The sequence below is a fragment of the Botryllus schlosseri genome, chromosome 11 (genome assembly GCF_051294905.1).
Source record: "Botryllus schlosseri isolate E-star chromosome 11, Bs_hap1, whole genome shotgun sequence".
NCBI classification, from domain to species: Eukaryota; Metazoa; Chordata; class Ascidiacea; order Stolidobranchia; family Styelidae; genus Botryllus; species Botryllus schlosseri.
Window position 1 is genome coordinate 8,216,303 of NC_137246.1, and position 144,179 is coordinate 8,360,481.

Genomic DNA, 144,179 nt, shown 5'->3' on the forward strand with positions numbered 1-144,179 from the left:
GAAGAATGACTACCGGGAGAGCCTGACCGATTTCTCGCTCGAAGGCTGCCTTCATGCAAAACAGTTTCAAGAGCTGCAGAAACTTGTGTGATTTTTGGTTGGATCAATAAACTTAAAACATCAGCAGGTGGAGTAATGCAAAACACGAGCTTGTTTTCACATAAAAGTCTTAGTATGGTACCCTCCTACGCCAGGAAGGCCATTTTTCATAAAAGTATAATTTAGTATAATTTAAAATTTTTGTTGAGTATAAAATAAGCTATTTTTGCTAAATTGTACTTCAGTACCATTTAAAGACCCCTGGATATTAGGGTTGGGGGAGGTGGGATATTAGGGTTGCCGGAGGTGGGATATTAGGGTTGGTTGAGGTGGGATATTAGGGTTGCCGGAGGTGGGATATTAGGGTTACCAGAGGTGGGATATTAGGGTTGCCGGAGGTGGGATATTAGGGTTACCGGAGGTGGGATATTGATATGTGAGCGTCGCGTTATCTCCCCCGCTTACTCAATCCGTGAATAAAAAATTTCCCGAGGGCCGGGTTCACCGAGGGCCGGGTTCACTGGGCCGGGTTCACCGCGGGCCGGGTTCACTGGTAATCCCTCAGTCAGACGACTTCATACATTACTGGTATAATTAGCTCTGTTGGTACCGAACCGGGAAATGTTTCGACGCGACGCTTTTCTTTATCATTACGAGGGTCAGTCCAGAATGATTGAAGTTCTCATTTCTCTTACTGATTGAAATCTTCTGCAGACAACTATCCATCCAGCTGGCAGCTGCTCTCTGTCTTTGGTGATCGATCACTGCAGGGGGATTCCCACGAAGTCAGTTGGGCATAACGGTGGTTAGTTATCTATAATATTCAGATAGACACGCCTACTGCCCTGTATGCAGTATGCACTATATGCAGCTTGGCCATTTATTTTTATAATTGACCGTCCTCACGTCTTTCACCGACTTCTCTTGACTTCCTGCCACCACGTTGTGACGTCACGAAAATGCCGATATTTTTTACCTTCAATGGCCGATACCGATATTTCTCTACAAGCGTGATATCGACTCGATATTATCGGCGAGTCGATAATCGGTCGGGCTCTAATCACAACGAACATAAATTGAAACCATTAATGGCATCCTGCTTCCTGTCAGACTTTGTGCATAGATATTCGATTTGATTGACTGTACGATCGCATGCTATTTGGAAAGGCGAAATAAGTCACAGACGATTGGAATAGGACTCAAACATCACATATTCATCGAATCACTTATTTTAATAGTACTTTCAGAGCTCCGAATCCATGGATTCAGAAACATAATTCACGGTGGTAACGATTGTACGGTGACACGCAATGAATTTTGTGTCAACAAACCATAAAATAAGTAGAGGTGCCTGCCTATCGACCTAAGCTTGTTTTCAGTTCATAGTAACAAGCACAATGGGTTTATTCTTATGACGTTCGGTTAAGCCGAACATAACGGATAGTGGCAGTTCATCAAAACTTGAGTTACTCAAATCTTCCAGCTAATTTTGCTCTTTCTCGTAGGAATGATGTTACGCAAACGTGGAAGTATCAAGTTGCGGTTGTGTTCGCGACAATAAAGTTTATTCAACCGTGTTCTGCATATCATAACGGAGCGGGACATATCATTTCGTATACAATCGCTTACCTATTCAACTTTCTGCAGCTGTGATCTCGCTTCTGTCAACACAGTGATTTGATTTTCCGTCGAGTGACAGTAGCCGAGGACACAGTCACGGCGTATGTAGTAGTCAGCATAATCGAAAGGAATGCGCTGTGAAAATCAGAATGCAACGCATGATAATTATTTATGTGGTTGCATTAGCTTGGAAGTGTCATAATGGGATTCTTAGACGCAGTTATGAGGCGAATTTCCGGTATAAACCATGTATGATTGTATGCTTGGGTACTGGCACTGGGTATGTATGTATGTATGTATGTATGTATGTATGTATGTATGTATGTATGTATGTATGTATGTATGTATGTATGTATGTATGTATGTATGTATGTATGTATGTATGTATGTATGTATGTATGTATGTATGTATGTATGTATGTATGTATGTATGTATGTATGTATGTATGTATGTATGTATGTATGTATGTATGTATGTATGTATGTATGTATGTATGTATGTATGTATGTATGTATGTATGTATGTATGTATGTATGTATGTATGTATGTATGTATGTATGTATGTATGTATGTATGTATGTATGTATGTATGTATGTATGTATGTATATATGTATGTATGTACGTACGTATGTATGTATGAAAACGAGTGTGCACGACGAAACAGTTATCTAGAAAGAAAAGTAACAAGTACAGATTACTCATTTAAAATTTTTCTTGATATTTGCCATAGTGGTGACAAAGTATGCTTGATTTCATTTGATCCAGGAAAGGATTATATATGCATTACTTTAGTTTTAATGTCTGCCTACGTGCTCATTGCTCACAGTATTCGAAGTGATGTCGAAATATCAACGAATCAGCAATGCTTTCCGCGATTTGAGATCTTGCGATGATGTTTGCGACAAACTTCTGACTAATGGCGTGCGCGTTTTACGTACAGATGGGGAGTGGGCAATGTTCAAGGACCTGGGCGTCTCTGAAGATCTAATAAATGTATTGAAAACTTCGGATGTGTCTCAAAATTTTAAATACGTTACATCTCCCGAAAGGGAAGAGCGCCAGACATTTAATCGTGATGGCTTACGCTCGGTCACCGAAATCGGCACTTGGCTCGAGGAAAACAATTCAATATGTAAAGAAATCCGTGAATGTTGCGATGTCTACGGAAGAGAAACTTATCGCCACCTTAGTCGAACGGCGGAATGTATGTTGAAACTGGGGGTTATATACATGAGAGTTGCCACGTCTGATGAAACCAGTAGTATGGATCGCAAGTTAAATTTCATACGATCTGCGGTTCTTATGAATGCAGGGATATGTCGATTCCAAATATCGGGGGAACCAGAAAAATACGATGCCGCAGTCAGTAAGCTGGAAGAGCTCCACAAAACTATGCTTCAGTCAAGCTTGTCTGTGATAAAGGGCGCGTGTTTCGCAAAATTCTCGCAATCTATAAAACAACAATTTGACGTTTTGAGGGCAACTGAACATCAAGAACTACTTGCTATCCGTAAAATTAGAGAATCCAACGCCGACAGCCTTGAATTGACAAGAACAGAGATCGTTAGTCGAATAAAAGAATCAAGTTCTAAAAATTCCGTTCAGTATTGCGATCTGATGGTTCAAGTTATTGAACGAACTCTTGAAGTAATGGGTGACGCACCGTGTGATTTCGTTATCGCCGGTCTTGGCTCGCTAGCAAGAGAGGAAATTACTCTTTCATCAGATTTTGAACACGTCATCATCTCGACGACGACACGGCTGACACTGAAAACATTCGCGAATATTTTCGATGGCTCACTGTGATATTCCACGTAATTATCATCGGTCTCGGGGAAACGATAATTCCAAGCGTTGATATCAAGGGTCTCTGCGATCATTATTCGTCTGACGAAAAGGACAAATGGTTTCAAGATTGCTACACGCCGTGTGGGCTGTCGTTTGATGGAATGATGCCGCACGCATGCAAGTGCCCTCTTGGGAGGCAAAAACCCACCAGGAAATATAATCATGTCGTGGAGTTGATACAAAGGGCATCGGTGATGGCAAGCTATCTCACAAAAGAGGAACATATAAAGAACGGTTATATGCTAAATGATGTTCTCACTACCACATGCTTTGTATACGGTAGTAGGAAAGTTTACGGCGATTTTCTTGCGAAATGTCGCTCTATCAAAGACTCCTTCACGGAAGAAGATGTGTTTCAGCAATATCAACATATATTGGGGAAAGCTTCGATTGCAGTGTCGCTAGTTGGCGTATCGTTAGAGCAACAGTATCTGAACGTGAAAAAAATGATATACAGGCCGATTACTGTACTATTTCACTATTTGTCGCGCCATTTTGGTTTAAGCAGTAACAGCAGTTTGGGGATTCTAACTGATTTACGAGATAAGCATGCAATCACTGACGAATCATGTAACATCCTGTCGCACGCTGTCGCTGTTGCTCTGGAAATACGAATGCGATGCTATCAAAATAAGGACCGGCAACGCTATATCATAATAGATACGGATCTGGTAGATATGGTTGGGAAAAACTGCGTGATTGAATATTGTTAATTTAATCGCTAAAAGCTTTTCGACTAACTCTCATCAGTAGCGAACGTTAGTGATGGGGTGAATCAAATTCGAAATGTAAGAACTATTTTGTCTGTATGACGTAATAATAACAAAAACAAACTACTAGTAGTCGGGCTAGATACGGTAGTAACGGTACAAAACAAACCTCTACACTCTTGGAATATTTCATTAATGTTATGTGTTGTGTTTTCGGTTATTTATAACCGAATATGTACTCGTTAACGTTTGTTTTGTACCGTTACTACCGTATCTAGCCCGCCTACTAGTAGTTTGTTTTTGTTATTATTACGTCATACAGACAAAATAGTTCTTACATTTCGAATTTGATTCACCCCATCACTAACGTTCGCTACTGATGAGAGTTAGTCGAAAAGCTTTTAGCGAATAAATTAACAATATGAAGTTATTGTTTCGCGTTATTCTGAAGTTCTGTACCACAAATCACTTGTTGATTGAATATTGGACAGCATTGCGTTGGTTTATGTCTTCTGCTCAAGATTTAACGTACCGGCGTTTTTTTCTGAAACAAGATCATCAGGTATTGGCTATTCCTTCCGTTAACAGCGATCTGTGGCTCCATCACGCATCAACAGTGTCCGTGCGTTTCTGTAGAGACAGATTTGTTTTCATAGAAAGCACTCTAGCCTCAATTCAACGCATACTTTTGCAGTACGGAAACAACGAAATTCCGTTGTCTCGAGCATTTTTCCAACTGCGCACCCGGGTCGCAACGCTATACACTTGTTTTTGTCAAATAGTTTTGTCAGGTCAACAAGTGGAAGACATCCTTTTAGAAATCATTCTATGGTCAGGACAGACGTTCATGAAATTGGGAGCCAGTACGACCGAGAAAGTCGACATATATATGTGGCAGATCAGCATTTTATTCGATGCAAAATTGTACCCCCAGGTGGAGATAATTCTTGACTGTTGCGTTCATATCTGTAGTAAAACAGCCACGATTCCACGCTCTTCGAGACTTCGATTGGCTTGGTTGGAGCTTGCGGTTAAAAGCGCGAATCGAGAACCTAACGCTTCGATTGCATATTTTACCTTTGCACTCACGAAAGTGCAGCACGACCAAGTCGGAAAGTACATATACATGATCGGAATAGGGCATGCTTTAATGAGAATGGCAAATCCGTCTGTGGGAGAGAGTTATCTGCATGATCTCGCGAATGAGGTCCAGCTGAACGCAAAAGTCTTGCGACCAAGCGATTACAGAAAACTCCTGGCTGAAATTGGTTACCGCTTCAGTGCTCCAAACAAATTGTGAGACTACGTATCGATTATGCAACCGACAATTGAAATCGAAGATGTCAGGCATTCTATGGACGTTCACCACGCTAGGAATCCAGTCTCCAAGGTAAACTTATTGAGACATCCTAAATACGACTTCGGTATGTTTCCTAACGTGGGGAAGCATGCAAACTTTACCTTCCGAATTCAACAATACGAGCAACCACTGTCTCTTAACATGCAAAGCATTTGCATATGCCATGCGAAGATGATATTCTCACTCCAAACCTATGCAGATATGGTTGCCGTTTGTGAATACGTTCTGAAGGATACATTAGGTGGGCTACTACAATCGCCTGACCAACTGAACGCCCCAGTGATATCCAAAGTAACCGCCCTGATGACTTTATGTGAAAATGTAAAGCCCCGCGACTTTGGCATGTTTATGAACTTGCTGGATTTGACACCGGATGTAGTACGAAAAGTCAAGATTCTACAACCGTTTCTATATGCCTGTTGGAAAGACTGCATTCCCCATGTGACTCCCGAGTGCAAGACTATTGCTATTCAAAACACTCTATTTAGAAATATATTCAATATCCAGTCGGACGACCCGGCTCTGGTAGCTTCTGTGTCAGACTTTACGAAATGTAATTTCGTGAACAGCACGCAAGCAGCGTGGTCATTGCTTGCTACGGCGGGTGCTCGAGATTCATCCGGATTGATAGAATATTTTCTGATCAACTTAATGACGGTCATGATATCCCGAAAACGGGCGCGCCCATTTCCGCACTTGATGAAATGCCGTGAAATATCGCTGAAACAATCCTTGCTGTACTTCACTTGCCAGACCATGGAAAGTCATGTTCTCGACCTCACCGTCATTTATTTCCCACAATCCAAAATGTACTGCCTGCGAGACAATCGTCTCGCGCAATGCTACAATCTGGCGGTCGATTCCCTGATATTTGACCCGCGCTCTTGCGCTGTGTTGATTTGGAAGTTGATTCACTCGGGAAGCTCGAATTATGGGTTACTGTCGCGTTCGGTGTCTTTGCTTGCTACCGCTTTGTCTGGAGTGGGGGAGGGCGTTGCCGCGTATGCCCCAACCTTTAAGAAAGGTTAAATTAGGTGATTAACGTCGCTTATGATTTACTTGTGTGATTTCCAAATTAAGGCGAATGCAAGTCATTTATCTTTCTCGTCCGAAGACATGTTTACGATTTTGTGTTGCTCTTTCTAGAAACAACTACATAGTTATTTTAATCGATTTAAAATTTCACTTTCATTACAATTATTATGCACCGTGTGTTATTCCGTATGCGTGTTTGATGTCGAACCTGGGTTCGCCCAGATAGTTGAAACAGATATCAATACGTTGATGGCAGTGGTGGATTAAAAAGGGTCGCTTAAATCAGGGACGTACATTAGATTTGTTCAAAAATAACTGTGTACTTCACATATTACTGCAACATAACTCCCGAATTTATCATACATATTAAGAGCTTAATAACGTATGATAAGAAAAGAGGAAAAAACACTAAAATTACTAAAATATTAATGTGCTGATTACACACTTTGAATAGTTACTACAAAAGTTGTGAATTTAACGCTTCCGCATTTGACCTTGGAATACTAATCTGTTACTTGTATAGCCTAATTTGAATTTTACTGATAAGTAGGGCATGTTTTTGCATCTTTTTTACAACTTTCGGCAGATTCCTTAATACTCGGAAGTTATGTAGAATGCTGTTTCAAGTTGTTTGGAAGAATCTTATAGCGCAGTGCTTTTCAACCTTTTTGAGCTACATTCGCACTTTTTTTGTAAAATGAATTTCATTCGCACAAACTAACCGAAAGTTTTTACACAAAAAGAAAATAAACATACTTAACAGCATTTTGTTCATATGTGCAACGAATTGGCTACTATGTAGCTGGTTTGTCAAGTATCTCATTACAGGGCAACTTTTTCCGCTAGTTTTGATTTCAACTATTTCACTAAAACCCTTTTCGGCCCAAAAAGTTTTTGGGTTTTTTACAAGAACGTCTACTAGTGCTTGGATAGCCAGGTTTTAGAATCTGTTCTGCACTACTATCCAGGTACAGCGTATTTCTCGCGAGTGAGAATGCTAGCTGGCAGAAATCGTTTTTGAGAGCTGACACAAAGGTCCCGGGGGCTCCAGGTTGTCGAACGGGTGAACACCAAAGTTCCACATATTTGTGTTGAGGCTTGGCTTATGTCTTGGAAAACAAGGTCCAAAATGATCAAGGAGAGTAGGCACATTAGAGCTCGCTACCTCATGATACGCTGCTCCAACTTGTGTTCTGTTTTTTTTTCTTTTCCTTCGATTTCCCATTTTCTGTCTCGCGAGTTTATGAGAAGAGCAAATGAACTCACGATACTGTGTGTTTTTCTTTTTTAGCTCACTCTAACTTGAGAATTCATAGCAGTTTAATAACATTAAAGCAGCTTTTTTGACTACCACCAAATTCTGAGTTCGGTGACATTTCGCGACCCGAGCCTCACCCATGAAAAGGAATTCATTTGTAAGATTATAGCAGTATGCTTCGATTTTACGGACATCATGTATGACATACAGAACGCGCACACTACAAGTCTAACTAACACAGCTCCACTAAACATGTCTGACGCACGCGATTTCAAATTAGAGTGAATTAAATTCCTCTGCGTGTTGCAGTTGTACTACTGTCTACTCTGATTACAAGAACGGGACTATATTCCGTGCCGACAACGGAACATATTCATATCGAAATGTTTGGCCATACAGCATCGCTGATTTTTTGGTTTTGTCTCCGCTTATGTTTTTGGCACCGCATTTTATCAGCGGTTTGTTGGCCAAAACTTTACGTCTTCATCTGCCCCGACGCAGAAGGGGTTGGCCTCGAAATGAATACAGGCAAGAACTCGCTCGTTGCACACCCCTGCACTAGTTCATCCCAACGGCCTTTGACCATGTTTTCCAGAAAACACAGTCGGACAAATGACATCATGAATTCTCATGATAAAGCCATATCCTCTGCGTTTCTCGCTTATTGGCTATTCAGTACCCAACAAAGTGACCTGGATATGTAAAAACTATCGCAGGATTTTTTGCATTAAATTCAACAAATATTACATACATATTACTAGATATATCTATAGCTATATATCTATTGCTCTAGCACCGTGTCGACCCAAAATTATACCCCTTGTGGTCCATACTTTAATAACCCTTGAAGGGGTAAAAATTTACGTTGCAGTAACTTGCAAATGTGAGTCTGTAATGATGGTATTTACTACTATCCTCGTGCCTCGCGCTTATCGAACAGTTACTACGGATATTTGATGATAGTTTTTAGCGAAAGAGAGCAGAAAGTCAATTTGATGTCATTTTTTCAGACTGTCGCAGGCTCAGACCGGCTGATACACTGTATGTCTGCCACTAAACCAGCTTCAAAAATCAGGCTGTTGGCTACGTAATAATTATAGTGCGAAAATATTAATTCACTACGGCTTGTGAGAGCTGAGATCAGTGGTGCGTCGCAGGTTACACAAGCTTTTACAATTGAGTCGCAACTGCAAAAGTTACACTGCCCGTGAATTTCGTATTAGGTTTATTTGAATTATTCCACTTCAGAAAAATTAACAATTATTCACAATCTTCATTCGCGCTAATCTTGATTTTTCATTCGCACCATTCGCGCCACCTTCGTCATTCGCACTGCATTTTTTTTCATTTGCACGAGTGCGAACCGTCACACAGGTTGAAAAGCACTGTTATAGCGCAGCCTTTAGCAACTTTTCTCCATTTTTGTCATGAAACTTTTTGCAAATTCTTTCGATTTTTCATGAAAATTTTTGCACGTTTTTTTGCTTTTTCATGCAACCAACTTTGTGCTGAAAATATTTGGCACTAAATGTAAATAGATCACTTGATGATGTCACTGTCGTTTAAATGTGACGTCATTTCTGATTTGACGTACATTCAGGATAGACCGACGGAAATTATATTTTCACTGGACCATTTGTTCCAGGCAACTGATTGTGTTGAAATCGCTACCACTGAGTTTTGCTACAGTGCCTTGGATACGGATCGATTCGAGCATCTCATAACCTGATAAATTCAGGGAAATTGTCCATGAATGCAAATTTTTAGTGCAACTTTTGTGAAAAACAAATGCAACTATTCACGGATTTGACTGCAAGAAAAACTTGCCCTAGGGATAAGTCTCGTCGTCAGCATCTCTTGATAAGATTACTTGTGATGTAATAATGTGCTGTGCTGTGCAGTATGCAGTGCTGTTCACAAATTCGAAGTTCCTCTTTATAGGACTATGTGCTCAGTTTAAGCTCAAAGAGCTTGATAAAACTAATTTGTATGATTATATTATTTATGCAAAATAATAGATTACTATTGCAAGTAACTCGTAAACGCTTTAATCGTTGCAATTGATTACGATTATAATCACGATTACCGCGTATCTAATGTCAACTGAAAAACGTAAATGTTTTGCATTGTAAACGGTGATCATGTTCATATCCAAGTTACATTGGCAAAAAAAGATGACGGAACGAAATGATGCTAATTGTACGGGACGGTTGTTTGGCGGTGTCTAGTTTGCGTATGTCTCAATTAATTCAGGGGTACCAACCTCTTGTTGTTGTTGTTTATTAAACAAAAAGATTGGCGCTTATTGCCTGACGGCCTTTTGCGCCACGGTCAATAACATTATACACGACCAACCTCTTTCACATCATGCCCCGTTGGAAAATGTTGAACATTCAATGCTTAACTTATGGTTTATCTTATTCCTGCTCTAACAATGTCTTGATCGCTGCCAGCCCCATGTCTATACTGCTCTGCAGAAGTAACATTGTTAAAAACCCACATCAATCAATTTTCGAAGGTGACTTGAGTCAAGTCAAGTCACGAGTCAAGTCGATATTCAAGTCAAATTGAATTTTCGAAATATGAGTGATGATTCAAAGTCAGCATATTTTGCTTGCTGCATGAAAGACAGATTAGCTGGCCATTTATCTTGAATCAAATAACGAATTTAAAGTGAAATACACGCAAAAAGGCGCTGTATCACTTACGCACACGTAGAACTGCTGATTTATTTATTTATTTATTAGCGGGTACAACACAGTGGAGCTTATCGCCGTTTAGGCCTTGTGCTCCACGACACGAATTTCATAATGTTCAGAGGTCTTTGCCTTTAGTATTCTTGGGAACGTCTTTCAATGTCTCTCGCAGTCATTCTTCATTCTCTCTCGCTCCCAAGCGTTCCCATCGAGGTCGTTGCTGCCGACTTGTAGCACGGCTCACTTTCAGTCTGGGCTTTTCAATGCACTGCAGTTGCAGTGAGGTCGGCGATGAGGAGCCCAGAGAAACCTCCGACACGTAGAAGTGGGTCAGAACCGTGATTCGAACCCACGTCCATTGGTGTCGTGACTGCAGTGTTTAACCAACTGCGCCACTCGCTTCCCCAGAACTGCTGATAAAATTCGTGAGTAACTGTACAGCTACAACTGAAAATCGAATGCGAAGCCTTGAGAAGTTGAAACAAATTGATGTGGTACAATACACTAACCACCTATCTAGACATACGTTGAGAATATAAACGAATTGACTTATTCGTTCGATTTAAATCATACAAGAGGGTTGGTGAAGCTGAGCGCTGCGCAATGTAAGCACTGAGCCGTTCAAGTAGGCTACAGAGATACGTCGCTATTAGATTAATCTACTACGACAGGGGCGGGCAACTTCTCCAGTCGTCGGGCCGGATATAGAAAAATTAGGAACTTGGCGGGCCGGATTGCTGAATCGATACATTATTCGTCCATTTATCCACAAATACAAGGAATAACTCGTATTTAATGAATGTATTTTAACGACAGCAATGTAACTTCAAAGCCATTTCTCGCCAATGATGACGAAGACAATGTGGATTTGAGAACAACATTGTCATACAGGCACGGTTCAATCCTTAATTAAGATTTCAAGGCGTTCGATAAGCCAAGATATCAATGCATTAGGGTTTAGTAGGTGACGAGATAGCGTGGTCGTTCAATTATGTGGCCTATTTTATTTCGATATTGAATTCATGCCGCCCGCAGCCTCTACGAAATTTTAAAGTGGCCCCCGACCCTTTTTGCGTTGACAACCACTGGCATAAGCGGTGTCTTACAGAAGCCTAGAAGTGTGCCGTGCTGCAAATCGACGGTTACGGAATAAAAAATAAGAAATATCAGCCTGGTGTAAATGACCATTGTTGTCGACAAACACCATGATCACTACAAATGACATTAGGGTTGAGTACATCGTAAATGCCGTTAATGCAATATGTCTTCTCGCTCCGACGAACTTACGCGTAAGCTCCACCCTCGCTCATCGCTGCGCATGCATGTGTATAATGACATACAGTCACAACATTTGATGTAAGTAAGCAAGTAGTTGGGAATCTCGGAAGACTGGGGCCGCGGGCCACATTATCATGTAAGACGGAAAATTGTCCGCGGGCCGGACAAAATCCCTTCGCGGGCCGTATGTTGCCCGCCCCTGTACTACGACAACGTACGCTGTGATCATTGCATTTGTGGTCAATTTATTTGTGATCTAACAATGGAGGATCAGTGAAATGTACAATCAGCGAATGACTGGTTGCTCTCACAAATGACACCAGCGTGTCGCAAACAATCCGAACATAACAAGAAATAGTGATTTAAACGACACCGTTTTCTGGAAGACTTGGAATTTAGTCGTGGATTTTGCTCCGGGTCATGAGTCAATCCACATTCCTGAAGCGCCGATTCAAGTCAAGTCAAGTCATTGTTGCAAACGGATTCGAGTCAAGTCAAGTCATACGAGAAGGTTGAATCGAGTCATCCCAACACTGATTGTTGCACCTTATTCCTGCAGGTCTAGGCAAATCAATAACGGAGTAAACGCATTTCCAAATCCCGCCGCATATCCATCCACGAAAATACCCTCATTGCTTTATGTGGATTATTGTTGATTCATGCCGCGCTCCAGGAATCATTAGTGATCCTTACCACGAGAACAGTACATTGCGAGCTGAAAGAGTGCGTATCCACATCCTAAATGTGGTACACAAAAACATAACCTAACTCTGAATTATATCGCGGTGCGTACGTGCCTTCGTGAAAACCTTCTCACGTCCCTTTGTACAAGTATCCCTTAGAATAAAATGCTGTGTTTAATTAATACCTTGGAGTAAGTTGGAGGTAACTTCTCGTTTCGTGCGCCACTCCGGCATATCATGGGTTTTACGCGGGTGTCCAGTCAGTTCATATGCATTTTCGAACCGACATCTTGTATGTCGACGTGTATACCCCGGACGTCGGCCGGATTTAGGGCGGCGTTGACATCTTGCAGATATGCGATATTGCGTCGATATTATTTGTCCGAACGGTATATCCTGTATGAAATCATATGACATGGAAAATGATTCGAATCAGTGATTCGTATTTAGGCTTACCATATTTTGGAAATCTAAAAAGAGGACACTTTTTCAGAAATTTGAGACTCGCAAAACCGGAGAAGAATTCTCAAAAACCGGTGAATTTTTCCCACTTTGTGATCGGTTGACTAAAAAAAGGTCATCTTTCCGCTCAGAGCTCAAAATACCGTTTTTCCCTCCACATTGCTAGGTGGATGACTAGAAAAAAGGTCATCTTTTCGCTCAGAGCTAAAATCACCGTTTTTCACTACGAAATACCCACCGGAGCTTCATTTCTGTGCTAATTTACGGCATATCACTCGCAATTTGCTCTAAATCTGACCTAAATTTCCAAAAAGAGGACAAAATCTCAAAAAAGAGGACAAAAGGGCGTCCTCCGAGGACACTTTCAAAAAAGTCTAAAAAGAGGACATGTCCTCTTAAAAGAGGACATATGGTAACCCTATTCGTATTGCCTAATAACCCAGACCTAAACAACAAGAGCAAAATGCCGTCGATATAGTTTCTAAGTTTTTGCATACAAACCTAATTTCGAAAAGCTGACAATTGTCTAGTTACCTTACTCTGCCGTAACATTGCTACTATTGCATTCGTAATTATCACATAATAATCATTCCGGTGTAGTTACGTATCGCCGAACTACGTCAGTATCGTTGGATGCTCACAGCGAGTACGCGCCACCATATTTTTACTTTCCTTTGAAATGAGTGAGGTTGCGGCGTTGGGCGCTGAAGGCAGTGGTACCGCTTTCAGGGCTGAGAATGCGGCGTCCGGTTCGAGGCCGCGCAATAACTACAGTTCAACACCGTGCCAAGCCATAGGCGATTTTGACTTGGCCAGTCATTCGCTACATCCCGTGAGATACGCGACGTCTGGCCATCGCCTATTCTCCGCAGGCGGAATCTCGCATATCACGCCTGGAAATGCAAATCTTCGGCCACCATCAAAGGCGATATGCTCAGGATCTGTAGCGACGTGAGTAAACGGTTGATTAGATATCCTGGTGTTTCGGCTAGATTGGGCCGCTATTCCTGATTATGACTCCACATCTACATCTACCCGACAAGAAGGAGCCTAGATAAACCGTTGCATTTACCTAGGAATTCTAATTTAATGCTGCGATTCGCTGGCAGCTCATTGATTTCACCGTTTTATGTGCTGAAAAATCCCTGCTTTAGTATTGCGTCATTGACTTCAACGGGACTGCTTATCATTGCTGCCCAGCATCGGTCTTCATTGGACGTACCGAGAATGCCGTATATAGTACTGCAAGCTTGATTGGTGGGGCGGCGGCCTTATATCAATAGAGAGATATCTCTATTGACTGTCATAAATATTGAAAGTGTCGGTTTAATCCAGTGGTTCCCAACCTTTTTCGACCCATCGCCCCCTTTTCAAGGTCAACACCGATCATCGCCCCCCAAATTTTGTGTACCGAAAATTAGGCAGCATACAAACTGTAATCACCGGCGGGTTGACTAAAAAAAAAAGATCAAATTTTCGGCTCGATGTCTAATTTGACACACTTTTGTAACTAAATTTCCGTGGGTTGACTAAAAAAAAAAAATATGTCAGCCGTTTTTACGCGTCATCGCCCCCTATCGCCCCCTTCGTCATTTTCGCCCCCCTGGACCGCCAAATAGCCCCTGGGGGGCGATATCGACCACGTTGGGAACCACTGGTTTAATCGGTGTAGTGATGCATCATTATGACAGAAGTATATATTAAGGATGTGGATGTTTTAATCGATTGAGTGACAGAAATAATGGTGTTTTGAACGACTGAATCTATTCGAACCGCTAGTTTGAACATCTAACCGTAAACTAAACTGGATTGCTTGGTATTCAAAACATCATCGTCGGCATTGTCAATGAATGACCACGATTGGCATTTTCACTCGGACGAACCGTCACTCAAACGAAATCAAACTACCTAAACTTGTTTCTCATTTGTCACGCAAATGAACAGTCACTCAAGGAGTTTGTCGCTAAATTCAGTGTTTAACCGTTAAGGAATACATGCGAGTAGGCCTACAGCGCATGTTTGCTAGTGTACGAATTAGTTTTTGAAGTGGACGCTGTACACTTCCATAGCAAAAACAAATAAGTTTTGCATGGATTTCCCTGTAGATCAGGGTTTCCCGAACTTTTTTATGGCCGCGACCCCAAATTTAGATTGGAAAATGTTCCACGACCCCTCCTTCCAATTTAGCGTGCTGATTACTAAATAATGGTCAAAACCTTTTCCCAAACCTGCCCACGGCATATGTGGAAAGGCTGGCGACTATGTGCGCAGTAACGAACTCGTCCACCTCCGTCCTTAGATTACCAAACTCGACCAAGACTATTGCAACGTATTTAGGTCTTTTAAAATGATTTCTATCTCTATCCAATCAAAGTATAGTCTAGTGTTGCTATGTGAAATTCTGTGTCACGCGATAACGATCAGTAACTTATTCGACCACGCCGTGAGCGTGTGTCCTGTGATGTTTCATACTGGTAAGTATACAGGGCTGTGAAGTCAAGTATTCAAGGACTAGGACTTGCAGTCTTTCTTAATAATTTCTTCGACCCAAGCAGCTAAGCTACACTAATAATATTTTTAATCTTGTCAAGTGGGAAGGAGCGGTTGGTAATATTTACAACCAGACGATATATTTATCATGGTATAATTCTCAAAATTGTCTTAATTTGTGACTGCATCGCGAAGATGCATATTGCTTCTTTCCTTGTCTATGCAGCTGAATTGTAATTTGCAAATAATGACGAAATGTATCTATACCACGGGTGCGTCCAACCTTTTCGACCAAAGGGCCACACGAGATTTACGAACCATTACGCGGGCAACTTGAATGTTGATATCCGTCACGTTGTTTACTATGCTCTCGACGCTTTAAAAATGATGCTACGCTGATCTGATAACTTGTTTGGCGGGCTCGTAGTCCTTAGAGGTCGTTTTTTCTTCTAATTGGAAAAATGACCTAAAACAGTCAGAATGTAGTCACCGATAACATCAGCCTAATTGACCAGTCTTTTAATAATCACATCCAGCCGCTAATATTAAATTATCACGGGACTGTGAGACTGATTTTTAATTTTGTCTCCGCGACCTCGGCAAATAGGCAAACGACCCAACTGGGGTCGCGACCACTGGTTTGGGAACCCCTACTATAGTCAATATGAAGTTATGTTTTTCCAGGGACTATTTTACGTTTTCTTGATTCGAGCCTTCGTGAAGCTGTATTCGTGGTGTCGCGTTATTGCTGTTACTATAAGGATAATAATATTTCTACGCCAGACTTCCCGTGATGATATCAACGCTTTTACAGGGCACTTCAAGGCAGCCCAGCGTTGAGCGGCCTCACAGGGGCAAAGAACTTCACCACAAATTTCATAAGTACCGTGGTTCCGGTCTCGGCAGGTCTTACGTTGACATGCCAAAACGTCAATATGTGGAAATCTTCTAACAAGAAGATTCCGAACCTGTCCCAATTCAGTCGCAGACAGCAAAAAACTGCCGCTGTTCTCACAGATATCAGGTTAGTATGTCGTTATCCAAAGAGGGGTTTTCAAATTTGATTAGAATTCAAATTGGATTAGAAATAAAATTGCTAACTCGTAAAATCATCCAAATTGAATTGAATTCCGATTAAAAAAGTAAAACAATAAAATCAGGTTCAGTTCAGTTCCATAAGCTTTAGCAGGTGTTATGCGCAGAGCAAGGTTCCTTTGGCAATAAACAGTTCTCCTGTAGCTCCTGTTGTTCAGCGAAACCAAAACTCGATAGGAATAAAAATTAGATCCCCGAAACATCTCCCAAATTATTAAAACAGAATTATTATTTCCGACATTCCGATCAAATCCGTTTAATTTGACAACTATAATATCTATGGTAGTTATTCAAGGCTGTTAAGGGAATAGGACTCGATGGTACCGAGCATTTCGGCTCCAGAACATTATCCACATCGAAGGTCACAACCAATACTGCACATGAGGTAGTCGTTTTGTACCAACATTATTTAGACTGCCGTTTCAAGCCGTAGTAGTTTCCCATGTTGATAAGGACTTCATATGTGTTTGTATGTTCTGCTGCCGGGAAATTAATTCAGCTAACATTTCAAAGCAATCAGGACTTTGTAGTAGGCTATAGTTATGTGTAGATGCCTTTTGTAAATGAGAATGTACAGCTGACAATCGGTATATTTTTTTCAGCGCCAATTTCCCACCCGGGCTTAACGCAATAATGGGACCATCTGGATGCGGAAAAACGTCGTTAGTATGAATCTGTGTTTCTTATCGAGTTCGCCAGCACATGTAAATATATAGAACGCATATCAAATAGCAAAACGCTGTAATCTAAATATAGGTGAAAGATCTCTCTACTCTCGATCCCTTGCATATTTTAGGGCACGGGTGCGCCGATTATTTGTATATCTATTTCTGTCTAAACGTGTATTCGAAGGGAAATGAGTTTAATTGAAACAAGGATGTGAATCTATAATATAGCTGTCAGCAACAGTTTCCCAACATGACCAGCCGTGCCAATGTCAAACGATAGTTTAACACGAACATGCTAGCACTTTACCATGTGACTTGACCATGTGACTTTATAACCCCAAAAACCCACCCCAATTCCAAACCTGGCCTCAAAACTCTTACGCTAATGTCAATTCTAACCTTAACGTAACCATAAAATCTAATCCTAACTGATCCTAACTTGAACCCACTTGCTCGTTCGTCGCACTAAAAAGTACCGCATTCTGAATAAGTATATCATGATGTTGTGTCACATGTTTGTAATCCCACAGACCCGCAGAAACACAGCAAAAAATGGGCCTCGAACTTGATTTGGTCTTCCATCGATATTAAAGCTTCAGCAAATTTCCTTGAAATAGTGCCCATACAATTATGCACATGTATAATATGCATGAAAGTTTATTATAAGTCCTTGAAATAAGGTAGTTTTTCAGACTTCTTTCTGTCTTGTCCTGTCGTAAGACCGCCTGCTCCGGCACCATAAGAATCAACGGGAAAAGCGCGACTCAAGACCTGCGTCGGTTCTGCGGCTACACAACCCAAGTAGGAATGATGCTTTCGATTTCCGAACTGCGTGATAAATATGATCATTTCACTGCACAGGAGGACGTGTTGAATCCGGGGCTAACAGTGCGTGAGCATTTATGGTATTCCTTGTGTTTGCGTCGTAGTGGACATATTTCTTGCGATGAGAAGACGGCGGTCGTAAATGGCATTCTGACATCACTGCGACTTCGCGGATGCAGCGATCGAAAGGTATAGGATTTCGCGAACCTTGTAAATTTGAGTATCAATTTTAGAGGGTGTCTTGCCTAAATGAAATTATTCCAGAATTTCTTGGTAACGAAATGTTTTCACTTGTTCGGAATGCTCTAGTAGGGTTTTCATATTTTTAGGCTACCGCACTTAAGCATGCTTGAGTGAATACGGTGTAAGACTATACTTCCACGTCTACTTATGGCAAAACTACTTACTTTTGCATGCTATTGATGATATGAAGTAGAAAATGGGTTTTGCACAAGCTTGCATCACATTCACGAGTGAAATTGCCATAGCGCGTAAACGGCATAGCTCCAACATCATGTGATGAATATTGCGAAAGCCAGCACGTATTCGCATTGCCATTAGTCGTATTCTGTAAGTGGAGTATGCCACGCCTGGATCATATGCACTTTTGAAACGACTTTAGTACTTTTTCGGACACTACGTATCTATTTATAGTTGAACCAGTTGAGCTATGTTGTAGATATCTCTACTTCCTATAGTTCCTACTTTGACCAACTCTGGTTGATTTATGAATTTCTGATACTTCGTACAGGTGGGATTCCCAGAAAAAACTCTCATCAGCGGAGGAGAAAGAAAACGAACCGCGATAGCCATGGAGCTGGTTGCTGGTCCTAAAATCTTATTCCTCGACGAGCCGACCAGCAGTTTGGACTCCACCACCTCCAAATACGTAATGAAGATTCTACGAGAGTACGACACCCGAACATGCCTCATCTTCCGGCAGAATTGTCATGCTATGAGAGTGCCGCTTCACGATTTTCAGATTAGCAGACAGGGGCAGAACAATAATTCTGACCATTCACCAGCCTTCCAGCGCGTTGTTCAAGATGTGCGATAATCTCACGCTGCTAGCCAAATCACGACTCGTTTATCATGGAGAAGCAACGCGGGCTTTAGGATATTTTACGTCGTTGGGTAGGTTTTCAGTATTAAATGGTATTTTTTTTGTATTAAGCAGATGTTATCGGTAACGGATTACTAATTTAGACTACCCTAACTTCCACTTAACAGTTACACAAAATCACTGCCCTAACTAAAAGGTAGTTAGGCATGTGATTTCCATCAAGTTTATGAATGAAATTGTAATGACGACTCGGTGAAATACCCCCTGTGAAAGTATGTATTGTCGAAATTTGGGACAATTTGCAGTTTTATTAGTCATTTTGGGTTAGTCGTGAAGATGCACCTTGTAATTTCCAAAGCAGTTAACTTCGAATGACTACTATGCGAGCGCTCAACCAAATCTACACATTTGGAATCTACTCAAGTATATTTGAGATATTCATTTTCGACTTCCTCTTGCAGTAGCTCAGACTTATCTCGGAACTAGTACATCTACTTGTAATGAGTATGAGTATACATCTTCAATTACTTTCAAGAACATTCCAAGTTGTTTATTCCGATACGCAATAATAGTCGTCTATGGGTCTCAGGATTTCCGCACGAACCACACTATAGCGCACCTGACTTCCTTCTGGACATACTCTTTGGACAAATCATATTCAATCAATGTCGCACATCTGCAAGGCATCGACGCCGCCCTCATTCCGGCAGATGTCCGGGATTCACGCCGACTTACTGGACGACTGTGGGTTTCGAAGATGCAGATGAACCCACCCAAATTAGATCTCGCATGGCCGCAAATACTGCTGTTCCCGCGATAAGGATCACTCGCGATTCTGTTAGCGCGGCGTCAATCAACAACAACCCGGGATCGGCAATCAATCAGGAAGAGAGTATTTTCTTGGACGGCTATACGTGCGGTGAGATTTGACAAGATGATTTACTCGCTGATTCATTTGCCTAGATATGTAGGAATTAGTTACAAGTAAACATCCATTAAAATGAAAATATTTGAACCGGGTTGCCCTTGGCAGACCCTAGGACAGTGGTTCCCAACCTTTTTCGACTCATCGCCCCCTTTTCAAGCTTAACGCCGATCATCGCCCCCCAGATATTGTGAACCGAAAAATCGGTATACAATCTGTAATCATCGGCGGGTTGACTAAAAAAAAGTCAACTTTTCGGCTCGCTGTCGAATTTTACACTTATGCAACTAAATTTCCGGGGTTGACTAAAAAAAGAAAAAAACAAAAAAGTTATTTCTCCGACTTGACTCCAATATAGCCGTTTTAACGCATCACCGCCCCCCTATCGCCCCTTCGCCATTTTCGCCCCCTGTCGCCCGCTTTGTCCATTTTCGCCCCCCTATCGTCATTTTCGCCCCCCTAGGCCGCCAAATCGCCCTTTGGGGGGCGATATCGCCCACGTTGGGAACCACTCCCCTAGGATGTACTATGAAGAGACGCGAACTACGAATTTTGATCACTTTTGTGATTGAAATGATCATAACAAGCGAAACTGCCAATGTAGGCCTATCGTGATATGGTAATATAATATAGTTTTTGAAAATTTCTTCATTCTGTAGCGTCATCAGTCATTATGTGTTGTGGAGGAGATGCATCTTGAAATTTTGAAACTAATCACCCTCTGATTTACTATCATAAGTATTCGATTTCAAAGTTACTTGAGTACATTTCGGAACTTACAATTTATGCTTCTATGTTCGAAGTAGTGTTGGCATGCATTGGAATAGATACTTCTATTTGTAATTGAGTAGACATGTACGACATAACTTAAACCGACTGTGAGTGCCATATAGCTAGGATATCGTTATGTTATGGGTTTAAGTTCAAAACACTGCAGTTGCCGTATAGCATGATCCAGTAGTGCAGAATCTGTTGAACATAATTAAACGAGGTGGATAAAATAGGACGAAGTCTCTTGGATTGCCTCTATTTTTCAAACTATATCGACCGAATTAAAATGAAATATCGCTCCTATAAAATTCTTGCATAGTATATACCGAGTGATTTATATGAGATTCGAGTCTTCTATATGCATATGGATTCGCACGTGATTTCAGTCAAGTTGATTACCACGAATTTTATATCAGTGCAGATAATGTGTTACATCTACATTGAAGGGTATACGACTGTACTAGACGGAACAACCAGGGAAGGAGTTGAGCATCATTCTGACATCGCACGGTGGCTGGCGGAGGAGTATAAAGTATCGTCACTGGGGCGCGAAACGCGGGACGGACTCAGGGCACTGGAAAACAAGGCAGGAAATTCTGGTAACGGAAAACAAGGCAGGAAATTCTGGTATGAGCAGATGTGGTTGAAGAAGTAACCGTTGCTGCTCGGACCTTTATTTTCATCAATTCAAACCCGCACAAGAGTGCGATATAATAAGAGGATAAGAGGGTGCAGAGTCTTCTTCGACAAGTCTTTGTATTTAGACGCCCACATCAACCTGCCAAGAGCATGCAAGATAGGTAGGCTATCGTGCTACTATATTCTTAATCGAGTATTAATTGTAATGATTAGAATTGATTAGCGAAAGATGATTTTACGAGTATCGAGTCTAGGCTATACGCCCCTTTCCACAAGGAGTATATTATAAACCAGAAATGTAGTACGATTATAGTTTCGATTTCCCTTTAATCCTTGAAACCTCGATGATTGTAACAGTATCGAAAACATGGAATACAAAGCAGACGGTATCTTCTCAGTGGTCGCATATAAGGTTGAGTAATCCACATCATCCATGCTCGTGTGACGTCGTGAAAGATACTCAAATACTAGACTCGACTTGAAGCCAAATATTATAGTCCGAAACTAATCACTCATGTACTTAATTTTGCGCAGCCCTAAAATAGGAAACATGGGGGAGATGTGGTACCGATGGATCAAAAATTGCAAAATGATCTCTGGCCCTCAAATCTTCAGCCGAGAATAGCGGATCTTTTGCTGTCTCAACACTTTGATACAAGCTCTAACTATCGCGGACATTTACATGAATATCCGCCTTTTCAAAATATATTTATGAACGTTTAAAATTTGTTGCTTGAACGTGTCATCGGTCCCCACCCGGTAGGTCCAAAGCCACACGACCATGGGACCTATGAGAAATACACTAAAAAACTCAAATTTGTTAACTTGTTTTGTTGTGCACTATAAGCTAAGCTACAGCAAGCCAATGAAGAATGTTTCGTCGCGACCTTCAAGAATAAAATAGATTATATCAACCCAAATGTTGGCATAAACTCATGTTTTGATTTACGCCTAAACTTTCAAAATGAATGCCACATACATATTACCCGCAAATCGACATTTTGACTTTCAAATACCTCGTAACATCGATAAAACACCACATGTAACTATGATTTACAGCCTATATATATGCAGGCGAGTTTCTGTTGTCAAGTGATTAGTTGGCCCATCTATTTTGCTTGATTTGGCTATGGTACCATAGGTTCCCCACCCCATAAATATTGTAATTGACTTGAAAATAGTCCACTCGGGAAATAGTCCACTCGGGGATGGTATTGATTTAAAACATATGTGGCATTATATACCCTGATACAAGCCCTATACTTCACATCAAAACTTATGGCGGGTTTGTTAGTCTGAAAGGTGATATAGAAAAATGCAAATGTCGATCCAAATTTACTTTACACCCCCTAAAACGTAAATCATTCGTCACGGACCCATAACTCACGCAGGTCGATTTTTTTTGCATGTGAGGAAAGATTCTGTCAGCATGTAATTGCAGACGAATTCACGGAGTGCAATCATGGAATTATCATGGAAAATTTTTCAAGTATTTTCGGTCCCAGTGATCCATCGGTACCACATCTCCCCTACATACTAAATGAAAACAAATAAAAGATGACAGAAGGACGAGCTATGAAATGAATGTGGCAAGTATCAGAAGGCGAAGCCAGTATGCCAGATCGTGGTGCAGTAATATCTGATATGATAGCATTCGTTTAATTAATTTCAAGTAGAAGTAGCAATTTTCATGACATGTCAAAACTACTGCATGTAAAAGTGGAAATGAAAGGAGTGAAAAGTAACCTACTCGGGGTTTTCAAAAAGTATAGGTTCGGTCGAAGGGTCGCGAACGTTTATCAGTTAATCGAAGAGGACTATACTTTCAAAATTGCAGGACATACCTTCGCGACTATTGGAAAATTTCTAATAACACTGTAAACGGGTAGAATCGTCGATGTATTCAGGCACCCTGATACGGGACAATTTCACGCGGTTCTTACCACAATTACACTCATAAAAGTGACGCAAACTTGTCATAAGACTGCGTTCTACATTTCAAAATCAACACTGTAAAAAGTAGGTCATTTACCCTGAAAACTATTTGCGTAGAAATAGAAACAGCGTAAACAATTATCCACTTCAGTAAGTAGTGCAAGTAGGCCACACCTATACAGAAATACTCCGAACAGTAGCGAATTGAACTAACTTAGTACATTTTTCTAAAATCTGTTCCCAGTATAGAGGCGGATGTATTCTAAACACATACCCACGTAAAAGCAGTACAGAGTATAGAGGCAATGCACTTGAGCACTCCGACAAAGAAGTACTTCGTTACGAACCACCTTGGCATAAATGTAATTTTGTTAGATGGCGAATATCAAATCTTGCGGTTTCGATAGATTCATGCAGCCCCGACCGTTTCTGAACGCGAATGTCACGGTTCAGATTTCTGCTTGTCTACCGTCGCCGAGATGCGCTCGACATCGCTGATTGAAGAATGCTATCTTTTATACAGAAGAACATTGAGTGCGTCTGCGCGGCTTTGTGCGGTTCTGGAAAGTTAACGATATTGTTACCCGATGTGTCGTGACTTTACAATCGCCCCATTTCGTTTCAGGCCTTCATGAATGTCGTGATAGGACTTCTTTTTGGTATTCTTTACTATCATCCGTACGGACAGCCTCATCCTCTGGTGCAAAACAGGTGATTTTCACGTTTACCGATTTTACCTATAAGTGTACTTTCCTATATTTCCTGTTGAAGGTCCATGATAACGTTACGTCACAACACAACAAAGAGTCCCTGAACAAAATGGCGTTTCATGTACGAAGTCCTATTGCGTATTTTACCCGTCTGACTGCACCGGTGCAAATAATTGAGGAAATTTGGCAGTGTCCAATATATACATACTGACTGGATTCTCAGTTGTTAATTCAAGTAACGCATTTATGTTGTCATATACAAGAAAATGCATCGTCACTCCAAATGTGTTTTTACTTGACTGCACAAAAGATCATGACAAAATCTATTATTAAAATAAATCTCGGATTGCGACTTCCGGAATTACTATCAAGTCATAGTGCGTATCAGTCGATAACGCAGACATGTTTAATCGCAACTAAACACTATGGTGTCGGGGATGGCGACTCTATCGCCTTGTTCCATTTTTTTTTTGTATTATCTGCAATGAACGCAATACTCCGTCTGCAAATAGAATGAACGTAATGATGCGTTATGCATTCGGAAGGCGTGTGATTTTGGTGTTCGATTAAATTACCGATCACTATTCTTGACTGGACTCGTAACCATATCAATACTCGACTAAGATTGTAGCACAAGAATCCTGGTGGTCAACCCTCAAAATAAATGGATGACGTATGCAGATATTCATGGCGTGGCGTGGGTGCAACCGTGATTTACTCTCCCCACAATCGGTTCACATCGCCCAAATTTCCTTGGGCTGTTACCCGTTACATAATTCGCGTTCAAGTGGATAAGTTCAAAATATTGACATCGGTTTGTTTGTTAAATAAACAGATGGCTATACCGATAGGCACCCGGCTGACCGGCTACAGCGACTGTGATGGGTAAATCAGATATGAGGTTATATACGGTGTCGCATCGTCTGATTAGGGCCGCAGATTCCATGCGGACTATTTAATACCAATACTCGTACTTCGTCATTCTCTTGGACAGGGCCGGCCAACCCGTGGCCCGCGAGAAGGTTTTAAGTGGCCCGCGAGGTAATTTCCGACATTTCTAATATCATCAAAAATGGATTGCACAGATTGTGAACTTGCAAGGCCAACCAAAAATTTGATTAGTCTGGCCGCAACACTTGAGATGTGATGACTAAAATATCAGTTTCGACTCATTGACAGATCCATCAACCATTCATATATTGGTATATCTTCGTACACTACAATAAAGCAGAATAATTTGCGATAGATTTATCAAAGGTAAAAATTTTCTGCAAGCTTAGCGCAATATGTTGTCACTCGATTTCTTGTTCTTAATATTGTTGCCCTTTTGTGAAAATTGAAGAACACCCACTGTATCAGATTGAGTCTAACTATATTAGCGATTACGAGACAAAGTGTCGTTCAACATATGCGACCTTGCGTTTGCACTGGCAGTAGGACCGTCGACTATGAAACCTAGGCACGAAATGATTGCCGCATGTTGGTCGCAGCTTTCGATATCGATATGTCCATGCGCCGAACAGCCCAGTCCTCGCAAATTTATCCCAGCGATATACAGCAGGACCGCAATATAATCAAGTGACAATATTATTGACCTATGAACTTCAAACTTTTTTCGCGCTTCGCGCGGACAGTGGCCCGCGCAAAAGTTCGTCAATCGAATGTGGCCCTTTGGCTGAAAAGGTTGGCCGGCCCTGCTCTTGGAGGTGCAGAACTTCAATATGAAATGAACGAGAATGATTAATCGAATAGTATACTCCTATTGAAACGTAGCCGAATATTTCGGCTGACGCTGGCCAGGGGTAATCGTTAGCAACAATAGAAGAGAATTGAAAATAACATTTGTTGATACGCATTATTCTTTCCAATTCGCTACTACGCAGTTGCGGACGATTACACCTGACGAGTGTCAGCCTAAAATATTCCGGTAAATTTCAATATATGAATGTAGTATTCAATTCGTCATTCTCCTTACATGTGTAGTGTTTTCCACAAAGAATCAGTTAATTCGCATTCGGATCAAGTTTTGTACGCGGGTTATACCCGTCCGACCGCAATCCTACCCATTTCCTCGGACTATAGTCAATATCAAAGCTCTGGTCTTGCATGAGCATGATATATCACTTTTGGAATATTATATTTTATCTAACGAGATTGTGGGCAGATCTGACCAATAACGACTGCTACTTTATTACTCTTATCTGGTTTTGCCTACATAAACTACTGGTTGTACCGTACTTCCACTTCTACGTAACAAATATTTAGGTAAGCCCCTCACTTTTTACAGTTGCAAAGGGTATATGGGATATAGACTTGCAGTACTTTAATTAGTGATATTGTCAAAACAGTTAAGCGAAACAGCCCCGCTATCAGGATGCCTGGATCTATTATATATAGTGGCGTCTATTTGTTGGGTCCTCAGCCCGTTTGCGGTTGCCGCGAAGATGTGACGCGCTTCTTGCAAATGGCTGTATAGATTTTAAATTAGTAGAAATTAATATACGACTCTATTCCTACACTTCTATTTTAACTTATCTCTAATTATAATAGTTAATTGCGAGGTCTCGTTTCGAATGCACTTGATAGGTCGTGATATGGAATCATTTCTCATGCCCGCTAGTACAGCTGCGAGCAAGCGCACAAAACGTGTGCCGAACGCTAAAGTGATTCTCCGAAATGAGTCGCGTTTTCTCTTCATTGATCGTCTATCTGTGAGCGTAGGCCTATAGGCGGTTACCGTAGCGTGAACGGAGGGCAATAACTGTAAACACGATTATAAGCAGATATTTACCGTAATTTTCGTATTTATATTCCGATATCGGACATTCTTCTGATTAAAGCGCGTACTTAACGTAGTTTTCACAGAATTTGGCGGTGTTTTTCCGGCGAATAGCGTGCGCAGGAAACTTACCGACGATATTAAACTATTACTTGATACGCACGCTTTCTTCAAACAGATTGGGACTCTTCTTCTACCTCTCAGTTCACGGAATCATAGTACCCGCCATGATTACGGCCAAAAATTTCGTCACCCACGAAAAATTACTGTTCGAGTATGAATTTCAATTCTTGCGCATCGTATTCCAATTGATCCGCGAGATGACGCTGTTCTAGACACGAAAGACGTGCTGGATTTTACGGCGTCGCTTCGTACTGCATCAGCCGTTACCTGATAGCATTGATGACGCGAATATTTTCAGCTCCTTCATTGTCTATAATTGTGTATTGGTTGACAGGTACTATCCGCATGACACTCGACACTCTTACCCTGTGATCACGTGAGTTTATTTTGACAGGGTTGAATCCCAATGTTGAGGCCTTCCTCGTATTTACGCTGACTGCATTCACGGCAGGCTTGGCGAGCGACTCGCTTTGTCTGCTGTGCGCATTGGGATGCCAATCATTTGCGGTTGGGAAGTCGATTGTTATGCTGTATATGGCTTTGACATCGGTAAGCTCTGTATTAACACTTGCGTATTTATCTGGATAAGTAGATCGGGGCAACGATCTGTATTTGTTAGTAGGTATTCGCTGGCTTCTTACTGAATTTGGACTCCACGTTTCCGTGGCTGGCGTGGGTGAAATACGTTAGCATCAGCAGATATTGCTACGTGGGGTGGGTCGTGGGAGAGTTTACGTCCACTTGCCATGAAAATACCGAAGCTGTCGACCAATTCGTGTGGTAAGAATTGTCCATGAACTACAATCTACAATCAGCATCATACCATATAGACACATTTTCCGATTGACGAACGTGTCATTGTCTCTTCATATTTGAGATTCGGGACTAAATCGAAATCCCGAATTACTTTCAAATTCAATTTCAATTCATGCAATCATTTGACATTCATTCAATACTCTGATAAAAATAGGAAATAAATGGAAATTTGATGTCCCAAATCGAAATAAGGATCGATGCCCATTCTAACGCGAATCAATGAAATATTATACATAAGAAAAAGCGCGATAGCTCTTGAACTATTAGCTAGAGAAGATCGTTGTAGCTGTTGTGTGTTGGGGCGAGATATTTGAATATAGGGATAGGCAGGCGTAAACTGAGAACTCTGTCGATCCTGAGCCTACCAACACACCAATGAGACCTTGTCCTCATTTTAAAGCGATGGAGTCGAAGAGGGCGTGCTAACGGAGATAGTCGGAAGTGATCGGTTCCTGTTGAAACATCCATGGACCGGACAGGTTATACTGTTCTGCGTTTCCGTGGTCTTTACAATCTGTTGCTACGCGAGGATACGTCTGTGCAAAACATGAAATAACCGCGATATTTTGTGATGGGGCAAATTCATGGTACCAATTATCTTTATGCGCTGTCGCGGGAACGGTTCGAATCTAATATGCATCTGTTGTTGTAACTACATCAATTTTCAACTGTTTAGAGGCATTGGCTCATCCGCTGCTTCCGTTTGGTGATTGCTTGTTTACTCGAATTTTGTAGCAAATTAAATTGATCTTGCCATTTTGCGATTGTCGGTGAGCGCATACTTGGAAAGAAATCGCGAGGTCAGATATTCTGTGGAAAAGCATTCGGCAAGTAGATATATGCACATTGCACAAATTTGGGGCCGAGTTGGTGAAATCTATATGGAGGATGTCGATAGGCCAGTGTTCCTAAACATTTTGGACATGGACAGGACACGCTACAAAGTTAACGTATATCAATCGAATACACTATGAAATATGCCAACGTTTTCGTTGGTTGACGATTCGATGGCATCACTGATATTTAAAATTCATATCTTCTTCCGAAACCTTTTTTCAAGTATGTTCAAAAAGTTCTCTAAGCTACGTAGACGTCGACACGATGCGTTAACCACTGCGGAATGGCCAGTTGTTAGCGGGGGTCGACGTGCCACAATATCAGCATAAATTCCTTCTGCGATGAAACGACAATATCGAAGAGCCTACACGGCGCAGATCCTTTCTGAAGTATGAGTTTAGCAACTCAACCCATTTCGATGAACGACATATAGGCTAGTAGGGGGATATCATCAAAGTCATAATATCACATCAAAGTCAAGTTTTGGAAATTCCTAATCGCTTGGGCACGCCTTGCAAAATTCCTCAGCGTATGTATCGCGAACACGCGTCTTTGCACCTGACAAGGTATAAGGTCAGCGATCGAGTCGCAGTGGAAAGGTCACCATCAGTGGATTGCTTCTGAACGGCATTCAAAATAAGCCGTCGGGACGACTAGAAAATTATGGTTGTCTAATTAGCCTTAATTGAAGCGAAATGCCGCTGATATAATTTGTAAAATGATTCTTTGCTCTAATTATAATTGTAGTGTAATTCGTGAAATTCGTCTATCCTCCAAATTGAATTTTAATCTGATTTCTGCTTTTCCTGAAAGGGCTACAGGCGAGCTGTATTGTCCAAAACGAGCCAAGCTTGCTGTAAAGACATTTACCATTCTTATGCTTACGATAGGGAACTCTGATTTGATATGAACTGCGCTTGATTCGATCTCCGCGAATTTAGTAATTCGAATTCTAATCCAGTATTCAACAAGCCATTGTGGGTACAGAACTTCAGATTAACGCGAAACAATGACCTAATATTGTTAATTTATAGGGTAAAAGCTTTTCGACTGACTCTCATCAGTAACGAACGTCAACCAATCAAATTCGAAATGTAGGAACTGTTTTGTGTCTATGACGTAATAATAGCAAAACAAACAACTAGCAGACAGGCAAGATACTGACGTTCGCTACTGATGATCGAGTCAATCGAAAAGCTTTTAGCGAATAAATTAACAATATGAAGTTATTGTTTCGCGGTAATCTAACAAATTCGAAAGAACTGTGTAGTTATAACTTCGGTTATATTATAATTTGAAAAATATGATCATTTTCTAGTTGGCTGGCTCTGCAATTGGCGAAATTGCTGCAGGCGCCACCCTATGAAAATTTGCAAATCATTTCTGTAAGTTCAGTGAAGAAGTATCGGGGTCAACATTTATCCCTGGTCGCAATTAGCGTGCCTTCATCGACACCAAAATTGTATATGATTTTGGATAGCGATTGGGCTAGATAGGGCCGCATACGTAGACTATATTAGCTACGAATCTAGCACACGCGATCTGATGTGCGCGATGAGACATTAAATTCATATATGGTGTTTTGGGAAGACAACATCCTTTGTAGCAGTTTCGTGACGATAGTCATTTCGTATAATAAAGTAACGGGTATTCTGTTTTTATGAATCTGCCGTTTGTTAATTTCAATAAGGCTTTCTCCCCAGGAAATCAAGTCCTTGCCGGGTGATTCTGTCCTCAAAAGGTAAATCTCGCACAAGGATATCAAGTCGTCGACTTGAGCACTGAACATTTGCGACACTCCAGTGGCGTTGTTGCCATAGCCTGCTCTTCAAGTGTGGTGAAAACGATTGTAGTCATAGCGCTTTCAAGAGTTTAGCTACTCAGTTCGTATAATCGTGCTTTTGACGAGTTATACCCATTGTTCAAGATTACCATTCCCATTCATCAGAGCGAAGCTATTGTATTCAATGGAGGGGTAAATCATTACTTTCGAGCGGGCGATAGATCGAAACATATATTATTTGGAATATAGTCTCATCTTTCTATTGTCAAGTCAGCGAGGTCGAATTATATACGAGAAGATGATGCTGCCTGTGTACAGAAATGTTTCCGATTTAGCGCTGTTAAAACCGCAGTGAAAATATTCTTAACCCTAAATAAGCTATTCACAGTAAACGAGATGCATCGGGACTGATCTATCTATGCTAATGAATTTCAAGAAGACAGAATACCCGACGAATGACATTCATCGATCCGGTGAAGGCCAGTTGCACGCATACGTGAACGGATTGCGGTAAATTATGAGGTACAGTCGGAATCAGTAGAGGCAGTATACCGCATAAAAAAACAATTGAGACTTTGGTGAATATAAAGGCGGCCGTTCTTAAGCTTGAAGATAATGCAGAACGTCGCTGTATTATGTCTATAGCTATAAGAGACCGTCACAAAGTTGTTTCCTTGCATAATTCATGATCGAAATTGCATTAACTCAAGCATAGGGCAACGAGATCAGCTAGCTTAAAGTTATGGAGATTATAATATAGATGAATATAGGATAGATCGTATATGCTTAACATTCACCTGTCATAATAGCATTAGAGAGAGTTTGGATATCGGATTCGTCCGCCAATGTCGATATTTGATTTATCCGGGCAAAATCCCGTATGTTTGCCAATAGAGATATAGTATTTGTTTTGCATCTGAGAGTCATCAGGAGCGGTTTGTTGGTCACGAAAACAAGTGCGAAATCAAATGGTGATCTACACTCTCCAATTTCTGAAGTGGAAGCCACCGTCAACACTCGAATTTATTCGAACAAGCGGCGATAGTATTCAGATTGTGGAAATATCAATGTTAGGATTAGCTATCAAACGAACCGTTCGCTGTATCTGAATATCGGGTGTACCAAGCCAGGCAGGTTTAGATACTATATGCTAAATATAGAATTCGACTGGAATGAGGCGTACGATTCATATGGCATATGCTATATGAATGCCGTTACAAATACCAGTGTGTATTATCGATGAAGTAGTCATAGATATATTAGTCTTAGCGTTCGTGATATTTGTATGCTGGTTACATTGGCTGATCTACGTCATCTCCCGATGCACTGATGGAACTACACCCCGCAAATGGTCGACAACAGTTTGCTGCCAGGACACTCGGATATCTTTACCAATGTCTCAACTGGGAGTAGAATCAAAATATTCAAGCAAAAAGAAAAACCTGCCAATGGGATCTTTGTACAAAGAATTATTGACTTACGGAAAAGGGCTTGCCTCTCACCGCCAAAATCCGGGCGCCGGATACGACTTCGTGTTCGCCAACACGTTGAGGTCTCACGGTAAGGATTTCTGATGATTGTAACTTTCGATCCTCGTATTCGTAGGCCTACTAAACCGTATGCGCCTTCTCATAGAAAAATAATGAGCGTCTGCGTGCCAGATCACTAACAGTCATATGATTATTAGCTGTGACGTATAGCGTATTGTTCTACATGTAATATTTATAGACACGCTGCCGAATACCAATTTCATGGCAAGGAAGCAAATTCCTTATTGCCAAAGGCCCTTCCTTGTTCGACAATGCATATGTCTTCTAAAAGTACTGGGCGTCTATCAGTAGATTCCTCCTGTCGGGTTACCGGTCATTCATATAGCATTACCGTATATTATGTGAATTTATTCGATCTGCTGTGTCAAATTTTTATAAGCTCCTGCCCGCACGTCCCTACGGACCTTCATACAAACATGGTCAGTAGCAAAGTACTGAAATACTTGTACTTGTACTTGTACTGGTCGTCCACATAATTTCCTTCTTTAGTTGCAGTACTCTCGCAAGCAGTTTACTTGCATTTTCGCAAGCAAATCTAGTTACTTCTTTACTGTAACCAGTGATTAGATTTTTCATTGATAGATCTGTATCATTTCCATGAAATATATCGCCTTAGTCACAGTGGAACATGTAGCAATATAGCATATGTATTTACTATAACGGCATCTTGTTTCGAAATGGCCTTTTTGTAGAGCCGTTAGCCATTCTGCTTTACTCATGAAGATCAATCTAAATATGTACAACTGATTTAGAATATGTTCGGATCGATTTACGAGCAAAATTCCGGAACGCATGGTCCAAAACTGCATGTATTTTCAGTCCATTTTTACTGCACCAGTTTGCTACTATTGCAAAAAGCATTGCGAATCCCTTATTTTAATTCTCTTGTCCCACATATAATTTTACTACGTTGTTGACTACGTTGTTGTGCCGATAGCAGACGGTATATATAAACGTTATAAAAGTTATAATCATACAAGTGGACGTTAAACAGGGTGTGGAAGCTATCAAGGTCTTACGTTTATATAATTTTACGTAATTCCTTGTACTTCTACTCGAGTGACATTTGACACTAAGTGTAGGCCTACTACTTTCACTCCCTTTATATATATTATGTAGCTGATGGAACACGTGTCAGGTTTATTACTGATAGCCTCGAATAAAATTGTGTCCTACTAATGTCCTACTAAAACTGTGTGCGTCTGCCTAATGAAAAGCTTTCAGTCACTTATTAGAAAGGTTATTTATAATAGCCCACCCTACACACCGCGTAGGCTACTTCCGAGGAAAGCAGCATGAGTGCACCAATTTAAATTAATTGCAACGTTTTCTAATCGGGTGCTAGGAAATATATTGCCCTGTGTATGGATTTTTATACCAAATAATAATTAGCACTTTTCTGATAATATCAGTCTAGACCAGTGATTCCCAAACTTTTTCGGTGTGAGGGCCAAATTTAGAATTTCAGAGTACGGTCGGGGCCGCACGAATACTACGGCTATGAAACGGACCCAAACAGTCATCGTGGCTATTTCTCGGAGTAGTTTTATTGCCCTGACAAGATTTCGAAACTGTACACTGTTTACCGCTACTTATCTGCTGAATTGGGTGTCCGTTGAGTGAATCAGCTTTCCTGGCCTAAACGCGCGAAGCGCGAGAAATTTCTTTAGATTCATGACTGAATCGGTCAATATGATCGGGAATTGCATGTTTTGCTATCAATTTTCATCCTGTCTCTGTTCACGTAAACTGATTTACCGGTAGAGCTGAGTGAGGTGTGTTTTAAAAGGTATAGGCCCCCTCAATAGTAATTAAACATCTCTGGGGGTATACCCGTTGGCGGGATTGTAACAGCACTTCGTCAGGACCCCAGACTCCCATAGGGTGATAAACTGACCCCGCATCACGCTGTTCGCTTTTGTAACGAAATTAAAGTTGTACTGTTTAGTGAGACAGCGCGACGCGCAAATATTTCGATAATTCATGTAAAATCGGTGGATAAGATCGGGAATGGCATGGTTGTCCTCTTTGCCCACGTAATTAGATTAACCGGTAGAACTGAGTGAGAAGTGTTTTTGAAACTGCAGATCACGTAAAATTAAACATCTTCGGGCGGGCGGACCCCTAGGTATGACTTCTTTACATGAAGTTATTTGGTGACCTCCTGTCTGCTTTATAAAAAATGTAGAATTGCCCAAACCTACTAAACTGAAAGATCACACGATTTCAGATTGGTATTTCTTCATTGGCATATAACTTTCTTTCCTGCGGGATAGTATTTGTCTTGTGAGGTTCAGATTGCCAAGACAAGAACATTCGGCGCCAGTCATTTAGGCGCCTATGTGGACAATTAAACCTATATGCAGTTTGTACATACAACGAATTTTCTGGTATTTCGAAGTTTTTGGTCAGCTGCCGATCGTTCTGACACACTTCATGGAGTCACATGTTACATGGCCTAAAACTTTATATGTCTTGGTGCGTTGTGGTGCTGTAATGGCCAACGGTGATATGCCCATTTCTATAAATCTTGCGTATTTTTTCTTGTGGAAGAGTGCCCAATAATCAAGATATGCGGCGAATTGAAATCGCGCATGGCGCGAAAATTATTTAAAAAAGTTCCATAAATTTAAAAAAAATACTCCATAATTTATGGTAACTCACGAAATAATTCTGTGCCCCTTCGAGCTCGGCCCCCCTCAATTGGGGGGTTTGGGGTGCAACAGCTACGGCCCTGACTATAGGACTACTAGTTATGCTGCTTTTAGCCGACGAAGCAGTGTGCATCTCGGCGTTTTCAACCGCGAGTCACGTGTTGCACATCTAGTTATCATAGGGTTACCATACGTCCTCTTTTAAGATGATATGTCTTCTTTTTTGAGATTTTGTCTTCTTTTTTGAGGATTTTGGTTACATATAGGGGCAAATTCGACTGATATACATTACGTCAGCACTGTGGGAACGCTACGGCGACTATTTCGGGAGCTGGACCGGAAAGTGGACCCTTTTTTCAATCAACCACCTGTTAATGTGAGAGAAAAACTGCATTTTCCGGGAGTTGAGCTTCTTTTTCTTTCTTAGTCAAGCGACCACGAAGTTGAAAAAATTTACATTTTTTCAGGATTTTCCTCCGGTTTTGAAAGTTATCATTACCTATTTATATCTATAGCTACTGCCCGTTCAACTGGAAAGTTAGGGCACAATGCATTGAAACAGCAGTGACGTAACGTTAGCAGTCTATACTCACAACTTTCCTGCAATTCTATGATTAAAAACTATAGAGGCCAAGCCAAGCAAGAGTATTTTATAAATATACATATTTTTTGTCATAAATCGATTTCCTAATATATTTTGGGGGACGCAAGAAGGCCATCAGGGGGCCGCATGCGGCCCTCGGGGCCACACTTGGGAATCACTGGTCTAGACTATTATCAGGAGCATGACGAAAATATGAAAGTATGCATTTTTATACGAGCTATGAATGAAACAAAATATGGCGAATTCGAAACATTGGTCCAAGGATTTGACGAGTGTGCAAGCTTTTCACATGCATCCCCAAAAATAAAATATATAAAACCGGCCGTAGGAAATTAGGCTATTAATTTTTTCCGACATCGCTTAATATAATAATAAATCGAATTTTTGAAGCGTTGTTTGAAATTCTGTTCACCCGGATAGCCGTGAATTTCGAGCAAATGAATTGGATTCTTGACGCGAGTCTCGACTTGTAAGACGCTTTTGTACTCCATCAATGCAGCTGACTGGATGATCCGCAGGAGTCCCTAAGGATCGTATCGCTGCATCCTGTATTTTATTTTTTGAATGCAATTCTACACTGAATAAAGCTGTTTCTCTCTCATACTAAAAATTCATTTCCCTTTACCTATAGCCGGCTGTGTTAGGTCATTCTAACCCGAGACTGATATATTTGCATGGCATATATTCACTTTGATATGGTACCATTCGAATTTTGATCCAGCGGTAAGTTTGGACTCTCCTAAAATTACTTTCTGAATAACGTAATGTTTTAACCACCACGTCTTTGGTTGTCATCAAAATGTAATTCGTCGACGGCATGTTCGCTGAAATATATATCCGAAAATTTTTCTACAAAATAACTCTGGTAGATGTGTCAGCGTCAGCGGCTCCTTTGATGCAAATAGCCTAGTTTACGCCAATGTATAAAGACGAATGCAAATCGTTTACTTGACAGATAATCCGCACAATATTTTTCACTAAATGTACGAAAATGTTACATATCTAGATGACATGCTTGTCTGTGTATTGCATGGGTGCTTCATTTTTCAACAGTTACGTATCTAGTTTGGAATCTCGGACGTTGCCCCAAACCAAAACCGTTATTGTCTTTGCCCAATAATAACCAATAATCGTCAGATTATAATTTCATCTGCCGAAGACATACACACATTACACACACAATGTACAATGCGATATACAAGTCACAATGCGATGTAATGAACAGATAGTGGGATGCCGAATGACCAACCAGTAGGGGTCTTTTAAACTGGCATCCAACTCGACCTATTGCCCGACGTCACCGTCTTCTTCGATGTTATTCTTTCTTCGTCGGTCCTTTTTTTAGAAGCTACTTCTTACTCTTTTTTCTTTCTTTATCGGGTCTATTTTTTGGGATTTTTGTGACGCCGTAAGACCAGTGACACTGGTATACGAGGAACCCAGAATAACCTTCGACGACGGAAATGGAAATGCCCAGCGCTGAAATCCCTGTTCATGTCATAGTCGCGTTCCCACAGGCTGCAGAGTGCACGCTCCTATACTAAAGCATCCAAACGGTTTTTATGCGATATTAGGTTGCCGTTCTTTCATAGTGAACTCTGCCCCAAAAGACTCTCTTATAAGTTGATTTACGAAATAATTTTGGGTCACCTACGAGCTTTGTACATTTTACAAACTTCTGTTTCACTTTTTGGTAAAACATTGTTATAATATGTCGTGTGCGTCAAATCATTTGGCGTGCCATGAAAAATCATCTCGCATGCCACAAATGGAACGCGTGCCGGGCGTTGCAGACTCCGCCATACAATATGTCAGCCTATGCCAGGGGCGGGCAACATACGGCCCGCGACGGGATTTTGTCCGGCCCGCGGACAGTTTCCCATCTTACATGATAATGTGGCCCGCGGCCGCAGACTGCCGAGATTCCCCACTGCTTGCTCACTACGTCAACTGTTAGTGACTGTATGTTATTATATACGTATGTGCGCAGCGTGCGAGAGTGGGGCTTACGCACTGGTGGCTTTTGGGGTGGGCGCGGTGGGCGGTCGCCCGGAGCCTCCTCGTCGACGGACCCCTATTTGGTCTAAGCGCCCTTTTTCAATGATTATAGGGAAAGACGTGTAAATCCGTATGCTAATCAAGAAGATCCGTACAGATGGGTCAATCATCATCAAATCTCGGTATTTGTTAGAAAAAGTGCCATATATCCCGATACGCATCACGTCTCTGCAGGCGGTAGAGTTATACTTGGATTTGATGTAGTTTATCCTTGCACAATGCACAGTGCAATAATAGATATGGCCTAATCTAGCGCCTGGCTCAAGCCTTGACGAGACTTATTACTAATGTCAGCCGATAGCTCCAAATTACTGTGGCCTGCAGCAGTTCTATCGCTATTCTATTATTTCACGCTACTTGTCATCTTCAACATGAGGACATGAGCTATAGTTAACCGAGTCACTTCTTTTATAATAATTTGACAATGTATGATCAAAGAATAAGCTGGCTAAGGAGCTATTCCACATTTAAGCGTACCTCAAAGCCGAAAGGGGGCTCTGGGGGCTCAATTACATACTCATAGAAGACCGCGGGAAGTCTCGCCCAGCCCCCCCCCCCCCCACCACTGGGCTTACGCGTAAACTTCGTCGAAGCGTGAAGACTTGCATTATCGGCATTTACGATGTATTCAACCCTAATGAATTAATATCTTGTACATTTGGGTTGGCAGGCCTATCGAACGTCTTCAAATCTTAATTAAGGATTTTACCGCATGGTAATAGATCAGAGAGAAGCGTACATGGCGGTGCCTGTATGACAATGTTGTTCTCAAATCCACATAGTCTTCGTTATTATCGGCGAGAAATGGCTTTGAAGTGACATTGCTGTCGTTAAAATACATTCATTACATACGATTTATTCCTTGTATATGTGAATAAATGTGCGAATAATGTATCGATTCAGCAATACGGATCGCCAAGTACTTAATTTTCCGATATCCGACCCGCAGACTGGAGAAGTTACCTGCCCCTGGCCGAGGCCTATTATATGTTATGAAAATACATTGGCGGACCCCTGTATCACAGAGATTTATAATAATCGTGGTTTTGTGTGCTAAATCTGAACGCACAATGTTCTTATAGCAGTGAATAATTTTGAATGTGATGTTGCATGCTGGTAACGGAAAATATCATATTTCAAGCTCATTCCCGCTCTGGGTGAACACCTCAAAACCTTTTTGGTTTTATTGACGCCAGCATGGTTAGGCCTTTTCTAGTTTTATTGGCGTCTTACGTATTTGGTAACCGTGCGTCGTCTTGCACTTAAATTCAGTAGATAGTGAGAGTTACTAGTCTATATACTCACTGTGGGAAGTGAGCATGCTCTTACAACGATCAATGGAACGATATGATATGTTTTGAATTCGACCCACGTCCGGAATAGCCGTTATAATGCATTACCGCCGCAAGGTGTCACTGGTGCAGATTTTCTATCATCCATGGAAACTGATGCTGCGCGGGGAATTTATGACTTTGTGGCTGGGTTTCGATTAACAAAACAGATGTACAGTTCTAATCATTGCTCGAATGCTGTTCCAAAGCTGGTTATTGCTTTGGAAGTGGTCGTTCTAACCGTGTTACAGCAAGGTATTACCGTAGTGCCGATTCGATTGTGATTTTGGTCAATGCGAGGCCAAACTGGAAAATGGCTGTTTTCGGCAATAAGTTGCGCTTGTCAGAACTCAGAAGGGTTTCTTGCGTTAAATAATTAGGTAATTAAACGGAAAGTTGCGCGTGACGTTGCCACCAATTCCGTTCTGGATGAGAGGTAGTGTACAATTCAGTGTAACTATCAGTAGGTGTAATATGTATATCGCCAGTATCGGCTTCGCGAAAATTCTTGATAACCTAATGGGAGTTTACTTTTTCAACTGTAGGCAATTTCATTACATTTATTAAGGAATCGGGAAGACGATATTGTTAATAAACTTGTCATAATCAAAATATTACCAATCAGCATGAATTGAACGCCTACCTGTTGGCTACCTTACTGAAATCATTATAACCACAAGCTGCAATGCACAGTAAGTCTCTAGTATAGGAATGGCGTGTGTTGTGCAGTGGTGATTCAAAAGTTCTAGACCTTCTGACTTGGTAATTTCTCGTGTGGTGTGGCACGGTAATTATCTCTAGTCTACAGATTGCCGATTTAATATGACTATAGCTTGTGAGTGAATTTCATCTTTGTAAACTTCATGTTAAGTTACCTGACTAGGCCTACTTCAAATTATCACATCAAACTGGTACTGCAAAAGTTCCGTTGCTACTATAAATTAATTCAGGTAGTAAAAAAGAGAAAATCTGTGTGAAGCAGTATAGGCTAGTTTAGTACGGTAGGCTATTTGTCATGCCATATTCGAATAAACGACTTTAGTCTTTAGGTATCCCTTTATGTTATAGGCTCATTAGACTCAGTTTGAGCTTCGTAGGATTGTGATTTTTTAGACTACCAGAGGTCTTTTTGACACCTCCCTATCTTTTATTCCATCACAACAAACAAACGAATGAACTGTTTTTTGTGCAAACACGATTTCAAATTTTACTATACGAAGCTTGCGTCGATATCAGAATGTTGATTGGGTGTAGTTTTGGCCTATAAATTAGACAATGACATTAGCCTATTCAGCTCTTGTTGATGACACTTCACTTCAAAGTTTGATTAAGTAGCCTGCTGTTTATGCGATGGAATTCTAGATAGTCATACTTTATGGTACTTGATCTACCATAGATGCATGTGTAGTTGCATGGTGTGCTAACGAATCAGAATATAGGTCTTAAACCATTTATAGCCTATTCAATAATTCAACCCATTGGCAGTGGACAATTGTCGATGAATTCGTGAATCGTTTTCATAATCCCTTTATCTTGGATTATTCCTTGAAAATATTGCCGGCCGTTCTGCCATATAGCCTACTGGCACCGTATGATGCCCACTTTTACAATGCCCGTTGAACAATGGAACCGAATCACTCATAAAAAGAAAAAATAATGCCAGCAATTAGCTATCTTGAATGTACCCAAATGTTAGATAGAACTTAATTTACCAGTGTAGGCCTACATTGTACATGGCCTCTGGAATTAACCAGCGGTGAACTTTCTTGGGCGTCAGAGGCCACAGTCAAAAATTAATTTCATTTCGTTGTATAACGATATCCATTACCCTATAGACTGCTGGGTATATAGTAAAATTCTTTTGTAGATTAAGAATCCTAATTTGCTCGGGTTTACTATAAAATTATTGACTTTCGCAGGTCTTGACCATATTTCACTCGTATCGGCATTGTAGACTACCTATTATTGGAATGTATGGTGCGCCCTGTGTCATAATTGAAATCAAAGTAAAATAATGTTCATACCAGTAAGGACTGATTTTGAAAATATTGACAAAGGTTAGTGGATCGATGTAGTTATCGTGGAAGTTACTTTACGTATTTTTTCATTAGTTATTTTCGTTCATATTGGGTTTATTCGTTTGTTGCATGCATTTTATTTGACATGGCAGAAGTGCTGTCATATATAGAGCTGCATGATTTAAATTTCTGATTTGTCACTATTAACCTTAATTTCCTGGGTTGTTTATATTGCATGAAAAACATACGATATGGCAAATTACAGTTACCCTCTTATATGCATTAAATTTTTGTCTGCAGTTGAGGATGACCATTCCTTTTATCTTGACGGTTTTCCTTACTTTTCAGAGCTATGTAAACTGTTTGGATTAATTTCATGTGTTCGTTAAAATTTATGTCACTTTCAGTTGAATTATTCTTCAAATTTTAGTCGAGATAAAAACATTTTACTCAACCCCGTAAATATTCCTGTCGATTCTGTTTAGAATATCGAATCTTGGGAAAAAAAGGAGAAGGGACATTCTCAGAGGTGCTGAAATGCCAGCACATAAAAGATGGCACGTACTACGCATGCAAGAAAATGAAGCAGCATTATAATGGGTAATGGCACCTGGAAATTCTTTTTATTTACAACGTATTATCGTCCTGACTAGAGTTTGAATGATTTCATGATTTTGAGCCAGTATCAAGTCACAAGTGATAGTATCTATAATAAATCCCATATAAACATCATATATTTACAATACAGACATAGCCGAGTAAGAAACTACTTATGCTCTAACAGCTGTATAAGCTAAATATAGATGCGAACACAACTTTTAAACATTTTCACCGAGAAGTGAACTCCTATGCTGCATATTAATCAATTCAACAGTACTCAAGTCAACACCCTCTCACTTCATACAGTTTTTCGATTGATCACATTATTGGTCAATCTGATGAATATCAACCGGATTTGGCCAATATAATTCAACTTCTATTTCATTATGACATTTCTTCTTCCAGGGTGGAAGAGGTCAACAACTTGCGAGAGATCCAGGCCATGAGACGACTGAACCCGCACGCCAACGTCATCGAGCTTCATGAAATAATCTTGTATGTTCACTGCAGTTTGTCGATTTTCTATGCGCTCTTGGGATCAGTGTTTTGTCAATGGATAAGAGGAGTTAGATTATTGTTGTTTCCCATTCATTTGAAACAGAGTGGTGTGATAATCTGACCTAGAAAAATAAGTTGTTCCTAGCAAAACGATATTGTTCAAACTTGGTTTTTCTTGTACACATGTATTTAATTCTACTTTATTGTCATTCGGCTTATTTGTCTGTGTTGACTGAAAACTACCAATCCATACATTTTCATTACTTCCAAATTAAAAGTTCCCAGTTATGGTTAACTGTACTTTATTGGTGACAAATATTGTTTGGTATTCAGTAACATCATACTTTTATCGTCCCATTATATTTCGGACTTACGTTAATCAATGTAAATGATAATAACTTTGTCACATCACTGTTGCACGTCATATTTCACCATATCGCTTTTATCTGAATTCTGCTATCATTCCCTTATTGCACTCTCCAATGTTCATAAATGATCAGCAATCTTATAAATTTTCAAATAGTTTTGAAGACGGTTTTCATGTAGGCCTACTGTACCACTGATCTACTAGGCCTACACATGTTGTTGTTCCAAATTTACCACTAATTTCATCTGTTTTGGCTGTCCTGTTATTTGATGTATTTAAGTATTTTTATTTTTTATTTTTTTTATTATTTCCATCATTTTTTCAGCGATAAAAAGACAGGAACGGTGGCGTTGATATGTGAGCTGATGGATATGAACATCTATGAATTGATAAGAGGTGAGATGGGAAAAATGTTGTTTTGTATAATAAACAACATATCCGGAAATAAATCACATTCGAATGATGTTTAGATATTTTGGCGGCCTTTTGAACATCCTGCCCCGTAATAGCAAAATAAGCTAAAATCATTTACGAGGAAATGTACAAGCTGACCTCTGTTCTTTTCTATCACTGTGACTTGTCGAGGCGGTTGCTTTATTGTGGAACAATGGGAATTAGACACCGTTTGAGAATTATGATATCATCTGCTCCAAGCATGGATTGGATATCAATTGGATTCAATACTCGCTAGTATTCCTACGGCGTGGTGAGAGACGCCCGTGACACTTTCTTGGCGTTTGTCCGTTAATTAGATGCCGACATTATCGAGATGGTCTGCCTTTGTGTTTATGAATCGGTGGAGTAATATGAAATTGTTTTAATAACATTCCACTGGTCAGGTAAAGGTTTTGACTGAAACTGCTACTCCTTGTTCGGATTTGATCGTGATCATTTTAGATACGGTACCTGATTTCAGATTTTCTATTGCACCTGGTCTGTCTGTGACTTGGCGTGTCACAGATGCAGACATTCCCGCGTTGTTTATGTGAAAACTCTTCAAGACAGAAACACATTAATATAAACAAAGACTGGGACGTCTCTACATTCGTTTTATTTGTTCTTTGACTCGAGTAAACCTGTACGGTACAGTAATCTGATGATCCGTGTTTCTGAATTTGGGCTTTCACTATGATGTAACAATCGGAAAAGAGCGTAATCGAAATGTTGGCCAGCTAGTCGTAACGGAACACTGCCAACTTTGTTGATAACACTCACGAAAAATCATCAGGCTGCTTGGCCTTATGATAATATAATTTATAAATCCAAGGGTGAGTTGGCTTTCGTGTGCAAATAACTAGATTAGATAGACTAGATTTCAAGTTAATTATTCCTGTGGTAAATAATCTTTCACTGTTACCTTATGTAGGCTACAAATGATCTCATAGGCCAGGGTCGTGCATCCCTATGCAACCAATTTGATTTGCAAACTAGCTTTATGATTAACATCGTAAATCCAGGGGTTGCATATTAGCTTTTTGGTTGTAGCAAGCATCGCCGTTTCATTACGAATAAATTGGAGTGATTACGAGACTTGACAATAAAATTTGGCACCGGATTAGTTATAACAAATGAACATAATAACTGAATGTAAATTTCACTAAGGTAAAACGAATTTCGTGTTTTCTAATATATTTTGTCAGCGTATTCATGCGCAATATAAGCAGATTTGCATATTTTAGTATTATTCTGGACCTTCTCTTAGCTCACTTGGGCTTAGTTCAAACATGACGGACTAAGCTTTAATTCGAAAGCGTTTCGTTGTCCGCATGCTGTTCAAAATTGACACTTCTTTCAGTTCTAAGTGAGTTTCAGGTTGCGCACCCCCGGCCTACGCTATATGCGGTTTGGGCGTCCTGGAACTGTGAACAGCTAACCGTAACCTCAAGATTTTCAAAGTAGCTCAATGAATATTAGTTTTGTTTGATGAGATCTGACTCATTGTAATTTTATTGAGGCAAGCTATCAAGTGAACTAGTTGCATTTTTTGCCAATTCTCTGGTTTGCACCTGCCCATTTTACTCTGATATCAATAGGATTAATCTGAATCTGATATCATTTTAATCCTCACAGATTTGCCCCATAATAATATAGCTTGGTTGTTAATAATTCCTTCAGGTAATTAACTCGCAATCGTTTCATGGGGTCGTTTTTATTGTCAACTTGCATCCGATCAAATCAAATAATTTGATGTCATGATACAGCGATGTATCACTGTCTCATTGCGAAGTAGTGATGGTTTATTAGGGTTACCATAATTTGAAAATCTGAAAAGAGGACACTTTTCAGACGCACAATACCGGAGAAAAATTCTGAAAAAATGGTAAAATTTTTGTACTTCGTGGCCGGTTGACTAAAAAAAAGGTCAACTTTCTCGCTCAGCGCCGAAAATACAGTTTTCCTTTTACATTGTTAGTTGGTTGACTAAAAAAAGGGTCAACTGTCGGGCTCACCTCCCAAAATAGCCGCCGGAGCGTTACTTCATTGCTGATTTACTGTATCTCAGTCGAATTTTGCACTATTTTTAACCATAATTCTCAAAAAAGAGGACATTTGGGCGTCCTCTGAGGACACTTTCAAAAAAGTCAAAAAAGAGGACAAATCCTTTAAAAAGAGGATGTATGGTAACCCTATGGTTGATTATTGGTATCACCATATTCTATATTTATGTTATTTAATTAACTGTTCGTGTAGAGATGGGCTTGGAACGCTAAATGATCAAGAGATTGCTTATGTTAACCATTTCTGACTACAAAACTGACAGATGTAATCCCAGGGTGAGGCATCAGTGGTGATGGCTGTATTTATTAAGCCATCACAAATCTTATCCTCACGACTTCCATTGTTCCTACAATGGAAGCTCTATCTAGGATGCCTAGACCAGCCATCTACTCTCTTCCATACCTTCAAGCTATATTGCGATTATAACTATCACAACTTTCTTTGTTAGCCAGTTTGCGTTATCATACTATTGCTGTGAGTGTGACTGTATGCTTTTTGATTTCATCAATTGTCAGTTTAAATACAATAGAATAGCCCAGTACAGATTTCTCTCTGAATAAGATTGATTCCATTTACTCATTAGCATTTCTGGCTGCAGGTGCAGCATTAGCTACTCAAACATTATTCTCATTGTTTTGGTCTGTACTAGATTTATGATGTTGATATATGGCAGTGAGAATACTTTTTTTCTGATTTTGGCGTGTTCACCATAAATATTTGATTTGAAACTTGATGTGACAATTAACAGGGGTCTCATACACAACTCCTTTCCACTTTTCATTTTATATGCTGTAGCGTGCAACAGAAAAAATTTTACTCTCAAATACTTTTGTACAAATATGCATGCATTTCAAATGTACCATGATGCTTTCTAGATCCCAAAAGCAAAATCAAGCTGGTCTTCGATTTTAACTGGGTTGAAACGTTGATTAAAAATTTATTTTGTCGCAAATTTGGTACCTAAGTACATCTGGTTTAAAACTGGGGTTCATGATAAACAATTTTGTGCCGTATCTGAACCTGACGATATTAAGACCCTTTGTTGCCTATGTGTTCACTAATTTACTTTTCACTTGTCTTATGTGTGCATTGCGTTATAAATTATATACATAGCCCACATTCTATATTTATAGAACCTACTGCCCTGACCTATGAACATATATTGCATTACCTATTACGTTTCTTAAGGCTCTGCGGTTTCGACCAACAAACAGTCATAAATGTAGCTGTGAATGATCAGCCTTTGCCAAATTATGGATTGTAGAAAGGTCTGTAGGCGTGATAAATCACTGCCCGGCTCTCCAAATATTGAACAATCCTGGAAGTGTCAACGAGTGACTTGAGGTCAAAGTTTTCATTCTTGTGCTTGGAAGTGGGGGCACTCGGCTGTGCCAGTACCTTTATAAAGATACTGTGTTGTCATTGATTGTATGGCTGTATTTGCTATTGTAGATATAACTTTTCACTTCGTCCTAAAGCAAAGGCTTGGTAGCCTGGTATCTGGTATCTACTGGTATCTATCACATTCAATGTTATCCTTGAATTCAATTTTAATGCACATTTTGCTGGTAACCCCTGTATAAGTAAGAGAAGATTTAAGTCGGGCCAGACTCTAAACTTATATGTCATAGTTCATAGATAATGACTTTTTACTCGTCCATATTTTGCGTGTAACCTAAAAAACATGAGCCATGTTGACAATGTAGCGGTGTATTGTTATTCTTGAAATAGCAGTGTATCGCCAACTGAAGTGAACTGATGCATTGGATGAAAATTTTTAATTACTGATGAGGGATTACAAGCATGATATTACTGCATGCGTTTGCTACTGTATTTTCATCCGATTTGTAAATTACCTTATGGTAACTGCCAACTGATAACTGCAACTGTGATAACTGTGATCACTGTCACAACATTATTCAATGCAGTAGTGATTATGATATGCTGTGAGAAACCTAAATTGCAATAGTATTCCTCAATCTCATCCTAAAGCATAAACGAATTTCTTTGCCAGGGCGACGTCACTATCTTCAAGAGTCCAAGGTGAAGAATTACATGTACCAACTGCTGAAATCTCTCGACCACATGCACAGGTTTGTGGTTTACCTTTTCTGCTCATTGAGTGCTTCTTCAATGGTAGGCCAAGAGTCACTGTTGGCAGTGTGAAGCATTCAATTTCATACGGATTCAACCATCTACAAAAGTCATGTTAATATATTTCTCATGTAACTGCGCTGTCCTACGCATGAATGTAGGGCAAATAATATAACAGCTGGTCAGAAGCTTCCACACACTTTAGCCTGTAAGCATTATAACCAGTATGATGTCCTGGACAATCCTTGCAAGTGGTTTCTGCAGCAGATTGTCTCAATGTTAATGACCATAAATCATCATTCATTCCGTGACTATAATTTTCATGTAAAAAAGAATGGTTGACTCCTAAGCCTGATTATGAAAGGAAATAACTCTCATGACAGACATACCCATCTCATATGTGTAGCCATGGTGTTGTTCAAGTATCGTTGGCTTACATCAATGACACCATTACATTGATAAGGCCTGTATCCAGTAGTTTTATTTTTATGATTTGTGGTTTATAAGCATGAATGACAATAATAATAAATACCTTGAATAAGATTATTAGATGGCCTAAATCAGAGTCCATGGATTGCTCCATTAAAAAAATATAGTACCAAATTCCACTTCATAAATAATATAGTTGTGAGATATTTTATTGTATACCACCCTTTATTGATGTGACCAAATGTAGGTGGATCTCAAATTTTGTAGATCGCAAATCACAATGCAGTACCACACAGTCAATATGTAGGCTATCGTTGTTTTGCCCAGCGGAATATCCAAGAGTTTGAATTAGGCTTGTGCTTCTATCCAAATTATCAAAACTTGTCCATTAGTCTATTCAAAGTAATTCCTTTTCAAAATAGAAAGATTTCATTAACATCTGGCGTCACTTGCAATATCAATGATGTTTACAGATAAATAAACTGCTACATTGAGCTTTGGGCTAATGCCTGCTTTTTGTGATCTCAAACCTTCACTTGTATATCAGCCCATTACAACTTGATTCTTGGAAACATTGGAAAGTCATTAGTTTTCATGCCTTACTACCTCCCATTTTCTCACAACTGCCATGCAAATTTTTTATGCTTTTTGACAACTCATACTGGGATTCGCGCTTTTTATATTGCCACGTGATAGTTGTGATATGCATGATAACAGACCGCATTACTCATTGTTGTTTGTAGCATGCAATAGCTTCGACTTGTCAAGAATATGTTTATATGATTATTCGTTGTATAGGTCCATTCAATTTAATTTATATCTGAAGTCCTCAAATCTTTTTCAGGTGTGGAATATTTCATCGCGACGTAAAGCCAGAAAATATATTAATCCGGGTGTGTTTTGAATTTTATTCTTTCTTCATAACTCATTGGCCTATCTATTTCACCAACTCATGAGATACCGGTATATAGAATTTCAAAGTAAACAAGTATGATGTGAAAATTTACAAATTACCATCTTTATCCATTCCTTACAGACACTATCTTATGTATCATTAGCTACCGAGTGATTTATAAAATACATATCTTTATCTTTTCAAAACGCTTCGATATCGTGTGGCATATGGATAGCTATAGAAAACCGTGTGGCATGCATGCTGAATGGCAAATACAGACAAAGTGTTAATTGTAATCGACTGTCATTGTGGAAAATTTGCTCAAGCTGTTTTGCTTTGAGGCTATGTCCATGTCACCTGTCTCAGCCAAAGTGGTTTACCAATAGATGAATATAGCCTCATTAAGCCTACTCTACAAATAGTCATTTTTGTTCCTTAATCTAGGACCACATGCGTTTTTTCAAGCCATTGCACGGGTCACTCGAGTATTGATTAGTCTTAGTTCGCAGCTAGATTGGGAAAGCTGAACGTAAGACTATCTTACTATGCACACCAAAATCGCCGACATTTAGTTACCGGTAATGAAAAATCAGTGTACACACACGTCCGAAATTATTTTGGTTGCTGAATGAATTCGATCAATAATATCGGTACTTGCATATATTTCGGGTCACATTTGTACTGCGGGCTCCGATTGCAATCCCCTGGTGTACAGCGCCTGGACAGGTTTGGACCAAAACGCATCGATAATTTTGGTCCGTAATCTCATCGCTGACGATCCTTCTGGGAGCTTGCTGGTGGAGTCGAATGTTTGCCAACATTTTGTATTTTTTGATGTGTCCTGGCCCGGAGATGGCTGACGCTGAAATGACGGTCCCGTGGGCTGCACGCCACTAGACTGGAGGATCCGAACGGCCGTATGTGATATGCGACCGGGACTATCCCGCATCCTCACAATTTCGAATATAGTTGGACTCAATTTTGTATATTAGGCTGGAGGCTTAACTAAAAGCAATAAAGGGCATAATTATAATCGTGCAAGCGCAAAAAAACATCAAAGTCATTCAATCTGCCGCGAAAACAAAAATTGACGAAAATGTGAAGGGCTTGGTCCCTTTTGCCACTCCTGGCTATGCTAATGCGTCGGAAATATTGGTTTTTTAGTCGTCAACGTCATGAATTTCGCGTTCGGGCTAATCAAAGTTTTAGTTGACCTTGCAAGTTCAAAATACATTGCCTCGGCAATTCCTTTTTTTGATGATATAACTAGTTTCTCAAATTACCATGTGGGTCACTGGATGGCCACCCCTGTCTCAAATCTACGTCAGTTACATCAATCTCTACTTCGACCTGGTGATTCGAAGATGGTGGCACTTGGTTGTTGTTTGGGAATTTCGAAGTTATTTTGTAAAGGCCTTTGTACTATATGTACCATTTCAATCACATCAGATTTGTGTCTTCCATGTTTCATAACTTGTAATTTATTTTATAGGATGATTTACTCAAGTTGGCCGATTTTGGTTCCTGCCGCAGTGTTTATAGTAAGCAACCATACACAGAGTACATCAGCACGCGGTGGTACAGGGCTCCAGAATGCCTTCTGACAGACGGCTATTACACCTACAGGATGGATCTCTGGAGTGTGGGATGCGTGTTTTTTGAAGTTATGAGGTAAGGAGAAAGACGGGGGGGTGGTTTTGTTCGTCCTGACAGCAGTGTGCTCCACTTTTCACTGCAGTGACATCGTAGACTTGTCATCCAGTCCATAAATTTAGATCGCGCAACCTAATAGGTAATGGTAGCCTAGTATTTTAAACTAGTCACAAGTCAATCTCACTTTTACAGTTTTGACTCTAGTCAAGTCGAGTTATTTTCAATTCACCATCGAGTCAAGTTCAAGACATAGTATTATGACTCGAGTCTGAGTCAAAGTCATTATGTTCACCGCTCAGTTTTGATTTCAATCCGGTTCAACGCACTTTTTCAACTCTGCTCGACTGATATAGAATGGCTCGCATTCATAATATTGTAATTTTCCTCAGACCTAACATTTTCTGGCCCCATGTTTTCCAAGTATCAGAACTGATAGACGAAATACCAATAATGTGGTGACTCTACTATTGGAAATTACAATGAACTGTCTGTCTTGGCCATCCTTGTCTCGAGTCATATGACTGGGTTAAAGTCATGCACATTGCACAATGACTCGAATACAAGTCGGGTGAATACACTAATTGACTCGAGTGAAGTCGAGTCATTTTGAGCATTCGAAAAAATAACTCGACTCAGGAATTCGTGACTCGAGTCATTACAACCCTGCTGATCAACATAAAGCCTTAGTCAAGTATGGTCAAAGAGGTTTATCCATACTTTAGACATAAATCAATTCTGTTTTCAATTTACTTTGAAAATGAATATGTTTAATTGTTTATGTCTAGTCAACTATTGATTTCCACTACGGTACATACATAAAGACATGAGATCCAACTAAAAACAAAATACCATTTTCCTAATAGTGATAGAAACAACCAAATATGGACCTAAGGACCTATAACAATTGGGCAGTCCAGTGACGATGTAATGAAATCATGGGCCAAATAGGATTGGTAAAATAAGTGTGTTAGTTTGGATTTGTGGCCCATATGTGGACATATACCTACTTAGAGGGTGATTTTAATGCTTACGATTTCCAAATTCTGGAAAGATATTTCTCAAGTCACCGTGTCAGAGTTCTGTTGCAATTATGGTGGTGCGGGTCCTTCTTATCACCGTCAACCTAGCAAATCGGTTTTGTGAGCGAAAATGAACAGCCTTCTTCCTACTTGTGTTGTAGCTGGACCAGTCCACCCAATCGAAAATCACCAACTCTTATAAATGCCAAAATTTACCTATTGTGAAATCATGCAAGAATGTTTTCCTTCACTTGGCAATACTATATCAGCTATTGAGCTATGGACTTCATTAAATTGATATTTAAGTGCAATAATTGGCAAATGGCAATTGATAGACTGTGTCTCATTTCAACATCCGAATATTAGTTGACTGCTGGATGTTATACAGTCAATGGCTTGTCGTTTACTATCTAGTGAAGAACCAGCACAAAAATTAGATTTTCGTCAGTCATTGAGCCATACAGGATGGTGGGTATCTGTATTCCACTTTATGATCTCTTGAAACGGATTGTGGTCGCAACTCAGTAATAATATTTGTAAGCGGCCTCAGATTGTTATTATTAAATGTCCTTCACCATGTGACTAAATCAACATTCTCCTGATCCGAGTACCATAGAAATAAAGACATGTATGAGGTATCTGTTGAATTTGGCTTCATCTGATCATTAACATTTTCCAGAGTAGGCCTATATACCAACCTATGCCTGCTCATCTGCTGTGCTTAGTGACTTAATTTAATATACAGTATTACCAAGTTGATATGTGTTGGTCTTAACTGGGTGAAAAGAATTGCCGTTACACTTACTTTCCATGATTCTTTCATTCATTGGTGAATTTTAGTGCAGTTGGGTCATTGACTGCAATTTTCTAGTGTACCGTAATTATTGTAGGCCTACACCCGATTTTTGAAGTACAATAAATGTTTTCTGTACACATTTCCACAGAATTCCAACCTCGATCGTAATAGCGAAATATTCTTTCAGACATTGGTTAATGGCTGCTGTTGCGCCCTGGTCTAATTCCGAATGTGAACTTGGCCCTCGCTTCAGAATTGAAATTTTGCTGCATCAGAAAACTAATAGGCAATTCCAATGAACATGATTTCGCATAACTATTCAAGCAAATCATTTTATAGTTACCAATCCTTTGCAAATCTGTGAGGAGGGTTGGATCCCAGCCAGTAGCCACTGCAATGCAATGCTCGTCAGCTAAAGACCTGAAACTATAGCACTTATTCTACCTTTGCCCTTTTGTTCCATTCTCGCGAATATCGTAATAGCATGTCATGGAAATAGCACCGCTGTTTTCTTTTATTAAATATGGTACCATTGGTACCGTACCGAAACAGGAACGTGTCTTGCACACAACTCTGCTTAACAGTATGCCAGTATTTATGTGCAGTTTATGTGTTGTGCTATGTGTAGGAAGTTTCAATAGGCAAATCCCTTACTAGTGATAGTTATTGATTCAACTCTTGTGTCCCATATCTGTGTCCACTGCCCATTATGAAAAATGTGATCAATCAATTGATAAAAGTTATATTTGTTATTAAGTACCGTAATCAAATATTTGAAATATGTGCACCTTTGTTCAGTTTACATCCACTGTTCCCGGGAGCCAACGAAGTAGACCAAATCGCCAAGATCCACGACGTTCTGGGTACGCCGGACTCTTCCATACTAAACAAAATGAAGCAGTGAGTGCTAAAAAAGGCTCATCGTCTGCAGAATAAGACTAAGGCTCCTGTTTTCAGTCGAAATCGTGGCATCAATTTCGATTTCCCACCCAAGAAAGGCACCGGTGTCGAAAAGCTCCTGCCGCACGCGTCTCAGCAATGCATTGAACTCATTTACAAGATGTGCACTTATGACCCGGACGAAAGGATAACAGCGAAACAAGCGTTACGGCATTCCTACTTCCGTGACTTAAGGTAAACCAAGACCTATGTTTTAGCATGTCAAATATTGTATTATTATCACGTCACTACAATATCACTTGGTATCAATTAATGTAGCAGGTAGAAACTATTGGGAAAACTAGTGGTGGATAATTTCAAGTCTATAGTCAGATTTCACCTCGTGTAATTGAACTTCCAAAATAAGCTAGCACTCAAAATCCAGATTTTGATACCACTCTTTGCCGCCTCCAAGTGAGGTAACAAATTCAATTTTAGCCTGTGATTGGTGGCGCCATATTATTAATAAAACTGGCAACCCAAGACAAGGCTACCTGATGGATTATTATAGAATGTCCGATCAGATTTTATCAGCAATAACAAGTCAACTTCTTAATTTAGATACGGTAACTAGTTGCCAGGCAAAAAAGCTACGTTCCCACGATTAATTCGTTTCCCTATGGTTAAAAGTTGAAATTTACCTATACTGTGCTACTGATGCGTGATGCCCATTCAACTCTCGCATGATCTGCGGTTGACAAATTGAACAGTATTAACACCTCAACGTTGTGTCATGTAAATTGTCATTATCGGGTCTGAATTCTCTCCGAATTCCAAGCAAGAGATTGATATTAGATTCTTTGATTAATGGCTGACTAGAGTTGACAATCGGTAAATAGCAGTTGAAAGCTCGGCAATTTCCTTGACTTTGAAATATATTGTTTGCTCAAATTTACTTGGCTTTTGCTGAATTTGAGTCATCATTTTCAAACAAACCATGAAAGTTAAAAAGTTCCACTATAGACCAACTCACGAATTGGTGTATTTTAGTGTTCGGAAATCCACTTTTCATTAATTTATTTTCAAAGGGTTTATTGCGATTGGCATATGGACAATACTGTCTTTGTGGCTTATTATTAAGCTGATATTATGATTATTCCACAATAATTGGAATCAATTCCCTGTAACCATGAAGTTTTATCCATAAGATGCAATTTAATTTACTTGAATCGAATATGCCTTCCTTAGGCTCTTCCTATGTCTGTTTCTGGCAGGCTCTAGTTGATGCAAACATATTCTGAATTGTTGGTCCTTGTTCTGGATTCCGAGAAGAAAAAAAACGTCTTGCATCTAGCATTAGATTATATCAGCAAGATTTAATACGTGGATTTTTCTAAACGTTAGAAACACTTGACTTGTAATAAATTCCTTCCCGCAACCATCATTTGTTTGTCTACTTGTTTAACGGAATCGTAACTACATCCGGTGAATGGATGTCTTAGTTTGTGTTGGAACAGATTTCACATAAAAGTTTGAATGCTAAACAAATAAATTTAGGTATCGCACTGGAATTATTCCTGTGCTCTTTAGTCGTAAAAGTCTACATAGCGAAGGTTCATTCCTGCATCCCGGTTTTTAATGATGGTATTGTCAAAATGTATGTCAGAGCTTGTCGGTGTGCTACGAGAGCGAGAGTGCTTTGAGATGAGTTGAACAGGGCTGGGTTATTGGCATTCTGCATTGTGTATTTCTGCCTGTTTTTTGCAAATTGCTATTTTTAAAGCTAAGTAGGGCTACCTATACTTAGATAGTTTGCTGTGTTCAGAGGTACTCAAAGTAGTCATCGTCGTTGCCTAATTAGAAGTAGAAGTAACATTAGGCTATGAAGTAGAATTTGATGTGCTGGTTCCAATTTCAATGACATGTCAAACCTACTTCCAGTAGCAATAGAAAATTAGGATCTGAAAGCTGCTCAAGTGAGTAGCGTTGTTTCTAACAGTAAAGTCTAGTTGATGGGCCACATACTGTTAGCACGTAATCGAACGTGGCCACTTAAGATATTGTATGGTGCATCTTTGCGACTATGACTAACGACACTGCCATTAGGTGCTCTAGGTACAATTTTCAATACTATAATTAATATCAGTTAACGTTGAACAGCCGGGCTATTTCATCCAGTTGTCGTGGCAATATCACCATGATGCAAGCATATCCCTCTACCACTTACATCTTGACAAAATACAACGTGTAAAAAGTCAGTAGTTTCGCATAAAAAACTGTTGAGTAGCCGTGGAAGTAGTCTAAAACATAGCCACCTGAGTAAGTAGTATAATTTGCAAAATCTAGTAGCCTTCTCTGGCTGTGTTTCGTGGAGAGAGCAAGTGAGATTTTCAGTAACAATAGTTATGGAAACATATTTTCGAGTGGACATGGTGGACATTTCATTAAATCCACCCAAGGGCTTGTTAAGTTTGATCATGGTTGTAATAACGGCGTCTATTATGTAGGCTATGTATTCTCCTGAACAGTCTTTACCGGCACTGTGCTCATGACGCCATGGAAAGTTGCCTTCAGATAGATGGTAAACATTGTTTTGTCATGAGTATGCTCGATAGTTGTCGATGAGTGCTGGTGTGAACTCTGAAGGTACACATTGGCCAGTCATTAATTGTCATGAATACATAGCCTAAAGGCTTCACAGAATAAAGTCGAGATGTCGTCATGACTTGTTACCGAGAAATAGTTTAACTGTGTTAAACTGCCTTTTAAAAAAACTCTATTAACTAGGTATTAGCTCATGCTCAGGGTTCTCAACTTTTTGAGCTTGTTACCCAGTACAATTTCAAAACAAATCTTGAGGACCGGTGAACTTTCAAAATTGAAAATGCCAAACCCAGTTAATGTAATCACGACAAAAGTACGGTATACAGCTTAAAACAAAGAACTGAAACTTTAATTTTATGAGAAATCTTTGATATCACATTTGTTATGTGTAATTCTGTTGAAGTTTCTGCACAGCACTGTCCCGTTAGAAACATCAACTCTGTTTCAACTGTATCAAAAAAACATCAAATATTGTTAAAATAAGTCTTCCCACGTTCACCTATTACTGGTATTAAATGAATTGTAGGCTACTTTAGAGTGTAGAGTATGCTTTGATGGGAATGGGATTAGCGAAAAATTCATTATAGAATCATAGACTCTCACCTTATTGTCCAAGATTAAGTGGTATTCTGTTCAAATCATCTGTACCAACAAAGCCAACACCTCCCCCAGTGCTATTATTTGGAATAGCACATTTGATTCATTGCTCTGATGTAATACCGAAATCAAATGATCATGAATTTAACCCTGAAAGGTGGTGAGCACATGAGATCTGATGCGGGTATGTGGTATACGTTATTAAATGTTAATATCATAGAAACCACAGATAGCTAACCACAACATCATGGTGAGCAAGAACAACCATGCCCGGTACTCATGAACTTGTGTACACATCTGATCGTTAGAGATATTTTGAAGTCTGGTTGAACTGAGGCGTCGATTAGCTGCTACACATGGCTTGGTAAATATAATTTGGCCAGAGCCGGGTAGACAGGAGGTTGTTTTAATGAAAATCAGTTGTAGGCCTACAGAGGAATCATAGATGCAATTGTATGTGATTGTACACTTTATTCATTGGTGTGCTCTGGTCTTGAAATTTGAAATATGTGTAAGAAGCTCAATAATATTATGAGTTAGAATTGTTACAACCGTATAAGAGTAACGGATTTTTTGTAATTAACAGATTAGTTTGTTGAATTGTAGGCAATATTATAGATATCGACTTTGGAAAAGTGCAAGTTTAGCGTTGAATGTTGAAAGAATTTGGTATTTGGTTGGATTGTAGTCCAGTGAATCAAGCATATGCGAATGATAATGTCACACAATACTGATTCGATTCATTCATTGGCAATGACCAGGCATTCTCAATACATGAACCCTCCTCCGAGCCCTGATTTTATGTTGTCTGGTAGCATGAAAATGCTTTACAACAGGTCAGTGGACCATTTAGTTTGCGTTGCTGGCGTTTGTCAGTCACACTAGTGAACTATTCAAGCAGGCTAACCTTGCTCAGTTGTGGCTCGGATATGATAAAACAAATAGGAAAAGCATTGGAAAATACAAATTTAGACATTATACGATAATGCCAGAACTACCTTAACTCGAATGTGATTCTGTGGTAGAAAATATGATCGTTTTTATATCGAAAAAAATATTATAAGGTTGGTTGATTTCAACTGGACACAGAATCGCGTCTCAGGGGGAGAGCATTGTCATTGAGTGCTTTTATTGAAGTGTTAATATACAATATCACTTCAAGTTCAAAAGGGTATTGCAGTGTGAGATCACCCAAAACGAGTCAGATAACAGTTACTATTGTTATTGGAAGCTTTCTGTTAAAGCCTCTTTCTCCAAAATGTTGTTATTCCTGTTGATTCCAGTCGTACGGCATGAAAAATGATTCGATTTGATTTTGAATCAGTGATTCATACTGACCATATCTGATTGTAACACACTAAGCATACACTCACTCACTCACTACCATATCATACCTCACATACCACTCAAACATACTCTTTAATCAGCCGGATATCTTTAATATTGAAATAGGCTACTCACAACGCCTGAACAGGGATCGATCGATTGTTTTTGCGTATCATTCATCAACTGTCCGATAAAAAAATTTTGCCCCGAAACTTTTCTGTCATATGTCATTCTCACCAATGCAGGGAGGCCGACAAAAGACTTCACGAGGCAAAGCAAGCCGCACGATTCAACGAAACTACGTCCAGCAAGGCGGCGCCGTCATCAAACGCTGGTGACGTACCGATATGGAAACAAAATCAGATTCAAAAGAAAAGGGTAAGTTCGATACGAAAAACCATAATGTTTATAGGTGAAAAAATGTGATTCTCACGTCAATCTCAGGGATACTGTCTTCTTGCCATTAATTCAGAGAGGGTAGCTAACTAGCTATGGATGCTAGGGTTACCGGTACTAGATAAGTTGTCAAGAACAGATTGCTTTAGAACTGTGTAAGCAATGGACACGGATAGAGCCATGATCCAAGTTTATATGGGTTCTAAAACTGATATACCATAGGGCAGGGCTGGCCAACCTTTTCAGCCAAAGGGCCACATTCGATAGACGAACTATTGCGCGAAGCGCGAAGGTCAATAATATTGCCACTTGACTATATTGCGGGCATGTTGTGTATCGCTAGGCTAAGTTTGCGAGGACTGGGCTATTCAGCGCATGGACATATCGATATCGAAAGCTGTGACCAACATGCGTCAATCATTTCGTTCCTAGGTTTCATAGTCGGCGGTGTTACTGCGAGCGCAAACGCAATGTCGCATATGTTGAACGACACTTTGTCTCGTAATCGCGAGTATAGTGTGACTCAATCTGATACATGAGGTATTCTTCCATTTTCACAAAAGGGCAACAATATCAAAAACAAGAAATCGAGTGACAACACGTTGCGCCAAGCTTGTAGAAAAATTTTACCTTTGATAAATCTATCGCACATTATTCTGCTTCAGTGTACGAAGACATACCAATATGTGAATGGCTGATGGATCTGTCAATGCGTCGGAACTGATATTTTAGTCATCACATCTCAGGTGTTGCGGCACGACTAATCAAATTTTTGGTTCGCCTCGCAAGCTCATAATCTGTGCAATCCATTTTTGATGATATTAGAAATTTCGGAAATTATCTCGCGGGCCACTCAAACCACGCGTTGGCCGGTTCTGCCGTTGGGCAAGCTAGAATATTGTTGTTGCTGGCTTTTAGGTGGTATAGATTGGTGAGGTGTTTTTCAGAAGCTAGTCTCACGGTAATCTCATACGGTACTGACAGCTGTAGAACAGGCAGCGTCTCAAGTAGAGGCAGGTATCAGTATTCAAGTTGAATGTCGTGCGGATAACTGATGTATATGTAACCTCCAAGAGGCTAAGTCAGACTTGCATCTAGGAATGTTCATAGGTTGGCCATAGCAGTGAGTGTTGTGTTTCTACTCGAGGAAATGTAGAAGTAACGCCCGCAGATGTGTACCGTACTTGATCGCAAGGACAAGTAGCGCATGCCGTTTCATGTCAAAATGACTTCAAGTGGAAGTAGAAATTTAAAGGTTTGAAAGTACTCATGTAGTTTAAAGAGTAGAATTGGTCGAGAGTTCGCATACTTTTGGCAGTTGATCCGAGAATGCAAGATGAGAAAGAGAGATGAGAAAGCGACGAAAACTTATCTGAACATTTATTTTGACTATTTTTTCCAAATCGTTAAAACTGTTCATCCAGAAGCCGAAGCATTCTAAATACATAACACCCTAACAACTACAGTGCTTCGAAAAAGTGCTTCATCACTATCTAGTCTTAGAGAATGTTAGCAGGTGCCAATGCTAATAAGCTCGTTCTGATACGTATTTAGTCTCCGAACGGAAGATTGCCCTTACTCAAGGAATTTGCGGGGAGCCTCGGAGTAAGCCCCGGTTCCTCGAAAGAAATCATATTAAAACCGTCGAAACACAACATCACGTTACTGCCGATGGAAGAATTAAAACCTTCCAACTCAAAGTCCTCGATCGGTAGCAGCAAGCGCGGCCAGAAGAAGCATTCAAAACAAACCTACCCCAGCAACAAAACCCCGGCGCGAACAGGATACCACGATTACATGGAAGTAACAAAAAGCTTCCATTCCACCGGCAGCAAACACAGCAACTCCTCTTTGAGCTGGCCATATAAGAAGAACGGGAAACCAGGCAAAGTCGCCAAGCCGGCTGCGCTGAAAGGTAGCAACGCGCATAAGGATAAGTTTGCGGGCGAGATAACGGCGTCCAGAATGGTGGATATGGACAGTGGCGCGTCCAGCACGGACACGAAGTCTGCGAGAGTGAAGAGGGTGAACTTCATGCTGGAGGAGGGGGATAAGGGCCCGAGGAATCAGAAGTCGAGAAAGTTTAAGAATGTCGGGAACGGTGTGAAGGAATTGAAAGTTAGTCCGCTAGTTACAGGCATTACTGTCAGGAAAGGGGTGTAATTCTGGGAAGATGCGTGGGAAAATTAGCGACAGTCTTAGTATAGTTCTTAGAGGAGAGGTTCTCAAGCTGGTGTCTACAGACTAGTTTTAAGGGGTCCATGAAAAATCAGTACAACCGTAAAACTTACCATGATATGCATATTGCTGTAAACCCGGATATTTTGGATCGAGACTCATCAGAGGCGATTGTCAGCAACTAGTAGAGCTTTCAAGATTTCAGATTACAGCTGTATCATACGATATTACGTCTCTGGCATTGGATGATGTGATTGTTGATATAGGGTTAGGGTTAAGATTAGGGTTTTTACAACTATGTTGTACTTCATAAAATCTGTCTTTTTCTTGAGTGAACACTGTTAGTGGGCAAAAATTGCTTTATTACTATGAAAAAGTGGAAGTACTTATTTACCTAATACCATTGTACGTCGATTATTGCTGCATTGCTACGTCGCTAATTCTATGCCTTACAAGTTCTTATTCTCTTAGCGGCGACAGCGAAGGCTAATCGACCAGCAAGGAACAGGTCACGGTGCCGGTTCGGGCGCTTTGCCTCAAATTATCCCCGTCAACGGCACTGCGATTCACGGCCCATCTGCTTTCACGACAAGCTCGTCGAAGCCCCCGTTTCCGTCCTCGACTTTACCCAAGGTCAGTTGACATTTTATGTCACTTTTTAGGCGACAATTTCCGTGTGTTTTCGCTGCATTTGGAACTTGCATTTTCGATAGGTTGATTATCTGACCTGAGCATTTCTGATTGTTACTACGGCATTCCAACTGTGTTTTCTCTGAATTATTAAAGTATGTGAAAATCTCTTCATATAATAAATCGTATTCAGTAAGCCTATCATGCAACTTAGGCCTACCTGTTTTTGTCTCATATAGATTGCTACATGGACTTAATATCAAACTTTAATTTCAACTTGGTGTACCAAAGTGATTTGATGCAGTAGACAGTTTCACATTTCACTTTCTTAATCTAGAAGCTAATTTGAGCACAAGCTCGTGTTCTCTTCGTTGGTTCTAACTGTTTATCTATGGTCGCAGACTTATTTAATATCTTTCATTCAGGTACCGCTGCATCACAGCCACCAACAGCAGGGGGCGACTCTTTTACCTGGTATTCTCAAGCCGAATTTACTGAGTTCAAAACATTTACCTAAGCATAAAATCAAGGTCAGTACTGTGCGGCAATGGTGCTTTGCACAGCACACTCGCTATGTCTACCTCATTGTATCCGGAATATGAGTAGCTACCAAATTTTGTCGCTGGTGAAGGATTTGGTAAAGGATCAAGTAACTTGAAAATGTAGTCAGTAAAACGACTGTGCAAATAGATTTAATCGCCTGATTATATTTCATTATGACCTGACATTGTGAAGAATAACTTAGAACTACTTTTGAAGTAGAATGAAGTACTCAAATTGATACTATAATAATTACTTGCGGCATCAAGTCTGCTTAGACTTGGACTTAGTACTTCCACTTTTACTTCAGCAGTGTTTTAAGACAGTACACAGAAGTAGAAAATAATATAAGGATAGTTCACATTACTCTACACGTGAAATGACTATGACAAAACAGATTATTATAACATCGACAGCAGCCAGACATGTGCAAACTACTGGATTTTCAAAATGCGCAATTAAAACTGGAACTAGAACTGCTCACTATTCAAAACCCGCAACTAGAACTAGAACTACTCAATTTTCAAAATCTGCATCTAGAACTAAAACTAGAACAGAGCTTTCAAGAGCTTTCCAACGATACCTCGCACTTGGTCGTGGTGATAAAACCTGGTCAGTAAGAGATTTGCATGACTGAGTGATTTCTGAAGGCGCGAACAAAATCATGTGGTCACAAGACGAACTATCCAACCCCAGGTGTCGAACAAGGGGTATATGAAGTAGGATGTAAATGACCAAGTTTAAAAGCATCACCCTCAACACCCTTAATTTGACCAAAATATGGCAAATTTAAATCGCACGTCTAAATTTTTGTCATTTTTTTCTGCTTGAGTGATTACAAAAACAGCAATTTTTGAATGGCCATATCTTCTATTGTAGTTAACTGATTTTGATAAAATTTACTTTTCTGAGATTAGAAAATGAAGTTTTGTACGCATGCCAATTTTCATGAAAATCTGAGATGGTGGGTCCGAATGGCATGGATTAGTTGACATGTAATGACTCGCCTGCAGCAACCATTTTGTGTCCATCACGATGATGCATCTTGAAAAGTTACTTCAGTTGTTATCAAACCGGCAGTATTCTACCTCTACTCGAGATAGTTTTTGCATGCAAACTAGCTACGTCTACCCATAATTGAGTTGATTTTAATGGCATTACTTGTACTTTCACAGTCTAAGCTGTGATCACTGTGACGTGCTCTGTTTCGGCCGTGTCACTAAGATTAATAAAAACAGATCTGAAATCTCCCTGATAATCGCAGCTGTAGCGAAATATACATTCAACCCTGGTATCCTTTTTCTGCAGCCTGATGTAGGGACAAAGAGCATGTACGGACACTACCAACTGCCGTCTATTAACCGACACGTGTATCACTGAGGTCTCTGCAATGCGAGTGTAGACATAATTGTTGTTTCTGCTATTCCCAAACGTCTGTCAAGCAAAGATCTATAACCGTACAGGAATGTTTCGCAGGAGAAGATTCATTGTTTGCCTGAAACGAAATTAGATGCAGTTACGTTCGCTACGCTGTCACCTTGCTGTTTTGCGACAAGTTTCAATGTTTTGTAATGTAGATCGACAATGCCTCGTTACGCTCGCACGGTGAACCCGGTTTATGAAACATGCTCGGATAGAGTCTGTACTGACACTGTTCTACTTGTAAATTCTCCAAATCTCTGCAAATTTTTTACTGATACAAACGTTTTCGTTAGATAGAAAGCAATTGTTGCATTTAACAGTAAGTGTTTCTGAATTTGGTGGTGCTGAGTCCTTTTGCTTGAGTTTCTCAATACTGATTATTGCATAAAGAAGAGACGGTGCACTTTTCAGGTCATTCACAGTGTATCGCCGCATCGCTTTGGATTTTAGCCTTTCACATGCAATTCACGGCATTGTCGGATTTGACTATGTCACAAGAGCATTGCTACTTTCTTTCTTTTCGAGTGTTGCCGACTTCAGTTGTGATCGGGAAAAAATTCGTGATAATTTCTTGTAAGGTAGTACAAACACTTTCTTTGTGGTATTACTTGGACAATATCTTGGTGTGCGCTATACGTATTTTGTTAAATTCATTGGAATCTGGAATTCATATCCAGAATTCGAAAGTGATATATCCCAGTACACTGTGTTTTGTGTCTCTAACTTGGCGATGTTGTCGCGGTGTGATACAACTTCACTGTTACATTCAGTCTGCCAGAGAACGACAATGGTTTCAAGTATTGTATTCGATGTATCATAGCAAATTATTTATCCATACGTCAACCTACTGTACTCTAGATTTCTTGCATATATTTTTGTGCTATGTTTTTACCTTTTTATATATCTCGGATAACAGGCACTCGGGCTCAATCCCATGTCTAATGAGCGTGGTAATCGCGTGCTATGCTAGGTGATTGTGTGTTTCTGTTGCACTAAAGATACTGTAAATATTTGCGATACGATTGTTTTGGTTGGAGATATTCGGTGCTTGACTTCATTTCGTAAACCCTCGATGGTATACCAGTTTGACGCGTCTTCATGCCTACCACATGATTCCATCAGTTAGATGCGGTGAGTTTGTGCGACCTGTGTATGTGTGTATTCACCATATATATGTGATTGTTTTGGAGGATTGCTGAGGTACTTTGGTATCAATACATTTTCGCTATTACAAAAGTTATTTTGCATTTCACAGTGCGATTGTTGCAGATGGGTGGAGCAAACTTGAAATTCAAGACGTTTCTAGAGGGGTGTGCAGAATGTCAAGGTCGAAGGAGTCAATATATTTCCCTAATTTATTCCCTTTAAGCTTTCGAGTGACTTTTATCCGAAGTAGGGTTAGTTCGGATATCAATAATTTTCACTATCCGGATAACGGATATATCCGGATATTTGGAAATTATCTAACCGGATATTAACTGCTAAGTGAGACAATCGATTTCACGAGGTCTGCATGAAAAACGGATCGCAAAATCATTACACAGTGTTAATGTAGAACCATATGTACACGCGCAGTATACGAGCAAATACGAGAAAAATCCCCGCAAATTTAATGTTCACTGCTTCTGCAACGCTCTCCTTATAAAGCGCGATGCAGCAATTGCGGCATCCTGTAGCCGGGACCTGAGTTTTGTAACAAAAAGTCTACATGCATTGAACTATTCATAACTAACTATATTCATAACATTGACACGCGCGATTTCGGCGCGTTCAATAGGCCGTTGTAAAAAGTAGAATAGTTCGGAGTTCACCGCGAATGGATATGGACTGGACAGATTAACATAGGTATTTTTCGTTCAGTTAGTTCATTACGGCTATTATAGTAGGGTTACCATATTTTTGAAACATAAATTCTGGACGCTCTTTAGCGCCCACTAGCGGATTTCAAAATGAGGTATGAGCACATTGTGGATCAACACGACGTCACACTAGAAAAGCTTTGTCTATCGACTAGAGGTGGTCACGATCCGATCCAGGAGTGTGTGGTTGTGTGTTGTAAGTTGTAATTAGGGCCGAAGTCACATTTTCCAGCCCCCTCGCACCCAAATAAACACCGATTATGAGCCGACTGTAGGGTAAGCGCAACTTCTGAGGGCTTGCTATATGCATCTGGTCGTTAAATGATTTGAATGAATTATGTCAATAGTATTGGTTCTTCCATAGATTACTATATATGGTCAGAGTTGATGTTTTTGCGACATATACACCGACTCATGATATACATACACACGATCTGAGCACATGATGTGCATATGCCACTGGACAAAAAAGGTGCAGTGTACGGCTTTCTAAGTCTCGCACCACCTCTCCATGCTATCATAATGCGCCGAGCAGGGAAGTCATGAATACAAGTGTTATTAATCAGGTCACCATTACGCTATCTTGTCTGTTTACGCTATATTGACGCTATCTTGTACATGGCTAAGTCAGATGTCCAAACAGCCTAAACCGACTCAATGAATATACCGTTATCTTGTATTTGCGATTACAATTAAACTTATTTCTGTAACTTAATGATATTTTTATTAATTTTTGATCGCAGTTTTTGCGAGGGTGGTAGTCCCCATATTAAAATCAATTTACGCGTTACTAAATCGCGCGCAGCGCGAAGAAAAATTTAATGTAGCATAAACTTCCCAAAAATAATATTGTTTATGTTGATTTAGGAAAAAATTATAAGCTTACTTCAAAATTCCGGACATTTAGGCATATTTCAGAAATTCCTCCCGGACGCAGTTTTAACAGTGAAATTCCGGACATGTCCGGGAAATTCCGGACGTATGGCAACCCTATATTATAGCCTACCCGGAAATGCGGCTTTAGAGGCTACATAAGTAATCGAAATACGGCCGTGATTAGCAAAAAGGTTGCCTACCTCGGTATTAGATGATGTGCTCTTTTGGACATGACGATAAGAGCAAGGAGGTGTCAGGGGGGCGCAATTTTTTTGACCATCGCCAAGGGGAGCGCATGTCCTGACGGAGTAGGCCTAATAAGATTACCGAGCTGAAATCTTCCTTAAATTCTCACCAGCACTTGCAGGAACTGATCCGCACTGATTTGACGTCATATCAGCCTGATTTCAAACACCTTGCAGGCCAGGCGGATATGCAACGGATCACCACACAATAATAAACTTAACTAGGCTTTTGGAAGTGCAGAGCATCAATACTGCAGCAAACATTATACCAGTGGTTCCCAACCTTTTTCGACTCAACGCCCCCTTTTCAAGCTCAACGCCGATCATCGCTCCCCAAAATTTGTGAACCTAAAATTCGGTATACAAACTGTAATCACAGAAGGGTTGACTAAAAAACTTTTCGCATCGATGTCGAATTTTACACTTTTCCAACTGAATTTTCGTGGGTTGACTAAAATAAAACGCCATTTCTTCGCATTGACTCCAAAATAGCCGTTTTAACGCTTCATCACCCCCCTATCACCCCCTTCGCTATTTTCGCCCCCCGTCGCCCCCTTTGACTATTTTCGCCCCCTATCGTCATTTTCGCCCCCTAGACCGCCAAATCGCCCCCTGGGGGGTGATATCGCCCTTGTTGGGAACCACTGCATTATACGTTCATATTGCCAAATGACAGTGGCGGCTCATGCCAATATCGGGTGGTGGGGCAAGGGGTGTACGCGATTTTAATTGTCCAAATGACGTCACAATAGAGTATTCCGGCGTGAAAACGTGACTTCGTGGCACTGGTCACTAGAAGTCTTCAAAAATGACTTTTTTCTCAAATCGTACACACCAAATTTGGTTCAATTCCAACCAGTAGCCGCATTGCTACAGGAGAAGAAAGTTTATACTTATTATAAAAAAATAAATAACAAATCTTAGTAAACTGTCAGCCGAAAAGCTTCGAGTGGAATAAATTTGGCAATATGAACGTATTGTTTATTGCAGAGGTCTCAAACACGCGGCCCGCCAGAGCATTTTGTGCGGCCCGCGACGACATTTTAGATTTTTATTAATTTGACAATATATAAGTGTCAAATATATCTTTTTGGGTTGTAAATTGAAAATTCCCCCTAAAATTGCTCCGAAAGCCTGAAACTATTCATCAAACTTCACTATCACATCAATTGTAAACGCTACCCTGCAGTCGAAGATTCACTATTTCGCCACAGTTCCAATTCATGATGACAAAACCTGACCCTTAGACGAGTCGTGACTAAAATTTATGAGTTGGACTTGGATGCGACCTTTCTTAGAATTACTCAAACTCGGGCTTACTCGATGGAAAAATGAAAATGACTCGAGTGGACTGGGAGTGACTCGGAATGCCGTGAATTTTTAAGAACCACAAACCACGAACTAATCGCGTATCAGGGGAATAGTAATAGATCAAAGGTCGCAGCTTAGTATTTCGCTAATTAAGGAAGTAGGTATGGCAACCATTGGCAATCTGTTAGTTACATCTTTGGTCGCAAAACCATGTAATTAAGGCCACTTAAAGGTATCGAGTACCGTAGTGGTACGCTCCAACGATGTAACAAATGGACCGTTCGGCGTTCCGACATTTCAATCACTAGGACACATTCATTAATATAGTTATATTATATTTATATTTTTTCTGCTCCTGTATTTGAAGATATTTTGCCATGAGATTAATAGCCTACTTATCAGAAGTATAAACGAATCCTAGATTGGAATTACAATGCCCAACCTAAAAATGTTTTGATTTCAGATCAGTCTCTATTATAAATCTGTTGAAGTCAAAATATTCATAGTAGCTGCAAAATTTTAACCCGATAGCTATTATGATGGCATCATACATTTGTCCGCACATATGGTGTCTATATCTTATAATTAATAAATATCAAGTACAACAACAATTCTATTCAAATAGTTATAAATGTGATGATTCTTTTCGTGCTAGGCCTAAATTGATAAAAACTAATAAATCACACTTTGACGATCTCTGTTTACTGTCAGTCTGCTTGATCGGCTCACTTTCAATAGGACAATTCATTTCTGCCAAATAAGACCTACTTGGACAGACATAGAATACCCCTAGAAATACTGCGGCCCGCGACGTCGTCCGAACTGGAAAACTGGCCCTCGAGCACATTTGAGTTTGAAACCTCTGCAGTGTAGGCGTTGGTGCGTTGTCGTATTTGAACTGTTAATACTATGTATCTCAGAGGTCTCAGACACGCGGGCGCCAGATCATTCTGTGCGGCCCGCGAAGACATTTTAGATTGTCAAGTATTTGACAATATATAAGTGACAGATATATATCTTTTTATGTTTAAAAGTTAAAATTCCTTCTCAAATTGCTCCGAGAGCCTGAAACTGGACATCAAACTTCACTATCACATCAATTGCAAACGCTACCATGCTGTAAAAGATTCACTATTTCGCCACACTTCCAATTCATGATGATAAATCCGGACCCTTAGATGATTCATGACTGAAATTTGTAAGTTATTGTGACTTGGATGTGAACTTTCGTAGAATTACTCGGACTCCGGCAGACTCGATGACAAAATGAGGATGACTCAAGCGGACTCGGAACGCCGTAACTTGGTCACAAATATATGGACGCAACAAACTATTAACGTGTAATGGGGAATAGTAATAGATCAGAAGGTAGTAGCTTGGTATTCCGCTATATAAGCAAGTCGTTATGGCAACAATTGGCAACCTGTTAGTTACATCTTGGGTCCCTATATCTATGTTATTAGGGCCACTTAAAGGTACTGACTACCAGAGGTGGTCAGTAACGAAGTACTTCTACTTTTTCGAAGTACTCAAGTAGTTTTCATCTACTTCTGGTACTTACTCAAGTAGATATGATTTTCGCTACTTCTACTTCTACTTCGTAATATTTTGTGATCTACCTACTTACTTTTCGCTATTTTCAAATTATCAAGTAGAAGTACTTCAATCTTCCAATCAGGAAGATAGCCTGAGGAATTTCGGGGCTGTTTTCACGGAGTATCAACATTTATTTTTCATAAAAGTTGAGTAAAGCCCAGAATTTTCGTCGTTCTTCGCGCGCAGTGGATGCGGAGTTACCGGCATGATTTCACGAAAGTATCGATGAATATATAATTTAGGTAGCTGGTGGGCGTGGTTCCGTTCACATAGATATCCCCGCGTTCACACCACATTGTCGCCCTTCGCCCATATGAAATAATTCATCACAGTATATATGGCTCACCATAACGTTTGAAACTGATGTTTCGTAATCTAGCATGTGGACTCTTTTCGAGCCGTTTTAGCATACCACCTTTGAAACTTTCTGTACTAAAGGCATGAAAAACGTGTTCCGCTTTTAGAAGTAGTATTTATGTTTCATTTTCAATTCCCAGTATCATATAGGCTACTTTGAGTTATAAATAATATCAGTTCTTTTGTCTTCATAAAATACATGTTGAAGTACAAAAGCAAGTGTAGTAGGGCCTTCAATTTCCGGAAATAAAGCTACACAATATGGCATATTTAGGGTCCCCCTTTTTTTTATTAACGTTTACTAATCGCGTAAAGTGTTTACACCGTATCTTATACAACGGAGGTCTCAAACTCAAATGTGCTCGCGGGCCAGTTTTCCAGTTTTGACGACGCCGCGGGCCGCAGCATTTATAGGGGTATTCTATGTCTTTCCAAGTAGGCCTTATTTGGCGGGAATGAATTGTCCTATTGGAAGTGAGCCGATCCAGCAGACTGTCAGTAAACACACATCGTCAAAATGTGATTTACTCTTGTATCAATTTAGGCCTTGCATGAAAAGAATCATCACATCTATAAATATTTGAATTAAATTGTTGTCGTACTTGATATATATCAATTATTAGATATAGACACCATATGGGCGGACTAATGTATGATGCTATCATAAAAGCTATCGGGTTATAATTTTGCAGCTAACATGAATATTTTGAATTCAACAGATTGATAATAAAGACTGGTCTGATATCAAAACCTTTTTGGGTTGAGCATTGTAATTCCAATCCAGGATTCGGGTATTCTTCTGATAAGTAAGCTATTAATCTCATGGCCAAATTTCTTCAAATATAGGAGCAGAAAAAATATAAATATAATATAAATATATTATTGAATGTGTCATAGTGATTGAAATGTCGGAACGACGAACGGCCCATTGTTGTTACATCGTTGGAGCGTACCACTACGGTACTCGGCACCTTTGCGTGGCCTTAATAACATAGTTTAGCGACCAAAGATGTAACTAACAGATTGCCAATGGTTGGCATATAACTACTTGCTTAGTTAGCAAAATACCACGCTGCAACCTTCTGATCTATTACTACTCCCCTGGTACGCGATTAGTTTGTTGCGTCGACGGTTCTAACAAATTCACAGCATTCCGAGTCACTCCGAGTCCACTTGAGTCATTTTCATTTTGCCATCGAGTTAGCCCGAGTCTGAGTGATTCTAAGAAAGGTCGCGTGTTTGAGATGTCGCGGCCCGCGGGTCGCGTGTTTGAGACCTCTGCTATACAACTTCTCCGTATTGCTCTTCGACTAAACTACGGACCTTGTAATATGGGGGATGGCGCCATACCATACTATTTTCTAAAACGTACTGTTCGAGAAAACAGAGGATAAGTATCGCATTTCCGTATTAAAACTATCATTTTCATCCCATGATGTGGACGAATGCTTATGCTACCGTAAATTGGATACCTGCTGGTATGGATCAATATGAATCAATAAGCTCGTCACCTTTCGCATAGCTCAATATGCACCTTTTTACAATCCAAGTGAACGAATTAAGATTGTTTTCACAACTACTTATACTTACTTGAGCGCTTTTAAAGTCAGTCAATTCTACTTCTACTTCAAGTAGTTTTAGGTTGCTTATGGAAGAAGTACTTCTACTCGTACTTGAGTAGATTTTTTCATCGCTACTTCTACTTCTACTTGAGTAGCTTTCTTGACTACTTTGACAACCTCTGCTGACTACTGAATACCGCAGTGGTACGCTCCAACGATGTGACGATGTTCGGCGTTCCGACATTTTTATTACTATGACACATTCATTAATATATTTATATTGTTGTTTATATGCCCCAATATTCCACGGTAACTGACCAAGGACAATCATGAGATTAATAGCCCAGTTATCAGGAGCATATGCGCCGAGTTACGGGGTGGCGGGGTGGCGCAGCCACCCCATGACACGTTTATGGGGTGGCGGCCACCCCATACAATAAGATTGAACGCCTGCCGTCTGCGATTTTAAATCATCAGCGCAGTCAATTAGCGAGTCCGTGATAGCGCGTAAAGGCCAACTATTTCCATTAATAGATACGAGCGCGAATAATTAAATACGCTGCTTCGTCGGCGGCGACAAACTAGTGCTTAAAACGCCCCAATAAATTGTAATAGTGATTAATAATCAGACAATCGAATGCAACCTCGTTCACGACGTCGATTTCGACACGCTTGCGCTGAGAAACACCATGTTCCCGCTCGACCTGACGAGTGAATTCACGTTCTCCTTTCATTAATTAAATTGTATTTGCGCCCACATTCGTTTACAAAATAATTCTTGAGTTAGTTCCGTGACAGTCTCATTAATTGGAGGTTTGGAGCGCGAAATAGGACAGTGTGTTTGAGTATGCTTGCGAATTGAAAGTCATTCCTGCGCAAAGTGCGCATATTCATTACTCTAACAAGGCTTTGCCAACTTTTATCGGGAAATGCAACAATGCAGCTCAAACGTCGTTATAATGAGCAAACAATTGTCGCGATGTCAGACTTTTTTTTTTAATTTTGATTTGGATAAAATAGTATTTACGGAGACCGATTCTTTGTTTATTTATAATAGTTGTGCTCACCGTAAATACTATTTTATCCAAATCAAAATTTTTCGACGGCAATAACTCCGCTTCCACTGGTTGGAATTGAATCAAATTTGGCGAGGATCGTTTCTATAGACAGCCTAACACTTTCATGGGGTGAACAGAAAATTTTCAAACTTTTTATTATTTATTTTTATATAATAAATAGAAACTTTCTTCCCCTGTAGCAAAGCGGTTAGTGGTTGGAATTGAACCAAATTTTGTGTGTAGGCTTAAATTAGGTAACCTAACAATTTTATCAAGTAGCCAGTATAGGATTTGTGAAAAAAGTCATTTTTGAAGAGCCCTATTGAACAGTGTTTTATTGCGTGTGCCTGCTAGTTGGAATTTATTCCAGTGCCCATAATATTAATCCAGTTATGCTTTGCGGACGTAAATCGGGAAATGCAGCAATGCAGTCAAAATCGATGTTTTAGTCAGCAACCAATTGTCGCAAAGTGTTGGTGGTAAAGGGTTAATTACTGATTGGCCGCGCGCGTTTATAATCATAATTCTTGTCTGTCTTTCGTGTTCCAGAATTGTCGCGCCGTGTTACATCTCACTGTGCTCAGTCCAGCGACGAATGCCGAGTGCGCGGCAATCAATGACCTAATTTCGCAATCATCTCAGCGGGAGATCGAGTCGCGGTACATTGTTCGATGCGATATCCGTGCACAGACGAATCTCGCTAATTGGTCGCGGTCCCGCGTAACCCTGATAATGCGACTTGTTGAATTGCAACTGAATATTAGCGTCGGAATGGTCGTTTATAAAGGACGTGGTTTTGCGTTTTAAAAAGGAGGGGGTTTCGTCATCCCCCTGGCTACGCGCCTGCCGCCACCCCATGCAAAAATAAAAGTAGGCGCCTATGATCAGGAGTGTATTTTAATACTGGATTGGGCTACCTGCTCAACCCTAAATGCTGTGATATCAGATCATTATCTATTATCAATCTGTTAAATTCAAAATATTCATTGTAGCTTCAAAATTATAACGCGATAGCTTTTATGATGACATCATGCATTTGTCCATCCGCATGGTGTCTATATCTTATATTTATCATCTATCAAGTACAACGGCAATCCTATTCCAATAGTTATAAATGTGATTATCTTTTTCGTGCCAGGTCCAAATTGCTACAAAAGTAAATCACATTTTTGCGATGTGTGTTGAATGTCAGTCTGTTAGGTCGGTTGCTTTTGAATAGGACAATTTCATCCCGTCAAATAAGGCCTAGGCCTACTTGGAAAGACATAGAATACCCCTATTGATGCTGCGGCCCGCGGCATCGTCAAAAACTGGAAAATTGACCCGTGAGCACATTTGAGTTTGAGACCTCTGGTTTATTGCAATATTAGTTAATATGAGCACTGGGCATTCTACAGAAAAGAAATGCACTACCACAGATATACGACTAGGCCTACTCTGCGACAACGTAGGCTCTATAATTATGTCTTCGCTCGCGGTGAACTATTTGTGACATACCAATGAGCTCAATAAAACCAGGTTGCGAAATCGTTGAATGACTCGCTGCTCACGCAGGTCATATCGGATTGCCGAGAACATATGAGTACAGATAAAGCGACACCGATTACTTGATGACTTGAATTTGACACAAAAACTTTGTTTCTAGTGAACCCATATTTTTGGACCGTCAAGTCAAGTCATTTTTGGAAAGCGACTCAAGTCAATGTAGGGTTACTATATTTTGGAATCGGGAAATGAGGACTCTTTTTCAAAAAATTCAAACTTAGAATGGAGGGAAATTTTGAAAAAAATGTAAATTTTTCCCACTTCGTGGTCGTTAGACTAAAAAGAAAAAAAGGTCAGCTTTCCGGCTCAGTGACCAAATTACAGTTTTTCTTTCACATTAACAGGTGGTTGACTAAAACAGGTCAAATTTCTGACTCAGCTCCCGAAATAGCCGCTGGAGCGTTAAATCAGTGCAGATTTACTGTATATCAGTCGAATTTGCAGTACATTTCTCAAAAAAGGACAAAATCTCGAAAAGGCGGACATTTAGGCGTCCTCGGAGGACATTTTCAAAAACCTGAAAAAGGAGAACAAATCCTCCAAATATGGAGGTATGGTAATGGTAACCCTAAATAAGTCATCTGAAAAAGTTAACTCGAGTCGAGTCAAGTAATGACTCGAGCCGCACCAACACCGCCACATAATCGACCGAGTGTGCTGGTAGCAATCGGGTGCCTACTCTCTTGTTGTTTTTATTTGTGGTATTCATGGTGTTTGTCGACTATACTATGTCATTTACACCCGGCCAATCTTCATCGATTTTATTCCACAGCTGCCGACTGGTAGGGTTAGAGTTAGGGTGGATTATACCACTACGCCGGGAGTCTGCAACCCCTGTCATGCGTGCCATTTATCTTCCATGACACGCAAAGTGCTTCGACGCAATCATCATATAACTATAGAGCAGGGGTTCTCAACCTGGGGGGCGCGGAAGGCTCTCAGGGGGGGGGGGCGCGAGAAATTGACGAAGTCACTATAGGGGGGGGGGCGCGAGAAATTGACAAAGTCAGTATAAATTGTACGTGTCCGAACATGTGTTTCACATCCATTATGAGAAGACGATTAATGAAGATGAAATTTATTACATATTCAAGAAAGCTTGCAAAATACAAACTCTAGCAACCGCGCTCAACGGAGTATAGTCTGATTTCAACTTGATTTGAGCAAATTTTTGAAATTCTTTGGAGATATAGAGAGCAATTCCCACGTGTAAGTCATTCATTGCTTGATAGCTTTGACAGTAGCCTAAAGCTTGGCGCGCTGGGCAGCTCTTGTTAGTAGCTTGCGAACTGCACTGCCTAAGACAGAATTAGATGCAACATAGGTTGCCCGGTTTCGCCCTCAATTAGGCTATAAATCAACACAATTTAATTAATTTCCAAAACTGATCAAATTTAGCCTGGCAGGACAGAACGACGCCTTGCGCTCTGTACTCACGACCAGCATCGGGATTAGTCTCAGGGTGACCTACCTTGAAATTAATTAGTGGATGCCTTGTTCAATGTTTTTTGTTATTTTCAAACAAGTTTGGAGAAATTTGTCATGTAAAAGACTCAACAACTGGAATGCCGATTCAAAATTGGCGTAAGATATACCTTATGTATACTATTAGATCAGGGGTGGGCAGCCTGCGGCCGTAGAAGGGAATTTGAGCGGCGTTCGACGCCTAATTCAATTAGTAGGCTATATGTTGGCGGCCGTAGACATGCAAATTGCAATTACGAATTCACTCCCGCATTTTCGAGAGATTTTAATTAATCTTGAAATTTTCTTCGCCCTCCGCGCAATTCAACAAGACTTCATTTTTTGATTTTAATGCAGTAGCGCCCGTCTTAATCTGAGCCGGAATGGGAATTGGCAAGAAATAACAATTCGTTCGCAGCCCTGAAAAATTTTCGCTCTCCGCGCGACAATATGCACCTCCCGGCAACTATTCATAACATTGCCACTCGCGATTTCGCTGCGTACAATAGGCCATCGTGAAAAGTAGAATAGTCCGGAGTTCACCGGGAATGGATATGGACAGTTTACCATAGGAATTTTGTGTCCAGATCGTTCATTGCGGCTATGCCCTGGAATGCGGCCTTACGCTACCTTGTACATAAGTAATCGAAATGCGGCCATGATTATCAAAAACGTTGCCCACCTCTGTATTAGATGATGTGCTCTTTTTGACATGACGATAAATGCAAATGGGGTCAGGGGGGGGGCGCGATTTTTTTGACCATCTCTAAGGGGGGCGCGAGTCAAAAAAGGTTGAGAACCACTGCTATAGAGTATGACTGGAGTGACGACTCGATTGTTCTCCCATTGTTAGCCGGCAGAATGGTCACGGTCAGATGGATCCACCCAAAACAGGATCGCACAGTGCTTGTTTCAATGGCGTTCAAGGCGATTCGTCGTGTATTTCTTGAAGTTGCGTCGGAATTAGTTAGACAGCTCAACATTTAGGCAGCGGTGGCGAGTCGTTATGACTAGTGAATAATACCGTGTAGCCTCTGTTACATTTCTCACGAGATTGATGTGATATTGTGGCTTTGATCCTTTGTAGAGTTTGCTACGTATATGAATATAATGACAGAAGGTATAGATTCTATATAGAATATCTGGTTCGTGTGCATTGGCTATTGTGAGATGAATTCATGGAAAGAAAGACTGAAGAATACTACAAAGTGAACAAGTGGAAAGATCTTGAACTATACCGATATGCAATTCACGATATCGTTGATTGAAAATATGTCCTATATTAACTGCAGAAACTCGAGTATGAATATAACAAATAATATTGCAACTGTCTTGTAGTCTTATATAATGCCTGTCCGATAACCGCAGAAACTGAGTATGACTAGCAGGACCGTCACTGCCGCACCCCAAACCCCCCAATTGGGGAGGGCGCGAGCTCAAAGGGGGCCCAAAATTATTTCGCGAATTAGCATAAATTATTGAGTATTTTTCAAAAATTTATGCAACTTTTTCAAAAAATTTCGCGCTGCGTGTGATTTCAAGTTGCCAACTTTCTTAGTTATTTGGTAGCCTACTCTTCCAGTTATTTGGTAGCCTACTCTTCCACAAGACAACATACGCAAGATTTATCGAAATGGACATATCGGCGAGACATTTAAAGTTTTAGAACATGTAACATGCGACTCCAAGAAGTGTGCCAGAACGATCGGCAGCGAGAAAACCTGGGCCAAAAAGGACCGTCCGCTTACGCTGACCGAAAACTTCGTTATATATGCAAAATGCATATAGGTTTAATTTTCCATAGGCGCCTAAATGACTGGCGCCGAATGTTCCTGTCTTGGCAATCTGAACCTCAGAAAACAAATACCATAATCCGCAGGGAAAAATTGTATGCCCATTGCCCATAAAGAAATATCAATTTGAAATCACGTGCGTCGTTAGTCTAGTACATTTGGGTGATTCTGTATTTTTTGATATAACAGACAGGAGATCACGAAATGACATCATGAAACGAAGTCATACCAACGGGGCCGCCCGCCCGAATATGTTTAATTATTATTTACGGGCCCTACAGTTTCCAAGCCACCTCATTCAGCTCTACCGGTAAATCTGACAACGTGAACAAGAAATTGATAGCAATATATACGCAATTCCCAATATTATTGACCGATTTTATCATGAATTATCGAATATTTTCGCGCTTCGCGCTGGCTCACTAAACTGTGGCCCTTATTTCGTGACAAAAGCGAACAACGTGATGAAATTTTTTGCGCTTTGCGCGTGTGGGCGACCAAAGCTGCCCCACTAAACGGACGGTGAACACAGATGATGAGTAGCGGTACACAGCGTATAGCCAATGGGGGGTCTGGGGGACGAGGCCCCCAGAAGTTCGGTTTATCACCCTATGAGGGGTCCATGACCAACGTTTTGGGGGGGGGCTGACGAAGTGTGGTTACGGCCCTGATGACTAGAACAAGAGCCTTGTGTAATGATAATGTTCTGCTTGAGCTCGACTCACAATTACCAGAGCTTACTTCTTGAAAGCGTGCAAAATCGCACTTGAAGGGAACTCGTTGTCATTGCCAAGAACACAGGAAGACGTCTGCCGGTCGACATTAGTAGTAAGCCAATGCACAACGTCAAGGTTTCGACCGACGCATTGGTTTCCTTTTTTAGGTAGGGAACCTCAATGTGGATAGGCAGCATTTGCCACAGAGAGAAAAAACTACCATACTAAAAGAGAATATTGTTCATTTTTTTTTCAAGCCATCTCGCAAACTTTTGGAAAATTTGGAGGACTTTTTTTGCTTCTCATGCAATGCAAACTTTGCAAAATTGTGAGACAAGATGTTATTCAAGTGTCTCATTGCCTTGTCCATAACATCCTCAACCTCATTTAGGTCTGAGCCAGATTGAAGTGACACAGTATGAATTAATTTGTTAAAGAATGGATCACAGTGAATTGCGTCAAGTAGGCCTACCCTGAAAAAATTGATCTTTTCCAGGGGTTTTGCCATTTCTTTACTGTGGATAACATAAAAGCGGAGAACCATGCCATGAAACTGTTCAGACGGGCTCTTCAATCCACCGACTTTCTTCTGCATCACTTTAATGATGTTTCCCGATGGCGCTGCAGATGTTAGGCATGTGGCAATTGCATCGTTAGCTTGCTTAGAAATGGCTCTCAAAAGCACTCCACCAATATATTCAAGTATGTCTAAAAACATGTCAAAGTTTTTCCATGGAAAGGCAAAGTATCAAAGGCTATTTACTTACCAGATTCCTTGCTGTTGACTCCTCCAATCTCTGTGATTGGATCCTGTTCTTTACCGCACACGAGAGAATCAAACATCTTCAAAAGTAATGCTGAAGCTGGCAATTGCGGCAAACCCAGCAACTTGTTAGCTTGGTGACAGATATTAGAATAATGTTGATAAAATCCGTCAACACCAAGTTTGCAATATTCAGAATGGAGTTGCTTCACCAATGGAACAGCTTTGATCACGTCTAGTTCCTCGAATGATGGGGCGCATTCAAAGTATTTTTTGGTATTTACACAAGCCCTTTTCAAAACAGCAATTACAGCATCCTCAGATATATCCCAAGTACTGGTGGGAACTTCATGATTTTTGTAATGTTTTTTCAGAGCTTTCACAGTCGGAAAGGATGCTTCGCATTCCTCACAAATCACACCTTTCCAGTTATCGAGTCCTTCGAAACATTCTTCAATTTCCATTTCAGTCAGTCCCTCCCAGTCATCCCAAAGTGATGCAGCTGAATCAGTCATGATACCGATTTCTATCCGTGACGAAATATGATCTAAATCTGGCGAAAAATACAACAGAGGCTACACGGTATTATTCACTAGTCATAACGACTCGCCACCGCTGCCTAAATGTTGAACTGTCTAACTAATTCCAACGCAACTTCAAGAAATACACGAAGAATCGCCTTGAACGCCATTGAAACAAGCACTGAGCGATCCTGTTTTGGGTGGATCCATCTGACCGTGACCATTCTGCCGGCTAACAATGGGAGAACAATCGAGTCGTCACTCCAGTCATACTCTATAATATAACCATGTTTTTGCAAAAAGTGAAACGGAGCTTTTTAAATGTACAAAGCTCGTAGGCAGCTTAAAATTATTTCTTATATCAAGAGAAAATATAGTCTTTTGGGGCAATTTATTTTTCAAAGAAAATTATTCGCGTGTGACGGAACACCCCCAATAGGACCAATAGTTTATATCATTGCGAAATTGATAAGTCTTGTCATTTCGTTTTCGATCGTATGCCGGCCTATATGCTCTATTGGTTGATGGATTTGCGATTTTTTTTTTGCGATGACATATATCGAGACGTACTGAAAAATTACTTCGAACAATTTTTTTACTGCTGTGCCCAAAAAGAACTCACTGTCTTAATTTTCTTACTAAAACCGCGTCTTCGACGGGAGCTTGCGTGGTCAATTTGGACGAATTGCCAGCATTTCATAACATTCCCACCCATTCACAGATCAAGATTGTCAATTAGTGGTTTCAATCACATTTTTCGCTTGATATTGGTTTAGGACGTATTTGCCAATGCGCATATTGCATTTCATTTTTAGTAGAAAGCACGCACCAACAAAGCGAGTATTTTTCTCGGTGCCAAAAGGGGAAATTTAGCAGCCAAATGCTACAATCCACCCTGTGGCGCGATCTGCGGTTATATGATGGTTTTTTGTCAATCTTCAAATCTGTTCGTTGGAACACCTTCATCAAGAAAAGATTCCAAAAGCATACAAAATGTGCATCAACCAACATCAAGCTCGAACCCCGTCACAGTATCCGAGAACGCCGACGTTCCACCGTTAGGCTACCAGTGGTGAAATCCGAACCGCAACAACTTCGAGCATCGCCGTTGACTCCAAATCTCTCAGAAACTGGTACGTCGGCTATTTTCTCACCCCTTGGAAGTTCATATTGTTCCTTACCAATTCGCAGTTTGGGTGCTACGAATGCCAGCAGTACGAGTATAAGTAGTCGTAGTACTGACGGCACCAACGTCTATTGCCAACCTCCTAACTGAGGAAGGTTGGTTCGATTGGTTTGAAATAAGGTCAGATTTGTTTGAAATGAGGTTAGTCTCAGGTTTGAAATGAGGATAGTCATGTCAGAAATAAGGATAGTCATGTTTGAAATGAGGATAGTCGCTATATTCACTATAAAGTCAGTTGCAGTACCAGGCACGACTTCCCAGTGGTAACCCAGTCCGAGCACATCCCACACATCATGTCACAACACGCCCCAGACACGATGTCCCATTGGCAGCACAGGCCGAACACACCCCTGACATGGTGTTCAAACACGCGCCAGACACGATGTACGAGTCTCAATACAGGCCTAACACGCCCAAGACACAATGTATGAATGGAAACACAGACCGAACACGCCCCAGACACGATGTTCGAGTATCAACTCAGATCCGAAAAAAAACCAAGACACCATGTTTGAATGGCCGAACATGCCCCAGACACGATGTCCGATTGGCAGCACAGGCCGAACACACCCCAGACATGATGTCCAAACACGCCCCAGATACGATGTCCGGGTATCAACACAGGCCGAACACGCCCAAGACACCATTTCCGAATGGCAACACAGACCAAACACGCCCCAGACACGATGTCCGATTGGCAGAACAGGCCGAACACACCCCAGACATGATGTCCAAACACGCCTCAGACACGATGTCCGAGTATCAACACAGGCCGAACACGCCCAAGACACCATGTCCGAATGGCAACACAGACCGATCACGCCCCAGATACCATGTTTGAATGGCAATAGCACAGGCCGTACACGCCCCAGACATGATGTCCGAACTCGCCGCAGACACAATGTCCGAGTGTCAACACAGGCCGACACGCCCCAGACATAATGTATGAATGGCAGCACAGGCCGAACACAACCCAGATATGATGTCAGAACATGCCACAGACACGATGTGGGATTGGCAACACAGTCCCAACACCCCCCAGACACGATGTTAATAAGGTTAGTCATGTTTGAAATAAGGTCAGTCTCGTGTTTGAAATAAGGATAATCATGTTAGAAATAAGGATAGTCATATTTGATATAAGGATAGTCATGTTTGAAATAAGGTTAGTCTCATGTTTGAAATGAGGATAGTCATGTTAGAAATGAGGATAGTCATGTTTGAAATAAGGATAGTTGCTATATATTCACTATGAGGTCAGTTGTAGTACCAGGCACGATTCCCCAGTGGTAACCCAGTCCGAAGACATCCCACATCCAGTCCGAATAACACGTCCCAGACATGATGTCCGAACTCGCCGCAGACACAATGTCCGAGTGTCAACTCAGTCCGGACACAGCCCAGACACTATGTTTGAATGGCCGATCTCGACCAGACATAATATCCGAACACGCGCCAGACACGATGTCCGAGTATCAACACAGGCCGAACACGCCCAAGACACCATGTCTGAATGACAACACAGACCGAACATGCCCCAGACACGATGTCTGATTGGCAACACAGGCCGAACACACCCCGGACATGATGTCCAAACACGCTCCAGACACGATGTCCGAGTGTCAACACAGGCCTAACACGCCCAAGACACCATGTCCGAATAAATAATTGACCATGATATTGGGAATTTTATCGAGCGATCATTCGGAACTATGCCGATTTTCAGATTTCAGACTTGGACGGCTATATTTCTGGGTGGTTCCGTTAACCTGCTAGATTTTAAATTGTATTTCCGGAATTGTAAATCCGGAATCAAGATCGGTATTGTTAAATTGGAGTTTCAAAGTTAATATATGAGTTCGGCCAATACTAATGTCCCTTGCATTTATTGCGGGTCGCCTGTGTTTGCCGCTGGGCTCATTTGACAAGGACAGGAATATTGGGGCTCACACATATAAATATCGAAGATTCCTGCTTACGCGTCTATAATTGCAAATGCACATGCGAAGTCGACACAGACGACACGTTCTCTCATAATTGCGAGTATATCAGACTCAATTCGGTAAATTTTCAGGAGGGGGAGCTAAAAACAAGAAATTGAGTGACAATAAATCGCGCTTAGTACTTAGAAAAATATCAGGTCAAATGAATCTACCACGAAATATTATACTTTATGATCATACACGAAGATCTACGAAAAACAAGGCGAGCCCCGAACTACGCCAATGCGTCGGAACTAATGCTTCAAGTTACTAACAACCCAAATTTCGCGGGCAATCTAATCCAATTCACCCTGCAAATTCACAAAAAATTACCTAATTTGTCGCGCCGATATATATAAACGTTAAATTACATGCAATATTTATTATTTGATATTACAGCTAATTTCGGGAATTATCTCGCGGGCCACTCAAAATTTACTCGCGGGCAACGGGTTGGCCGCCCCTGGCCTTATATACATTCGTTCACTATTTATTGTCTTTATCATTTTTGGCCTTATGAACGATGAGACGACTAGGCTTCTGTCTCAAGCAATATAGAACTTCTCAGATGCGGCATATTATTTGACAAGATTGCTATAACATAATACGATGTCGAAATTTGCTGTGGTCTACTTATGGGGAGCGGCATTTCCAACGAAAGCCATCACACGCTGCTACCAGTCAGCCCCATAAATAGGTATCGTTTTGCTCGGACATCGTGTCTGGCGCGTGTTCGGACATTATGTCAGGGGTGAGATCGGCCATTCAAACAGGGTGTCTGGGTTGTGTTCGAACTGAGTTGACACTCATCGGACATAGTAACTGGGGCGTGTTGGGTCTGTGTTGCCATTCAGACATGGTGTCTTGGGCGTGTGTTAGGCCTGTGTTGACACTCGGACATCGTGTCTGGAGCGTGTTTCGACATCATGTCCGGGGTGTGTTTGGCCTGTGTTGCCTATCAGACATCGTGTCTGGGGCGTGTTCGGTCTGTGTTGTCATTCAGACATGGCGTCTTGGGCGTGTTCGGCCTGTGTTGATACTCGGACATCGTGTCTGGAGCGTGTTCGGATATCATGTCTGGGTCGAGATCGGCCATTCAAACATGGTGTCTGGGTTGTGTTCGGACTGAGTTGACACTCGGACATTGTGTCTGCGGCGAGTTCGGACATCATGTCTGGGATGTGTTCGGACTGGGTTACCACTGGGAAATCGTGCCTGGTACTACAACTGACCTCATAGTGAATATATAGCGACTATATCCTCATTTCAAACATGACTATCCTCATTTCTAACATGACTATCCTCATTTCAAACATGAGACTAACCTTATTTCAAACATGACTATCCTTATATCAAACATGACTATCCTTATTTCTAACATGACTATCCTTATTTCAAACACGAGACTGACCTTATTTCAAACATGACTAACCTTATTAACATCGTGTCTGGGGGGGTGTTGGGACTGTGTTGCCAATCCCACATCGTGTCTGGGGCGTGTTCCGACATCATGGCTGGGTTGTGTTCGGCCTGTGCTGCTATTCAGACATTATGTCTGGGGCGCGTCGGCCTGTGTTGACACTCGGACAACGTGTCTGCGGCGAGTTCAGACATCATGTCTGGGGCGTGTTCAGCCTGTCCTATTGCCATTCAAACATGGTGTCTGGGGCGTGTTCAGCCTGTCCTATTGCCATTCAGACATGGTGTCTGGGGCGTGTTCGGTCTGTGTTGATACTCGGACATCGTGTCCGGAGCGTGTTTGGACATCATGTCTGGGGTCTGTTCGGCCTGTGTTGCCATTTGGACATCGTGTCTGGGGCGTGTGTGGACGTCATGTCTGGGGTGTGTTCGGCCTGTGCTGCCAATCGGACATCATGTCTGGGGCGTGTTTGGACATCATGTCTGGGGTGTGTTCGGCCTGTGCTGCCAATCGGACATCATGTCTGGGGCGTGTTTGGACATCATGTCTGGGGCGTGTTCGGTCCGTGTTGCCATTCTGACATGGTGTCTTGGGCGTGTTCGGCCTGTGTTGATACTCGGACATCGTATCTGGGGCGTGTTTGGACATCATGTCTGGGGTGTGTTCGGCCTGTGCTGCCAATCGGACATCGTGTCTGGGGCATGTTCGGCCATTCAAACATGGTGTCTGGGTTGTTTTCGGATTTGAGTTGACACTAGGACATCGTGTCTGGGGCGTGTTCGGTCTGTGTTGCCATTCATGCATGGTGTCTTGGGCGTGTTAGGCCTGTATTGACACTTGTACATCGTGTCTGGCGCGTGTTTGAACATCATGTCTGGGGTGTGTTCGGCCTGTGCTGCCGATCGGACATCGTGTCTGGGGCGTGTTCTGACATCATGTCTGGGGTGTGTTAGGACTGGGTTACCACTGGGAAGTCGTGCCTGGTACTGCAACTGACTTTATAGTGAATATAGCGACTATCCTCATTTCAAACATGACTATCCTTATTTCTGACATGACTATCCTCATTTCAAACATGAGACTAACCTCATTTCAAACAAATCTGACCTTATTTCAAACCAATCGAACCAACCCTGTAGTCCTAACTTGGTCTCGTCACATAGTCCCATCACGTCAAATCTATGAAATGTGATCGCTACAACTTCTCCGCTCACTGCTGCTATGAATCACAAGCCTACTTTCGACGTCAGTAGGCCATCTGGCTCAGAAGTAGTGCCTGGTTCCAACTTGTCTTCCATAACAAAAATGACTCATGTTCGTTTTGCCAATTTTGTGCATCTATAGCCCCGCCAGTAATTCAATAATTCAACCAAACCTTTGGCCCCCTTGAGAACCCCCAATCTTTTTTGGTAATCCAAGTGACTTCAATAGTTTCATGGACATTTTTGAAATGATAATTAGAAACAAAATTATAAATCAGAAACAAAAACTTGTGTACTTAATGCGTTACACCAAGTGACCAGCAAATACTCTCGTCAAAAGCTGCTTACACCTTGATGATAACGACTGCCACCGAGAAGCCCCGAACGTCCTACAACAGACGTATGACCAAAAGTTCAGAATAGGAGCTTCTTCTTTAAACTCAATATCCTCTGGTCCTCGAGTAAAGTTGCATGATCAAAATGGCTTGGCGTAACGGCAGAGACATCATCCGAATCCCAAATCGTGTCGAGCACTAGGAATCTGTTGCGTGCCTCTAGATCAGTGGTTCCCAAACTTTTTCGGTGTGAGAGCCAAATTTAGAATTTCAGAGTACGGTCAGGGCCGCACGAATACTACGGCTATGAAACGGACCCAATCAGTCATCATGGGTATTTCGGAGTAGTTTTATTGCCATGGCCAGATTTCAAAACTGTACATTGTTTACCGCTACTTATCTGCTGCATTGGGTGTCCGTTGAGTGAATCAGCTTTTCTCGTCTAAACTAGGCTTACCATATTTTGGAAATCTAAAAAGAGGACACTTTTTCAGAAATTTGCAAAACCGGAATAGAATTCTCAAAAACCGGTGAATTTTTCCCACTTTGCGATCGGTTGACTGAAAAAAAAAAAAGGTCATATTTTGGCTCAGCGCTAAAATCACCGTTTTTCACTCCGAAATACCCGCCGAAGCGTCACTTCTGTGCTAATTTGCGCCATATCACTCGCAATTTGCTCTAAATCTGACCTAAATTTTCAAAAAAGAGGACAAAAGGGCGTCCTCCGAGGACACTTTAAAAAAGTCAAAAAAGAGGACAAATCCTCTTAAAAGAGGACGTATGGTAAGCCTAGTCTAAACGCGCGAAGCGCGAGAAATTTCTTTAGTTTCATGACTGAATCGGTCAATATGATCGGGAATTGCATGTATTGCTATCAATTTTCATCTTGTCTATGTTCACGTAATCTGATTTACCGGTAGAACTGAGTGAGGTGTGTTTGTAAAGGTATCGGCACCCTCAATAGGAATTAAACATATTCGGGGGTATACCCGTTGGCAGGAACGTAACGGCACTTCGTCAGGACCCCGGGCTCCCATAGGGTGATAAACTGACCTCGCATGACGTTGTTCGCTTTTGCCACGAAATTAAAGTTGTACTGTTTATTGAGACAGCGCGACGCCCGAATATTTCGATAATTCATGATAAAATCGGTGAATAAGATCGGGAATTGCGTGGTTGTCCTCTTTGCCCACGTAATCCGATTTACCGGTATAGCTGAGTGAGAGGTGTCTTGAAACTGCAGACCCCGTAAAATTGAACATCTTCGGGCGGGCAGACCCCTAGGTATGACTTCTTCACATGATGTTATTTCGTGACATCCTGATGTCTGCTATATCAAAAAATGTAGAATTGCCCAAACCTATACTAAACTGGAAGATCACACGATTTCAGATTGGTATATCTTCACTGGCATATAATTTTCTTTCCTGCAGGATGGTATTTTTCTTGTGAGGTTCAGATTGCCAAGACAAGAACATTCGGCGCCAGTCATTTAGGTGCTTATATGGACAAATAAACCTATATGTATTTTGTATATATAACGCAGTTTTTGGTATTTCGAAGTTTTTGGTCAGCATAAAAGCAGTCCTTTACGGCCAAGGCTTTCTCGCTGCCGATCGTTCACACTTCTTGGAGTCACATGTTACATGGCCTAAAACTTTATATGTCTTGGTGCGTTGTGGTGCGGTCATGGCCAACGCTGATATGCCCATTTCTATAATATCTTGCGTATTTTTTCTTGGGGGAGAGTACCCAATAATCAAGATATGCGGCGAATTGAAATCTCGCCCAGCGCGAAATATTTGAAGAAGTTGCATAAATTTTCAGAAAATACTCTATAATTTATGCCAATTCACGAAATAATTTTGGGCCCCCTTCGAACTCGGCCCCCTCAATTGGGGGGTTTGGGGGACGGCAGTTACGGCCCTGAATATAGGACTACCAATTATGCTGCTTTTAGCCGACTAAGCAGTATGCATCTCGGCGTATTCAACCGTAAGTCACGTGATGCACATCTAGTTATTATAGGGTTACCATACGTCCTCTTTTAAGATGATTTGTCCTCTTTTTTGATTGTTTTTAAAGTGTCCTCGGAGGACGCCCAAATGTCTTATTGTTTGAGATTTTGTCTTCTTTTTTGAGGATTTTGGTTACATATAGGGCCAAATTTGACTGATATACATTAAGTCAGCACTGTAGGAACGATACGGCGGATATTTCGGAGCTGGACCGGGAAGTTTTTTTTTCAGTCAACCATCTGTTAATGTGAAAGAAAAACTGTATTTTCCGGGAGTTGAGCCTCTTTTTCTTTTTTAGTCAAGCGACCACGCGGGAGAGATTTTCCTCCGGTTTTGAAAGTTATCAATACCTATTTATATCTATAGCTACTGCTCGTTCAACTGGAAAGTTAGGGCACATCGCATTGAAACAGCAGTGATATAACGTTAGCAGTCTATACTCACAACTTTCCTGCAATTCTATAATTAAAAACCACAGAGGTCAAGTCAAGCAAAAGTATTTTATAAATATATATTTTATTTTTGTCATTATTCGATTTCCTAATATATTTTTGGGGCCGCAAGAAGGCTATCTGGGGGCCGCATGCGGCCCTCAGGGCCGCACTTGGGAATCACTGCTCTAGATAACTCTCCGTTGACAACGATATATAGCAGTGGTTCCCAACCTTTTTGTCTTCATTCCCCACTTCCGATTTATTCCGAGCCTTCATTCCCAACCAGGACCGTAAACGCGCGAAGCGCGAAAAATTTATATAATTCATGTTTGAATTGGTCAATATGATCGGGAATTGCATATATTTTGCTATCAATTTTTTATCCCCTCTCTGCTCGCGTAATCAGATTTACCGGTAGAGCTGAGTGAGGTGTGTTGGAAAAGGTAGGACCTCTAAATATGAATTTAACATCTTCGGGCAGACCCGTGGATATATTGACTTCGTTACATATGATGCTATTTCGTGACCTCCAATATCTGCTATGTCAAAAGATATGGAAATCGTCAAAACTATAAGGCACGCGCGATTTCAAATTGGTATTGCTTTACTGGCGAATAATTTTTTCCTGCTGAATGGCATTTGTCCTTTGGGGTTCAGATCGCCAGGCCAGGAACATTCGGCGCCAGCCATTTAGCCGTCTATGGATAATTAAACATATATGTATATTGTATATATATATCAAAGTTTTCGTTCACCACAAGGGCATTCCTTCTCGGCCGAGGTCTTCTCGCTCGTGATCGTTCTGGCACAATTCTCGGAGTCCCATGTTACATGGCCTATAACTTCATATGTCTTGGTGCGTCGTGGCGCAGTAATGGCCGACGCCGAAGTCTCCATTTCTATAAATTCTACCTATTTTCGTGGGGGAAGGGTACCCAAAAATAAAAATAATAGCCAATATTAAATCACGCTCCCAGCGCAACAAACAATTTGAATAAGTGACATAAATTTCCAAAAAAATACTCTATAAATCATTTTGGGCCCCTTCGAGCTCGCCCCCCCCCAATTGGCGGGTTTGTGGTGCGGCAGTTACGGTCCTGTTCCCCACTACCCAACACATTTGTCATCACAGAGCAGCTATTTGATGGTTTGACTACAGAAGACACACAACCGCACCAGTACGTAAGACAATCGCCTATAACTGCAACGTAAAACGTATTGTGAACCGATACCAGTAACGCTAAAAAAATCTAGAAAGCGTTATTTCACGTCAAACTAGTCGTGCTAGATGCGTTTGTGACGCCATGATTGGCTATCCAGAGTTAAAAATGAGGTTTTGTGAACACCGCGCAATATATTTTTCGATACATACATTTCAGAGCAGTTGACTGGTAGCGGTAATTGCGCATGTGTCTCCGGGAATATGAAGACTGTCCTGTAGATAATTTTGAGCAAACGCGTCTATTCCCCACTAGAAACCATTGAATTCCCCACCAGTGGGGAATTTCCCATCAGTGGGGAACCACTGATATGTACTATCGACTTTGTTTTTTGGTGTGCTCGCTATTGTGCAAGACCTCCTCATGTAGTCGATGTAGAGAGATTCACAATGGTTTTTAGAAAGCTTTATTTCTGCGTCCTCACGGCAGCCAGTTCAGACAAGAAGGCATGACATTGTCATGGGTCCACCAAGTGTCCATTTCCCGTATTCTGTGCTAGACACTTGGCGACCCTAGAATTAACAGTAACATCACAATAGTAACTAACAATCATCACATACACCCCGAATGGGTGGGCTGTCACCAAAGGTGGTCAAAGTAGTCAATAAAGCTACTCAAATAGAAGCAGTATTAGCGACTAAAAAATCTACTCAAGCACAAGTAGAAGTACTTCTTCAACAAGCCACCTAAAACTACTTGAAGTAGAAGTAGAATTGACCGACTTTAAATCTACTCAAGTAAGTAAGTAGTTTTGAAAACAGTCTTAATTCGTTCGCATGGACTGTCAAAAGCTGCAAATTGAGCTATGCAGAAGGTGCAGAGAATAACTTGATTCGTATTGATGCATCCCAGGAGGTATCAACTGTCGGCAAAATAAGCATTCTTTCGCATCGCGGGATGCAAATTATAGTATTGATATGAAAATGCGATACTAAGCCTTTGTTTACTAGAAGACCCCGTTTTCGATAATATCATGGCATGGTGCCCTAGCCCCACGCAATATTATAAGGCCCCAAGTTTAGGCGAAGAGCAATACGGAGAAGTTGTTTCGGATACGGTTTCAACACTTTGTGTGATTAGTATACGTTAATAACAAATATTGTGGATCGTAAAATTTATATTGAGTGTTGCTATATTTTCGGATAATAGAGGCATTACTACACTTGCTTTTATGCTTCAACATGTAGCCTATGTTCTGCAGACAAACGAACTGAAAGTAATTAGAACTGAAAGGATGATACTCGGAATTGAAAGTGTAATACAAATACCACTTAAAAAAAGCGGAAAATATATTTTATGTCTTTGTCCATAAAGCTTCAAAGGTGATCTGCTAAAACAGGTGTAACGTTAAAAAAACTGAATTTTCCAGATTAGCAGAACACGTCATGGGCTGCTCGATAACGATATGATAAGTAATTGCTAGATTGTAAAACGGGAGTTTCAAACGTTATGGTGGGCCATATTTACTGTGTTGAAATATTTGATATAGGCGACAATGCGGTGTGGGCGGGGCCAAGCAATCCGGTACCTAAATTATATTCACTGATACTTTCGTGAAAACATATTTGCCACTCCACAACTGCTGCTGCGCGCAAAAAAAATTTTTGGGCTTTTATACTTGACTTTTATGAATATTAAATGTTGGTACTCCGTGAAAACAGCCCCAAAATTTCTCAGGCTATCTGTCGTATTGGGGGAATTAACTACTTCTACTTGACAAACTGAAAATAGCGAAAAGTAAGTGAGTAGATCACTAAATAATACGAAGTAGAAGTAGAAGTAGAAAAAATCAGATCTACTTGATTAAGTACCAGAAGTAGAGGAAAACTACTTGAGTACTTCCAATAAGTAGAAGTATTTCCTTACTGACCACCTCTGGCTGTCACATATTGAGGTGACTGTGTGAGTTGGGGAATCACGACATATTGGTTGGAGTCGGAGTTTGATAAAATGCCTTGACTGTGACTCCATCACTCCAACTACTTTAAAATGAAACCAAATGATCTGAGTTGTTGATAAAAAGTACCGTTGCAGTTACAGAAGTTTTAAACATCGCAAGAAATACGATTTTCATTTTGCCAAATTTACACAACACTGATTTTTTCGACTGACTGTCATCAGGAGCGCACGTCAGTAATTGCGGTAAACCAGTGGTTCCCAACCGTTTTGGATGTCGGAGCCGCATTTCAAACTTCACAGCACGTATGCAGCCTCATGAAAACACTCGAGTATGCTACTTATAACGAAAAAAACGGTTGCTAGCCAACTAATTTAAAAGTATACACAGGCACATATACTTATATAAATTCTATATCGGTTATTTAGCATTGATAGGCTCAGATTGGCGGATGCTGTGCATTGAAATAAACTGAAAACGCATATCATTACAACATATTACTATGTCGGTATGTTATAGCTCTTCATACATTGCAGCACACACTGCAGAAGTTTGCAGTGGATTATACGCTGAGTAATATTGGACTTATTGCAATTTATACTTGGATTTGAGCCGTTATTTTGATGATAGTAATATTGTCTCGAAATTTACCCTTCACAGAGACGATATATAAAGGTCTATATGACCAGCAGAACTCTAGATGTATCCAAGTCTGACGGGTATTCAAATTCATCCATGCGTTTGACGCCATCAGTCTGTGCAAGAATTCTGTTTTCCGGTTTTTAAAAGCGGCCTTTGAGGGCTTTGGACATAACCATCATCCTTCAGTTTAGAAGCAAACAACAACAATTTTATTTTTATTTTTTATTTTTGCACATTCCATAATTTTCACCAGAAACAATCCGCTCCATCAACTCCTTGTTATTAGAAAGTGCTGCTTGTAGTAGAAAGTAGATGCTTGTATGTAGTCTGCGGTCGTTGGTGCTGATCGACTTGTGGAAAAATTATCATCGACTGGCTCAAATTAATTATCATGATACACTTCTTGTGTTTTGGGGTATCAATGTGAGTTGAAATAGCTGTCATTCCTATGGCCTCCAGGTTGATGTCACAATTGCAGATATTGCTATGTGCGAAACACTCGCCCTTCAAGCTGCGTTAGATACCTTTGAATTCTCTCTCATAATCGTCACGAGTCACGACAATCGTTTTTACGCCTGTTCATTTAAACCAGTGGTTCCCAACGGGGGCGATATCGTCCCCCAGGGGGCGATTTGGCGGCCTAGGGGGGGCGAAAATGACGAAGGGGGCGACAGGGGGGCAAAAATGGACAAAGGGGGCGACGGGGGCGAAAATAGCGAAGGGGCGATGACGCGTTAAAACGGCTGTCCTTTTTTTTAGTCAACCCACGGAAATTTAGTTACAAAAGTGTGTCAAATTAGACATCGAGCCAAAGATTTGACCTTTTTTTTTAGTCAACCCGCCGGTGATTACAGTTTGTATGCCCAATTTTCGGTACACAAAATTTGGGGGGCGATGATCGGTGTTGACCTTGAAAAGGGGGCGATGGGTCGAAAAAGGTTGGGAACCACTGGTTTAAACTAATCAGATTTAGCCTTATTTGTAGCGAAAACTATATGCGCAAGTGCAATATAATTTAGAAAAATTTATCAATTATTTATAGCTTTACTACTTTTTAACCCATGGGTCGACTGCACTGCGACTTTTTTTGCTGCTTAATAAATGCCGCCTTCTCTACTGCTGGAGCTTATTCTGCGGTAGACCATACAGCAGGAATTGGTGCTGCTGTTTACTGTTAAAATGACGTTCGCTGTCGTAGCTTGGTACAGACGAAACTGCTATACCACCACTCACTGCCCATAGCTATCTCCCCACTTGGAAGTCATCAAATCTTGTGGTGTGCACGTCACAAGAGTTCTTTTCATTTATGATGTCATAAAATCTCGACGAAAAAGCATAATTTTAGAATATTATGCAACACAGATACCGGATGAAAATCATCGAAGTTCTGTAGCGGTTGATAATAAGACCAAATAAGGACGCAAGTCGAAAATAAGGACATTTCTTACGAATAAGGACAGTTGAGTTTTCTAAGACGTGCCCCTTCAAAATAAGGACAAATCTTAGAAATAAGGACGGTATGGCAACCCTGGTTATAAGTCATATTTATCTCTAGGCGCAATCTTAAAATTACTAGCAGGTCAACTGATAGATGCTTGCATTAAACATAATAATCAATTTTTTAGCCATGACGTCACGAATCTTTATTGGTGACGTCACAGTGGATTGACATTGACAATTGATAATATAGTGTAAATGTCGCTCCTTTGACAAAAATCGCTTCCGAATCCGGTCAACAACGGACAAAAATAACCCTAACCGGAACTACAAGATATGCAGTATTTTTACGTTCGGCGGTCATCCTCATCAGAACATCCATTTCGTATCAATATTCTTATATATTCGTGCTTTAACAGTTAAACCGATGAGGATCTCAATTGCTGTAACGTAACTACTACACTATGCATGCATGCGTTGACTACATCGGGTGCAAATCTCTGTGGGCTCATACTAAAACACCATGTTTTTAATGTAACCCTACATATGAAGCTAGATATTCTACATTGCGATAATAATCCATACTTCGACTGACAAATTTTCACTGAGATTCACATACTTCACACTTCAGTTTATAAGCACCATACAATAAGGTGTATAAAACAATCGATATTTCAGTCACCAATGACAACGTAGGACTATATTCCGCAGAACAATCCGCTTCAAGAAGGCGGATTCGAAAATCAGCGTCGTTCAGTCGTACTGATTCATTCAAAATATATCTTGACGATAATTGGCATGCCTTGCTCCAAGTCATCACAATTACAGCAAAGGAAACAATGAAATAGATTTAAAAACTAGTTCCGCTGGGGCTTGAACCCAGGACCTTCTGCGTGTTAAGCAGACGTGATAACCACTACACTACGGAACTACTCATAGGAAGTGTACTATCCCCTGATCGAATCTCGTAGTATTTAATGAAGCGTCTTTTTTAACCTTTTTGGGTTTCCTAATAGGTGAAACTTCAGAATAATATTATCGAACCGAGACATTCAAAAACTGAAGCCAACCCTAAATGCAGTTACAACAAAAGTATGCAACTGCTTTGAAATGGCCACTTTTTGTAATCTTCGGCATCTAATTTTCATGTTGAAAATTTTTCGCCCTTTAGAGACCCGAATCCATTGAGCTTAGACTCTGTTCTAGCCAATTTCACTTATTGTAATCTTTGACAACTAATTTTGGAATTGAAAATTCTTTGCACTGTCGAAACTCGAATGCAGTGAGCTGAGTTGCCTTTCTAGCCAATCGTACCGTCATTTCATGAACGAATTGCTATCTGGGATCTGTTTTGAAAATTGAAAATTTGCGTAGATCAGGTTTAATTGATGTAATATTTTAGAAGGTGTATCTATATGTTGGAGTAAAGTAGAGATTTGGCACTTGGATTCCTGAGTAGCTTGTGGGATGGTCCATGTTTCGAAGTGATATTTAATGTCTTACAGTGTAGAGATGAAGGTTAAATTGTACGAAAAATGAATAATGGTCAGAAATCAGTCAAACGTTACACGAATTACACTGCGGATTGTGCAAAACGCAAGAAAAATATTCAAGCGACTTGGTTTTCACTTTAGAGATTGTAGATCTTACAATCTCTCGAGACTCACATGAAAGCTGGCTCCAACGATAACTTGTTTAAGACCGTTTGATTTTGGATGCCAGACTGTAAAGTGTTGAAATTGCAGTCCCTAGAGTACGCTGCATTCGTGCAAAGCAAATGCATAAGTTTGTCTTGTGAAGAGTCTATATTACCTGTAATTACGTCTTATCTTCCCTGAGACTAAGAAGCTGCATTCGTGGAGTGAGAGCTCAATAGCATCCAAACCATATGATGGCCCAAATGCAACGAAACTAACATTTTAATGAAACAAAAAGGTAAATTAATTAGGTTGTAGTCCTTGCAACTCTTGCCATGCGAAAGTGCAGTAGATTTTATGTTTATATTGGCGATGAGGAACCCAGCAAACGTCTTCTGTTTTAGGACTCATAAATTTTATTTCAACCTCACCAGTTTCTATGAAGTTTTCCATGACCAGGCCAATGTATCAGTGGCTATCATATGCTGCGACTACACAGTAGGGGAGATGTGGTACCGATGGATCACTGGGACCAAAAATACTTGAAAAATTCTCCATGATAATTCCTTGATTACACTCCTGGAATTTGTCTACAACTACATGCTGACAGCATCTTTCCTCACATGCAAAAAAATTCGACCTTCGTGAGTTATGGGGTCTGTGACGAATGATTTACGTTTTAGGGGGTCTAAAGTAAATTTGGATCGACATTTTATTTTTCTATATCACCTTTCAGACTATCAAACCCGCCATAATTTTTGATGTGAAGTATAGGGCTTGTATCAGGGTATATAATGGCACATATTTTTTGAATCAATACCATCCTCGAGTGTACTATTTTCAAGTCAATTACAATATTTATGGGGTTGGGGACCTATGGTACCATGGCCAAATCAAGCAAAATAGATGGACCAACTAATCACTTAGCAACAGAAAGTCGCCTACATATATACAGGCTATTACGAGGTATTTGAAAGTCAAAATGTCGATTTGCGGGTAATATGTATGTGGCATTAATTTTGTAAGTTTAGGCGTAAATCAAAACATGATTTTACGCCAGCATTTGAGTTGATATAATCAATTTTATTCTTAAAGGTCGCGACGAAACATTCTTCATTGGCTTGCTGTAGCTTAGCTTATAGTACACAACAAAACAAGCTTACAAATTTGAGTTTTGAGCGTATGTCTCATTGGTCCCAAGGTCGTGTGCCTTTGGACCCACCGGGTGGGGACCGATGACACGTTCGAGCAACAAATTTTAAACGTTTATAAATATTTTTTGAAAAGGCGGATATTCATGTAAATGTCCGCGATAGGTACAGCTTGTATCGAAGTGTTGAGACAGCAAAAGATCTGCTATTCCCGGTTGAAGATTTGAGGGCCAGAGATCATTTTGCGATTTTTGATCCATCGGTACCACATCTCCCCTACTTATGCACCTCGTTTCAAAGTGATAGGAGATGGTTGACTGATACGTCCGGCCTGCAAAATGCCAGATATTTAAGCATAGTTTTCATTAAAACTTATATTTACTTAGAGGCAATGATTGTTTCTGAAAAGAAAAACGAAAATAGTGGAGACTCCTTGTTCCCTTGGTAGTTGTATGCATGAATGCAGATTTTGTCTGTATCGACGGTCCCAAACCATCATATAGTGGTGTTCCAATTTTCGTTCTGAAGTCAGCGTCCCACCATTAAATAGGACAAGCTGATTACCAAATTAAAGAGCGCACGCTCTGTAAATATGTGGAGTCACCATGGTTCAACCCTCGACAACTTCCTATTTCATCGCCATCATCGTAGGTTTATCAGTTTTATGATAGAAAGTTGATTCTATTTGATTGTATGAGGTATCCCCAACTAGAGGGAACGTCGGTCGGTTAGCTCAGTTGGTTGGAGCGTCGCGCTAATAACGCGAATGTCGCGGGTTCGAGCCCCGTACTGGCCATCTCTATCGCCGTGATAGGTCAGTCGGGAGAGCGTCAGACTGAAGATCTGGAGATCCCTGGTTCAATCACGGGTCGCGGCAGTTCTGTCAGTGAAATTTTACAGTTATTTTTCAACTTCATGGAAAAGATCTCCAATGTAGATCTCCCAAATGAAACTATTAGGTATACAAGATTCAGAATAAATTACAATTATCTATGAACGTTCGACGTGAATCTTGTATCGGTACGTGTCATTCGTCCCTACTATTTAATTAAAATCGCGTACTCTACTGCCAGAGTAGAAAACTAAGGTAGTTCCGCTGGGTCTCGAACCCAGGACCTTCTGCGTATAACGCAGACGTGATAACCAATGCACTACGGAACTGCTAGGGCGGCGACGTCTCTCTCGACATAATTTCGCACGTAAGCTCGCATATATTCAGGGAATAATCCAAACGGAACGTTGTCAAATTCGTTTTGTTTCGCAAGTAAGCAAGCTAGAGTCAAAAATTATGACCTGCTATATATTTCCACTTAAGGTCCACTACAGACTACTAGCAGTTCTGCACGCAGATTAGGATTCATGTGAGACCCTATACAGATATTACATACTATAGAATCTGGCATGTATTGAAGCATGTTCGAACTTGCAATGATTCGTTGTCACTGAAGTCAAACGCCTTGCCGAACCCATAACATATAGATGTGTAGGTGGAGTTCGTGAATACCGAAGAGACACTACAATGAAGAGACCGCGCATCAAACATATTAGTTATTACTGGGGCGTTTTTTTTGACATGTCAAAATTTGTCAAAATTTTGTCAAAATTGTAGCGTTAGGTCAAAATTGTTCATAAAGTCAAATAATTTTTGACGTCTGCATTTCATTTGTGTCGTAGATTTTACACTGTCGGTTAACCTATCACTTGATATTCTACAGCTAGTAGCCTACTTCATAGGCCTACCCCGTTGTAGACGGCTAATTGTGAAGCATAAACGGTCAAATAAAACAAATAGGTAGACCTGGTGTTATGGTCAACGTACCGCAATATCCTAACTGAAGAAAGACTTCTTTGACATTGCATCTTCCTTATATTTAGAAGCGCATGATGAAAGATTGTAATGTAGACAACATTGTCAGAATGAATGCAACACGGTGTGCCACCGGCAGTGTACGCACAACTTGAGTGTTGTCAGCCAACAATTGCTGCTGTTGAACGTCCTTGGCAAGCTTCTTAGTAAAGACATGCATACTTTCTACCAAAGAATGTAGGAAAGAATATCTCGTTGCACTGCAATTTTTTTTAAATATTTCTACCATAATACGTATTGTAACCACTGGAATTCTTCATAAGGCCAGATTTCGTTACAATATTGGTTTTTCGTGTAAAATATTACTTGTTTCTAAGCCAAAAACGTTTTTTCGGGATAAACTACTTAGTTAGGACAGCCAGTTCCAACCAGAAATGAAGATAAGTTGTACGATTTTAACATTATGTGGGAAAACATCTAATTTGCGTACATTAGGTCAAAATTTGGTCAAAATTCCGTTTGTTTAGGTCAAAATTTTCCTTTTTTTAGGTAAAAAAAACCGCCCTACTTATAACTTATCAGCAATGTTCCCTAGCTAATTTTTCAAGAAAATAATGCAATGCGGAAATAATTTTTCGCAAAAAGCCAAACAGCAGAGCGATGGTAAAATAAATTTATACTATAAAAAGTTGCAACAAGTTACAATACGAAATTCCTCAAAACAGCTTAAAACATCATACTACATACATATTCGGAGTATTAAGAAAGCTCCCGGAAGCTGTAAAAATAGTTGCAAAGTTGCGAAAACCTGCCCTATAGTTATAAGCAGGGTTGCCATCGACATGGACCCAAAAATAAGGACTGTCGAAAAATTAGATTGGCATGGAAAAGCGTTTTTGTACATTCTTTGTATATATACGAGCAGTGGCATATCACATTCCAAACTTTTCACCAGAAACAATCCGCTCCAGCAACTCCTTGTTATTAGAAAGTGCTTCATTGATCTCACCACAGCTCAGGTCTAGGTTTACCTTAACTCAGGGCCGAAACAGCACTTCGTCAACCCCCCTAAAAAACCGTTGGTCTTGCCACCCCCTAGGATGATAAACCAAACTTCCTCACCTCGTTAGAGTCGTCAACCAACATGGAAAAAGGCCGTAAACATCAAGTTTAGACAAAATCATTTTTGAGCGTATGGAGCGAAGACACCAGTAAATGTGCTTGTAGTCTTGCTCCTGGCTGAAGAAAACTTATTTGCTATGTTGGAAGCGGGGAATATTGCTTTGAACAAATGCGATTTGCGATCGTTGGTGTGGAATGATTGCTATGGTGTTTGACGGTATGGAATGCCAAGGTACCCTATGCAGTAGACGCTTGTATGTATGTAGTCTGCGGTCGTTGGTGCTGATCGACTTGTGGAAAAATTATCATCGACTGGCTCAAATTAATTAGCATGATACACTTCTTGTGTTTTGGGGTATCAATGTGAGTTGAAATAGCTGTCTTTCCTATGGCCTCCAGGTTGATGTCACAATTGCAGATATTGTTATGTGCAAAACACTCGCCCTTCAAGCTGCGTTAGATACCTTTGAAATCTCTCTCATAATCGTCACGAGTCACAACAAACGTTTTTACGCCTGTTCATTTAAACTAATCAGATTTAGCCTTATTTGTAGCGAAAACTATATGCGCAAGTGCAATATAATTTAGAAAAATTTATCAATTATTTATAGCTTTACTACTTTTTAACCCATGGGTCGACTGCACTGCGACTTTTTTTGCTGCTTAATAAATGCCGCCTTCTCTACTGCTGGAGCTTATTCTGCGGTAGACCATACAGCAGGAACTCGTACTGCTGTTTACTGTTAAAATGACGTTAGCTGCGGTAGCTTGGTATAGACGAAACTGCTATACCACCACTCACTGCCCATAGCTATCTCACCTCTTGGAAGTCATCAAATCTTGTGGTGTGTACGTCACGAGAGTTCTTTTCATTTATGATGTCATAAAATCTCGACGAAAAAGCATAATTTTAGAATATTATGCAACACAGATACCAGAAGAAAACGATCGAAGTTCTGCAGTTGTTGAAAATAAGACAAAATAAGGAAGCAAGTCGAAAACAAGGACATTTCTTAGAAATAAGGATAGTTGAGTTTTCTAAGACGTGCCCCTTCAAAATAAGGACAAATCTTAGAAATAAGGACGGTATGGCAACCCTGCTAATAACTCTTAATTTAGTGGGTGGAAAATAGGTGCGTTAATCAGATTTCCACCCAAGTCCGAACACGATATGTGGATGTGATGCGCGATTGACAACAAACAAGAAGAAAGGTGGATAATTGCAAGTTTTATTTCGAGAGAAATTTTTTCAAAATTCTTGTGCCCATATATAATACGCACCCCCAATTTAAGGGAAAATGGAAAATGACGGTACATAAATATTATATTGCGGCATTCCAGTAGAGAGTTGTCATGGCTCATTTGGACGACAAATGCTCATTTTAAACTAGCTACCAGGAGCCCGTACCACGAAGAGCGGTTGTGGTGTTCTGTGCCATTACTGATATCTTGAGATATACCTTGCGTAATGCGTACATAGATAGATAGATAGTCTTTTATTCGTCACATCAATAAATAAAGAAGTATACGAAACAAATATTGCGGAATAGACTGGGAGACGACGAGGGGCCGTTAGGCCTTCAGAGTCAGTCGCCACCCGTTTGGAGTGTTTGATGCATATATAAATAATTACGTGAAACATATATATTAAATCAACGTACAAACGTTTCTTATTGTAGAAATAGAACGTCCGCGCAGGCTTACTTAATCAGTTTCTATTAGTCGACAATAGTGGTAGCAGACATGGGGTGATTACTTCATGAATGTAATCGATTGAGATTACGATTATTTCTGAATCACGCGATTACGATTACGATTACGATTACAGCAAATCCGCAAGTAGTCGATTACGATTACTTTGAAAAAGTAATCACGATTACTCACGATTACATTTATTTTGCTTTTTAAAAGTTATCTTTGAAAGACAACAATGCGATGAAAATGCCTCATGAGAGAAGGTCTTTCTTTTTAAATGAGACGTTTTGGCGTCATTTCCTGAATATTACATAATAAACCAATGCACATGATTTATAGAAATAGGCTTTTCGGTGCAGGCCAATACCGCGCCGCGACACACAAAGACATGCTGCCTTGGCCGAAACATTGTGTATTTGTCCATTGTCCATAGCCGCGCAGGATGGTCGCGACGAATAGTCTTCTCAATCTCAGCCCCACAATACAAATACAACCCCGTGTAGAAATGACAATTTCTGGGTGCGTCTCACTAAAGTTTTTCGTTTATTTTTCTTATCGTCTGCTACGTTAGGGCGACTCCAATATCTCTCGACTACATAGCAGACAGGAGATCATGAATTAACAACATACAATAGAGTTATAGTTGTAAATTACATGCCTAAATATTCGCGCTTGGCTAGACTTGACAGCAAATACACAGCGAATCCATATCGCATCAAATCGTGTTTTCCAGTTCTTGTGAAAAGCCCGGTCGTTAAAGGGGGGTCTGGGGGACTTCGCCCGCCAGAAATTTTATTGATCGCCTTATTGTGGGTCAAAGATCACCATTTTTGAGAAGGGGGTGACGAAATACGGTTTCGGTAGGATTCTAGCTGCGATCCACGCTAACATGGTGTGTAAGCGGATGGCTAGAGTGGCAGATTCAAATGTTGAGTATAAAATTGCGAAATAGAAATTGTTGCCCGTTTCAAGTAGGGCCGGATGAGAATATGGTAAGCTAAACATAAACTTCTGCCTACAACCCATTTAATACAGATATGCCGAGCTGACGCTATACGAGTATCGGAGAATAACGGCTCGGTTATGATTTTTTACTAGCAGTCGTTGGTTTTTAATGCTTCGATGTAGAAATTTACATGTTTAATTTGATGAGTATAAAATTTCAAATCTTTGTCCGGTGTATACGTAGGAGGCCCATCACCGCTCGCCAATCAGCAACGGTCAAAGTGCGTTTGCTGAAGCATAACAAAACATACATAGTAGGCCTACATACGTTACTTTTCGAAACAATAAGGCAGAGTGGTGATTATTATCCTGCTATGTCGTCTGCAATGTATTGATAACCTAACGTGCGGATAATTCGTTACGTAATGAAGAACCAAGCTAATGCATGTGACGCAATAATGAGCAGAGGCGTTTGACAATCCGACATTTCTGCTATCCAAAACCTGTTTTAAATCGCACTCTTCATTGTTCACGAATGTTCACTTTGTTCCGTTTATGTCATGGACATTGCACAAATGAAAAGTAATCGCTATTTCACAAAGAAATCGATTAGATATGTGATGTAGTCGATTACGATTACGGTTACTTCGGATTTTTTTCGAATGTAATCGATTGCGATTACGATTACTTGGAAATGCTGTAATCGTCGTGATCGATTACGATTACTAATCACGATTACCTCATGTCCGATTGGTAGTTTGTAGTTTCACACTCTCAAATATTTATCCATTCTCAGCTCACGTGACCCGATTAACCTGCAGAGCTCGGGGATGTCTACCAAGTTTTCCATATGCAGATACGAATTTTCGGACCAACTGTAAGTTGTTGAGTGATTTGTGATTATCTAAAGAGTTTTATTTACTGCATATTAAGAGAAATTCCATGCAGTGAATTACTTCCTGAAATGAAATTGGAATCTTTCATCCGTAACCTATTAGAATCTGATATCTGTCCAAGATACCTGATTTAAGCTTCTCGTTTGATAGGGATAGTATATATACCAACTTTGTTGACTCCGCGGAAAATTATCCATTTACAAGTCACAAGAAATGAGACGCATATGAGTATTGTAGTTAAGCTTTTCAAGGACAAATTTCATAGCTTTATCCTCCTCTTTAATCTTGGTAGAATGACCAATTGATACAGGGGAATAAATATGATTTCCGTTGTGCAAAATCACAATTTATGGGCTTCACAAACTTCTGTTTTGACAAACAAATATGTCACATTAGGTCATCTTAATATTGATATAATGACTGAGAACGACATGAGGGTTTTTCATAGTCAATTATCTATTCATGCGCAGTATAAAATTAAAATAAATAAAAAACTACGAGTTTCTTCCTACTGAGTGAAATATTCAAGGACAAATACAGTAATTTTGGGCTTTTTTGAGGTGTATAACTATCTTCTGAACAACAGCCAATCAGGCAAAACTAATATCATAGTCGTAATCAGCAAACTCGAAAACCCCAGTAACGGCGTTCAGATGCTCTGCCAATTTTTTTCTTCATTTTGTTGACCAGTGATATTAATAGTTATTAGTTTTGTGCGTAACTTCTACAACAGTTATTACGAGAAATTTGCATTACACAAATATATAAAACATCGCTCAGTCTTAGCGGCACACAAACATGGGTTGTGGGTTCGAGTCCGACCGAGGTCACCTTCTGAATCCCTACCTAAGTGTTGGAGATTTATCTAGGCTCCTCCCCCCCATCTCATCAGCGTAAGCGATGTCTTACGAAAAGCCTACAAGTGGGCCGAGTTAAAAGTCGGCAGATAAGGGATAAAAAATAAGGAATATCGGCCCGGTGTCGATGACCATAGGAGTCGACAGACACCATGAATACCACAAACAACAACAACAACATGCACATTGCACATTCAATATACTAAACCAGCCTAGATACCGCAAGCTGAACAAATCATAACTCTACCGAGTTCTCTTCCAAAAGGAACCAATAAGTCCAGTACCAACGGTTAATCTAATAGGAGAAACATGAGCTCATGACATGAAAAAGGAATGCAATTCATTAGTTGGGTACAGTTGATAAAAACATTGTACGATATTGCAAATCCGGTCAACCTGTTCCGAAGCACAACCCTGCTTATTTACTGTGATAGCTATAGTCATCAGTCATTGTCAGCGGATCTGGTACACCCCTGCACAATGTACACCCCATTCGAGTGCTACACCCTTCAAAAGCTATGAAACACCCTAGGGCAGACCTGGGCAAAGTGCGGCCCGCGGGCCAAATGCGGCCCGCGAAGCTATTCTGTGCGGCCCGCGAAAGGTTGCCTGGAATTCAAAACATAAAACTTGCTTCCTGAATGATTAAAACCATAGGCTGTATCAAATGAACAGGAAATTAGTTTACTTTGAAGCCTGTTCATTAATATGCCACGTTTACGCTGCCGATGTACCTGGCATGCGTAATACAGATTCAAAATAGGGGCAATGTGGCAAAGTATGAGTAGCATTTGAAGTCATGAGAAATCGCTCTTTCCATATATTTTGATTCAAACATTCCTTGTTGACATTGTCACATTAAGAATTATACGGTATGTGTTTGAATTCGTTACGTGATTAGTTTCCAAATCCCTAATTTGTAAAACAAGTCATAATCAGTGCTCGCGATTACTGTATGACTCATCATATCTATCACTCACGCATAAAGGATTAACGGACATGCAAAAAGAAAGAAACCCGAAAACTGAAATTCAAAGAAGGTTTAGGTTTAGAATTTAGAGCACCAAATATTCGCATACTGAAGTCGGGGGTAAACCCATCATTTCGGTTTTCGCCGAGATTAAGGATTTTAACTAAGGTCGGTCTTATGACAAAAGCACGAAACACTCGGTCAGGGGTGGGCGAAGTTCAGAAAAACTGCATACTTCGCCTAACATAAAAGCTATCTGAGCTGCACACTGGATGCTCGGAAGGCAGCGACCACGAAAATAAGCTTTGTACTATTGCATATACATTTCAGTGCAGTGGTTCTCGAACTGGGAGACGTGAAAGCATCAGAAGGGTGGCACGAAGCCGAAGTTTATTGAAAAGAAATTTCGCGCTACGTGCGATATACCCACGGCTCATTTATAGCTATTGCTCTGTGTATTGTATGACTTTGATATTTCACAATTCTCTCATCAACAGCCATAATCTTCCATGCCATCAAAGTATCCGTTGGGATTGCAAGCATTCTGGTTGCACTTTTTTAATATTTTGTGATATCACGACAAGTGGGCGCGAAATTGTTCACTATCATAAAGGGAGGCGTGCCTAAAAAAGTTTGAGAACCACAGTTTAAGACCATTTATAAAATAACGTCGATAGGGGTTTAAAGAGAGCTGGAATGTATCATGTTTAACAATGTTTCGAATTATGACAGCATAGAAAGATTTTTTTTTTTAATAAACCGCGTCATTTTATCATGACCTAATATCAACACATTCACGGAACAGCATTTATTACCAATGTAATTTTGAAATTAAATTAAAATACGCTGGAGAGTATAGCTAAATTTTTTCACTTGGCCCGCAAACGAGTTTATTTTCCTCATTTGGCCCACGGGGGAAAATAATTGCCCACTCCTGCCCTAGGGCTAGGGTGTCCGTGCAGCAATTTTGAGTATAGATTGAAAAATGCTTATCATATCCATCACATTTGTAACAAATGTTGAGATGTTTTGAAGGAAACACTTCGAAATAATCATCCCCCAAGAAAGCAAATGTTGAGTATGTTCATGGTCATAGGCCACATTATACCTACATGACTGTGATGTTGCGGTTTCACTCTAGTTCTAGTTACCACTACGAACAAGTCGGTGACATTGATACCCAATTCGAGAATATAAAAAGTGCACATTAAGTTAATAGTTTTATGAAAAAAATGGAACAATGAGAAGTTATGACAGAAGCGAAAACGCCAATGCGGAACCGTTATATGCAGTTGGCATGGAGGATATATTAGGTACAAACCATATTCAAATATCTGTGGTTGCGCTGCTGTGTCACCTCCAACTCAAAAGGTCCCCGAATCCAGAGAAACCCGAATCGCGATTTAATAATGATGAACCAAATTCCAACGTCCTAGTTTACAGTGGAATATATTGTATTCTTCACAGCGCCCACACATGGCTTACGCCAGATTATGGCTAACACCAGATTACGGCTAAAGCAAAGGCGGCATATAAATATACCAGCTTATCTCGTCGTTGCCGCCACTGTTGTAACGGTTAATAAATATATTAAACCGGTCAATCATCGTATTTTAACCAAATCCATTGTTCACGAATAAAACCCACATGGACCTTGATACGGTGTTTGTTTATGTCTGTTTGATAATAAAGTATTCAGTTACAAAGCAGGGGAACGAGGTAGCATTTTCGAATGAGTTGACTGGTGTGGCGCGCTAGCGTTTTGAAGGTTTGAATACAGCTCGCGACGCAGTTTGAGTCAGACACTTCTAGCCTCGGGTATACGATACACCCGGTTGAGGAGCCCTGGACGCATATATATAAGCTCCAATCTACTCTGGTATCTTTCTGAAAGTGTTCCACAGCGAGATGGATGACCAAATTTTGTATGGTGTAATATGGTTGTGTCATCTAACTTCGGTGTAAGTTTCAGGATTGTGACGCAATGATTAGATTGGTAATTTCGTTATCGAAGTCGGCAATATGTCGTGCGCGCTGATCTACCAGATACTCGACTTCAACAGCTAAGTTACTACGCTAAGCATTGAGTCACAGCCTTGAAACTTGATACCGCGTTAGATAACAACATCAAAATATACGATACTAAATCTTGTCCGCAATCTCAATATGGAACACTGTCAAAGTCAACAAAGACTAATAGCGACTTTGCCCCTAATTACTACTGCAGAATGATCGACAATAATTAGTAAATCAAAGTAGTCTTGACGTCTGAGTGTCCAAACCACCGTGGTATAACCACCGTCCACATGTCCACATGTCCAAACCACCGGTATAACATAAATAAATTCGGGTATAAAATGGCTGAATAACGACAATAATGAAATGTTGCCAGGGTATTGAGGTGTTCTTTATGGCGGCGGACGATCTGAGGTATAGTTCTTTATAATTTCCTACATAGGCGGACTTTCACCTGTACTTAATTTCTTTCTGATGACTTCAGGCATCTGGCAACAACAGGCTCAACGTTATTTAAATCTGATCTTCATTCATATATCAAAGAAGATCTGGCCGTGGCAATGTTGTTTCTTAGAAATGCAAATAGCTGTATCATATAGGAATTAGGCCTTCCGACAACCATAAATGATTCTTATGCATTTGTCTCTGCTATTTAGTATATTGATTGAAATTCATTTGTATGTTAATACAAGTACGAAAGTACAAAAGTTAGTAATTTTTAATTAAAGTTATCATTCTACAGTATAACCAAATTATAAATATAACACTGCAAAGGATGAATCTCCACTAGTATAGTAGAAATCAATAATTAAAAAAAACGTTCATTCAATTGGCGATAATAATAATAGAAAATATCTAAGTATATTTACAGTTGGAGTTGGAGTTGGAGTCGTAGTCGGAGTTCTGTGGAAAAAACCATTAGGCATCGGAGCCGGATTCAAATACGGTGCATTTAATGTTTCAGGAATTCGAGTTGAGGGTAAGCTGTACCGACTCCGAATTCTTGTTCCGTAAACATTTTATCAATAAGAAATATGTTTTGATGTAACCGGAAATGGTTTTAAAAGTAGGTGCATCATCATACATTACCAATAAAATATCTGTTTCAGATAAGCGGTGCTCGATTTGGTGATGAACATAACCATCTGTGTAATTATGTAATATATATAATTAGATCATCAGTTTGCCACACTACGGAACATGGTCACCACTACTTGCCCATGCTATGATTTTTATATCAAAATATTCAGAGCTTGCCAATCTGCGGAGGATGCAGTTCAAGACTTTGTCTTATCCATGTTTCAGGGTACGGCAATTTTGCATTCATGGTTTACAGTAATTTCACCAAGTGCGAAATAGAAATTATAACTGTTAATCAGACTCCAACGATTCTTCACCAAAATCCACACTTCCAACAAACTCCTTCCCCCTTCGCTCAGTAGGAAATGGATGATCTTCTCCGTGAATGTGCAGTGAATATGCATCATGCACCCAAACTGACTGTTTTACGATCGGCCAAACTTTTTCTGTCAGGAAATTAATATCGACCATGTAACCGTTGTTTCCTCTATACTCTGCGATAAGTCGCTTCATGTTCGGAATAGAATTACCGTAGCCTCCCCACATTGGATTGAGAGGAGTCTTAGAATGGTGAGGGTGATCCCTCATGACGTGAAAAGTACTGCCAGATTTAAGCCAATCTTCTGTGGCCTCTCGTCCTCTTGCAAGCATACGATAATCGATGTCCAGAATAGTAAAGTACTTCACAGTTTCTGCAGCTATTAGGAACCGCCAAGACATCTGATTTTTAATGTTAGTCCCGGTCATGTTCACAAATTTAACGTTGAGAGAACAAAGTTGTTTCACCACATCCAACGACAGCGTGCGGTTGTCGTTGAATACCCGTATTTTCCATCCCGGATAGATTTTGAATACACGTTTTGCGTTCTCTAGCGCACCATCCACATACCAGTGTTGGGATCAAGTCACTACCTTCGAGTCACGAGTCATTTCGAGTCATTGCACATTTTGACTCGAGTCAAGTCAAGTCAATCGATTTTCAAAAGTGACTCGAGTCAAGTCAAGTCACTCGATTTTTGGAGGTGACTCGAGTCAAGTCGAGTCAAGTCAAGTCAAGTCACGAGTCAAGTCACAATTCAAGTCAAGTTGCCTTTTCGAAGTATGCGACATGATAACGTCATTGCATTTTGCTAGCTGACTGAAATACAGATTGAGTGGTCATTGATTTTGAACCGATGAACGAATATAGAGTTAAATATACACGTAAGAAGGCGCTGTATCACTCACATATACGTACCACAGTTTATAGTTACCAGCCAAAATAGAGAATAGATACCAATTGATAGGAAACAATACATTACGCATTTGGAAATCGATATGATACAATTCGAGCATGCGCCAATAGTTGAGGACTATATAAACTATATTCGAATTCAATTTCAATAAAACAAGTAGTTTGGTTAAAAAAACAGAGATTAATGACTTTAGTATACTAGTTTACGACAACGTAAGCTGTAAGCTTCGATCACTTCGTTTGCGGTCAATTTATTTGTGAGGGAACAATGGAGGCTCAGTAAAACGCACGATCATTAAATGATTGGTCGCTCTCACGGTTACACCAGCGTTTCGCGAACAATCCGAACATATGCAAGATTCAGTGATTTTTATCGACACCGATTACTTGATGACTTGAAATTGACTCGTGAATTTTGCTCCGAGTCACGAGTCAATCCATATTTCTGATACGCCGAGTCAAGTCAATTCAAGTCATTTTAGCAAAGTGACTCGAGTCAAGTCAAGTCATTCGAAAAAGGTGACTCGAGTCTGACTCGAGTCAAGTCATGACTCGAGTCATCCCAACACTGCCACATACCGAGGTTTGTTTCCGTAGAAAGAATAAACAACTGCCGGACGAGTCCACATGCGTTTTTGGACACTTGCATCCATCAGAGAGAGATTCGGCGTATATAGCTCCTGTGGATTCGTGCATAAATCGAAATAAAGTTCAATACCGTCTCGAATCCAACACGGGAGCTCACACAGACGGAAGCCGTAAGGCACATCGTTTACTCCGCAGTAATTATCACCTTGATTCATCTGTCCGATTCTGATAGACAATGAATTCGCTGGATAAAAACCTGGCATATTCTCTTTCTTTAAAATTTCATTCCATTCATTTCGATCGATAAGTTCGGGGTACCGAGGCAGTATCTTCTTTGCAAAATCTTTGCTCAAGGCAACGCCGCCTTCATTTGAGATTTTCCCTTCGCATACCTCTCCCCGCAGAATCTCACAATCCTTTTCAAAACTGTGAAGGGTAGCGGAATGATACAAAGATAGGAAGTGACAGTTGTGAGTTAACATTTGTACGGTCAGAAAATTTCTCCAATTTGGCAGGAATATGATTTCGCTATCCACGAGAAGTAATATTTTGTAATTACTCTCTGTGAATATATTTAGCACATCCCTAGTTCGTGATTCAGGTTTCGGGAGCATCGTTATGTCGTGTCCGTACAGGGAACGCAATGTTTCCTCGTTGTAGGTTTTGCTTTGATCAGAATAAATGTAAATATCGACACCGGGAATTCCGTGATACTTTTTCAGAACCGATGCAGTAAAGTTTGTGTATCCGATTCGATTCGCTACGGCAATACCAAGTAGTATTCCACCAGATGCATGATTGTTACTTCGTAGGCTGTAGTTTCCCTGTCCCATTTCTGTGCAAGACGGGTGCGGTATGTCATCTATCAGAATCGGCGGCCAGATGACATTGCAGCTGACGAATACGACTATTACAAAGATGGCAGATGAAATGATCAACTTATTGCGATTTCTCCTTGTTGACATAATTCTAGTGATAATCAAATCTGCGCAGTTAGATATATTCCCAGTGAAGTTATTGATGCTAGCATTTTTATTATAGAATATGGATATCGCACGGTATGGAGCAAAATCATCTAGTCTGCAAATAAATCCTGGTTTAAATCAATATCTATCGCTTCGCAACGCCGGTAATCAAAACCTTGCTACTACCATTATATACGGGGGATAAATTCTGCTTGAAAGGTACGGAGATACCCAATACCCACATGAAAAGATAGCATATTGTTGCAAGGGGGTGTAGACAATGGCGATCGTTCCGCTTCAGCAATTTGGGAAGGCGATCGAAGGCGATCTCGAAGAGGCTTTCTCTGCCGCTTAAGCAGGGCAATGTTATGTTCTAATTATGTGTAGGAAGGTAACTGGCTAGCGATGTATATTGTTTGTACGGCATTCTTGATGAGAAGAGATCACTTTTCAAATTAACATGTCAAATTTCTCTACCGGTGAGGTTTTTAAGACAGTAATAGCGGCAGAGGTGGTCAAAGTAGTCAAGAAAGCTACTAAAGTAGAAGTAGAAGTAGCGACGTAAAAATCTACTCGTTTACGACTAGAAGCAGTCGTTTTTATAGCAGCCTAAACTACTGAAAGTAGAAGTGACTGACTTTTAAAATCTACTCAAGTAAGTAAGTAGCTGTGAAAATTATCGTATAATTCGATCGCACGGACTGTCAAAAGCTGCAATTGATCTAAAATATGGAAATGGTGCAGAGCTTGATTCATATTGATAAATCCCAGAAGGTATAAATTCGTTCGCGCCATGGGATGAAAATGATAGCATAGATATGGGAATGCGATTATAATCCTCTGTATACTCGAACACCCCGACTTAGAAAATATCACGGTATGGCGCCCTCCCAAATATTATAAGGCCCTTGGTCGAAGAGCAACACGGAGAAGTGGTGTCGGATACAGCAGTAACACGTTGCGCGATTAGTAATCGTTGATAAAAAATATGGCTGATCGTAAAAATGTCATGTAGTGGAGCTTTATTTTCGGAAAATAGAGGCAATACTACTCTTGCTTTTATACTTCAACATATATGTTCTCCAGACAAAAGAACTGAAACTAGTTAGAACTCAAAGTGTGATACTGGGAATTGATAGAGAAATATAAATACTACTCCTAAAACGCGGAAAATATATTCCATGTCTTTTAGCCGAAAAGTTTCAACAGTGGTCTGCTAAAACAGGTGTAAAGCTAAGAAAAAGTCGGAGTCCACTTTTACAGATTAAAACACAACATGGGCTGCTAGATTATGATTTGATAGGTAAATGCTAGATTTCAAAATGGTAGTTTCAAACATTACGAGGGGCCATATTTACTGTGATGAAATATTTCGTATGGGTGACAATGCGGTGTGAACGGAACTGCGTCCCCCGCTACCAAAATTATATTCGCCGACACTTTCATGAAATCATATTGGTCTGCTGTGCATGACGCGCGACGACAATCCTGGTCTTTACTCAACTTTTATGAAAATTAAATATTGATACTCCGTGAAATCAGCCCCGAAATTCCTCGGGCTATCTTTCTGATTGGAGGATTAAACTACTTCTACTTGACAAACTGAAAATAGCGAAAAGTAAGTAAGTAGATCACAAAATATTACGAAGTAATAATGGCGGGAAGTTATATCTACTTGAGTAAGTACCCAAGTAGCAGAAAACTACTTGATTACTTCATAAAAGTAGAAGTACTTCGTTACTGACCACCTCTGGGTAGTGGCATGTTATCGTGTTACATTGCAAATGGGGTAACGTCGATATGTATATGCTATATTATAGTTTCCTCGTTATGATGATGCACGCCAACATGTCTTTTGTATTATATCATGCAAGTAATATAGCCGATGGTTCTATAATTTTAGAAACTGGCACGAAGAAAGCAATAATCCTATCCGTACAGTGAGAGACAAATGAATTGCAAAGTTGGAGGAATTTGTTGAAGAGAAGAGCTACTGCGGTGGAAGATGTGTAACTATCACAAGAATTCAGCGCTGTATCTTCCATGAAATTGATCGCTTATATGCGGAAGTGGATGCATTCGGTCAGTATAAGGGTATATCGCCTCAGCCAGCCTCGTAGGAACTTATATTCCCCACCAGTCGCACCAGAACCGTCGTCTTTTTGGGCGGGATGCTTCTTCAGGAGATGGATTATGTGAGGCTATGCATAATTTCTCGGGATATATTGAAATAATGTTTGAAAACCTTGTAATTATCTTTTGGATTCGGGGTCACATATTTTCATTATTCAAGATGATACCTTTCATCAGAGAATGTTGGGAAAGTTTTCGCACCATTCTGACATCCAAGAGACGGAATTCAACGAAAAATCAATGGGAGAAATGCAAATTACGGCTAACGTAACACTTGGAGTACTATGTGCAGAGTTGGTCAAAGTAGTCAACACGCAGAAATAGAATTATTCCCGCAACACTTGTAGTATGATATGTAGAAGTAGTCAACGCTGCTACTCAAGTAGAAACGAAAGTAACGCTGTAAATATCTACTCGACCACTGACGAGTGTAAGCTGGAAATGTTTTGGTTTATTTCAATATGAATATACTATTCAATCAACTATAACTACTGTGTCGACTTCCATGTCATTGCAAAACCAGTTCAAGTGGCAGTATAAAATGAAAGCACTGCAAACTAATCAAGTAGGCAGTTTCAAAAGGTAGACTAGGTCGAGGAATTGCACTTTGTAATAGTTTATCGGAGGTGAATTACTTTAAAATATGCTATACCGGTATCTATTTTGGAGATTACCGCAAAATAATTGATGACAATACAAACAGGTATATTCAGGCCTTGTTATTTTTGGCATTTCAGCAGCCAGATGCCAAAACTGCCAAAAATAAAAATTTGAAAATGCCAAAAATAAGCAATTTTTGGCATATGCCAAAAATAACACGGTCCGCCAAATAGTGTATTTCGTTCATGGTGTTGTGTTAACAGGACCGCGTAACAAGCGAGAAGGGTGTTTGTGAAAGGTAGGTTTCTTAATCTGGGCCCAGCCCATCCATTAGGGGTGAAACCATGGTGTCCTAAATGGTGTGGGCACAGCGAGATTGAAAGGCTGACTGCATTTTGTAAACGTCATACTTTCCATCTGTCCAGAGGTAATTTTACGACCATTTTTGACCGGCTTGTCGAACGCTAAATTTGATAAAATGGGTATCAATGAGAAGCTGCCGCAGTACTGATTATTAAAATATAAATTATATTCTGCTCATGGAACTGGAACCCCCAAAATCAACCACGATTTTTGCATTGTGATCGAGTTGAACATTGTGACGCAACAAACTGTCTGGCTATTTCTGAGCTGCATAGTCTCGTTTTGTCAGACAGCCTCGTTGCGTCAATGTTCTTAAACAAGCTATCCTTCCTAGGACTCTTCCATGCGAGTTGGTAATATTAAAGCCACCTGAAGTGACAAAAGTCCTTAGAAAATCTATCGGTAGACTGAAGGAGAAATGATAGTCGGGCTACTAAATAGAATTTGTTGAGAGACAACACAGGAAACTCCTGGAAAAGTATCGCGAAGAAAATTCTTTCCGCGATTAGATCGATGGCACTGGCGAAGTGATCTCTTTTCATGATGCATGGAAGCCGGTTCGGCCCTCCAAAGATTTCGAAGCTCTGAAAACCTTTTGTGGATGACTGGCAACATTCTTTCCCTAAACGGCTACTGTTGCAGCCGATATTTCCCAGATTCGCTAGGCGAGAAATGAATTTAGGAGAAACTTAGCTGACCTGAGTGTGGAAGCACTGTTACAGTGCAAACGATTTAAGTCTATTCAACAGCTGTAACAATCAGCTGCTGAGCGTGTTTGTTAGGCTTTTCTTTCTTTTTTTCTGTTTATTGGCACCGATTCCGATGGATACTGCATATTTTGTGGTTTCGTTTGATATTATTAACCTATGAAATCGTTAGATATTTTCTTCTTATTGTTTGTTGGCACTGATTATACGTGGATGCTGCACATTTTGTGGTGTCTTTTGACAAACTAGCCCAAATAAAGCGTTTTTGTGACTAATTCGAGGCTGAAACTATCTATTTAGAGGACGATGCCAAAACTGCCAAAAATAAAAATCGAAAAATGCCAAAAATAAGTTATTTTTGGCAGTTTTGGCATATGCCAAAAATAACACGGCCTGGGTATATTCCTCGTAAATCTATCCAGTTACCTTGATACGGGGGCTATTTCACGCGGTTCTTACAACAATTTCATTTGTAAAAGTGATGCAAATTTATCCGAAAACTACTTTCTACTTTAGTGTTGTGACCCATAACCCCACATGAACGTTATGGGTTGCTTTGTATAAAATATTCTCATGTTGAAGTTGATAAGTGGATGTATACTACCAAATTCAAGGTGAAACTCGCAATTGCCATGTTAACGTATCAGTTCCATTGGGGCCACTGCCCAAAAATTTCAGTGACTTCTTTACCTGGGATTCAAAAGAGCATCAGTCAATGGTGGGCAATTATTTTTCCAGGCGGGCCGCATGAGAAGCATAAAATCGGCTGGCGACCTGAGCCAAAAGTTTAAACTATATGTCGTATTTTATATTTAAATGGACAACATGTAATTGCATTGGTATCGCAAGCTGCTAATTGGATGTACTAAAATTAGGCTATGAGAAAAAGAGCGTTAATTTACAAAAATACTATTTATACATCCAGTATCATGATTCAAAACAATGCGAAACATGAGAGATTCTCAACTCATTCGAATCCCATTATCCCCAGGACTTTCTTCCATGAAGACGTCGAAATTGACCTGGGATATCACAAAGCCCGAGCGTTGAGTAGCAAATGGTATTTAACCTAGTTGTTTTGAGAGCTTTGCTGACAGATTTTCTGAAATCCGCTCTCAGCCTCAGCCAACCAAGGAGTGACAGTATTTCACTGCGTATTTCTTACAATGACGATTCAAAATGTACCTCTAAACACGCCGACCTGCTCACCACAAACTAAAGTATTGGTTTCCTTCAAACTCAAGCAAAAAAAATATGACTGCTTCAAATTATCTTCAAATATCTTCCTTCAGCCTTCAACTGTGTTTTTTTACGCGCCTGTTCATCGTTTCTGGGTGGCCGCAACTCACGTGCACCGATTGACTTGTTTTACGGATTATGGATTGGAAAGGTATGATATGACAATTTTAAGTCATACCTATTAATTCTCAAAATAACAATGGCAGTAAACAAGTTTTGAAATATCTGGAAACCGTTTCCTTTGACTTTAATTATTACGGCACATTTTGCTATATTTGCATTATTTCGCATCCAGATTATACGACCTTTACCCTTTACGTGATGCTACGTAATCACTGTTCGATAGTGTAAAGCAGGCTTAAACCACAGGCAGAGGTGGTCTGAGTAGTCACCGTCGCTACTCAAGTAGAAGTGGAAGTAACGCCGGAATTTCTACTCAAGTAGAAGTAGGCGTGGTGGTTCACAAGTAAGTAAGTAAGTAGGTATTATACGCTTATTTTTGCCTAAAAAACTGAAAATTGTCAAGTAGAAGTAGAAGGAGTCTCAAATCATAACTACTTAAAAAGTAGTGTGAGTAGGAAAAATCTACTTCAAGTACTTCAAAAAGTAGAAGTACTTCGTTACTGACCACCTCTGACCACAGGTTTAACGCATTTCCAATTCAGGATGGACAGCCTGTAGTTTTAGTTCACCCATTAGTATTCAAAACTAGGTTTATGTTCTAAAATTCCAGTTTACTTTTCGAGGGCGAGTCAGAATCACGGCGCTGGCCGCACTTTGCCCAGGTCTGGCATAATAACTCCCGAGCGTGGTCGTCCTTTAATTATCATATGCTCGACAGGAAAGATCCTGTCTCTATCAAATACCCTGGACCAAATTTGTGGAACAGCATCACGCCGGCTATCCGACAATCCTCGAGCATGTACTGTCCACATTCAGGTCGAAATACAAGCAATTTGCTCTACTGAATGAATAGCCTAGTAAACCTACTAGTCAGCCCTAAAGTTTACTGGACCACGACCTGACATTTCGATCTCGCCTTCTGTCACTTGCCACCTCATTTCGCCGCTTGTTTTTTTGTATAACTTACTTTACTCTTTATTCAGTGTGCATGCCCTCTCTTTACATCGCCTAGGCCCGGGTGGGTGTCTGATTTCAAAGACTACTCCATGTCGTTTCCACACCTTCCAGCACTTCATTGTATTGAGGCGTTTTTAAATGATGAAATTGATGATAAACTGATACTGATAGTGATACCTTGTTAGGTTCAACCCTGTGTACCAATTAGTGGAATGACCGAAAATTTCGGGGATCTAAACTTCTGTGATAAAAATCCCAGGACCGGGATGAACCTAGCGTCGTCGATAATTGTAATTATATTCGAGACTGCTACATGAGGATAATAAAGTGAGTCGTCTACATCATCCTTGGCCAGGAAACGGAAGGAGCGAGATCATGGGCCTCTATTCCCGCGCAGTGGTACAGCATACTCCTAATACGCATTTGAAACAAAAATCAATTTGAGACAAACAGGTTTAAAACATGGCCATTGCGTAGAACATGTTTTTTTTTTAATTTGCGGCGTTACCACTCTTTAATTGTGACGTCACAACAAAAGGACATTGGTAGTTTGAAATATAGGGGGAATATGCCTCCTTTGAGGAAAAAGGCTTCCGATCCCTGTCTTGAACGGACCAAAAACATTTTATACCAGGCGTAAATCGTTATACAGCTTATTTTTACGGTCAGCGGTATTCATCATCAGAACATCCATTCCGTACCAATGATCCAGAACCACGTACCATACCTGTTGAACCGACAACGATCTCGAGGGTTTCAACCATTCATTTCGTATACGTCGACTATATCGGATGCAATTCGTCCGTAGGTCCGATAGTATTCACAAAATTTGGGCATAGTTATATAACTTTTGAAGAAAAGCACCATTTTTAAAAAAAAGGCAGCTTTTCAAAACACTGTTACAAGTATGAGCAAAACCAGTGTTTCCCAAATTTTTTTTTGAGGTGCCGCCACCCTGGACAACGTATTAAGTGCCATCTACCCTCATAACACCTAAATCATAAAACGAAAGTGGTTCTGCATTTATTACAGTTAATAATGAGATGGATGAAGCTGGTGTAGTAGTATTATTTTCATCATACTCGTCGTCATATTGGATTTGAGTTTTGATAAGAACAATCTCATATTAAAACTCCAGTCTCCACGTCCCCTACTGCGAAGTCTGTTTCTGCTGCGAGTCAAAAACACGTTTTATCAAATATAAGCGGGAAAGGGCAAAGACGAAAAAGTCAACCCGACTCTAGTGAGACTTTTTATTTGATTCAATTCTGCTTCCAGAACGATTGATTGTAGTTATTGAACTTTGGGTTGACCTCAAAATTGTTCTACTACAATGTAACCAGAATCAGATCCTCAAACATTTCATGCTCGGAAACTTTACTGAATGGACTGATTATCCGGTATGGCATTTTTAATTAGATTTTTTACTGGAATTAAATCATCTTATTCTCGTGCAGTTTTCTGAGGCGATTGATTCATGCTTCTTCACCAAAATTGGGTATTCGAATTCGAACTGGACTGGTAGCTCATGCATGCTTGAAAATTGGAACAGTTCACGTGTCGCAAAATTTCGGTGAAATAACACGGACTTATCACTGAATCCGGACAGAAACATATCCCCATTTATCAGGTTTCATCATTAATAAGAACGAATATATTCTACAGCGCCCCTCAATCGTCCATTTCATGACCAGCGCCCTCTTCACGTTCGCGAACGCTCCCAGGGGTCGCTGGCACCCACTTTGTGAACCATGCAACCCTACTTATAATATATTATGTTCCACCATGTGGGAAATTGCTCCTACATGGGCTCCGAAGACTCTTTCCCGAAGATTGTTTTTGACAGTACCATAATAACGGATGGAATGAGGGGCTCATGCAGACCGAATAAAAGTGACCTCTGATGTGACAAAATGATAGCAACGAGTTTCTCTATGATACCCTACGATAAAACGTTTGCTTCAGTAATATTGGTATGATTCAAGTTGGTATGGCACCAAACGCGTTTATAACATTGACTAACATCCACGGCAGTTGTATCCTCGCGGAAAAGAATTGCTTGAAATTTGAATTGAAACGTCACCTAGCGAACCAGAACCATTTAAGGGGTTTTCACCATCTCTAGTGCAGGGCCGTAACAGCACTTCGCCAGCCCCCCCCCCCCCAAAAAAAAAACGTTAGTTTTGGGCACCCCATAGGGTGATATACCGGACTTCTGGTGGGCTTAGCCCTTAGCCCGCTACTTGTCATCAACATTCGGAGTCCGTTTAGTGAGCAAGCATTAGTGATCAAGAATTCATGATTGAATCGGGCAGTATCATCGGGGAATTGCGTATATATTGCTTTCAATTTCTATCCCCTCTCTGCTCACGTGATCAGATTTACCGGCAGAGCTGAGTGAGGTGTATTTGAAAAGGTAGGACCCCTCAATGATCTTAAGCATCTTCGGGCGTATACCCGTTGGCAGGGACAAAACAGCACTTCGTCAGGCCCCAAAAAAATTGGGTCTTGGGCTCACATAGGGCGATAAACCGACCCCCATCATGTTGTTCGCTTTTGCCTCGGAACTAGCTGTACTGCTCAGCGAGCCAGCGCGGGTTGCGAAAATTTTCGATAATTCATGATAAAATCGGTCAATAAGGTCGGGAATTGCATATATATTGCTATCAATATCTTTTCCTCTCTGCTCACGTTATCAGATTTACCGGTAGAGCTGAGTGAGGTGTCTTAGAAACTGTAGGGCCCGTGAATAATAATTAGACATTTTCGGGCGGGCGGACCCGTTGTTATGACTTCGTTACATGATGTTATTTCGTGACCTCCTGTCTGCTATATCAAAAAATATAGAAACGGCCAAACTTTCTAAACTAAAAGACGCAGACGATTTCAAATTGGTATTTCTTCACTGGCATATAATTTTTCCCTTCGGGATGGAATTCGTCTTCTGAGGTTCAGATTGCCAAGACAGGAACATTTGGCGCCAGTCATTTCGGTGCCTATGGACAATTAAACCTATATGCATTTTGTATATATAACGAAGTTTTCGATCAGCGTATGGGCACTGGGCAGTCCTTTTCGGCCAAGGTTTTCACGCTGCCGATCGTTTTGGCACACTTCTTGGAGTCGCATGTGATATGTCCTAAATCGTTACATGTCTTGGTGCATCGTGTCGCGGTATTGGCCAACGCCGATATGTCCATTTCTATAAATCTTGCGTGTTTTTTTCTTGGGGAAAGAGTACCAAATAATCAAGATGATTGACTCCTTGGAATCGCGCGAAGCGCGAAAACATTTTTAAAAGTTGAATAAATTTTCAAAAAATACTCCATAATTTCGACGACGACTTGCAAGGAATATACCGGTAAGCTTACGCCTTAACGGTCTAGCTAGGCCATAGACCAAACAATGTATTCAGCGTCTAAGTATTGCTACTTCGATATTGAGCAGAGTGTAAAACGGGTACCGACATTACCACTTTAACAAGTTCTACAGCACATAGCCAACACCCCAATCGCACGGATTTCGTTTTGATGATACCATAAACATATGAAGACAAGACCCCGTACGCCTGTTAGATTTTTTACATCAGACAACGATATCAATTTCATTAATCGGTTGGAGAAGCATTATTCTCTGACTACCTATACATGAAGCGTATTTCGCTCTTGATGTTGTGTGATTGCGGGTCAAGCTCACAGCAGCAATTTTTGAGATTGTCAAGGCACAGGCTTGTTAAGTGTTGATTTTTTTTTGCGCCGCCAGCGCCATACATAGAGTGGCCCGCAGTTGAAATGCAATAAATTTCAACCACAGATGTTATAATGAAGTGAAAATTGGAATCTATGAAAAAGGTTCACAGTGCAGAACCTACCAAGGTTCGTATGTGAACGTGAACCTCTGAATTTCCGAGGTTCACACACAGAACGCGAACTTGAACCTCACGTTCACACCATCCCTAATGGTAACCCTAGTAAGACACCGCTTATACCAGGGGCCGCAAACTCAAAACGGGTCGCGGGTCACTTTTCAAATTTCGTAGAGGACGCGAACCGCATGAATTCAATATCGTGATTAATCAGGCCACACAGTTGAACAACGACGCTATCTCATTACCTATACTGGTTTAGTGGTTTATTTGCAGAAGTATAGAAGTGCAATATTACGATAAATGATATACGTATCTTGGGGGGGGGGGGGGGGGTTGTTTTGTGGGGTATGGGTGGATGTGCTATTTTTGAAGGATGACGTTCATTCTTTCACTTAGCAAGTGGAGAGGGCGTGGTCCGGGTTTTACTGTTCGGGATTTGCTAAGCTTTGAGGTGGTTTAGGAAGGTCATTCCATCGTGTCGTACAAAATTTTTTCATTTCTGGTTTTTCGGATTTTTATATGATTTCTTGCTTGGGCTTGGTCTGCCTATTCGAGGAAGTTGTTGGGCGATTTGACTCACGGTACGCTGGATTCAAAAATTCACGTTCAATATTCTTATGTTATTGGTCTATAGATTTCATGATCATAGGGTTTGTGGTGACTGGGTCTTTGGTTTGTCTTTTCTCCCAACTGTTGGTTGGGTTGTGGCGCGGGTGGTCTTGGGTTCTGTGTATGGTGGTTGGGAAGGGGTGGCTGGGGCATTTGGGTGGGGGGGGGTTGTATAGGTGCGCATTTTTATTCAATATATACATGATAGCATGAAATGTAATAAGATAGAAGCGGTGATAGTATGGCGTCATGGTTTGAAATTGCGGTGAAAATAATCAAATTACATTATTCTCGCGATATGCGTATTACCATGGAAAACTGAATGGGATAGAATGGTGACTGCGTGGCCTGTCAATCAGATACGGTTGAATGACAAGTCATCGAGCAAATTAGCGCAGGCGCGAAACCGTGTTTTGCTCACTATGGCGAGAGCCGTGAGACCGCCGAGACCTCGGCGTCCACAAAGTTTCGTTTGTTAGCTGTGATCGGATGTACCGTTTGACCTACTATATATATAAATATATATGTTTTGCAGAACTATATTGGTACTTATTTACAGCTATCGGATATTGGAAATGCCTGCGAAGAATTGTGCCGTCCCTAATACTAGTCGAAAAAATAGTAATTCAGCACTCTTTGTCATTCACAGGGTTGATCTCACAAATGACGAACAGGAAAGGCAGCACCGATCGCAACTACGTTGTTTTATATTGTCCATGCGTGATTCTACGGATAAAAGAGATAATATAATCAGTCAGCTAGATAGAGAATCTTGAGTTACGGAATTCCTTTTCTGTTGTGACAGATTATGATCTATAAATGGTATGGGAGGTGTTCCGCCAGGCTAGCGCATGCCGGCATGATATCAAAGCTGGATATTTATATGTATTAGGCGCAAACCAGTGACCGATACGTTGTTACTGGCATCATGCAATTATTCTTTCATGGACCATTTATTGTGTTTTTAAGAGCCACAATATGTGATCTACATTTCCGGCCAGAAGATGTCATAGCGGCAGGTGCTTCTTGGAGACGTCGGGAGCCATACCTTGCCTCAATTTGCCTTAAAAGTCCGGATCATTCTCTTCCCCACCAAGGAAAGAGCCAGCTCCCAGAAAAGCTTGTGCTAAAAAATTCTATTATCAAAATGTTGCCCGATTGAAAAAGGAGGCATCTCTTATTGAAGGTAGGTGAAATTTAGAATCAAGTTGGATGCTAATTTGTCACTTACTTACTGTTCAATAGGTGGCTGGGTAGCATACGAGAGGAAGGGAAAGCTCTATCTTGATTTGGAGGAAGATGATCAGCATATTCAACCTAAAATCAGGTCAGTTTTGGATTTGCTCCTCCTAAGGCCTGCAGGCGTCAACAAATAAATAAATTTACGAAATTCGTGAGCTACTCTCAAATACAGGTTTATAGATTGAAAACAGCCCACACATTTTGCAATGCTGCACAAGTGCACATATGGTTGAAACATATTATAGATTCGATACCAATTTGTATATATCTATCGAAAATGCGACCAGCTTATGCCAACCATGATCACTTATGTTCTATCATTACAGGATAGTGTTTGACGATGACTTGTCCATCGTATGCTGCCGTATGATCTTATTTTTCAGATGAAGATGACCGGCCACATGACGCCGCGGACCATACAAGGAGATTACAAAATATGAACCATGCCAGGAAATCACAAAATCTGAAGAAAAACCGAAAACTGTCACTGACACCCAACCCATTTGCTGGATATGAAAGGATCATGGCGACCCGGAGATCTTTTATTTTAACCGGGTTTATACTTTTGGCTCCGTGGTGCCTTCATGCACCAATCTGCTCGTACCAGTTGTGCCCCGGACAGCTCTGCATAACTGGCTAACATCTAGCGAATGTATGATAAATCGTCAATATACTTGATAATTTGTCAATATACAATACCACACATGATGACTGTTGCAATGCTCAGTTATTGCTCAGATGAGAAATGAAAGGATTGCATGCCTAGAAGTCAACAATGCTCCTGGTGTGATATATATAGTATTGCACCCTACACCTTCATGTGGTAAAGGTTTGTTAATATTCGCATCGTCATTGAACCGTCAATCTTGTAATAACGTTTCTTGTTGACCCTGCGATCACATACTTGTTGCAATGAGATGTCAATCCTTAGCAGCGCGGGTAGAACATGATAATCTGAAAAATATAGCAGATTTATAAACTAAAAAGGACACTGGATGTGTGTTCAACTAAATCACAATGTACTGCAAGGCCAGTGTCTCGTCCAGATTAGCTAAAATCGACATTTTAAGTTATATGCCATCAATTTTGAAATTGAAAACATTGTAAAACACTTTCGGATCAAGGTTTTTCCTTCAAATTACCACGTGTACCCTGGCTTCCTTTATTCGACTCTCTTTCCAAAGCTTGTTAACTAGCTTCTTTGTGAAGGAGTGACCCGACACTCTAAGAAATAAGCCAATGACATAGTCTATCACTAGTTTGGAATGGACATTAGTACACGTTGCTCTGTTGATGCTGCTGCTGAAGTTGAATACGTATGAAATTTTGACAACTCTGTCCTGCAAAATTGAAAAGTTCATTAACCTTGGGGATTTGCTGCATTTCCTCGTAAACTCTCTGTAGACTCTCCCAAGAAGAAATAGCAGCGCTGAGCCTGGGTATACAAGCGCCCCAGCCTTGCGCTCCATCAGGGGGATTAACTTGCCAAACGGCTTGTCGGTGTTATTTACGGCATAAGATATTCAGCAAAGATCGGTCTAACTCAGACCTGGGCAAAGTGCGGCCCGCGGGCCACATGCGGCCCGCGAAGCTATTCTGTGCGGCCCGCGAAAGGTTGCTTGGAACTCTAAACATATAGCTTGCATTTTGAATGATTGAATCCATAGGCTATATCAAATGAACATGAAATTCGTTTAATTTGAAGCCTGTTCATTTATATGCCACGATTGCGCGGCCTACGTACCTGGCATGCGTAATCCAGATTGAAAATAAAGGCAATGTGGCAAAGTATGAGTAGCAATTGAAGCCTCAAGAAATCATTCTTTCCATATAGTTCAGTTCAAGCCTTCCTTGTTGACATTGTCACATTACGCATTATGCGGTATGTGTTTCTATTTGTTGCATGATATGTTCGTAAAACAAGTCAATCAGAGCTTGCGATTACTATATGACTCATCATATCTAACACCCATAAAGGATTAACGGGCATGCCAAAAAAAAAACGAAAACTGAATTCAAAGAAGGTTTAGGTTTACAATTTAAAGCACTATAAATATCCGCATTCCGCATACTGGAGTCAGGGGTAAACTCATCCTTTCAGTTTTTGCCGAGCATGTCGCCGAGATTAGGGATTGCAATTAAAGTCGGTCTTATATGACAAAGGCACGAAACACTCGGTCAAGGGAAGGCGAAGTTCAGAAAAACTGCATGCTTCGATCAGCATAAAGGCTATTTAAGCTGCACACTGCTCGGAAGGCAGTGACTAAGAAAATGAGCTTGGTGCTATTGCATATAAATTTTAGTGCAGCAGTGGTTCTCGAACTGGGAAACGTGAAAGCATCAGAAGGTTGGCGCGATGCCGAAGCTTAATGAAAAAAATTTTGCGCTCTGCGCGATATACCCTCAGTTTATAGTTGTTGCTCTGTGTATAGTCCGACTTTGAAATTTAACAATTCTCTCATCAACAGCCATAATCTTCCATGCCATTAAACTATCCGTTGGGATTGCTAGCATTCTGGTTGCACTTTTTAATATTTTGTGATATCAAGATAAGTGGGCGCGAAATCGTTCACCATCATAAAGGGAGGCGTGCCTAAAAAGTTTGAGAACCACTGTTTTAGAGTTTTAATAGAAGAACGTGGATAGGGCTGCAACACAAATGGGTGTGGATTCGAATCCGACCGAGATCGACTTCAGAATTCCTATACCTAACTGTTGGAGGTTTATCTAGGCTCCTCCTCGCCACCTCCTCCGCGTAAGCGGTGTCTTACAAAAAGCCTAGAAGTGGGCCGTGCTATAAGTCGGCAGTTACGGAAAAAATGAATAATATCGGCCTGGTGTAAATGATGATAGTAGTCGACAAACACCATGAATACCACAAAAAAAACGTGGATAGGGGTTTAAAGAGAGCTAAAATGTATCATGTTTAACATTGTTTCAAATCATGACAGCAAATAGATATTTTCTAATTAACCATCACTTTCTCATTACCTAATATCAACACATTCACCGAGCAGCATTTATCAGCAATGTAATTTAGAAATAAAATTAAAATACGCTGGAGAATACAGCTAAATTTTTTCACTTGGCCCGCCAACGTATTTATTTTTCTCATTTGGCCCGCGAAGGAGAATAATTGCCCACCCCTGGTCTAACTGGTCATTGAATTTTCGAACTGTCTTTTTCAAAGTAAAACCAGCCATGTATTCTAAAATATCGCCCTCCCTTTCAGAAATACTGGCAGGGACCAATAACTCCGGCTGAGGTGGCTTCATTCCATTATCAATTATTTTTTCCATGAGCTCAAGTAAAAATTTGGCAGAGAAAAGCCTGTCGTTTGATTTTGTATATAATATTGGATCACCGCAAACCTTACTGTAACTCATCACAATATCATCTGGATTTCTAGTGGAATTCATATTGATAATCCATCCCGTAGCTAGTTCAGTACCTATTTTCAGAGAGTTCTGGTGGGTCTTTGAACTCCAATGAGCGCAGCAATGATTCAAGATCCACTGGTTGCTGAATAATATTTGGAACAGATATTGTGTCCATGCTTTCATCAAAGTCGTTGAAGAGAAGTTCATGGACAATTTCCGGGGGAATATCGTACCATTTCTTAACAACGTCACTAACTTGCAAGGCAATAATTTCAATAGATATACAGTATAAATGAGTAAGCCGTGTACCTGATGAAAATAAAATAATAATAATACAGCACCACAGACACTGCAGTCGATGTTCAACTTAATCACAACTGTCTACTACATGAAAAGTAATCTAGACAAGGTACGATAATAATAACACTTTATTAACCCGCTATGTGTGTTAACGTTAGCCGGAGCATCACGGCAGACAACCGAAACATTCTGGCTGCGATGACTTGTCATTCAACCGTATCTGATTGACAGGCCACGCAGTTACCGTTCTATCCCATTCAGTTTTCCATGGTATTACATATATCGGATGTTTTGGCGTTCGCGCGTGCGTTTTTCGACAGTTTTTCGCGTTCTTTCAACTTCTGTTTTGCTGTCGTCTGGTTTTCGATAATAGGCGTCTTCTTATGTTTTCGATTTCGATGTTCGCGTCTTCTGCGTATTCATTTTTCTTATCAAGCGTCATCTTCCATATCCATATTTCGGTCTTCATATTCATGAAGGTCGTGATGATGATCTTCTTATGTGGTCCCGTGTAGATGTTTCGGTAAATCTCTTCTATGGACACGTTGATGTTGTTTCCGATTACGTCCTCAATGTCCGCGCTGACGATATAGAATATCTTTTTATAAATCGGACATGCGTTGAAGATATGATACATGGTATCGTGGTTTTTACGGCAGAATTTACAATCGTTTTTGAGGACCTGGTCTTTTCTCTTCGCCCATCCAGATTGGTTTTTTCTTGCACCTGAAAAGTATGCCTCAGTGTTTATTCTGTAGGATATTACCCGTTGAATATTTGATATTTGATGTTTGATTGCCTCTTCGTATAACCATATTTGCTTCCAATTTGGTGTTTCTTGGTTGTAACACGAGAAATGGTCCGTTTTGTACATGAGCCATCATGCTCACTGGCGCCCATTGTGACGACTTTGCCCTCGTGGTTTCAGAGGCATTTTCCTTCCAGTCGTTTGCTTATTCATGTGATTCATTGAGTGATTTGTATTTATTTGAGCTAGGAATTAGGGAGAATAGGTTGTAATTTGACATTGTTCTGTTGATTCAATTGATTGCATTGTTATTGTATTTAGACATAAGATTAGCCTAGGGAGTTGACTGTTGTTAACCCGTTGCGACTGTACCTTAAATTGGCGTGAACTTTAGTTAGCCATTAAATTACTTTCCTATCTGTAAACCAGTGGTTTATATTGACAGGGTCTCGTGGGTAGATCTTGATAGGTAGGAAGTGATTACAAGCAAGGTAGGGTTGTGACCGAGTTGGCAAGCTTCTCGACTAGCCAAACTTATATAGCCAAATATCCAATCCAAATATAACGTACGGTCGTTGACTAGGCAACGACTAAACGTACGTTACATTGGTCATCATGTTGCGTATTGGTTCGAATTAGTGCGACGTATATCTCTTTTTGGGTCAGTTTCCACGTTTGTGTGTTTTCTCCTCTCAGTGACTCGTATGAGTCTATTTCCTTCTTCCAGTTTCGGGAGGGCGCGTATCTGTGGGGATATAAGTTGTTATAGAGGTTATTGTTTATAGACCTCACCCTGGTCCCCATGTTATGGATTGCTTCCGCGTGCCATATCTCATTCGGTGTTGTAATAGATTCGATCTCTTGTATGCGCTTGGCGTTCCTGGCATGTATTGTGCTGGCCACGTCCCGCAACCCTATTCCCCCGTGCTGTTTGGGTCTAATTAGAGTGATTCTCGATTTCTGCTCCAAGTTTTCCGGACTCCACAGGATGTTGTAGATTATCCTTTCCAGTTCTTTTCTTCGTTGTTCGGTGATCTGAATATTGTAGTATATGTAAGTTATTTTTGTCATTATGTATGCCTTGATTGCCTGTATTTTCCCGATCCATGATAGCTTTTTCGATTTGATGTTGGCGGCTTGCTTTCTTACTTCTTTTATGAGGTTGTCATGATTTGTTTCATTCGCATCCTCCCCGTAGTGGATTCCGAGGATTTTAATTTTTGTTTTTGCGAAGTGGGCGTGCCTGGAATCTTTTAGTAGTAGGTGGGATTTGGGGTTCATGGGTAGGATCTCGGTTTTTTCGGTATTGATTTCCTGCCCAGTGGCTTGGTACAGGCTCGAGTATTCTCTTAGCACTTGCGTTATTGAGTCTATGTCGGATAGGTATAGGGTGACGTCATCGGCGAATTGGTCGATCTTGTGGTACATTCCTCCAATACGTATTCCTCTTACGTTACCTACTCAACCCTAATGAATTGATATCTTGGTAAATTAGGGGTACAGGGCTTATCGAACGCCTTGAAATCTTGTTTAAGGATTGCACCGTGTGTTGATTGATCAGATAGAAGCAGCCATGACAATGCTCTTCTCAAATACACATTGTCGTCGTCATTATCGGCGAGAAATGGCTTGGAAGTGACATTACTGTCGGTAAAATACATTCATTAAATACGATTTATTCCTTTTATATGTGGATAAATGGGCGAATAATGTATCGATTCAGCGTTCCGGCCCGCCAAGTAATTAATTTTCCTATATCCGGCCCGCCGACTGGAGAAGTTGCACGCTCCTGGTCTTGATAAATCTACAACGTGTATGATGCACGGCGTTAGTGCGAAAATACGACAATAAAAGAATTATAAATTGCACCGAATCATCGCTCGAAATGCATCAATTAGTTCAACTGTCTGCGATTCAGGTGGTATCACTTCGTGAGTAGGCCTTTAGTGATAGATCGCTGATCCTCCAGAGTATTTCAATAAAAACGACTGGCGTATGGTGGGGATAAGGATAGAGTGGCAAGACAGTGGCTCTAGATAGGACGAAGCTTGGTGTCGCAATTTGAAGGGCGTGTGAAGCCACACCAAATTTCCCAGGTATATGTGCCATGTGGACGGTTCGGTTTAACACAAATTGTTAGGCAGAGTGAAGGTTCTATGAAGGTTATTTATTATTGTCTGTTTGTATAGATTAGAATCGTGCATAATGAATACACATTTATCGGGTTTCATTGAATGTGCCGTTGAGTCTGGATGAGAAGGAAGGTTTTCGTTCAATAGGGCGGCGGCAATGTTCCCTCTAATTTTCCACGGGTCTGTGAAAACACATCAACTCACTGCGAGGTCCTTGGACAACAATACGCAGTATAGGGTTACGGCGGCTGATTTACCAGCATTTTCTCGCCAATGTGTGATGTGTTGATTAAATAAATGTCAACTATTTCACTCGACTCCGGATTTCCCCGAGTTTTCCCGAAACTCTAACGTTCGTTGCGTCGGATTCGAGTTTTTGTCGCATTTTAAAACATTTCTACAAAAAGAGATGATGTCGCTTCGTCTGATTTCTCATTACTGATTACTATAGTTAGTGATGTACACTTGTACATCTGATATGGTCTTCAATTTTGTCTGATGATCATCATATCATCACTGCATTCTGCGAAGGATATTGTGGTAATTTCTTTTTCGAACCACAGGTGGATTATTGTTTGGTGCGCGGCACATAATTTTCTGTGCGCTAAGACTTTATCAGCAGTGCGCGCGCTCGCGACTTGGTGAGGGTATTTTTTGATTCAATTGGTGAATGGTTACACGGCTTCGATGCACAGCATCTCGACGCTGAAAGAGTACCAAATGTACCTATCACGACATACCAGTTGAAAAGCACTGTTGACCTAACTCGCAAACCATTTAAATTTCAATACAATCTTTGCGACAGGTCACAGGTGACCCTCCAGCAATCAAAATTAAAATATAGTTTCGACAGGTGTATGCAAGTCAGAAGCAAGTATACTTGCGAATTGGAAACTTTAAATTTGCTGCTGCTCGTCCGCACGGATGTTGCCCTTTTATATCACACGAAGCAGTATTGAGGTTTCTGCAACGTAGAGTCCTGTTGAAAACCACTAACTTGATTTTGATGGTTAGATAAATTTTCTCTAGATGGAATCGGAGTCGCAGGCATTTCCTGACACCATTTTTAGTCGGAGTTGCGGATCACATATTGACTGGAGTCGGAGTTTGATAAAATGCCTGGTCTCCGTGTCCAACTACTTAAAAATGGAACCTAATTTTCTGAATTGTTGCTAAAAAGTACCGTTGCAGTTATAGAAGTTAATCACATCGCAAAAAAATAGTATTTTTATTTTTCCGAATTTATTCAACACGTGGAGCGAACATGTAGGTATTGCGGTTAATCATGTACGAAATATAGCAATTATATTGCTGTTCTGACATATTAACAGGGTTGTAACCAAGTCATAAGGCTCCGAGTCTCAATTCAGTCTCACTTTTATAGTTTATAGTTATTCATTGATTTTATAGTTTATAGTTAGTCATTTTCAATTCATCATCGAGTCAAGTCCGAGTTCAATTCAGCGAGCAGGGGGTCAAGTCCGAGTCATGGTCTGATGACTCAAGTCCGAGTCCAAGTCATTGTGTTGACTGCTCAGTTTCCAGTTAAAATCTTTTTAAACCCATTTTTTTATAACTCTATTTGGAGATATCGAATGCTTCGTATTTATAATATAATAATTTTCCTCACTTCTAGCAGTTTTTGGTCGCATTTTCAAGTAGCAGTACCATTAGACGAACTTCCAATAGTGTGGTTACTTTACTATTCTTCGAAATTTCAATGAAATGTCGGTATTGACCGTGTGAATCTCGAGTCATATGACTTGGTTTGGTTTGAGCACAGTTACGGCATAACATACATAAATTCGGGTATGAAATAGCTGAATAACGATATTAACGAAATGTTCGAGGGTATAGAAATCTTCTTTATGGCGGCAGAGGATCTTCTGTGGCATTTTTATAATTTCCTACATGGCAGACTTTCGCCTATAATTAATTTCTTTCTGATGAAATCAGGCATGTCATAACAACAATCCTGAAGTTAATTAAATCTGCTCTCTATTCAGAGATCAAAGAAGATTTCTGTTTTTTTTATAAATGTAAATTACCTGAATAAAATAAAAATTGGGCCTACCAACAACCATAAATTATTCTTCTGCACTGGTGTCTGCTATCTTCTATGTTGATTAAAATTCATATGTATGTTAATGCCAATACAAAAGTTGTTACTTTTTAAATAAATTAATCATTCTACATCAGTGCTTTTCAACTTATGGGATGGTACACACTTTTACGGGTGGAAATATCTGCAGTGCGGATGACGAATTAGATCCTCCGGGAGCTTGTATCATACTCTAAAAACGATTTCTGCCAGAAAGTATTCTCCACTCGCGGAAAATACTCTGAATTTCGGATGGAAGTGCTGGATGGTTGTTATAATGACCCGGCCATCCAAGCACCAGAAGTTCTTGTACAAATTCCTACGACTGATCTGGCCGAAATGGATTTTAGTAGCCTACACTATAGCTGAAATCAAAACGAGGAAAGAGAGTTGTCATTTTAGTGAGATTTGATGGCCTAAAACGGTATAGTCTACTTGTTGAACATCTGAACAAGATATTGGTGCCGGTGCTCAAAAAGGCTGAAAAGCACTGTTCTGCAGTATGACAACATTTAATTATGACACTGGAAAGAATGAATAACTACTGAATATTTTTTATTCAATTGGTGGAAATAATAACAGAGAATATCGGAAAAGTATAATTTTGAGTAGATTAACAGTATTGTAGAAGTCATAATTGGACTCGTAGTCGGAGTTTTGCGAGAAAAACATTAGTGGTCTGGGCCGTATTCAAATACTGTATGTTTAAAGTTTCAAGAGTTGAAATAGGTGGTGAAGTGTACCGAATCCGAAGTCCTGTTCCGTAAACATTTCATCAATAAGGAATGAGTTTTAATGTACTCGGAATGGTTTAAAAAGCAGGCTCATTGAAAAGAAAAAAAAATACTGAAAACAAAAAATACCTGTTCCGGATAAGTGTGTTCGATTTGATTATACACATAAACCTCTTTGTAATTATGTAATATGTAAATATCATGACTTGACCACACTGTGGTAAGTTGGGCACGAATAATTGCCCACGCTATGATTGTTCCATCAAAATATTCCGAGCTTGCCAATGTACTTTCCACGGTGAATACAGTTTAAGACTTTCGCCCTTATCCATGTTTGAGGCAATGGTACAGCAATGTTACATTCATGTGGTTTACAGAAAGTTCACCAAGAACGAAATAAAAATTATAACTGTCCATCAGTCTCCAACGATTCTTTACCATAATTCACATCTCCGACAAACTCCTTTCCCTTTCGCTCAGTAGGAAATGGATGATCCTCCCCGTAAATGTTTAGTGAATATGCATCGTGCACCCAAACTGACTGTTTCACGATCGGCCAAACTTTTGCTGTCAGGAAATTAATATCGACCATGTATTTGTTGTTTCCTCTATACTCTGCGATAAGTTGCTTCATGTTTGGAATAGAATTACCGTAGCCTCCCCACATGGGATTCAGCGGAATTTAAGAATGGTTTGGGTGATCCCTCATCACATGGAAAGTCCTGGCAGATTTAAGCCAATCTTCCGTGGCCTCTCGTCCTCTTGCAAGCATGCGATAATCGATGTCCAGAATCGTAAAGTACTTTACAGGTTTTGCAGCTATTAGGAACCGCCAAGACATCTGATTTCTAATGTTAGATCCAGTCATGTTCACAAATTTAACGTTGAGAGAGCAAAGTTGTTTCACAACATCCAACGGTAGCGTGTTATCGTTGAAAACCCATATTTTCCATCCCGGATAGATTTTGAATACACGTTTTGCGTTCTCTAGCGCACCATCCACATACCGAGGTTTGTTTCCGTAGAAAGAATAAACAACCGCCGGTCGAGTCCACTCGCGTTTCTGGACGCTTGCTTGCATCAGCGAGAGATTTGGCGTATATCGCTCATATGGATTCGTGCATAAATCGAAATAAAGTTCAATACCGTCTCGAATCCAACACGGGAGCTCACACAAACGGAAGCCGTAAGGCACATCGTTTATCCCGCAGTAATTCTCGTCTTGAATCTTCTGTCCGATTCTGATAGACAGGGAATTCGTCGGATATACACCTGGTACACTCTCTTTCCTTAAAATTTCATTCCATTCATTTCGATCGATAAGTTCGGGGTACCGAGGCAGTATCTTCTTTGCAAAATGTTTGCTCACGGCAACACCGCCTTCGTTTGAGATGATACCTTCGCATATATCTCCATGCAAAATCTCACACTCCTTTTCTAAACTGTGAAGGGTGGCGGAATGATACAAAGATAGGAAATGACGGTTGTGCGTGAGCATGTGCTTGGTCAGAAAATCTCTCCAATTTGGCAGGAATATGATTTCGCTATCCACGAGAAATAATATTTTGTAATTAGTCTCTGTGAATATATTTAACACATCCCTAGTTCGTGATTGAGGTCTTGGGCAGTGGCGGCTCGTCCTATAGGGCAACTGGGGCATTGCCCCACCTAAAATTCTGTTCAATAACAATTTAACCATTTATAGACGCACAGCGCACAATATATACCGAGATCACAGCGAAACCCGCGTTCTTCTTGTGCTTTCGCTTGCAAATGCCCATACATAGCGAAGTCTCTGCGAAAATCGAATTCTCTTCTGTGTTTTCGCTTTGAGAATGCCTAGCCGGGGCTTGCCCCGGTAGCGCTCATAACAAGCTTTCACTATCTATTCTCTCAAAGCCGCGCACAATAAAGAAACGGTGATTTACTCTCTCCTATTCGTAAAATGGCCGAGCAACCGGGGCAAATATGCCTGTCGCCCCTAAGGTGTGATGTAACAATCGTATCTATATCTGAACTCGGTTACCGTAATATGCGTTGAGTCGACCTTTGCTGGTATAGGTCGATTTTGACGGTGTTTCGCACCATGATAATTCTTGAAACTTGGTATGATATGTCGTGAAGGTAGTATTTAACACTGCTCCAAGTTTCAGGCTTGCCACTTAAAGATAAGGGTAGTAATTCCGTTTCCGAAGTTCAGTGTGTGCTGATCTATCATGTACAATTGTACATAGTACAGCAAACAGATTTTACTCAAAAGCCAGTATTGGTCTCCATTGATTTTGACGATGTTCTATACCGAGATCGGTCATGACATTTGGCACGGTAAGTGTTAGTATCGACCGCTGTAACAAGTTTTAAGTTTGTCACTGAACTATGTGGGTGGTAATTTCGTTTCCAAAGTCGAGTAAGAGCTGACTCTTCATTTATCGCTAACAAATTTACGCAAAAGCCGTTATTGGTCTCTATTGATTTTAACGATGTTCCATACCTAGATCTGTCATGAGCTTTTGCACGGTATGTCTTGATTTTAGTATCGAACGCGGTGCCAAGTCTTAAAGTTGACACTCAATGATTGAGGCAGTTATTTCGTTTTCGAGGTCGAGTATGGTAGAGATGCGCGCTGATCTGATACTTAGCCTACCTACGTCATTGCGGATCTCACGCAAAAGCCGGTGTCGGTCTGTGCTAATCTATAGTCTGCGTTCCATAACGAGATCGGTGATGATATTTCCAATGGTATATCTCGATGATCGCATGAAACAGCTAACCAAGATTCTCGGTTTGCATTCAAATATTCACATAATTTTATGTTCGCCAATGTCCATTTCACTGTGAAATTGTGGCCTTCAAACCATTTGCTTACAATCTTCTGTCAAATGCGATAGCTATTTCATTTTCGATGTCGGCTAACAGCTGATCATTCGATCAGCCTATTCCTCGATCTATTTTAGTCAGTTCGTCTGTTTGTATTGATTTTGACAGTGTACCATACCGGAATGGGTTATGAGATTGCGTATGCTACTTCTCGATGATTTCTTGTAACAGTATACTAAGTTTACGGCTTTTATTCATGTATTTATTGATTAATATATTTTCCAACGGCGATTTCGCAGCAGACTTATAGACAGTAAGCCGTATGTGTTGTGTCACTGTCTCCAGTTTCAAGGCCAAAATGTCCTATGTTGTTCCGAGACCGAAGTTCCGAGGCTGCTGTCCTTAGTTCTTCAAAGACCATTCAAATTGATGTTCTGGATTCAATATGACAGGCCCAATCTATGAGATAACAATTGCGTATGTGTCCGAACTCGTTGACCTTTCCAGTTAGGCTTACGCAATCTCTCGAGTTCTAGTCATTGGAATTAGTCAGGTCAAGTCAAGCGCGAACATGAATCGTATTGAATCTTTGCTCCGTACGTAGTTTACGCAGTTGCCTTTAGAGCGAAAATGAGAGGTCTAGAAGTTGTCCACTGTCCAGTCTATTGATCCAATCGTACGCCGGGTGCCTCCGCTTTGGTTGCCTATTATCACCTGGTCGTAACCAGAGATGGCCACAGTCCGGTTCTGGAGCCGGAGCAGGATTTCAATGTTTTTTTACCTGGCCGGACTGGATCCGGATTTTGAATTTGGGGTGACAGTCGGATTTTAGCCGGATTTTTTGCTGTGATAGGATTAATTAGCATTGTTCTGGCAGGATTTTTTCGGATTCCGAACTGGACATTCACCAGCCGGATTTCTTTGGACTCTGAATTTCCAATTGCCAGCCGGATCCGGATAGATTCGGATCCCGAAATTTTGGAATCCGCCCATCTCTGGTCGTAACCACCAGCTCAGTGGTCGTAACACACCAGGATCGTGTACGAAACACTTTCGGACGGGCTTAGAAAAATTAGGGTCAATCGATTTGCGTAATCTCTAACTCTACCATGAAATCATAACGCATGCTACTAAGGATGACCTGATACTTGATTCGTGGCATAGGGCGATTCTTAGTTCACGTTCATTTTGTAAAATAATCATTTGATTAAAAATAAATGAATAAAACATTTGTTACCACACTTCAAGTCACGGCTCACCGGCAAACCTCTCGCGGCACCTACGTTAAAATCACTGTTGTCGGGAAATTCATGTGACCATCATAAAGTTACTTTTTTACGTTGGAAAACGCCATTGTGACGTCATCTTGATAAAAGTCGCTCGCAGCCCTTGCCCCACCACCCGATATTGTCACGAGCCGCCACTGGTCTTGGGAGTATTTTTATGTCGTTTCCGTACAAGGACCGCAATGTTCGCTCGTTGTAGGTTTTTCTGTGGTCAGAATAAATGTAAATATCGACACCTGGAATGCCGTGATACTTTCTCAGAACCGATGCAGTAAAGTTTGTGTATCCGAATCGATTCGTTGCGGCAACAGCGAGCAGTATTTCCCCTGATATATAATTGTTACCTCGTAGACTGTAGTCTTCCTGTCCCATTTCTGTGCAAGACGGGTGCGGTATGTCATCTATCAGAATCGGCGGCCAGATGACATTGTAGCTGACGAATACGATAATTACAGAGACGGCAAATGAAAAAATCAACCTATTGCGATTTTTTCTTAATATCGCAAAGGTTGACATACTTCTATTCATAATCAAATCTGCGCAGTCAAATATATTTCCAGTGAAGTTATTGAGATTAGTAAACGACATTTCTGATTACAGAATATGGATATCGCACGATATGGAGCAAAATCATATGACCTGCAAATAAATTCTGGTTCAAATCAACATCTATCGCTTCGCAACGCCGGAATCGAAACTTTGCTACTAACATTATATAGGGGTGATCAAATCTGCTTGAATGCTACTGAGATGCCCAGTAGGGCGGAGCATGGACCGGGACCGGATTGAAAATCCAACAGGATTTTCTCATTTTCAGCTGAAGCGCGTTCGAAGCCGGTTGCTCGGACAGGATTTACCGTATCCCACGTTTCCATGTCGACATAACGATACCCGCATTAAAACTTAAAGGTCAACTGCATCTTCAAAAAGACTTTCCCTTATTTCGTACATTATGTGGCTAGGAACATGGATAAAATAATAAAAATTGCGAATACTCAATAGTTTGGTCGTAATTTAATTTACAAATAGAAAAGCCATAAAACGGAAACGAAATCATTCAACCATGAAATGACGTCATGTAACTGACACGACAAGTCCTGGTAAACAGAAAGGTATACATTTAGGTCAGTTATAGGGATTGATTATACACTTTTTGCTGTGGATTTGGGTCTTTTAGCGTGGTCATGAAAGCTTTAAAGAAGATCAGGCATCGAGGTAGATGTCATGTAGCGTATGGTTGATACTCTCACACGTACTGCCGGTTCTCACTTCATATTCTCGCAACAAAAAAATTATGGAAAGAAGAAGTCAGAGGAATGCTATAAACCTGCCTGCTATAAACCTGTGTCTGGAATCGGTAAGTGGAAATGTATTGTGTCGGCCAGTATTGTAAGAGTGTAACTAACCGTTTCTTCTTGTACTTATATTGTTTTCACTCGAGTACATGTAGAAACAATTATGCCTTCAAAAACTTATGAAGTATAAGTGTAGTAGTCTGAAATAAATCCACTTCACTGATTGAAAAAGTAGGGGCTTTACTTACTGAAAATGGAGTCTATGACCACTGACCAGCCTACTTCAGAACGGTTACGTGGCTAACCAGCTTTTTATGGAAAAGGTATACTCTTTGTTTTGAAAATGAAATTCTGTTTGTTTAGTCGTATAAGTCATTTTATTTACTGAATGGGGAGTGTCAGATATCCCTGACCGAACACCTCTGGTAGTCATTACTAGCACTACATCGATTTAGGCTTTATCTTCGAAAACAAGTTTTCAAGGAAGAACAAAAGGTGGTACACGGAAGACATACACGTTCTCAAACTCAAAATCATTCACTGATGAAGCTGTTTGAGCCGGAAAGCCTGCATGTCATGTCGGCAGCAAAAGTTAGAGAATAATATCGATGATCCATTAATATATCGTAATCTGTGCAGTTGTAGGCATACCTCTCAATATGTTGACATCTCAGTAGAGATGAAAAGGTACCGCTATCACCATAACAGTTTGAATGTTAGGTACTGTGTAATATTATGGCTGTTCAAAACAACCCTTATCAGATTTCATATGCATTTTTGTAGGATGCAGTTGGCAATCCTTCATTCTAATGAATCATTAAGATACAACATTTGGTACACTGCCTTCAATCTGACAACATTTGGTATACTGCCTTCAATCTGACTGTTACCAAAACTTTGTAATATACTTTTACCTGTTCTAGATTAGGCCTACTTCAATGAAAAAGTTGAAGCACTCATCAAAACAAGATCAGGAACGGCGGAGTTGCCCAATTCTATTGAGATTGTTCATCCTCATGCGACTACTGACGTCTTCAAAATTAGCTGGGACAAAGCTATTGCCAAACACAAAACCTGATATATTTCTCTCCCTGACACAGTAGTCAGTAGTGGTCCGGATGGATTAGTTATGTTGCATTTATTATTTTCAATAAAACTATTCATTCACAAGGAAGCATTGCAAAATTGAAATCTCTTGAAAGTATTGGATGAGAATTTTGATCAGATGGCGGTAACAACGCGCGCAGTAAGGATTCTTCGTTTCGTTGTTTTTACGTGGGATCCACAAGGCCAGCGAACAAAATTTCTCTACGCAGTGTTTCGCAGCTTCCTGAAAAGTGTAATTGTTGTGTAAGGAAATTAATTGGCAGCTCACTCGACGTTTCATTTGAATTAGACTCATTTACTCATGCATCGAATGAGGTGTAATAATTCTGTGGCCATATTCCTGTTGATATCCACAGTAAGTCATGTCCAATGCATCAACATCAGGACACACTGATTGAAATGCTGTGATGCATTCTTCTGTCACTTACTCGGGGGGACCTTCTTGCTGCATAAACTCTCCCTAATATTTATCATAAGCTGACAACCTCCATAGTCCATACTGACACCTGTAATTGATAATACCAAGATTCCTAACTGTAAAGAGGTGATGCACTAACTCACAAATACCACTATAGACAAGCGGCTTACGTTGAACAAGCTATAGGCTGATCATACTTTTGATTACTAACCTCCTTCGGTTAGTAATGTATAATCACACGCAAAAGACCTATCGTTATACGAAGCTGCTAGGGGTTCCACTGATGTTGGATGGAGCGAATCAACACCAGAAACGCGTCTGCATTTCCACATTCTTTTCGTAGGAAAGTGCAAAAGGTATACTTACATTCGACATCTGAGAACTCAGACTCATTTTCAATATCCCTTGACGAATCCGTTACCAGCAAAACCTCCGCCATCAACTAAAATAATCGCCCTGCGATTGGGAGTACACAAACATCTGCGGTGGTGAGAAGAGATGTCATGTACCTGACGTCACAATGCACATTCAGCTTTTTCGATAAACAACCCAATATTGAGACTTTCAGTCCAAATTACGGCCATTTCCGATTAGTTTGAAATACGCAAAGTCGGCAATTTCGGTATAAAAAATAATTCTGAACATGATTCCGCAAAGTTGTCTATGAAGATGCAGTTGACCTTTAATAATAAATCATAATGTTTCTTGTGGAATGGTACAGGATAATGTATATACTGCAATTTGATCTTATCAATACTGCATATCTCCGCATTCAACTCTATGACGTGAGCAAACTTCCTTGACAATGGTCACTCGACTTATTCCCCTTCGGATAGCAAATCGTCTGTGATATCATGTGTACGTCAACTTGCTTGTAAAGAGATACCAATATAAATTCTTGGATCATTCCGGAAAAATTATTCCTTCACAGTATCACCTTGAAAAATTGACGAATAAAGGACAATGAAACAGCCTAGCGTTCAAAAAGGATTTTTTATTAAAATATGTTATTAATCTGTAACTTGTATGGAAGCCTGGTACGCTTCCAGTAACCTATTTCCTCAAAGTGAATTGCACAATTAGTGGATTTCACGGTTCAACTGATTTCAACTGTTCAACTGATTGAAATGATCATTTTGTGAATAGCAGCATGTTTGACTTGAGCTAATATTTTTCTTCGATTTATATTATAATACTATACGTAAAACCACTTTGAAAGCATATATACACTGCTGCGAATATATTTTTCAGTGAATTGCTTAATGAAAGGGCTTCTCCCCAGTTGAACTGTTTAAATCAGTGGTTCTTAACCTTGCCCACAGCGCCCCCCAGGGGGCGCTGGCGACTTTGAAGGGGGGCGGAAGCGCTCAGGGGGCGATATGGGGGGCGCTGGGCTCAGGGGGGCGGTATGGGGGGCGCTGGAGAAAAATGGCTTCGCAGTAGATGATGTGGTGATAGGACTTATCCTTAATGAGTATTCAGGGCAAATTAACACCAAAAACTTCGCTACATACAGCCTTCAAAATACATATAGGTTTGATTGTCCATGGGCGCCTAAATGACTGACACCGAATGTTCCTGTCTTGGCAATCTGAACCCCAGAAGACGAATTTCATCTGGCAGGGAAAAATTATATGTCAGTGAGGAAATACCAATCTGAAATTGGTGCGTCTTTTAGTTTAGTACGATTGGGCGACAGGGATATTCCTGTTGGGCGATATCCCCGTTGAGCGATTCTATATTTTTTGATATTGCAGACAGGGGGTCACGAAATAACATCATGTAACGAAGTCATACCAACGGGCTCGCGCGCCCGAACATGTTTAATTATTAGTAACGGGCCCTACAGTTTTCAAGAAACCTGACAATGTTCGCTTCAAATTTTGATGAGTCTGCGCACACTCAACAACTCACTGCGCTGACCCTTGGATAACAGTGCGTAACGACTAAAAAAAGGTAATAACTTCGGATTTGTTGTGCGCAACCTAGATTTCCTGTGCGCAGAGACCGTGTCAGCACTGCGCACGTGCGCAGCTTAGAGGGAACATTGCACCTCACTCAGCTCTACCGGTAAATGTGTTCACATGAGCAGAGAGAGGATAAAAATTGATCTCAATTTGCATGCAATTCCCGATGATATTGACCAATGTAATCATTAATTAGTGAAATTTTTCTCGCTTCGCGCGACTAGGCGAGCATAGCTGCCTCAGTAAATGGACACCCAATGTAGATACCTAATAGGCTATCAGCCAATAGCGGACAGCCTAATGGAGGTCTGGCAGTGAAGTCTCCCGGAAGTTTGGTTTATCACCCGATGGGGGCCCTGGACCAACGTTTTTTGTTTGGAGGGGGGCTGACGAAGTGCTGTTACGGCCCTGGTAACGAATAATTGTACCTGCGGGCACGCCCGAATATGTTTAATTATTAATTACGTGCCCTTTATTTTCCTATACAACAGCTCACTCAGTGCTACTGGTAAATCTGATTACGTGGGCTGAGAGGATAAAAAGTTTATAGCGAGTTACATATGTAATTACCACCTTTCCATTCATGCATTATAGAAAATTTTGGTACCTAGGGCGACCAGGCCACACAAACTTTGCTGACCATCAAAATCACGATATGGGGCTCGTGGGGGCGAAGCCCTCAGAGGTTCAATTTATCACGCTATGGGTGCGCAAGGAAATCGTTTTTAGGGGGGTTTACGAAGTGCTATTACGGCCCTCCCTCTTACTCATTGTCTTTATTACATTCCTTACAATATGAAGCTGGGGGGCGCTGGAGCACGATAATTTTTTAAAGGGGGCGCTGGAAGAAAAAAGGTTAAGAACCACTGGTTTAAATGATGTAAACGCTCAAGTGATCATTGTGAATAGCAACATGTTTGACTTGAGCAAACAGCGTATAGGATAGCTCTGCCCAAGAAAATACGTACTGTTCGTTAATCTTGCAACAGTTTTTGAGCTCGTTGCGTTCTTTTGTACGAAATTCCAAATTAACTAAAATATGAAACCATCCAGTTCCAGAATCCAGATTTAGCTTATGGACAATCACTGTGTCGTTTGCAGTAATAACAGTTATAACGACGATATCATGGGAAAGAGAATGAAGATTACGAGTATTACTAAAACGTATTTCTCAGAGAATCATACATATGCAATATACATATATACATACACAGAGTTGGTGTAACTCGGGGGCGGGCAACGACGGGATTTTGTGCGGCCCGCCGACAGTTTCCGGTCTTACGTGATGATGAGACCTGCGTCGTTATCTACAGACATTTAGGCGCAGACATTTTCGAGCATGGGCATTAGCAAGACGAAGCGACGTTCAATACAATTGATGTTCACTGTATTGACGTATACTTGGCTATAGCCAGGGGCGAATGGGACCATGCCATTCTCAAATATTTCGAGAATATTCGTAATATTTATAAATAGTGGAATATTTTCGGGCATTCGGATTCAAACTAAAAGAAAATTCGCGCGCTTTGCGCGATCTATTATCTCTACGTACGTGTCTTGGTTATGAGAATACGGTAACAAAGATACACTACAATAGTCCGAGGCTGTTGGATTTCAGGAGTCTTCAACAAAGTAATTAGTAAGCATGAACCAGCCCGAAGTAAATAATCTGCGATAAGCTCATGAATGTATAATTTAATGCCATGATCAATGTTCAAAATTATAATTACACGTGCTGTAAATATTCAAAGACACCACTTGCTCATACACTCACCAATATCATTGATAAAACTCATTCATTTATGCAGAAAAAATTTGCGCTTCGCGCGACTAGAAGCCGTATATACTCTTATTTTTGATCACGTTCATATCAACGATTTGGGCTCGCCCGCGAATCGGTCATCCAATCCAGATAAAGTTCGCAACTGCTGGAATGTGTCCGTCTCTGAATTGTATGTACAAAGGGTAGTGCATGGTAGGATGGACGGATCTGTGGTGCGTTCCGACGGAGGGGGGGGGGAGTTCCCCTGAACTCATAAAAAAATTCAGGAATGCGGCCCACCTCATGTTCATGTTCCCCTATCCGGCCGCCGGATGGAGAAGTTGCCCGCCCCTGGTGTAACTGCATATGTTATTTAATGTAGGCTAATTGGCTATAGACATGTAATACGTGCGTATTTCATCAGTGTGATGGATTATGATTACGATCACGATTATAATTAAACCTTTGAGTAGTCGATTACAATTATCAGTAAAGGGAAAATAATCACGATTACTTCCGATTACATTTATTTGGCTTCTTAGTACAAATGTGGAAAACAATATCACGATTGCGATGAGGACTCACGAGAGAACGAATTCATTTTTAAATGTGTCATTCTTTGCGTGCTGCGTCACAATTTATATCCTGTACCCAACTTTACAGCTGACGATTTCTCGACCCAACGATTTTCATTTGCTATAACCCGTGCTAGCATGCCGAATAGTATAGATTACGAACCTACGGAGGATAGTAATCTATAGTATAAGCCTGGTGTTCTTAAAAAAGAATGGATCGCAACCTAAACGTGGGTCACGAAGGTTATAATGTCGGTCACGACGGCATCAGAGCGATCCATGATATGTATATAATATTTGTTGAATTACTAGCAACAAAATGTTTCTTCGGGCTTGTTGATGTTTGATGTTTCGATGTCGTAATCGTTATGTTTCCTTTGACAAGTACAAAATTTCAAATCTTTATTAGCTGCAGAAACTCCTTCCACAAGCAGAAATGTTCAAACTGCGCTCAGCTAAGCATCAATAATAATTTGGTGATTACAATCCTCTTCCTGCGGGGTAATGGTGTCTGCCTGGCTGGTTTGTATTGATAAAAGCATGGCGCTACGGCCATGGTCGTATTTCTTTCAATTATTCATATACTAACACAGGGGCGTCAAACTCAACTTGCGTGGCGGGCCGGATTCAAACCCTCAGATTGATCGCAAGCCTGACAAGTCAAACGATTCTAAAATGTTACCTCAAAGTACATGTGCTTGTGTTCCACTTGAACGCGTCATTTCCAAGCCTATATACTTGATAGTATATTACAGCATATTACGGATCATAGGGGTTCTATTCAAGTAACAACTTTATTTGTAAACAACGGAATTGGAGAAAATACAATAAACCGCTAAAACAATGGCTCTTACGACGATGTAGGGTATTAGCATATTTCTATGCTCCCTTCGATTCGGTATGGTAATCTGGCGGTAGCCCTGCGAGTATGAGTTGTGAGGCATAGAAGACGAGGAATTTGGAATTCGGTTCATTATCTGATCTTTTTAGTCAGAAGTGATACAGCAATGCGGCCACTGATATTTTAATATAATTTGTGTAACTATATTGTATGCCACATGAAACCCGCATATAACGGTTTCGCATTGGCGTTTTCCCTTCTCTGTGTATACCTAATTGTCGGTATATTTTCCATAAAAGTGTGCACTTTTTGCCTTCTCGGAACTGGTGTCAATGTCAGCGATCGTGATGGCTACTAGCGTGAAACCACATCAGCGTCGCATGGTTATAATGTGGTCTATGAACATTAAGAATGAACATACTGGAAATTTGCTGTCTTCAGGGATTATGCCAACGGTCGAGAACCTATGGCTCGCTAGCCATATATGGCTCTGTAGGGTGTAACATGTGGCTATTTGTAAAAATATTTTTTTTGTATTGAATTGATCAATATGACCGCAACTTGTCAGTAAATTTTTATCACTGCCAGAATAATTATACTCGTGGCAGAATAAACATGTTTTTGAGAGGTAAAGACAATGCAAATTCAGGGTAAAGGGCTCGGAACCTCCTTTTCAAAATCATCAAATTTAAGTTGGTGTCGCGCCGGCGACCAATGTCACTCGTGGCAGTATAAACATGTTTTTGAGAGGTAAAGACAATGCAAATTCAGGGTAAAGGGCTCGGAACCTCCTTTTCAAAATCATCAAATTTAAGTTGCTGTCGCGCCGGCGACCAATGTCACTCGTGGCAGTATAAACATGTTTTTGAGAGGTAAAGAGAATGCAAATTCAGGGTAAAGGGCTCGGAACCTCCTTTTCAAAATCATCAAATTTAAGTTGCTGTCGCGCCGGCGACCAATGTCACCCGCGAATTCGATGGTCCCGACTCGAACCCTTGGATTTCACGATACGTTGATTCATCAATCAAAGAGAATAGTAGACATGGCGACGAGTTTATGACAATGCAGTTTTCAAATACACATTGTCGTCCTGATCTACGGTGAGATATGAACTGCAGTGGAAGTGACATTCACAATTACAAATGAGAATTACAAACAACGCCTTAGCTATCCACGTTCTTGATACGTAAGGGGCCTGAGCTCGAAGGGGGACCTAAATTATTTCGCAAATCAACATAAATTATTGAGTATTTGGTGAAAGATATCCCGCAACTTCAAACTTTTCTTCGCGCTTGGCGCAATTTGCTGTACCTGAATGTACACTTTCTAAATATAGGTATTCTCAGGACTCCCAGAAAAAATCGCGCATCATTTATAAAAAATAGACATTTCAGCGCCAGTCATTGCCGCCCCACGACACACCAATACTTCTGAAGTTTCAGCCAAAATGCGACTTCGCGAAGTGTGCTACCAAATAAACCTTGGGCGAAAATGACCGCCGCATGTTGACCGAAGCCATCAATATATATAATAGCCAATTGTACATCGTCCATAGGTGCGGAATAGTCCTGCGCTTCCTATTTGAAGTCACTATCAACTCCTTCTAATTTGTCAGAAAATCTTATCACGTGGACTGCGATAGGATGGAAAATCAACAACGTTATATGCAATTACCGATATTATAGACAAAGTTTCATCCTAAATATGAAAATGAAAACACGGAAACGGTACAACAGTAAAACGTGCCTTACTGGTAATCGTAAATTGGCTCATCTTGAAGGGTGGGATGATTATGATGCTAGGGGCGCAACACCAACGTTTTGGGAAGTGATGAAATAGTATTTCGGCCCCGCGCGTGGCGCAACGTTATATATTACCGTCGCGCGCCGAATACTTTGACAATTGAGAAGTCGATCAGTCATTAGATTTTCGGAATCAATGCGACAGTAACATTTGATTAATAAATCAATTAAAACAATTAAAACTATTTACGATAAATTGCGCTATCAATGATGAGTCTTGACCCGTCTGTGCCTTACCTCTCGTTTCGCGCTTTATTTTCGAACTATAAATACGAAAATTGTGTGATTTTGTAAGAAAAATGTTTAAAATCTAGTCATTCATTAACAGAATATTCCAATAGTAATTGAAGGTTTAACAATTTTTGTTCACTAATCATGACGACAGTTAAGGCACTGCCTCATTTGCCTCCCCTGACCCCATGTCTCTGATGTATCATACCTTGGAGTGGGTACATACGTATAGCATATATACCGCTGTAGTGCAGAGGTGGTCAAAGTAGTCAAAAAAGCTGCTCAAGTAGAAGTAGAAGTAGCGACGGAAAATCTACTCAAGTACGAGTAGAAGTACTTCTTCCAGCAACCTA

General features: G+C 40.5%; 4 protein-coding genes, 1 long non-coding RNA gene, 2 other non-coding genes and 1 pseudogene across 13 annotated transcripts; 4 read left to right on the forward strand and 4 right to left on the reverse strand.

Annotated features, from left to right (window-relative positions):
- Positions 1–2,300: 2,300 nt before the first annotated feature.
- Positions 2,301–4,222, forward strand: LOC145449964 (uncharacterized; annotated as a pseudogene).
- Positions 4,223–13,422: 9,200 nt separating this feature from the next.
- LOC145451110 (broad substrate specificity ATP-binding cassette transporter ABCG2-like) lies at positions 13,423–28,589 on the forward strand. Of its 3 annotated transcripts, none has more exons than XM_080329596.1 (16): positions 13,423–13,942; positions 16,296–16,505; positions 17,179–17,238; positions 17,937–18,045; positions 18,106–18,258; positions 18,821–18,978; positions 19,052–19,203; positions 19,722–20,051; positions 21,275–21,427; positions 23,856–23,964; positions 24,027–24,113; positions 27,070–27,165; positions 27,227–27,348; positions 27,409–27,563; positions 27,637–27,794; positions 28,231–28,589. In XM_080329596.1, the coding sequence occupies exons 1-16, from the start codon at positions 13,671–13,673 to the stop codon at positions 28,379–28,381; spliced, it is 2,475 nt and encodes an 824-aa protein (XP_080185722.1). In that variant the 5' UTR covers positions 13,423–13,670; the 3' UTR covers positions 28,382–28,589. The 3 variants fall into 3 exon arrangements, with proteins under 3 accessions (XP_080185722.1, XP_080185723.1, XP_080185724.1); XM_080329597.1 differs by having other exon boundaries at positions 19,722–20,039; XM_080329598.1 differs by lacking the exon at positions 27,070–27,165.
- A 2,690-nt stretch (positions 28,590–31,279) lies between these two features.
- Positions 31,280–63,332, forward strand: LOC145451112 (MAPK/MAK/MRK overlapping kinase-like). Of its 5 annotated transcripts, none has more exons than XM_080329599.1 (14): positions 31,280–32,010; positions 41,151–41,265; positions 41,671–41,760; positions 42,456–42,526; positions 46,644–46,722; positions 47,997–48,045; positions 49,540–49,718; positions 52,314–52,415; positions 52,473–52,649; positions 57,167–57,299; positions 58,872–59,435; positions 59,967–60,128; positions 60,551–60,655; positions 61,974–63,332. In XM_080329599.1, exons 1-14 carry the CDS (start codon positions 31,659–31,661, stop codon positions 62,043–62,045), a joined length of 2,250 nt encoding a protein of 749 aa, XP_080185725.1. In that variant the 5' UTR covers positions 31,280–31,658; the 3' UTR covers positions 62,046–63,332. The 5 variants fall into 5 exon arrangements, with proteins under 5 accessions (XP_080185725.1, XP_080185729.1, XP_080185728.1 ...); XM_080329602.1 differs by lacking the exon at positions 31,280–32,010 and adding an exon at positions 38,903–39,083; XM_080329601.1 differs by lacking the exon at positions 31,280–32,010 and adding an exon at positions 39,127–39,339.
- Positions 63,333–76,220: 12,888 nt separating this feature from the next.
- LOC145450767 (uncharacterized) lies at positions 76,221–78,037 on the reverse strand. The gene is made up of 2 exons (XM_080329275.1): positions 77,237–78,037; positions 76,221–77,177 (listed from the first exon to the last, which is right to left on the reverse strand). The coding sequence occupies exons 1-2, from the start codon at positions 77,745–77,747 to the stop codon at positions 76,711–76,713; spliced, it is 978 nt and encodes a 325-aa protein (XP_080185401.1). The 5' UTR covers positions 77,748–78,037; the 3' UTR covers positions 76,221–76,710.
- Positions 78,038–92,384: 14,347 nt separating this feature from the next.
- On the reverse strand, positions 92,385–92,457 carry Trnav-aac (transfer RNA valine (anticodon AAC)). The gene has a single exon. It is a non-coding gene; the product is annotated as a tRNA-Val (tRNA).
- Positions 92,458–95,402: 2,945 nt separating this feature from the next.
- On the reverse strand, positions 95,403–95,475 carry Trnai-uau (transfer RNA isoleucine (anticodon UAU)). Its single transcript has one exon. It is a non-coding gene; the product is annotated as a tRNA-Ile (tRNA).
- A 23,924-nt stretch (positions 95,476–119,399) lies between these two features.
- Positions 119,400–121,035, forward strand: LOC145449383 (uncharacterized). The gene is made up of 2 exons (XR_013918240.1): positions 119,400–120,274; positions 120,334–121,035. It is a non-coding gene; the product is annotated as an uncharacterized LOC145449383 (long non-coding RNA).
- An 8,634-nt stretch (positions 121,036–129,669) lies between these two features.
- On the reverse strand, positions 129,670–134,394 carry LOC145450805 (uncharacterized). Its single transcript, XM_080329310.1, has 2 exons — positions 133,979–134,394; positions 129,670–131,352 (listed from the first exon to the last, which is right to left on the reverse strand). Exons 1-2 carry the CDS (start codon positions 134,354–134,356, stop codon positions 130,408–130,410), a joined length of 1,323 nt encoding a protein of 440 aa, XP_080185436.1. The 5' UTR covers positions 134,357–134,394; the 3' UTR covers positions 129,670–130,407.
- Positions 134,395–144,179: the final 9,785 nt, after the last annotated feature.

Excerpts from the sequence above, each read along its gene's own strand:
- LOC145451112 (XM_080329599.1), top strand. The coding sequence starts at position 31,659 with ATGCCGTTACAAATACCAGTGTGTATTATCGATGAAGTAGTCATAGAT. Across the intron at positions 41,761-42,455 it reads GAGCTTCATGAAATAATCTT|CGATAAAAAGACAGGAACGG; the intron begins GTATGTTCACTG and ends TCATTTTTTCAG. Across the intron at positions 57,300-58,871 it reads ATCAGATTCAAAAGAAAAGG|TCTCCGAACGGAAGATTGCC; the intron begins GTAAGTTCGATA and ends ATACGTATTTAG.
- LOC145451110 (XM_080329596.1), top strand. The coding sequence starts at position 13,671 with ATGAGTGAGGTTGCGGCGTTGGGCGCTGAAGGCAGTGGTACCGCTTTC. Across the intron at positions 13,943-16,295 it reads TGCTCAGGATCTGTAGCGAC|GGCACTTCAAGGCAGCCCAG; the intron begins GTGAGTAAACGG and ends ACGCTTTTACAG. Across the intron at positions 27,166-27,226 it reads CACGAAAAATTACTGTTCGA|ACACGAAAGACGTGCTGGAT; the intron begins GTATGAATTTCA and ends ACGCTGTTCTAG.
- LOC145450767 (XM_080329275.1), bottom strand. The coding sequence starts at position 77,747 with ATGACTGATTCAGCTGCATCACTTTGGGATGACTGGGAGGGACTGACT. Across the intron at positions 77,178-77,236 it reads AGTCAACAGCAAGGAATCTG|ACATACTTGAATATATTGGT; the intron begins GTAAGTAAATAG and ends ACATGTTTTTAG.
- LOC145450805 (XM_080329310.1), bottom strand. The coding sequence starts at position 134,356 with ATGAATAGAAGTATGTCAACCTTTGCGATATTAAGAAAAAATCGCAAT. Across the intron at positions 131,353-133,978 it reads ACGGAAACGACATAAAAATA|TGCCCAAGACCTCAATCACG; the intron begins CTCCCAAGACCA and ends ACGAGCCGCCAC.